General features: G+C 42.5%; 1 protein-coding gene across 1 annotated transcript; it reads left to right on the top strand.

The window, feature by feature from the left end:
* Window positions 1–18087: 18087 nt before the first annotated feature.
* On the top strand, window positions 18088–122979 carry ACE2 (angiotensin converting enzyme 2). The gene is made up of 18 exons (XM_082248483.1): window positions 18088–18365; window positions 51127–51285; window positions 52656–52746; window positions 64821–64964; window positions 67870–67982; window positions 85138–85246; window positions 85727–85824; window positions 90045–90214; window positions 93043–93272; window positions 95912–96056; window positions 97210–97308; window positions 100441–100563; window positions 100673–100851; window positions 103368–103426; window positions 109529–109629; window positions 118399–118515; window positions 119810–120004; window positions 122638–122979. Exons 1-18 carry the CDS (start codon window positions 18180–18182, stop codon window positions 122804–122806), a joined length of 2487 nt encoding a protein of 828 aa, XP_082104609.1. The 5' UTR covers window positions 18088–18179; the 3' UTR covers window positions 122807–122979.
* The last annotated feature ends 14140 nt before the right edge of the window (window positions 122980–137119 follow it).

The raw sequence follows: 137119 nt of genomic DNA, 5'->3' as shown, positions 1-137119 counted from the left end.
TGCAAGGAAGATACCAATAACATAGCATAACATAACATGTAATAACAACTGCTAGACAGTTAAAGCTGCGTGGCAGCACACTATCCATACATGGATCGAAATATGTCCAGTCCCTGCTAAACCAGCCGAATTTGTATCCATGTAGGGCCGACTTATGCGTCACAGCCAAACATAAAAACCTGACAAACTTTTCATTAAAATTTCCATAACTATCATGTTACGCATGCAATCTCTGTTTGTTTGCCTTTAATAATTATGTCCTCATTTCACTGCATAGCTAGGGGACGCTATATGTAGTTAGTCCCACAATGTTCTTCATGCTTTAGCCTCCAGTCACCACATGTATTATATTCTGCTCGAGCTAGACACACCATGATTTTTTGACCTATCTGATGTTCATTTGTTATGAACTATATTCGTTTTGGATTAAAGATTTCTATGATCTGCCGAATGCCATTTGGATCAGATCACTGTCTGCCAAGCTACTGAGACTATAAGTTAAAGGAAAAGTACAGCCAAAGCTCGTACAGAACGAATTGCACTCCTGTGACCCATTTTCAGCAGACAAAGGGCAGAAGCACGCTGTCGGCTGATGTCACAAAGCCAGTCCAGGCTCGGGAAAGATGGCGACCATATGGTTGGGATCTGCCTACACGGCTGGATTGGCACCCAGCTCAGGCTCTCAACGAGCCGCTGAAAGCCTGTCACTCCCACCCCCTCCACAGCCTGCAGAGCAGAGAGCCAGTGACTGACAGGCACCGGCTCTCTGCTCACGGAACTGTAAGAACCAAGCGATTAGCAGTGTTTGATCACTCGGTTCTCAGTGTTAGAGCCGCTGGGGGACAGAGACAAAATCAGACTGCTGCTAAAACCAGCTAGGTAAGTATGATTTAAAAAAAAAAACAAAAATTCTCTTTTAAGTTATCTCACCATAACTGGCTCAGTTATTGAGATCACACTTTCAGTGCTTAGATTGCGGGAGCAGAACAATAACTAAAAATACATTTGCTGAATAGAATTATATGGAGTTGTATACTCAGGGGGTATGGAAAATTTGAATCACATAGAATATAACACAGCTAAGTTACCTCTAAATGATCTTGCTTTATATAATGATAAAATAGTACTGGTGTCATATTGTACGACGAACCAGCAATATAATAATCCATGCACTGGTCATAAAAAGCCACATGCTGTACATCTAAATAATAACTAGTGTGATTCAGAGATTCATGGAAATCAGTTTGATTAGATTAGAGATTCAGTTTATGCAACAACAACCTGTGTGCAATTTGAAGATTAGCTGAAATGAGTTTCCTTATATTGTGCAATATAATAATAGAAAATCCAGAGGATACTTTAGGGCTTGTTGGTTTTCACTGTTAAGAAAATTGAGTCAGGAAGCATTTTATTGCATGTTGTGACATATGATAGGGTTCTGTAGTACATGTTAGGTTAAAAGAAAGTGTCCAGAAAAGACCTGTACCGCAACACATGGAAGAACATGCAATGCAAGGTTTCTGTTGTGCCTCTTTTACTCTAGGCTCCAGCTGTATTTAGGGCCGGCTGTATATAGAGCTGGCTGTATATAGGGTTGGCCGTATGTAGGGCCACGACTTCTGCTCAGTTGAGAACAAGACCTTTCCATTTACCACTAAGACACATCTTCTCTCTTTTAACTTTCAAATGTTGGAAACTGAGTGAACAGCAGAGGCAATTGAAAGATTGGCTGGGCATAGTTTACGGGAGGGATGAGAGTTAAAATGGCTCTGTTGATTGGTGTGGGCAGCATTAGGGTGTGCACCCCAAAGTTCAAACACACATGCCTTTCTTTGCAGCCTCAGCAGCACTGGACAGTGAATGTCAGGTCCCCAGGCTCTGTGAAGCCACATAGTTACATAGCTAATGTGGTTAATAAAAGACACAAGCCTATCTATTCAACCAAATGAATGGGAAGTGCACACAGTTTACTATGCTCCACCTATGAATGAACAAAGTGAGTGAGTATGTTCACTGTGTTCATTTGGAAAGGGAAGGGGCTGGTAAATAACATACTGACTAGCCCCTTCCTTCGCTCTCCATCATGAAACATTCCCCACAGCAGCAGAGGGGAGAGGAGGAAAGTAAGCAGCACTACAGGGAGGGAGGGAAGAAGCGCAACACGGGGGCAAGCCCAGGCAGTAGGGGGAATCAGCACTGCACACAGTGATTAGGGTGTGCCCAGGCACACTTGGCACACTTGGCACACCCCCTGGGCACGCCTATGGCTCTGTTAAAATGCCAGTACAGTTTGATTGGTCAAAGCTTTGGTACTTTCTGGTAGTGTTGATGTCTGCTTAACCCTCCTGCCCCCCCCCCCCCCCCAATCCACATTCCTATTGGTCATTGAGGCAGCCATTATATTGTGTAAGAGAGTTAGAGTTGCTCAGTGAGGCTCAACTTCAGTTTGGTAAAGTGGGGGCACTGGAAGGTGAAAAGAGGTGAAAAGCTTGAAGCTGGTATGACTAAGGCCCAAGAAGGGGCTTAAATGCGTCAACCCTGCTTTGTATTGGATTCCCCTTTTATGTATTGATGAATTTGCAAAAAAGATTACATGCAGTTTTAAGCTTTGACATACAGCGTTGCTGGACCTTTATCTATTCTACATTAATTGGAACAAAAAAAAGAATGTACCAGGCCTCTATTGCTGATTAAAAACAGCAGCTACCACAATACCATAGTACATAGCATAATAAACATCACAAAAAAATAGTGCAGTACTACGTTAAATTAAAATGTAAGTGCAATACAATAGTGCAATGCAAATATATCAAACTATTATGTGTCTCTACAAATTGAAAAAATAAAAGAGTGGTCAACCAGTGCTTGTGTATAAATCCAAGATATCCAGCTTTCCTGAAAACCACAAGTCAAACATTGGTATTGCTGCATTGTAATAGATCGCTGTGCATATATACTCAGTTGGACATAGTATCATGAAAAAGACATGCTCTCCATAGTGAAATGCCGATTAAAACACCAATTTATTTTGTGGTAAATGCATTTACAATGAAGAGATGACAACCAGGCACTTCATATCATATAAACAACACAAATTCCAGAATCCAAGATGGCTGTGGCGGAATCATATATGTGTAGTGGCATGTGTTCCACAGAGACGGAACACCCACAACTACACATATGTGATCTTGCCACACCTCCTGCTCACCTCCTTCTTGTGACAGTGGGCAGGGGATCCTCTCCCCATACCCGCTGTCCTGCCATTCAGTAACTGTCTGTCCATACGAGGTATGGGAAGACAGCTGTACTGAGTGTCTGCAGGATCCTGGGTGCAATGCCTTACAGTCTGCAGAGTAAAAAAGTAAATGCATTTTTATTTACCTGCAAAAAGCTGTGCATTTATTTATTTATTTTTTTTAATAAAAGGTAAACTTATCGTTTAATAAGGTTTTGCCTTGTCGACCCTCGGAGATGCAGCAGCCAGGGGTAAGCACAGTATTTATACCCCCTGTTCCAATCTTTCTCTAGGGTGTGGGGAGTTCTAGTTTAAAGTATAACTAAGGGCAAAACTTTTTCTTTTAGTTTTGGATAGGGTGGAGAGGGATTAGAATGCTTGTCAGTTTTTATTGCTTTTGGTTCACCCCATTATTGAGATTCATTTGTCCTGCTTACCATTAGCATTGAAAATGAAAGAAAAATAGAATCCCAAAATTTGGGTTGTCCCCAGAAAGCTAATAGTGGGAAAATCCAAAAAATGGAACAGAATTGAAAGGACACAAATCGGATGTCAGCGGTGTCATCCGCTGACATCCGCAATCCCATTGAAATGCATTATGTCCGTATATCACCCGCAAACGGATGGGGTGATATACGGACATACGGAACGCCCGTGTGAAAGAGGCCTATGGCTGCTTCTGACAGTTTCAGAAACTTCAAATTGTGTTTGTTTCTATTTTTTCTTGCAAGGTTTCTCTGACTTGTCAGACAGCAGTCCATCTACAAAATTTTCCTTCAGCCATGTATCTGCATCACTGGCCCGGCCATCCTCTCCACCCCCTTCTCTACAGCACATCTCTGCTGCATACTGCAGAATAGATTCTGGTACTCTCTGTTTTTTGCCTATAAAGTTGTCCCTAAGGTCCCATTATGTTGCTGCTTGGGTATAAACTGCTTCTAAGCAGGTATCTTGTCAAGGGAATCCTGGTCTTGTGTTGTGAGATGTAGAATTAATCTTCTTGCATCTCGCTTGCATTTATGATCTGTTCTGCCTGCTGGCAGCATACCCTATGATTAGAGAAGGACCTGGAATCTCTTGGTCCATTCCCCCAAGTCCTGACACAGTCCTGTATCTTTGGTTAATTGGCAGGAATTCTGCAAGGAATAAGGAAATCAATATTGCAGGGGTGGTAGGTTATCTACTTTCCCCTGGAGTAGTACTATCAGATACTGATTTCCATCCACTCCGGTTACTATTCTCTGACTTTGTCTATCCTGTTGTAGATGCCAAGTGTAACAGAATGATCAGACAGAGAGTAACTGGAATTTGCAGTTCACTAAACAAGTGCATAGTTAGAAGCAATAATGCAGATCTGATTCAGGAGAACAAAAAACATCAATCACTGCAAAATAATGAAAGCTACACAAAAATGAACTTTTCACAGCAATGTCTCTGTGACTCAGTCAGGGTAACATTTTGCTGCATAGTATAGTCTCTGAAAGACTGAATCCTAATGGGCCGCTCTCACAGTGAAGTCCAGGACAGCTCTAGCAACACAGGTGAAGAGCTGGAGGAATCCAAGGCCCAAGGACTAGAACTGGAACACTCTAGTAGCAATCAGGGTAGGGCTTCCCACAGTAGATGGGTCTCTTGGAGCTGCATACTGTTAGGCTTCAACCCAGCTGTAGACCCTTATTAACAAATAATAGTTTGAACAATATCAGCCATGTGACCAGGCTACATATATATTAAATTACTTATACTCTTCCATAATTGTGAAAAGGATCCAGTTGAAGAATGTTTTATGGGTATTTGCACTGCCAAAATTTTCATGTGGGCAGCTGGGTTGAAGCCTAACAGTATGCAAAATGTTACCCTGACTGAGTCACAGAGACATTGCTGCGAAAAGTCAATTTTTGTGTAGCTTTCATTATTTTGCAGTGTATGATGTTTTTTGTTCTCCTGAATCAGATCTGCATTATTGCTTCTAACTATGCACTTGTTTAGTGAACTGCAAATTCCAGTTACTCTCTGTCTGATCATTCTGTTACACTTGGCATCTACAACAGGATAGACAAAGTCAGAGAATAGTAACCGGAGTGGATGAAAATCAGTATCTGATAGTACTACTCCAGGGAAAGTAGATAACCACCCCTGCAATATTGATTTCCTTATTCCTTGCAGAATTCCTGCCAATTAACCAAAGATACAGGACTGTGTCAGGACTTGGGGGAATGGACCAAGAGATTCCAGGTCCTTCTCTAATCATAGGGTATGCTGCCAGCAGGCAGAACAGATCATAAATGCAAGCGAGATGCAAGAAGATTAATTCTACATCTCACAACACAAGACCAGGATTCCCTCTAGGGTTTTCTAGATTCTGATTAGGCCCCTTCCAATAAGACCCCAAAAACTACCTGCCAAGGCTGTGGGGAAGATGCCCTTGTCCTCATCAACATGGGGACGAGGTGCTTTGCCAAGGATGGGCGGTGGGAATGGGTTTCCCCCCATGTTAAGAGAATGTGCTCATCCCTACCTTTTCTGTACAGCCTGCATGCTCAAATTAATGGTCTGGTATGAATTTTCTTGAGGACCTTTTTTTTTTTTGCATGAAAATCCCCATTAAAATCTATACCAAACTTAAAGGGTTCATTATTATGTATTTTGAGCCGGATTGTACACATTTTTATTTATTCTTGCTGTACTATGTGCTACAGTAAAAGTGACATTTGCAATGAAATAAATTATACAGTTTAAGGTTCCAGCACACAGAACTCAGACCTCTCCAAATGTCCCACAAAATACATAGCAGACCCTTGGAGTAGAGTGTGTAGTGTTCATTTGTAAATTCCAGAGCTGCTGGAGGGGGATCTCCATGCACACAAAAAACAAATAAAATGGTGTGACACCCTCAGCGAAATCCATACTAGACCATTGATCTGAGCATACAGTCTGGTTGGCTAGGAGGAGGGGATGAGCGTGTGCTCCCCCATCCCCTCCCTAAATCATACCAGGCCACATTGTCTTAACATTGTTTCACAGTTTGGAATCGTTATATATGTAATATAGAGAGTTGATTATTATTCACTTACAATCATTTGGTTACAGCAGCTGCAGATAATCAAAGAAAAGTCTCTTTTGATAATTAACCACTTCATGAGTTTTCTTAAGACCATAAACATTTTCTCTTAGAATATAACATGCCATTAAAATTCCTAAACAAGATGTGCTAGCTCAGTGACTAAAGTACATTCTACAATCAGTTTCTAGTAAGGATATATAAGCCTGACAGGTTTTGTGTAAATATTAGTGAAAACAGTATATAGCTATACTATGAGCTATAAAATATTTTCTAGATTAGCTAGAGTTAGCATTTCTGGTTGACGGTAGCCATCGCAATGCTTGAACTTTACATTGAGGAGGATCTGCAGAAAAAGAACAAAATAAAGGAAAACCCAAAAAGCATATGAATAACAAAGTCCTGATGAGCAAAAGGACCACTGCTTTGGATCGTATAGGGGTTAATTAGAAGGCTGTTCACTTTAAAAAGGAAGTTGCACTTTGCAAGAGAATGTTCCCTAGAGCTTAGTGAATGAGGTGAAGTTCTGATGACTTCCATCATCCAATCATATGGAATCAAAAATGTGTGTTTTCTCCTTTTGTTCTATTGGGTTTACCTGCAAAAGGAAACTTCACCACATTTACTAAGATTTGGGCCAATTCCCTTGCAAAGTCAACAGCCTATTTGCCCTTAATAAGTCAATCCCATAGTATACAGTTTTAGTTTGGACTGTAGGATTGATTTACCAAAGGCAAATATACTGTTCACTGTGCAAGGGAATTAGCCTCAGAGCTTTGTGAATGTGGTGACGTTTCCCTATGCAGAGTACTCAATCATGTGCAAGGAAAATAGAAACTGCATTTTTGCTTGTACGTGATTGGATGATGGAAGTCCGCAGAGCTTGACCTCATTCACTAAGCTCTGAGACAAATTCCTTTGCTGAGTGCTACTTCCCTTACAAAGTGAACATTTAATTTGCCATTAGTGTGTCATACAGGTACTGATAAAAAACCTATAACAATTTTGAAGGCTTTACGTTTGTGGCACTCCTATGAAATGTTCTACAAAAATGAGCAAGTTTTCCACTTGCTCTCTGCAACTATATTGCACAGAGCAGCTGTTTGCTTCTTTTTCTGGGATCCCCACCAATGTTGTATGCTCCTCCTCTTCTACAAGTGCCCCTTCAGCTAACTGTGTGCTAGGGGGCACTCGTACAGGTGTGTTTTCCGAAGCGGGTCTGTGTGCATCCATAGAAACACACAGAGCTGCTTGGCCCTGCCGTGTGCTCCCTCCTAACTTGATTTGACTAACAGCAGCTTGAGCCAATAGCTCCCACTGTTCTCAGTGAGTCCTGTGTGGACAGAAAAAGAGAGTAGCTCTGCTGCGGAGGGGCACAGCTCTGGATTGAGGTAGGACTTAGGTAAATACTTAGAGAGAGGGGTTGGGAGCAAGTAGTGGGACATTTTTTACCTTAATTCAAGGAATATGTTAAGGTAAACAATGTTTTGACTTTAGAATCACTTTAACACTCCCCCACTTACTTAACCTTTAGTGATGGTTCACACTGTTCCAACTTGTCAGGCGACTTCAAGGGAAATCAGAGTAAGGCTCGGTTTACACTGGTGCGATGCGGAAAGCACTGTGATTCCTGTGTGGGTTCCCACATCGCATCTGACTCGCAGCCAGTTCACACTGCTTTCTGCAAACTGCTGCAGGTGTAAAATAAAGTTAATGACACCCCCAAATTGGTTCGCAGAATGCAGTACGAACTTGGAAATTGGATGGAATCGGATTGCATGGGTCTGAACACCCATGCAATCCGATTCCAGCGCAGAAAAAAAAAAGGTTCCTGCATCATTTTGGTCCGAATGCAATGTGACTTCAGCCATACAAACTGTATGGCTGAATTTGCAATGCACAGACATCACATGTAATGTGCACAGGCATGTGGTGCAAATCACATTCTATGTCTGGGATCACACCGGTGTGAACCCAGCATAAAGGGGGCTGAATACAAATGCACGCCACACTTTTTTTGGTATTTATTTGTGAACAATTTTGAAAACCATTTATCATTTTCCTTCTTCTTCACAATTATGTGCCACTTTGTGTTGGTCTATAAAATCCCAATAACATACATTTACGTTTTTGGTTGTAACATGAATAAATGTGGACAATTTCAAGGGGTATGCACTGTCATACTCATTAATGGAAGCTCTCACATTCATGTCCCTTCAGGTTCTGTTTACATCGTCTCTCCAGATAAACATCTTTTAGGTAGAAGGCATGGAGATAATTGTCTCCCTAATTGGTGAACATTTGCTCCCCATAACATGCGCAAGATTACTTTAAAAAAAGAGCCCTTAGGTAATAGCAAATTGGTCCTTTGTTTTTGTCATTGTTTAAGGAACAATTTCACTTCTGAAATGTTTTAATGTCACTGTGACATACTCACATGAAATAAAATAAATAAAGGGAACATTGTCAGACTATAAAATTATTACAAAGGTTGATAAGTTTCTTTTGAATATTAAATTCAACAAGGGCAAAGACACTGAAGCCTAAATCACCTAAAATGTATGTATATCGTAATGAGAATTTACTAAGCTGCAACAGACAAACTGTATGATATGGTTCCAGCTATAGTTACCTAGATAGCTTGGATGTGTTTGTTTTGTTCTGCAGGTTATCATCTGGAATCCAAAAGATAAAAAAAGATGATCTTCAGGACTTCAGTTATGCAGCTAAATCTTAACGGTGTTTAAATAAAATAGTTGTGAGAAACAAAAGTATACAATTGTTTATGTATGCTTTACTGTAGGTAGAAAAGATGGATTGTTTGGTCCCGCTTTAGGTTTAGAGGCAACCTAAAAGTAATCCTCATAAAAACATTGGTAATTTTAACTGAGTTAAATGATTATAATATTCTAATGATAGTAAAACCTCATGTCCAATTCATCAGGAGATTCAGAGATTTAGGCAGCTGAAGTCACAAGCAAATCTTGACTTTACCTGTAAATGAGTCTTCGCTCATCAAATGACCAAAAGGAATGTTTGGGCGAAGATATGGGGATGAAACAAATCTCAGTTAGGATGGGGAGGACAAATGTGGATTTACAAATAATTAGGCTGTATTTAGTGGTTGTATAGTGGTTTTTACATAAGGTAAACTCTGCATATACAATTTTGTAACATATGCACAGCTGAAATTGTCCAGGTTTGCAGCATATTTCTATGGCTCCTTCTTTCGGATGTCTCTGGTTTTGGGGCCCAATAGTGGTGAACGGGGAACTACCAGACAGCCAGAGCACAGCAGATTTTGCATGTGATTGCAAGATAGGTAAGCATCTAGTAAGGTAGGGTAGAAAGTTTATCTCGGGGAGTTTAAATGTGCATTAAGTTTTTAAAGCGGAGTTCCGGCCTCAAATACCTTTTTTAACTAAAAATACCCCTAAAATACTAATCCATCGCCCTTTACAGAACCACTATTCTCATTCTTACAAGGTGTACGGTATTGGATTTTAGTGAAAATCTTACTTTTAAAAACGCTGTCTGGGCGCGGCCATCTTAGATGTGGGCATCTGAAGCCGCAGTGTAATCTGCTGTGTCCTTCTTCCTGATTCCAGGGAGTGTTCTGGGACTTCTTCCTGATTCCAGCCTCCTGGGAGTGATGACAAACAGCTCACAGGATGCAATGCAAAGGTGGAAGTGATGTTGGTGGCCGCGGCTACAGAGGGGGGAGAAGGAGGAAGTACAATGAAAAATTCCCTGAAAAGAAGGTAAGGGACCCCCGAAAAATTTTTAAAATGCCCAATTGTTGATTAGCATAGCGAGCACTCCAGGAATCACTAAAGTTGCAAAATAGGCCGGAACTCCACTTTAAGTTTATTGCTTGTATTTGCAGGGATACAGAGCAATGGCTTTTCCTGCCAGGTAATGGTAGTGACATACCTGTCCTAAGTGGCAGAACTTTCACATGAGATGCAATACACTAGAGGCAAAAGATAGAAGAGCTATTTTGTTGTGTGACATAGAACACATGCCCTGGGAAAGCCTTCCTAGGTTCTGTATAGCTGTATGACCCAGGAATAAGCCAAATTCTCACACTGAAAAAGTTCACAAGTTTGAGTTAATCTTCATCAAGGTCATATTTATTGATATTCAAATATCATTTGAAGCAGAACAGCAAATAAAGCCCAAATTCAGCTTGGGCATAAAAAAAAAAAGAGGTGTCAGTATCCAACCTTTTTAAAACTGACTGCTTATTCACCTGAACACCAGTACTGTTCCTGCAGACTCACCAATCCAGCCATGCTTCAATGATTCCCCTTCTCTCACCTACTGTGGAGCCCAGGAACTCAAAGCTCTGCCCTCACTCTAGGCTCATATGAGAAAGGTGCAGCACCTTGTCATTATGTGTTGCTGCCTGCAGCATTTGGGATCAACCCACCGTAAGAGGAAGAAGAGGGCAAAACCTTTGACATCCCTGGATCCAACAGAGGAGACCTGGAAAAAAGGTAAGTGTATATTTTCTTCTGATAAAGGCTGCAGGGATGCTCCAAGAAGGAGGGATGGGTGAGTCTGAGTTCAAAGTTGGGCTTTAAGTATTTACATTTTGAGCACACATTTTGGTGCCTAGAAAAGATGTTCTCCAAGCAAAAATATGTTGCACTGCTGCTTTAATAATGTGGGAAAAAAGCCAATTTTATCTTCAAGAGCAGCTGAACTCTGAAAGCTGTGCCAGGCATAGCCAAAGGACTACACTAGTATTGCCTGTAGTCTCCTTAGAGCTGACCTTTTCCACCTTACTGATTTTCAAAATTGACCATCTTGGTACAAGTCTGCCCCTCTCAATCCCTGGTTATCTAAGAAGCATTTTCAGGAATCGCCAAGCTGAGGCAGTAGGAATTATCATAGGTCCACAGAATGAATAAAGAAGTCTTGAGATTCTTGCACCTGCAACTTTCTCTCCAGCAAGAATAATGAGCAGCGCAGTAATGACCTCATCAAATCGCACTCTAAATCTGGTGAGACTAGCAGTGGGACACAGAAGTGCCTTAGATGATCTTGCATTGCACAAGGTAGTGTTTAGGCTCAATTACTATTCCTAGATGTACCTTTTAAAAACAGTTGTTCACTTTTGAGTAATCCTTTAAATTTGGAAAATTGGGCCTTTGTTCTGCTGTCTCCAACTTCTTTTAAATGGCCCAGTAGACTGTTTTTGCCTATAGGCTGCAGCTAGCAAAATGTCTAAGTAAAACCGAAAGACCTCCAGGAATTGTAACAGAATTGCAAAGAAGGAGTGCATTTACAGCTGAACGGATATATTTACATCTCAATAAAAATTACTGACCCATTATTAACCTCTACCAGTAAGTAACATCTCAAACCTCCACTACTATATCTGATGCAAGAATGAACATTACCATGGTTTTAATAGTGATAAATGTTCAATCATGTCAATGTGGGACTGCCTGTAAGATTATTAAAATAGTTCTTAGTCCTTTAAATGAGTGAAGCAGACTGTATTACAATCCAAATCAAGACCATGTAACCTAACTGTGGAGACTAAGCTGATGTGGATGTGCAGCCTAAATTCGTATTTATTGCATTGTATATTGTTGGTGTTCCATAAAATTACAATGCCAAGTTCTGGATCTGCATCCTTATAGTGTCCTCTTCCACAAATAGTCTCTATGGAGCCTAAGAAGAGTGCATGAAGATGTCCTCATTGGAATTTCCCCCTGCCCCCATTCCTGTACCAGAAACAAAGCTAGGATTTTCCATCATCTTTCATCCTCCTGGAAATGGTAACCAGGAAAAATAATGAGAGTGAATCTGCTCAGGGGGGGGGGGGGAAACAGATAGTAATAAAAACTCACCAGAGGTTCTAACCCTGTAATCCTCCATCAAAAACTAAAAGGATAACGTTAGGTATTCTTAAAAATAGGTAAAAGCATAATGGGCTTTGGCTGCCTAACAGCAGGGCCATGATTTTCAGCTGGACTGTCATGTCTCCCAGGTGTGTCTGCTGAGAGGGGAGTCTCCCCACTGGCTCCATGAGAGGATTCTCATTGGGCAGTGGAGGAAACCCAATCAGTGACCCATTCAGGCCTGTATCTACCCCAGAAGGCAGATTCTACTGCAGAGGATTCTGGTATAAGTTTGAGGGGAACGCTTGACGCAGCGTCTTTGGTGGGAAGCAGAGTTCCAGGAGGGAGAGTACGGCTGCCTCTCCTCCTGTCAGAAGGATCGGGTGTCTTGGACAGCTGCATGAGTATCCAGAAGAGAGAGAGCTGTGCTGCAGAGAGGATTCGGTGTGCCGAGGACTAGTGGAGAAAGAGGGGTTCAGTCCCAGGAAAGCCTTCCAAGGTCGTGAGTACTGTGAACTGCCCCTGGGGTCTGCCTAGAGTAGAGGGGACCACTCCGGTGAAGGTCCCAGGGATCCTGGAGCCTGCAAGTGTCGAGGAGGTTGCCTAGTGAAAGGACCTTGAAGTGTTAAGGAGGTTGCCTAGAGAGAGGACCATTGAAGTATAGAGGGGGCACCAGCGGTTGGGCTCTGAAGAGTTAAGTGTGAAGTGTTAAGAGTTGCAGCAGTACAAGCAGTTACAAGGAACGACCGCTGGAGGGAGTCGTACACAGGACTTTTGAGCTAGACAGAGTGTCAAGAGTCAAGGATCATTACAGTCCCGAATCTTCTGAGTTAACCAAGGAGTTAAAATTGAAGTTTCAGCACTATCAGCAGAACAGTATTTAAAAGCACCATGAAGCATTGGTCGGCATTCAGCTGGCGTCAGGACAGCGTTAATCTGCATTTTCTACAAAGTGTCCCAGTTAAACCTAGTTGAGCCAGAGGAGTTTCCCAATCATTCCCTTCTCCCATTCCCATCATAAAATAAACAACACAAACCAAAGATGCTGGATGTGTTGGAAGTGTTTCCGGTAACAATGGCAGACCCACCTCAAGCCCAATGCCTGGAAATATTGCTACATATGCCTTTGTGTTGTCCAGGAATTTCTTCTGTTAATTGCCCCAAAGCTAAACTGCATCCATGTAGCAAAGATCTTCAAATCTAATAAAATCCTACCAACTGTACCAAGGGAAAGAGAAGAGGATATTAGAAAGTTTGTAGAAAGTTTCCAAAGCCAAAGGTTCCATTTTATACTATGGAGTGTTCATGATGCAGCTACTCTTGGGCCCATGAGGTTTGATGGCCAGTGGTGTAACAATAGCTAAAGCAACCCATATACAGTAGCTGCTATGGGGCTGTGAGGTGGAAGAGAGCCCTATTAGGGGGCTGGTGAGGAAATTGAACCACAGAAAATTGGTCTGCAAGTAGAGATAACACATTTTCATCACTGTATTATTAAAGTATAACTAAAAGCAAACCTTTTTTTAAAAAAAAAAAAAAAAAACAATTTTGGATAAAGGGGAGAGGAATTAGAACCCCTGTCGGGTTTTAATTGCTGTCTGTGCCCCATTAAGGAGATCCACTCTCTCTATTTGTCCTGTTTACTATTATCATCGAAAGTGAAAGTAAAAGAAAATTCCACATTTTGGGTTGTCTCCAGAAAAGTAATAGAGGGGAAATATTTTGATGGGGACACTATTTCTGGTGGCTTGGGGGTCCCCAAGGGATTCCCTTAATTTACATGAATTTCCTCTCACTTCCTGTTTGGCTATGGGACCGGAAGTGAAGGGAAATCTCTGCAATAGGACACAGATGGCGAAAAAAAATTGACAGGGGTTATAACCCTCCTATACTCTATACAAAATGAAAAAAATGTTTTGCATATAGTTCTACTTTAAGGATTGCAAGAACTGCAAAGTTTGCTGTTGACACTAGTCCTGTACCCATTGTGAAATTACCAATCAAGAAGAGCTGACGTCCAACCTCCAAATTGTTGTTACTTGTCACAGATCCCCTTTGCAGGCTATGCAGTAAGAATAAATTGTTAGGCTCTATTTCTAATGTCGATATTGTTCACTCACAGCTTCAGGTCATCATGGTCAGCACTGAATTTAAATTTGTATGCCTAACACAGTCTTCCTCAGCCTGTAAAAATTCCAGTATGTCTCTTCAGCTAACAACTGACAAGACAGCTGTCTGTAGCTTTGCAAATAAAACCAGTTTATAGAAGATTGTATTAGGGTTATAGAACAAATGTGCACAAGAGTGCTCATAATTATGTCATAATATAAAATATTGTGATGGTTATTATAATTACTATTGCTTGTGGTGGAAGGGGTCAGACGTCCTTAGACCTGAGATGCTAAAAAAGCCTAATGAGCTATTGAAGACAGTAATTCTCAGCAGCTCACCATCCAGTCACACACACTAATTAGTCCCTTCTCTGCTCTGCACCCAGGTAACTCTGTTGGTACACCCAAACTCAGCACCCTGGATACTGCTCAGGCCACTGATATGCCACAGTGGTCGTGCACACTGGACAGTGATATGCACTCTCTGGTCCCCTCACGGCAAGAAGAAGCTTTGTCCTGTACAGCCAGGTAAAATGCATTTTGTTTCCCCTCCTCCTGGCAATCTCCTCTCTAGCAAATTCGGTTCAAAAGCTCATGATTACACGGTAGAGTCTCTCCTCAGGACTACAGTTCCCACAGTGCACTGCTGCCTAACTCAGTCTATAGAGCTGTTCCTGCTGAGCAGCTCACTCCTCTTGCTGAAATAGCTGTTAACTAGTTCAACACTGCAGGGCACTAGCTACAGCTAGTGTTTCTCTTACTCTCATTATTAGCCAAGCACCTGGCTACACTGAGTATCCATGTAAGGGGACTTACGGTTGACTAGGTGTTGGTGCCAAACTGTGTCAGTACCAACTCAGTTTCTTCCAGGATAAGAAAACCTCCGACCTGTTGTTGATAGGACACTCTATGATACTCCTAGCCTTAGGCCGGCTCAGAACATCCCTGGTCAAAGGCCTTAATATTTAACAATAAAGGTATGTCCAAACATAAAATGTATTTTCTATCCTTTACTGTAACTTCACAGCTTCACAAAGCTTTCCATGACATCTGACATAACATTTACCATACTATCAGGATTCTTCAATGCAGAATGGCACACACAGTGCAACTTCTGTAGCGGCCATTTTTGTGCACAATGCAAGCACACATCTTCCCTTTACACCTTCATACCCTTCCTAGGGAGCACCACAGAGTTTAAACCACTTCCCCATGTATTCTAAGTTCACAGCATCTAGCTTCTATTACCAAGTCACACGACCTGCAGCTGAGGGTTAAAGGGAGATCAAGCAGCCCTCATTAGTATACCAGTCTCTACCCAATGTCCCTTCTGTGCCTCTTCCAAGCCGGGCACACTCCCAGATTATACATACATTCTCAGGCTTCTATCACTACTCTCAAATGCTGTTCCACCTCCCCTAAAACTTCAGCCCTGCAAAGGGCCATTTAGATCATTACTGCAGGAGACCACAACCTGAAAGCTATTGGACGTTTGGCTCCCAAGCCCATCTACTCTGGGTCCCACTCACACCTGCTATTTATATGAATACTAATCACACCTGTTGCATTATTACGAAAAGGGAAGCTAACACCTACAGTAATTACAACTCTTCACGTATTTTAATGGGAACAGAACCATTCAGCGTCAGGCAAGCTAACTGTTCCTGCCAACCTTCACACACAGTAAAAAAACTTCCACAAGATGCATGTCATCTTAAAAACAATTAAAAAGTAATCATAGCAAAATATCCAAATTAACCATCCTGCATTATGCAAAATATCAGCCAGTGACCAGGGTGCTCACCATAAGCCCCATTCTGGCATGACTGTGGTCCTTGAGGTGAATAGTAAGTACAAAATAAATTGCTTAGTGCAAATCATTCAAACAATTGATAATAAATATGTGATTATGATCAGGAACTAAGTGAAACTAAACTATTAATAAACATTAATGTTTGGCAAAATCAATAAAATGCTGATTACTACTAGTCGAGTAGCTAGTAGATACAATTGAATAAATAAAGCAAAATCATAACACTTAAAGTGGTTCGAAATGCATTCTCTGCACTAGGTTAACCTTCTGCATTCAGCTCCCCCACCCAGCCCACTCTTATACCTATTTGAGTTCGATCCAGCAATGTGCACAAAAGCAGAGGCTCGCTTGGCTCTCTCCCTCCTCACTGGCTCAGACACAGCAGCAGGAGCCATTGGCTGTCAATCACAGCCAGTGGGGAGGGAGCAAGGGTGGGACCGAGCCATGCTCTGTGTGTCAATTGACACGCAGAGCAGGGTTCAGGAAAGAGCACGCATGGGTGCCTCCATAGCAAGAGGCTTTATATGGGGGCACTTGGCGGGGCTGAGGAGCCAGGAGCACTAGCAGGGGACCCGGAAAGGGGAAGATCAGGCCTGCTCTGTGCAAAACCATTGTATACAGAGCAGCTAAGTATGACATGTTTGTTTTTTTTTTTTTATTTAAAAAAACCAAAGAGAAGTGCGGCAGGTAAAGGAAAGAAAGGAGTCAGTCCTAGATTAGCCAATGTCAACAGTAGTGATTAGGACAGGAGTATTAATTTGTCCAGTCAGCTGTTCAGCAAGCACTTAGAGATTGGATTGCAGATTGACATTGCGTCTATTTACTGAAAATACACTTCCTGAAGATTTACAAAAAATAGAAATGGAAATAGAAAAGGTCCTTGACTTTTAGTGACACCAATGGTTTTATCAGTGGAGCACATCCAAGTTATTGAATCTAAGCTTTCTTTCTATTATTTCTGTGGGGGAAGGGGGGAGGCATTAACGAGTCCTACCATGAGCAAATGTCCCTTTTAGGCTTCTACACACAAAGGAAAAATGTGTGAGTGGCACCAAGGCAATTTAAAAAAAGGATGTTCCATGGCATGTGATGTCATGGCAATGGGCCAATACTTTCTGACATTAAAGCTATTTAATATGAATCTGCCAGACACTATATAATGATGCCTTTCTTTATGCTGCATGGAAATGCCAAGATGTAGCTCAGTGTAATGCATTCATGTTAAAATGCCCTTACTAGACTCATTTCAAATGCACTAATGCAGGTTTCCAGAAACAAATACTGCTTGAAATGTCATCTCAATAATAAAACATTTGTGCCGTTTTCATAATCCTGTTCATCCCCCAAGGAAATTGGCTCACTTTGCCAGTATAAAAAATTGAGGCCCTGTTACAGGGGGACTCACGTGACCATGGAATGTGATACTCATACACAATTGGGTCTTTGGGTCGGTGTACATTTTCCAGAGTCCTGTGCTATATGAGGACAGAGCTCCGACTGCACTCCCTTATTCGCTGCTGAAATCTTTCTCTAAGTTAAAACTTTTCTGACACTGACCTCTATAAAAAAAAAAAAAAGTGCATCGCAAGAAAGCTTAAAAATATGTATGTCTTAGAAAGAGTTAATAACTGTATAGTAGAAATAATGAAGTATGACAACAGTAATGGGGAAAACCTCATAGAGACCTTAAAACACAATTCTTTCAACTTTTCCTTAAAAGAAAAAAAACTTGACCGAAAACAATTTGCTAAAATAAAAAAATAAATAAAAAAGAACTGTAATAGTTAACTGTTATCAAGTTGAACTATTCGATGGTAAACATAGGAGAGATAATCTCTCAGTAATACCATTTGACTTTATTATTAGGTGATTTCCTAGTGAAATATAAAAATCTGTTCTCCTTACCTCCTACCAGTGATAAAGAGGACAGTGAACAGTATCATGATAATAAAGCATCTTATCCAAACAACACAAACACTTCCTGAATTGCTGTGGAAAAACCTTTGGCAGTGTGGTACAAAGGCTGGGAACACACACTGATGTTCAGCAGCACTGAGTGAAAGAAGTGTCAGTCAGTTGGGGGAGTCTCGGCTCAGGAAAGAAGATGTGGGGTCCTCTGTGGCTTCTCTGCACATTGGCTCTATTTGGGTCTTCTACTCAAGATATAACCAGCGATGCCACGGCATTCTTACAGGAGTTTCAGGCTGCTGGAGAAAAGCTTTATCATCAATATGCCGTAGCACAATGGGAATACAACACTAACATCACCAATGAAAATGCTCAAAAAATGGTATGTACAACTTTTTATTCAATACTGTTGTGGATAGCATTATGTGTTGACAATTTTGTTTCAACAGCAAAGAGTCAGAAGAACAATTAGTTTTAGCATGCAAAACTGTAGTAGCTTGTAAAAGAGCTCCTATTTTGCTGTATTGCAAATTCCGATCCATAAGCTTTGTATTATTTTCATTGAAATACCATACAACTGTTTGGCATCACTTCCTATAACACCAACTTGGGACTTAGAGCAAAACACATAAACGTTAGCTTAATCTGCATGGATTTGTGTTAACTGATGACTCTGCAATGGATTCTTGAGTTCCAGTATTGCTCAGAGCAGCCATTTTCAACTTTTTTTAATACAGAGGAACCCTTGAAATAATTTTCATATCATGTCTTTTTTTAACACTTCCCTACTCTAAGAAAAACATGTTTCAGTAACAATCATGAAATGAAACACCAACTGTGAAAATTGTAGTGCCTCTTACAATGGTGATCAGTGGAAAAGTCTCTTCTTATTGGTAGTCTGTGTAGTGGTCCCATACATTGGTGGGCAGTGGGAGAAGGACGCCCTATATTAATGGTCAATAGGAGAAGGACAGTCCTGCACTGTCGACTAGTGGGAAAACTGCACCCCCTTACACGCAGCTAAAAAGATAATTGTTATCAGTGGTTACTGGGAGCTAGAAAGTCTTCACTGCTCAAGGAACCCTTAGCACCCACAGGCAGGGCCGGTGCTTCCACTAGGCAAACTAGGCAGCCGCCTAGGGCGCATTGCCATCTAGGGGCGCAGCCACGAGTCAGCACTCACACTCTGTCATGAATGATCCTTGTGAGCTGAGGAAAGGGGCGGCAGTGGGGGAAGAAGAAGGGACAGAGGAAGATGCCAGGTGTCTGGGGCAGTGGCAGAACTACCAGGCCCTGGCTTTCCACCATTGTTGGGGAAGCCCCAAGGGGCAGGAAAGGAGCCCACTGGAGTGCTAACTGCATAATGATCCTCTTCGTCTGGAGCTGAGTGGCCTAATCCCTGGGCGGGAAGTGAATCTCTAATCTGAGCTGGTGGGCAGCCGTTCATTTCCCTGGGTCGGTATTAAGCAGGGAGTGGAGGATAGCTGAACCTGAGCCAGAGCTCGGCACTGGAGGGCGGCACCTCTGGGGTAGAGGGGTCACAAGTGTAACAGGGGTTTGGGGTCACCAGGTGTTCCATGAGGAATTGGGATCCCTGGGTGTGCCATGGGGGATTGAGGTCCCCAGGTGTGACATGGAGGAACATCAGGGTCCCCAGGTGTGACATGGAGGAACATCAGGGTCCCCAGGTGTGACATGGAAAAACATCAGGGTCTCCGGGTATGACATGGAGGAACATCAGGGACCTCTGATGTGACATAGAGGAACATTGGGATCACTGGGTATGACAGCATTAAATGGAAAAACCATCAGATCAGGGTCACTGGATATGACATAGAGCAGTTTTTAACCCCTTCCCTTTTTATTTTTTATTTTTGGGGGGGGGCGCAAGTAGCTGATCTTGCCTGGGGCGTAAAACAGTCTAGCACCGGCCCTGCCCACAGGGTTTCACGAAGCCTTGGTTGAGAAACCCTAGTATTAGCTGATGTACTTGCTAAGGCCTAAAAAACAGACTAATGTATGCTTAGTGTATTTTACCACATCACAGCAGATGCAGATGGTGGGGAAGCCTGGCTTGTACCATGTTCCCAGAGTTCAAGGTGCTAGAAGTCTATTAACATAAAACTATAGACAAAACTATTGGATAAAGTAGGGGATGGTTATAACCCCTATCAGATTTTTTTTTGCCATCTGTGTCCCATTGTGGAGACTTACCATCACTTCTTGTCCCATATCCAAAATATTAAATGAGAGGAAATGCCTCCAAATTTAGGGAATATCTGGGGACTCCTAGATCACCAGAACTAGTGTCCTCATTGGAAGATTTCCCCTCTATTACTTTTCTTGGAACAACCCAAAATTTGGGACATTTGGGACAGGACAAACAGACAGGGTGAACCTCTCTAACAGGGGTACAGATAGCAAAAAAGCCTAATAGGTGCTCTAATCCCTCTCCACTCGGTCCAAAACAAAATAATGCCTTTATTTATACTTTAGGCTTTAATTATGCTTTATATTTTGTAGTTCTTTACTAATGTCCAGTAAAGGCAGTCATTAGGTTTCTTTCACATTGCCCACACACTAAATTCTTTATTTAATGTGCGGGCAGCTGTCAGTTTTTTCAGTTTTTTGGTAGGCCCTGTGTGGCTAGCCTAACCATTTGATCTCAAGAAGGTTTTACTCCCTTCATGACCAGACCATTTTTTTTGCTATTCAGCACTGCGCTATTTTAACTGGCTATTGCTCAGTCATGCAACACTGTACCCAAATGAAATTTATATCATTTCTTTTCACACAAATAGAGATTTATTTTGGTGGTATTTGATTACCACTGGGTTATTTCCATTTTTATTATATAATCAAAAAAAAGTTTAAACATTTTTGAAAAAAAACCCCTAATATTTTCTACTTTTTGCTATTAAATATATCTAATAAAATCAATTTTCTTCATAAATTGAGGTCAAAATGTATCCTGCTACATGTCTTTATTCAAAAAAATCCCCCAAATTTTTGGAGACACTAGTATAGTTCTGACCATGACTAGGATACTGATCCGGACAGACACTATACTAGTAATGGCGGAAATCAGCAACTTATAGTGTGACTGTGATAGAGTGGAGAACAGTCAGAGACTGTCGCTAACTGACATTGGCTGGGAGGGGCACTAACTGACGCTATCTGATGTCACTAGTGACATTAATATAGTGATCAGTGATCATTCTGTAAGCTGTCACTGTATTAATGACACTGGCTGGGTCACAAGAGTGATCAAGAGGACAATCAAGGGGTTCAATTTGTGTCTAACAAGTGTATGTGTGCTGATTGTACTCACAGACTGGCTGGCTTTTCTTCCTGATTTCAGCTCTAAACAGTAGGTGAAATCAGGAAGAGGAACCAGCCAGATCTGTGTTCTCTGTTTACTAACACACACATAAACCGATTTCTGTGCTGTGATTGGCCTCACCCATCATTGAGTTCTAAGCCAAAATCATTGGCTGCAAGCCTTTTGACAAACTCATGCTGTGGAGAAGCAGGAAGTTCCCCCACAACATACGGGTACGTCGCAGGGAAATAACAAAGCCACCACCAAGCTGAAGTCCGGGATAAACAAATATTGTCTAAATACCAGAATAATGTGCATTCTTCCTTGAATCTTGGTGTGCTTTGTTTATCTATTTCCGATCTGTGCAGAAATCCAGTGTGAAACGTTGCCCCTGTGCAGGAGCTTCTTGTAATAAAGACCAGTCACTGCTACTCTATCTCCTTGTACAGAGTGACTGGTCTTGTCTCCGCCCTCTCCTGTGGGTTTCTGCAGGCAGACTACAGTGAGGGGAGCCGGCTGGGTCCCTCCCACAGCTTTGCCCTCTGGAATGCCATTTGATGCACACAAAGTTGACCTATATCCTTTGTGGCTATTGAAGAACATAGTGGGGAAAATAATTATTTAATCCCCTGCAGATTTTGTAATTTTGCCCACTTACAAAGAAATGAAGGGTCTATAATTTTTATCATAGGTGTATTTTAAATGATAGAGACAGAACATCAACCAAAAACCCGAAAAAAAACATGATACAAATGTTTTTGTAGGGAGAGCGTATCAGAGCAAAAAGTGCAACTGGTTTAGTGGTAAGCCTTTGCCATTGACCATAGATCTTACTCAGTTCAAGGGTGTCACCGCACAATCAACAGCAGCAGCTGCGGTTGGGGGGGGGGGGATGTAGAGGTAGTCACGAGGAACCGGTGAGACGTGACCTCCCTTCGTCTGAGAAGACAAACTGGTTCCACAGTGCCCACGTTTTTGTGTATCATTCATGTCGACCTTGTGCCGACAGAATCAGATCCTCAAACCTGTTTATTTCCTCATCTTTACTCATTCACATGCTAATAGTCGGGGGGTTGGGGTCTCGCCATCGAAGAGGGATACAAGCCTTCGCGGTATCCAAGAAGTGATGGATGATAGAATGTTTGTACTGTCTAGCTGGTATGTCCAGGGCATGAAGAAGAAAGAAGGAAGGTTCATCAGGTATTGTACGTTCAGTGAATTTCTGGGACACCTCCTGTACTTGCCTCCCGAATCCCTCAAGTTTGGGACAGTCCCAAAAGATATGTAAGTGGGTCCCCTTTTCCTCCTGACAACACCAGCATCTATCTGATACCTGTGGTGAATATGTATGTGATTCTAAATGAGACGCCAACTCCCCCCGGCCCACTGTATGGGTCAAAAGACCCGCCACGGACCCCTCCTCCCCCTCACTCATGGCCCGGGCAATATGTTGGAGTTGCGAAGCTAAATAGTACAGCCAGGGATTGGGCACCGCCAGACCCCCCAACTCCTTGGGACGCTGAAGGTGTTCCAACTTGATTCTGGGGTTTTTAGAGAGCCACAGGAGAGATCGAAAAATGGTATTGACAATTCTAAACACTCGCAGAGGGACAACCACCGGCGAATTGTGAAGAGCATACAGTAGCTGGGGCATAAGTATCATTTTTATAAGATTGGCCCGGCCCGCCAAAGACATGCGCAGCCTGGACCACACCTTGACTTTATCCCTGAACCGAGCGAGAAGGGGGGCTATATTAAGGCGAGCATAATCTAACGGCTGTGGAGTCACCCTCAGCCCCAAATAGCGGAATTCAGAGGACAGCGGGATCCCAGCCACCCCGACCGCCTGCGAGCCCTGGGCATCATCTAATAACATCAAGGAGGACTTGGTCCAATTAATGAGTAGGCCGGAGTAGGAGCCAAAAGTCGTAATGACTGTCATAGCCTCCGCCAGGGAGCCCGACGTATCGCCCAGCAGCAGCATGGTATCATCGGCGTACAACATAATTTTTTCCTCCACAGTGCCATAGCGGAAACCCACTATTGACCGATTAGATCTAACAAGAGCAGCGAGGGGCTCTATGGCAAGGGCAAAAATTAAAGGCGACAAGGGGCACCCTTGACGTGTACCACTGAAAAGGGAGAAGGGGCGAGATACCCTGCCCCCCTCCCTAATAGCGGCCATCGGGTCATGGTAGAGGAGCTGCACCCAGGAAATAAAATTCTCGCCAAACCGGGACATGACTGCCCACAGGTAATCCCATTCTACACTATCAAACGCTTTTTGTGCGTCGAGGGAAAGCAGAGCCCTACTACCCCCATTATCCGCCTGGGACTGCAAATTCAGAAACAAGCGACGGAGATTAATGGATGTCGACTTTTGCGGCATAAACCCCGACTGATCGGAGTGGACAATAGACGCAACCACCTGATTAAGCCGTAACGCCAAGGCCTTTGCCAAAATTTTAATATCACTCTGTAAAAGCGAGATAGGGCGGTAGGACCCAGGGTCCAGACCATCCTTCCCCGGCTTCAACAAAAGGATAATATTAGCCTTGGTCATGGAAAGAGGCAACCGCATGTTCCATTTAGCCTCCGCAAAGACCTCCAGAAGATGGGGTAGCGTCTCATCTGCATATTCCTTATACACCTCCATCGGTATCCCATCCTCCCCCGGCGCCTTGGAATTGGGAAAAGACGCCGACGCACACTGCAGTTCCTCCAGGGTAAGAGGAGCCTCGAGTAAGGCCCTCTCCGGGTCCAACAAGGAAGGCAGGGGGATAGCTCCCACATACTCCAAAAGCTCCGCGGCCGAGTGCCCCGAACGGGATCTATACAGGGATTCATAATATTCCAGCAGCACATCCATGACCTGATCAGGGGCATTAACTACCCTACCCTCACTGTTTTTAAGAGCACCTATTGGCGGCGTCATTTGATGAGAGCGGGCAATCCTGGCCAGAAGGCGACCGGTGGATTCCCCCTCCTCATAGTATGCCTGCCTTTGAAAAAATCTCCGCCGCTCAGCCCCAGAAGTATTGATACGGAGAAGAGCCTCCTGGGCCGCCAGCCATCCCTCCCTGTTGGCCTCCGAGGGGTCCGCCACACAGCGGGCCTCCAGCTGAGTCACCAGTCCCTCCGCCAACGTCCCCTGAGCAGCCGTGTTTTGCTTGATGGCCCGAACCTCTCGGATGAACAAGCCCCGTAGATAGGCCTTAAAGGCTTCCCACTGAATGCCCCGCTCCCCTACAGCGTCATGCACCACCCAAAACTCACGCATAGCCGCCCTGAGACGGTCATGTGAAGGAAACAGGTGCAACCAAAAAGCATTTAACTTCCATGGAGCCCTTTGCAACATGGCACTGGGGCGCACCGCAAGGCTCACCACCAGTGGAGAGTGGTCCGAGACGCCCCGAGGAGCGTAGCGAACATCCTCGACAAATCTGATGGCGGGGGAAGAGCAGAGGCATAGGTCAATGCGCGATAAGGAGGTATGGGTCTTCGAGAAACATGAAAAGACTCTGGCTCCTGGATTACGGAGCCGCCAGAGGTCAATCCAACCCAGCTCACCAGCAAATTTCGCCAGAGCCGAGCGCCCCATCCCTCCACTCCCCACCGCCACAGAGTGCCGATCCATCTGAGCATCAAACACACAGTTAAAGTCACCCACAATATATACCGGGACTTCCGGGCGGTTCACCAGATATACCACCAGCTTTCTCAGAACCTCGCAGTGGAACGGTGGCGGTATATAGACAAAGGCCAAAACACAGTGCACAGTATACAGTCTACAATGAATAAATACGAATCGCCCCTCACTGTCAATCAGGCTGTGAAGCTCCTGAAAGTCAAGGGACCGATGGACCAAAACACTCACCCCTCGGGAGTATGAGGTGTGGGTAGAATGGTATTCCCAGCCCGCCCAGACATAATGCAGCCAGGATCGTGAGTCCACATCCAAGTGTGTCTCCTGTAAGCAGCAAATGGCTGAAAAATGCCCGCGCAGGACCGTGGAAACCATAGACCTCTTAAGAGGGTCCCTCAACCCCCGGACATTCCAGGAGACAATAGGAACCGCAGTCATGGTGGGTGGCAGTACATCAATATAGCAGGATACATATCAGGGCAGGCCCCGAGGGGCCACAGCATCCAAAACAAGGGGCAGCGGCAGAGGCACTCCCGGCCGCTGCAGTACAGCGGGATGTGCAAGCCGGCTCCAGACTCCAAAACAGGAAGGCCAACATGACCCTCCAACTGGTAGAAAAAAAAACAAGATAACAGTACTCCGGGCCGTGAGGACCCCGACCCAGTACACACGCTTCCAGGAACTGGGTCCACAGTCACCAGAGCAGTAGTCAGGGTCCCCGAAAAGACCTCCACATCTTCCTCCCCACCCTCGTCCAGAACAACAGGTCCCAGCAGTACCAAGAAAAAAGCAGACCTTCCGCTGCTGTGCAGATATAAAAGAAAAAACAGGGGAAGCGGAAAAAAAAAAAGCATAAAGGGGGGGGGAGGGGGAACGGGGGAAGGGACAAGAACAATCAGGCAGTGGAACCAAAGTTCTGCGGTATGGACAGATCCTTGAAGCTCCAAAAACAGACCATAGGAAGAATCACGCATCCCAACAGATCTCCAGGATAAAAGTACTATAAGGAATTAGGGGGTCACCGCCCCACAAAACAACAGGAACCAGGGCGCAGGCCCCAAGCTCAATCCGCACCATCATTCGGAGGTGGTTGACGTGGGCGTAGAAGGTGCTCATTGCGGTCGATCCAGGATGATGCCTCGGACGGATCCTCAAAAAAGTGGTGTTGACCTCCAGCAATGACACGAAGTTTCGCCGGGTACAGCATGGCGTACGAGGCCTTTAGTTTCTGCAATCGTTGCTTGACAGCGAAGAATTTCTCCCTGCTCCTCTGCACCTCTGCGGAAAAGTCCGGATAAAACGAGACACGCACCCCGTTATATCGAACATCCCGCCGCTCCCGTGCCAGCCTCAGGATAGTCTCCTTGTCACGGTAGTTAAGCAGGCGGGCCAGCATGGTTCTCGGCGGGCGTCCCGGTTGCAGGGGTCGGGGGGGAACTCTATGGGCTCGTTCCACCGCATACAGAGCGGAAAAGGCGTCCCCGCCAAAAATGTCTTTCAGCCAGGATTCCACAAACTCCGTGGGGTCTCTACCTTCCACCTTCTCCGGGAGACCAACAATTCTAACATTGTTTCGCCGGAGCCGGTTCTCCACATCCTCAGCCCTCTGCTCCAGGGCTCTGGCCAGACCTGCCGTCTGTCTGGACTCCCTGGACAGGGGGGGAAGCTGATCCTCCATGTCGCTGACTCTCCCCTCCACGGCAGTGGTGCGCTCTCTCACCTTCTGGAGGTCCTGCCGAAGAAGGGACACCGCTTCAGTCAGGCCCCCAAACTGCTTTTTAAGATGGTCCACCGAGGCATTGCAGCGGTTTATGGCCCGCAGTATGTCCGCAAGTGTGGGCTGCACATCCTCATCCCCAGCACCCTCCTCAATGCCATCCGGGAGCTCATCTGCAGAGGCCTCAGCTCCAGGCTCGATCCCTGCCGGGATGGGCGGCCCAGGGTCAGCCGAGCTGGCAGCAGCGCACAAGTCCTTCTCCTTCCCCTTCCCTGCAGGGCCAGGGGATTTTTGGGCATAGAAGCGCATGTCGCGCTGTGGCTCCTTCGGCGGGTGCTTCGGGTGCTTGGGCGGCTTGCTTGAGGAGGAGGCTGGCCTCTCAGAGCCCTTGGAAGGACGCTGCGGGAGGCCGGGAACGGCGCCATCTTGGGTTCCAGGCATCTTCGTGTCCCCGCGTGTCTGACGGCGGAGCATCACCCGGACACATTGAAAGGAGAGTCCCGGCGTGCGCCCTGATGTGTGAGGATGCGGCGGTGACCCGGTAAGTGACTGTGGAGACCGGGGAAAGGATCAATATGCAGGATACTAGCGGGAGCTCGGTGAGATGCGTCCTCTCACATGCCGCTCCAGGCCACGCCCCCCGGTGAATATGTATGTAAACGTGTCGGTATGCGATACCATCTGGATATCAATTTGTAGTTGTTTTCCTGAATCCGCGTGCAGATGGAGGATTTGAACGTAAACCATAATATATATTGTAGTTGGTTTGGGGTAAACGTGCAGTTTAGGTCTCTCTCCCAACTGGCAATGTAAGGTGGTCTATAATCTAAAGGTGGGGTCACTAAAAGCGAATAGGCTGTTGAGAGCACGTGAGGCAATGTACCCGTTTGTACACAGATGTCCTCGAGGGTAGTAAGTGGCCTATCAAACTCTCTAGACTGGGGTAAGGATTGTAGGAAGTGGTGAAGCTGGAGCGCTCTCCAGAAGTCTTATCTAGTACAGCATATTTTTATCACTAAATACAAGGCGCTCTCTGATTGGTGAAGAGGTAGACAGATTACATCATGATTAAAAGTGTTAAACTACTCCAAACCTTTCATCCAACCTCTAAATTATTGCATTTGTTATTTTGAAAAGCCAGTATAAAGAAAAGTAGTATATTACATCTTCATGTTCTGTGTAGCTGGGGACATAAAAGGGGTATGTTCTTTGCCTGCATAGTTTATGCTCATTTCAGAAGGTTGGGAGGCATACCGTTTAGTATCCAATATATTTACTTTAATGCTCTCTCATCCTGCATATAACTAGCTTGCACTGCATGATAGGAAGTGTTATAAAGACTTTGTAACCACCCTATTTGCTCCTAATATGAAAAGGCTGTACAGAAGAATACAAAACAATGAAATACATTGTCATAGGATTTAACTACAAATTGCTGGCTTTCAAAGAGCCTTTTATTAGGAATAATCAGGTAAACATGCTATAAATCTCTTTAACTCTAAGGATCCTGTGACAACAGTCATAATAAATGAGAAATGTAACACAAGGACACTGATTCTAAAAAGCTCAGTAAAGATTGTTAGAGTTGTTGGACTGTGACATATATGTACAGTATATTATGGCTATAAAGTAATAAAATTGGAAAAGATCAACCTTTCAACGATAATGACTAATGTGAGCAGAGGATATGGTTTTGTAAGAGGAGATCTGAAAACAAAACGCTTGAATAGTGTTTGATTTGAATAATGAAAATGATTCTATTTGCTCATTCCTTGATAAAAAAAAAAAAATATGACTTCCTCCGTAGCCTTGGTAGCCATTGATGGCAGCTGCAGATTACTTCTATTGATAGAGACTCTGCTGATCCTGGCTCCAGCCACTTCTACCTCCAGCATCAATGTCAAATACAAGTTATTGGTTACTCTTCCCAACCAGCACTAGGACAGATAATTGCTCTCTCTCGTTTGAAAAGGAGCTTCAATTAAATGTACTTTTACCCCCCTCAAACAAATGTATTGCTCGGGTCCCTTGTTCCTGTGCCCACAACGGCAAACAGCTGTATAGTCCCTGACACACCTGGCTAAGCTGAGAATATAGATGCAGACATCTGTGCATATGGATACCCCCAAACACAGCAATACATATGCACCAGAAAATGACACAGACCCGTTTAGGCAGCAGCAAAATATATTGCAATTTGTATAAGTAAGAAAAAGTTATACAGGGATATATCAGCAAGGAAAGGGTATTCTGAATGGGTTCACCATGAAGAGGTATAACACAGCAGTCAACTATCAAACATCAGCAAATAGTAGTATTGTAGTTAACTGATATAATTAACATGCTGCAAATAGTAAGTACTTCATAGTCCACTTCTTTCTTGAACCTATGTGGGGTAGCCTAACTAAGGGGAAGATCTATAGGTTGTTACCGCAGAAACAGTCAGCAATCAGTAGAGCACATGTGATAATCCTTCTGCTGGCTAGCTTGTTGGGGCATAAAACCTTGTGTTGGAGCGGTTTGGATAGTGACCCTTTAGGAGTTGGTGTATGCAAAGGTAACGTGTTTCTAGCCATCAAAGTTGTCCCTCTACTAGTAACTGCAGTGTTTGCTGGCTAGCGGCCACTCACCAGTCCTGTGTAGTCAGAGACTTTCTATCCAATTGCTGGGCAAAAGAGCTTCCCTCTTTCCCTCTGGTTGTATCCCCGGTGTGTAGCTCTCTGACTGCACGAAAAACCCAAAAAAACTCAACGCAATTATGTACTACTTTACCAGTGAAATTTTTTTATGTACTTGTGTATAATAGTATGGATACTAAGCAGCATTGTTAATGTATTAAAACTCTCTGACTGCATGACAGGCTTCTCACAGTCCCGGTCACTCCAATGTAGTGTTCGCTCAGCTCCCCCTGCTCCAGGGTGGTATCCGCACTGCCTCCCCTGCTCCAGGGTGGTATCCGCTCTGCTCCCCTCCTTCAGGGTGGTATACGCTCTGCTCCCCTGATCCAGGGTAGTATCCGCTCTGCCTCCCCTGCTCCAGGGTGGTATCCGCTCTGCTTCCCCTGCTCCAGGGTGGTATCCGCTCTGCTCCCCCTGCTCCTCCTGCTCCAGGGTGGTATCCGCTCTGCTCCCCTGGCTCCAGGGTGGTATCTGCTCTGCTCCCCCTGCTCCAGGGTGGTATCCGGTCTGCCTCTCCTGCTCCAGGTAGGTATCCGCTCTGCTCCCCCTGTTCCAGGGTGGTATCCACTCTGTCTCCCCTGCTCCAGGGGGGTATCTTCTCTGCCTCCCCTGCTCCAGGGTGGTATCAGCTCTGCCTCCCCTGCTCCAGGGTGGTATCTGCTCTGCTTCCCCTGCTCCGGGGTGGTATCTTCTCTGCCTCCCCTTCTTTAGGGGGGAATCCACTCCGCCTCCTCTGCTCCAGGGTGGTATCCGCTCTGCTCTCCTCCTTTAGGGTGGTATCTGCTCTGCTCCCCTGCTCGAGGGTGGTATCCACTCTGCCTCCCCTGCTCCAGGGTGGTATCCACTCTGCCTCCCCTGTTCCAGGGTGGCATCTGCTCTGCTCCCCTGCTCCAGAGTGGTATATGCTATGCACCCCTGCTTCAGGCTGGTATCCACTATGCCTCCCTCTGCTCCAGGGTGGTATCTGCTGTGCCTCCCCCTGCTCCAGGGTGGTATCTGCTCAGCTCCCACTGCTCTATAGTGGTGTCCGCTCTGTTCCTCCTGCTCCAGGGTGATATCCGCTCTGCCTCCTCTGCTCCAGGGGGGTATCCGCTCTGTCTCCCCTGCTCCAGGGTGGTATCTGCTCTGCCTTCTCTGCTCTCAGACGGAGATTGCCGGCTCACTATCCTCACTGTGCTCAGGTGGGTCACAGTCTCATAGTCTCTCTAAGCCCTGGTTTATCCCTGAAAAAAAAGAGACCCTTATATCTCCTTCACCCCAGGAAAACTACTACTGTCCCTCCCCTTTAATGTCTCTCTCTTGGGAATTGCAGTTTTCCAGACAAGCTCTGGTATAGCTCAGTCTCTATGGCAAACTATACTTCCCACAATCCTCAGAGTCTCTCTTGTACTCTATGTTCCCTGGGCTCCCTCTATTGAATGTAGGCAGGAATAACATTGGCTGCATCTGTGTAGAAGTCCTTTGTGGATACACACACAGAAGCAGCAACAGCACGGTGAGACTGCAGATGCTCCTCTCCTACCAGCTAGATAATGGACTACACAAATCTATCTGAAAACATCAAAAATTCTAATAATAATTTGTTAACCACTTTAGCTCCGGATGGTTTACCCCCCTTCATAACCAGGTAATTTTTTGCGATACGGCACTGCTTTACTTTAACTGCCAATTGCTCGGTTGTGGGACGCTTTACCCAAATAAAATGTGTCTTTTTTTCCCACAAATAGAGCTTTCTTTTGGGGGTATTTGATTTCCTCTGTGTTTTATTCTTTTTTTGTGCTATAAACAAAAAAAGACAGACAATTTTGAAAAAAAATAAACAATATTTTTTACTTTCTGCTATAAAACATATCCAATAAAAAAATGTAAAAAATCAAATTTCTTCATCAGTTTAGGCAAATTTGTGTTCTGCTACATTTTTGGTAAAAAAAAAATGTAAAAAAATCAAATTTCTTCATCAGTTTAGGCAAATTTGTGTTCTGCTACATTTATGGTAAAAAATAAATTTGGAGAGCAATGGGCAGCATCAAGGTCCGCTTCATCTGGGTTTCCTGACAGATTTTCGCCAGTTGCAATTTTAGTACGCGGTATGCATTTTCCAAGTTAATTCCTGGAGGCACTTGTGAACAAAGGCCGGGCTGTTGTCTGAGCCTATGGAGGAGGGGATTTCATATCTGGGGATAATTTCCTGGATCAGGCGTTCAACCACTTCTTTTTTAGTCTCAGTTTGTGTGGGCCAAGCCTCTACCCAGCCCGAATAGGTGCAGATGGCCACCAGCAAATATTTATATCCTCCTGAGGGTGGCAAGACAATGAAGTCAACCAGTAGTTTCTCCATTGGTGAGGCTCCTACAGCTTGTATTCCGGGAGTTGGTAGAGGCCCTTGTCTTGGGTTGTTTCCCGCATATTTCATGCATTTTCTGGCTGCTGTATGTGCCAGCGTGAGTAGCCAGAAGATATAAAAGTGTCTTTCTAGGGCCCTTTCGATAGCTGTTTTGCACATGTGTGTCCCCCTGTGGAATTCTGTCACAAATTCAGTTGCTACAGCAGCTGGAATCACAATTCTTCCATCCTGCAGTTGATACCACCGATCCTCCCTGTACTTTCCAGGTTTAGTCTCTATCCATTCTTGTTCTGCCTTTGTATAAACTGGATCCCATTCAGAGAGTACTGGGAACAGGGGGGCCATATTTCCTTGTGGGGGCTGCCAGAGTGCTGCCACCTTGGCTGCTCGATCTGCTTTTCTATTTCCATTAGCCACTTGTGAGTCTCCCTTCTGATGGCCTCTACAGTGGATCACTGAGACTTCAGAGGGGGCCCATGCTGCTTCCAAGAGTTCCAGTATTTCTGTCCCATATGTGATGCTCTTCCCTCCAAATGTAATGAGCCCTCTTTCCTTATACAGGGCTCCGTGAGCATGGAGAGTCAGGAAGGCATACCCAAAGTCTACATAAAAAATCAGCCTTCGTCCTGCAGCCACTTGTAATGCTCTGGTAAGTGCGATTAGTTTAGCTTTCTGAGCAGAGGTTCCCTGTGGTAAGGCTCCTGCCTCTATCACTGTCTCCTGTGTAACTACTGCATACCTGGCATAGCAGACCCCATCTTTCACAAAACTGCTGCCATCAGTGAAGTACTTAACATTTGGCTTTCCCAAGTGGCTGTCTTTCAAGTATGGCCAGCTTGCGTAGACTTCATCCAATACCCGGAAGCAGTCATGTGTAGAGGTGTACCGAACTGTTCGCCGGCGGAAAGTTCCCGGCGAATTTAGCATGTTCGCGTTCGCCACTGCGGGCGAACATATGCGATGTTCGGTCCGCCCCCTATAATACATCATTGAGGCAAACTTTGACCCTGAACTTCACAGTCAGCAGGCACATTTCCAGCCAATCAGCATACCTCCCTCCCACACCCTCCCACCTCCTATAAATAAGCAAGGGCAGCATCCACCTTAGATCATTCTGAAGCAGTGTGTGTTAGTGAGAGGAGGGAGAGCTGCTGCTGCTGCTGCTGTTAATAGCTAGGGACAGTTGTTAGTCAGTGTTCCTGGTCTTGCTAGTCAGTGTTCTTGGTCCACTACTGCTGTAAGGACAGCATCCTGACAGCACCCCAAAAAGCCCTTCTAAGGGCTGGTATTTGTGTAATTTTTATATATATATATATATATATATATATATATATATATATATATATATATATAGTGTCCCCAAAAGCCCTTTTAAGGGCTGGTAATTGAGTTTTTTCTTTATATATATATATATATATATATATATATATATATATATATATATATATATATCTAGTGTCCCCAAAAGCCCTTTTAAGGGCTGGTAATTGAGGGTTTTTATATATATATATATATATATTTAGTGTCCCCAAAAGCCCTTTTAAGGGCTGGTAATTGAGTTTTTTCTTTTATATATATATATATATATATATATATATATATATATATATATATATATATATATATATATATATATATATATATATCTATTGTACACTGCAGTTGCCTGCCCGCTGTGTGTGAGAGGCCACAGACCCACCACAGACTGTACTGTGTGCACACCACACTCATTTCGGATGGCACAGGCACAGTACCTTGCATTTTAAAAAATATTTTTTTTTTCCTCTGTCATAATTGCAGTGAGTGCTGTGTCAGGTCCACAGAGTGTACTGTACCCACTGCAGTGCACTGCCCACCACTGATATATATACGGTGGCACAGCATCTTGTTGCAAATTGAAAAAAAAAAATATTTTTTATTATTGCAGTTGCCTGGGCTGCCAGTGACTGTCAGGTTCACAGAGTGTACTGTGCCCACTGTAGTGCCACTGCGTGCCCACCCACCACTGATATATATACGGTGGCACAGAAGCTTGCAAAGTAAAAATATATATATTTTTTTTATAATTGCAGTTGCCTGGGTGCCAGTGACTGTCAGGTCCACAGAGTGTACTGTGCCCACTGCAGTGCCACTGCCCACCCACCACTGATATATACGGTGGCAGGCATGACTTTTTTTGGATTAGTGTCTGGGGGGGTCTAAAAAGCGTACCTGTGAAGTTTCAGCTCTGTAGCATGTCCAGAACCAGAAAAAAAAAGATCATATAGGTGTAAAAGGGGTTCCCACCATCCCTGCTCTACTGAAAAATGATCTTTTTTTTCTGGTTCTGGACATGCTACAGAGCTGAAACTTCACAGGTACACTCTTCACAGGTACACTTTTTAGACCCCCTAGAAACTAAATCACACAAAAAAGTTCTTAAAAATTGTCATTTTTGATAGAGAGCCAATTATTGGAAAACTTAAAAAAAAAAAAAAAAAAAAACTTAAAAAAAAAAAAAAAATTCTTTGGATTTATTGTCTGGGGGGTCTAAAAGGTGTACCTGTGAAGTTTCAGCTCTGTAGCATGTCCAGAACCAAAAAAAATAGAATTAGGGCTAGGGTTAGGGTTAGGGTTAGGGCTAGGGTTAGGGTCAGGGCTAAGGTTAGGGTTATTTTTAGTGCTTAGGGTTAGAGGGTTAGAGTTAGAGGGGTAGGGGTAGGGCTACTAACTCTAACCCTAAGTATCTCACCGTAACCCTAACCCTAGCCCCTAACACTAAACCTAACCCTAACCCTCTAACCATAACCCTAACCCTCTAACCTTAACCCTAACCCTCTAAGCCTAGCCATAAAAATAACCCTAACCCTAAACCTAACCCTAACCCTAGCCCTAACCCTAATTCGTATTTTTTTCTTGTTCTGGACATGCTACAGAGCTGAAACTTCACAGGTACACTTTTTAGACCCCCCCCCCCCCAGATGCTAAATCCAAAGAAATTTTTTATTTCTATTTTTTTTTTAATTTTTCCAATAATTGGCTCTCTAACAAAAAATTACAATTTTTAAGAACTCTTTTTGTGTGATTCAGTGTCTGGGGGTCTAAAACGTGTACCTGTGAAGTTTCAGCTCTGTAGCATGTCCAGAACCAGAAAAAAAAATTAGAATTAGGGTTAGGGCTAGGGTTAGGGTTAGGGCTAGGGTTAGGGTTATTTTTAGTGCTTAGGGTTAGACGGTTAGGGTTAGAGGCGTAGGGGTAGGGTTACTAACTCTAACCCTAAGTATCTCACCGTAACCCTAACCCTAGCCCCTAACACTAAACCTAACCCTAACCCTTAAAGCCCAGTTCCTGTCCCATTTTGGTCGGTTCTGGTCTGTTTGCGGTTGTTTGCGGTGCGTTAAACGGGGAGTTTGGTCTGTCACTGTGAAGCGGGCGTAACCCTTACACTACCTGATCGATACAACATCATACCTGATCGTATACACACACTGGATGTTTTAAAGCACGTTATTCCAAACAATTTAGGAATGTTAGGTGATTTATGCCCTTTATGGAATAAAACCGGACTCTGCGTCAACTACGTAATTTTCCATGGGAGTTTTGCCATGGATCCCCCTCCGGCATGCCACAGTCCAGGTGTTTGTCCCCTTGAAACAACTTTTCCATTACTATTGTGGCCAGAAAGAGTCCCTGTGGGTTTTAAAATTCGCCTGCCTATTAAAGTCTATGGCGGTTCGCAATGTTCGCCGGTTCGCGGACATTCACCGATGTTCGCGTTCGCCGTTCGCGAACAGCGAATTTTATGTTCGCGACATCACTAGTCATGTGTCAGATGTTCTTGTAAAGTGGAAAGCAGAGTGGCTGGGTTTAGGGTATTAACAGTCTCTAAACAGATTTGAGGATTTTCACACAGCATGGCCTGGTATTTAACCATCTGGTTGTTAATGAACCAGTGATTTCCTTTGTAATCCACCCATGTCTGTACCTGGTGTGGGACTCGGACATAGGTTTCCTGACCTAGTGATAACTTGTCAGCTTAGGCCACCAAGAGAGCTGTTGCTGCGATGGCCCGCAGGCAAGGTGGCCAAACTTGAGCTACAGTGTCCAGTTGTTTTGGGAGGTATGCCACAGGGCGTTGCCATGATCCCAGGTACTGTGTCAGGACTCCCACTGCTATTTCCCGCTTATCACTGACGTACAAATAGAATGATGTCTGACTGTCTGGAAGGCCCAGAGAAGGGGCCTGCATTAAGGAAGTCTTAAGGTCTTGGAAGGCTTGGTCTTGTTGTTTTTCCCATATAAAGGGCTCTCTCTCCCCCTTTGTGGATTCATAGAGGGGGCCTGGCTTTGGTGGCAAAGTCTGGTATCCATATCCGGCAGAATCTTGCTGCTCTCAGGAATTCATGCATGAACATTTTCATTCATGCCCTCTCCCAACTGTCTCTGACACCTTTTTGCTGGATACCTTATAGCCTGCTTCTCACAGTAGCTGCAACAGTTAATTTGTGGCTTGGAGGCACTCTTCTTCACATAACTCCCCTCTTAGTTTCTAACTCGTGATTGACAAAGTTTTCAACTTTTGTGGCTATTCTAACAGAGTGCAATATTCATAACAGCAAAGCCTTCTTGTATCTGAAGCTTCCTCTTAATATCTCTAGCAGACTGACTGAAAAATGCAGTTGGGGGATCAAATGCAGTGTACAGTCTGAAAGCTTTAGATAGTCTTTCAAGAAACTGTCCTGGACTTTCATTGGGCTCCTGGAGGACCTCTGCCATCTTACTAAGGTTAGTGGGTCTTTTGCCGGCTGATTTCATCCCCTCTATAATAGCTGTCTGATAAAGTTGAAGTTTGTGCATGTGTTCCTTTTTGTTCGGATCCCAAAGAGGGTTTGCTTTTGGACAGTGTTCTGCAACCCAGCCAGGGGGGTCCCAGTGGTGTTTTCCTAACTCTTCAACATACTGTACATTGGAGCTGCCTGGCTTATTCTGTGTCTTTTCTCTGTATTGAAAAGAGTTAGAAGAAGTTGCTGACAGTCAGACCAGGTGGGGTTATGAGTCTGAATTATCGAACAGAGTAGGTCTGTCATAGCTTGGGGCTTCTCACTGTAAGAAGGATTATAGGTCTTCCAGGTCAGTAGGTCCGTTGTGGTAAAAGGGGTGTAGACTAGAGTCCATTGTCCCCCTACAAATTGTTCCCCTAGGGGCATTTGCATAGGTAAGTTGAAGGACAGGGCAAGAGTTCGGTTACTGGCACCGGGATTCTTTGTGGTGGAAGTGGACCCTTGACCTGTGCGCCCATTGATCGCTTCTGGAAGTACATGTAGGAGTATTTTTACTGAGATTGAGGATTGACAGGGTCTGGTCATCTTCCTGGGGGGGGGGGGGCAATGACTTGAGCTTAATTCCCCCAGTCTACAGGGCGGGGACTCAGAACTTATTCTCTGCCCGCCCAGGACTCATTCCTCTACATGTGGAGGAGGCTGGTCGTCTGCCTCTTCAGGGTGGACTATGTGCTTTTGGTACTTTTATTTGCTAGTTGTGTTTTTGTCATAACCATAATTCTACACTGTTCATCCTTTGCTTTCTGTATCTACCTAGGGTCATCGTTCACTACCCTCTTCCAACAATCTATGTATGGGATCTTGTCAGGTATCTGTGAGTTAGTGCTAACATGTGCTACTAGTCGGTAAACGGTCTCTAGGTCTAATGTTCCCTGTGGGTGCCACCGTGTTCCATAGCGGGGCCAGTCTTTTTCACATAGTATTTCTATTTTTTTAAGGACTAGGTTTCAGTTTGCAACCTTTGCAGAATCCCTTCTTAAAATTGTTGATCATACACTCTAGGGGGATAGGACTGACTGATTCCCACTCATTTTGTTGCCCTAGAGACACCAAGACAGACACAGAGGGTAAGGTAAAGTTTTGAGAATCTGGTAAGGGGTCCAAGACTCTCAACACAATGGGGTCAAAACACTACTTCCTCCTATCGATGACTCAGCACGGTCTCCCAGCTTAGAACTGCCCCTACACGGAGTCTACTCTCGCTTTGTTGCTGGGCAACATTTCATACAGACACAATTCACACCAAACTTTGTCAACTAAGATTACTAACTGACTGAGGTCTGCCCAGGATGCGCAATCATCCAATCGGGGTTTCCTCGGGAGGTGATCAGGCTCCCCTACCCTTGAATATCTTTGAGAGGTCTTGTCTGGCTGTTATCCCAAACCAAACGGCAAAGATCTCACCTGGTTCTGAAGTGGAGCTCCAACTGTTTGGTTTGTGAGTCCAAAAATAAAGATGCTATCAGGGCGGCTTTGGAGCATTCGTCAATGTAGTGTAGTCTCCCAGACAATTGTCTGGTGGCGCCTGAGATGCAGCGGTTATCCAAGGGGCTAGCTCCAAAGATTATCCCGGCAGGTTGTGGTGGAAATGACCACCTGCCTCGGTGTCCCACTGGGTTTTCCGGCCAATGCACCAAGAAATGTAGCAGCAAACAGTTTTGGGAAACCAGTAATGCACTCTGGACACAGACTTCAGGAAAACAAAACTTTTTATTCCCGAGTGAATGGGACTTAGTAGGACTCGTGTCCAAGAGACTAAGTGCCTTGTAGGGCAGGTACATTGTATATATATATAAATCGGCAATTGTGTCACACATACATATTTCTTTTGCATACATATTTTCTTATGTTTCTAAAAACTAGTTTGACATTTGCAGTTTCACACTTACATGCTTTATCTCTCTAACTTATCTTGATACATGTTACTAAGCTGTTGAGCACACTGTCTCACAGGAAAAGAGAAGGGAGAAAAAGAGGGGCGTGGGTTGTACTTGTTTCATGCAGATGGTGGAAAAGTCAGAATGTCAGAAATCTGCTCGGACTTTACAAGTAAAAACATTTTGTCAGAAACAACCATTTTGTTACACGCAGCCATCTTAGGTGCTGCCACAGTCTCAGCATTATACCTATGACTAAGCCCTGGTGGGTGGGGCGAAACATGTCAGAGGACGTAGCTTGTGTTGAGGTGTAAGGCTGAGGCCATCTCACACATGTTAATAACATAGACAGGACTGGGAGAACTGTGATTTTTCTAAGCATACTTCCCACTACTGGGTGGTGATATTTAATGTCGACACCCCATTCCTGAACACCAGCGTGAAAATATATAGCTTCCTTTTTCGCCTAGAGCGGCACTACAAGTATAAGCAAGACCTACCTTAAAAGCACTTTCTCTGCCTCTAAATCAAATTAATAGGTGCCTAAACAGCTAGTCACCAAGCACTAGTCCTGTCAGAAGGGAAGAAAGGGGGTGAGTCACACGCTCCACAGATATCCTGAGTATATTACTTCTCCTCTGAACTGTGGCATCAGGAAGAAAGAAAGGTATATACGTACACCTAGGTAGGGCAGTTTAGTATACGTGAAAGGTGTTCTGTTCAGGTGTCAGAACTAAGGGTAGGTTAAATGGTCAGTACAATAATATAGGGATTCAGAGGTAAAATGTAAACATAGCAATTTATTGTGAAATAGTATTATCGTGAGTACATTTCCGTACAGATATAGGCTCAGCCTTTTATATGTGACCAGTATAAACACAAAAAACACAGAAAAAACAAGACATACAACGTGAAACATTAAACATTTAACAAGGTACCGGCCGGTGCATGATATGACATCATTAGGGTATTTATAATCAAAATTAATTCATTCTGGCGGTGTACACCGTTTCTATATTCTCCTATGATGCGTGTCTGTGGACTTGTGGGGGAAGTTATTAATCAATAGTTTTTTTGCTTGATAAAGCAGGGTGGGTGGGGGTCAGGGGTGTTGGGTAGCTGGAGTGGTTCCTTCTCCACTTAGGATATTTACACAATCCGAGGTTTTGGCAGTATTTTTTCTCCTTTGCTCCGAGTCTATTCTATGACTCGTGGTTGGATCGGCAATTGCCTAGATTTCTAACTGCTTCCCTCTCAAGGTGTAAATGGAATGCCAGGTTTCAGCGGGTCATTGATTGGGGATAGCTCGTATTAATGTTGGGTATGTCCTTATTGAGCTTATTGTTTTAGGAGGTTTTGCAGAGTGTATCTCCTTTTTATGTTTGCGGCATTGGTGGAGGGGTGTCAGGTGGTTTAAATGTCTCGCCGTTTCTCGGGGACTATGCAGAGTGTGTGTCTGTGTTGCTAGATTGCGGGATGCCTCAGTATTTGTCCCCGCCTCATCAGAGACACTCTGTCAGCCGAACGGCTGATTCTTCACCCCTCTTCCTGGACGGGTTTGTGTTTTCACTTACCTGACTTCCGACTCCTTGCCGCACTGCTCTGTCTTCTGTCCTCCGCTGAGATGCCGCTGAAGTGCCTGGTCCGTGCGTTGCTTCCGATCCTCCGGCTCCCAATAGCTCCCCTGCCGTCCACGTCTGTGACACTTGTTTGTTGCACTGGTCGGGAGTGATGACGTCAACGCGTTTCGCTTCTCCGATTGGCGTAGCTTCAACTGGAGGGCAGTTTAGTATACCTGTTGTTTTGTTTAGAATGGAATGCTAGCACAACTTGTGAAATGGTACACTTTATTAGTTACACCAAGTTGCTAGTACTGAGTTGGACCCCACCTTTGCCTTCAAAACTGCCTTAATTCTTTGTGGCATAGATTCAACAAGGTGTTGGAAATATATCTCAGAGATTTTGGTCCATATAAACATGATAGCATCCCACAGTTGCTGCAGATTTGTCGACTGCACATCCATGATGCAAATCTCCAGTTCCACCACATCCCAAAGGTGCTCTATTGGATTGAGAGATGGTTGACTGTAGAGGCCATTGGAGTACGGTGAACTCATTGTCATGTTCAAGAAACCAGTTTGAAATTATTTTAGCTTTGTGACATGGTGCATTATTCTACTGGAAGAAGCCATCAGAAGATGGGTACACTGTAGTCATAAACTGATGGACATGGTCAGCAACAATACTTAGGCTATGGCATTTAAACAATGCTCAATTGGTACTAAGAGGCCCAAAAAGTGCCAAGAAATAATCCCTCACACCATTACACAATCAACATAAGCCTGAACTGTTGATACAAGGTAGGATGAATCCATGCTTTCAAGTGTTTATGCCAAATTCTGACCCTACCATCTGAATGTCGCAGCTGAAATCGAGACTCATCAGGCCAGGCAAAGTTTTTCCAATCTTCTATTGTCCTATTTTGATGAGCCTGTGCGAATTATGGCCTTAGTTTCCTGTTCTTAGCCAGCAGTGGCACCCGATGTGGTCTACTGCTTCTTCATCAACACAACTGCCGCTCACTGGATATTTTCTCTTTTTCTGACTATTCTCTGTAAACCGTAGAGATGGTTGCGCGTGAAAATTCCAGTACATCAGGAGACTTTGATATACTTAGACCAGCCCGCCTGGCACCAACAACCATGCCACATTCAAAGTCACTTAAATACCCTTTCTTCCCTATTCTGAATTTTGGTTTGAAATTCAGCAAGTCATCTTCACTACGTCTATATGCCTAAATGCATTGAGTTGCGGCCATGTAATTGGCTGATTAGCAATTTGTGTTACCAAGCAATTGAACAGGTGTACCTAATAAAGTGTCCGGTGAGTGTAAATAAAGCATAAAGGCCAGGGGACAGCAATAATGTGCCAGTATACACTGCATATTTGCACATTATGGCAGACACGTGTCAAGCGATACCCTTCAGTGTTGTCCTCTCAGAGCTCCCACTGGCCATATACATTTTCATTTTCCATTTCCGTGATTGTAAAGTCAATTTTTGTTTGTTAAAAAAACAAACATGCCATACTTACTTGCTCTGTGCCCTGATCCTCCTCTTCTCGGGTCCCTCGACTGCTCTCCTGGCTCCTCCCTCCTGTTGAGTGCCCCCACAGCAAGCAGTTTGCTATGGGGGCACCTGAGCCGAGCTGCAGCTCCCTGTGTTCCTTCACCCATCCCCCTTTCTCTCCTCATTGATTCACTGAATTTGATTGACAGCAGCGGGGGGGAGGGGCAATGTCACCACACAGCTGTCTCAGCCAATAAAGGGGGGGGGAGTCCCCGACAGCCGAGTCTATTGTGCAACATCACTGGATCTGGATGAACCTCAAATAAGTTTTAGGCTGTCTGAGGGGGCTGCTGTACACTGAAGGCTTTTTATTCTAATGCATAGAATGCGCTAAGATAAAAAAAAAAAAACCTTCTGCCTTTATAACCACTTTAATATTCATTAATATTCACTATGAATAAAGAGTATAAACTGTGAAGTCCAGTGATATATAAAACAAATATATAATGTCCACAAAATTGTGTCTTGTGATCAAGTGAATAAAATAGAAAAGAGTTATTCGGATCCTGTGTTTGACCTGGATATTGCCAACATCCCTATTGAATATATCAAAGAAAAAAGATTCCCCTAGGGGGTGGGACTTTTGCGGCAAGAACCAGGACTTGAGTATATTTCGTATAAATGTATTAAACAATTGTAAGACACAAATAGACAGTAACAAAGAACAATGATATATCATAAAAACATGGCCATAGATACGTCTTTGGTGCTGGAGATGTCTGAGATGTCTGGACAGGACCAGACGCGTTTCGGTCAGTTTGCCTTTTTCAATAGTCCAACAAGAGAAGCCAGATCTCAGACTGGAAATGTGAGAAGCAGAAATCAATATTTGGTAAAAACAGTTTGTCAAAAGTAAATTCTACATTATATAAATTACATAGTATCTATTATAAGTTACACAGTGTCTGTTATACCTAGATGTATCAATAATTATTGTATTTCCGTAAGTACATACCAGATATGAGGATTCTCTGTGAGACCAAGCAAGAGTGGCCTCTCTTCCTTGGTCTCACAGAGAATCCTCATATCTGGTATGTACTTACGGAAATACAATAATTATTGATACATCTAGGTATAACAGACACTGTGTAACTTATAATAGATACTATGTAATTTATATAATGTAGAATTTACTTTTGACAAACTGTTTTTACCAAATATTGATTTCTGCTTCTCACATTTCCAGTCTGAGATCTGGCTTCTCTTGTTGGACTATTGAAAAAGGCAAACTGACCGAAACGCGTCAGGTCCTGTCCAGACATCTCAGACATCTCCAGCACCAACGACGTATCTATGGCCATGTTTTTATGATATATCATTGTTCTTTGTTACTGTCTATTTGTGTCTTACAATTGTTTAATAAATTTATACGAAATATACTCAAGTCCTGGTTCTTGCCGCAAAAGTCCCACCCCCTAGGGGAATCTTTTTTCTTTGATAAGTGAATAAAATATATTGTCAGTGTTTACAGCAGTCAGCCCACCACCTCAGCACATCCAGCCTCTTGCCCAGACCCCAAATTATACAAGGTCTAAATTAGCTCGAAGCTGCAGGGATGTAGGCAATAAGGAAACACAGAACTGCACTTAAAGCGGAGTTCCAGCCATTTACTCACCTGTCCAACGGTCCAGCGATGCGGCCGCCGGAAGCCTCGATCCTCTCCCTCGGCGCCGGCATCACTGCTGTGGGCACCCGGCTGTTACAGTTTGCGGCTTCACAGCCGGGTACCCACTGCGCATGCGCGAGTCGCGCTGCGCGCCGTGATTGGCCGGCAATCTTCTGGGACCTCTGACGTGTCCCAGAAGATTGCAGGGAGGGAGGGGGAGAGGAGAACTTCCGCTCAGGGCGCCGCGGCGCTCCGAGCGGAAGTGGGAGCGGGTACCTGTCAAAACTAGGTACCCGCTCCCCCCCCCAAAAAATAACATGCCAAATGTGGCATGTCGGGGGGTCAGGACTCCCTAAAGCGGAAGTTCCACTTTTGGGTGGAACTCCGCTTTAACATCAGGACTTCACTTTGTTATCCTCCTCCTGCTCCTAAAGAAATGGCTTGGCAAGAAGAAACAAGCTGTTAAAAATGTATTAATCATAGGCTAAAAAACGACTTACAAAGTTTTTTCTTGTAACTGCACAATGCAATCAAATCACTGCTGGCACGGCTCAAGCAAAAAGTGAGTGACATCAGCACAAGCTCTGCCCCACCCGATGTACGTTTTGTCCAAGCAGACGTTGTTAAAGGGATCATCTTTTTGCACTGACATATGGCAATGATATCAATAGACAGAGAATAAGTGAAAGGGAGCCGTCTCCTTCCCCAGGCAAATACCAAAAAATTATTATTGATTAGTTCTCCAGAAACTTAGTTTCTTGAACAAACTTAGTTTCTTACATATAGATGTATCAAAAAATAAGTCACATCATCACGCACAGAGCCATGCCGTAAATGTACACTTTGCTGTGCATACATTAACTCTGACAGACAGGGAGAAACAAGAAGAGACCAATAGGGTCCTCTATCATATAAATTCTACCTGTGAGCATTTTTTTAATTTTCAGGCTCAGTTCTACTTTAGCTATTTATGCACATTTTACAAATTGAATGAAGGCTGCCCTAAACATAATGCACATAAACTGACAAAAATAGTGCTTGGTTACACTTCCAAGGTGTGAATAAACAGCTTAGATACACCTGCTAGTTGCTTAATTTAGAGGGCTATCAGGATGCCAAGATCTGCTGTCCATTGAAATGAGCTAAGATTTCACAGATTGCTTTTTCATACGAGCCCACAAAGAATTGAGCCATTTTAGTGTGTGGCCTGGTGTCTGCTCTGTATGGGAAGAGAGGAATAGTGGATTTCATTTTAGAATGCAAAGCACTATATTGAATTATCACAAAGTGACATTTAAATAAAAACATTGGGGAATTGGGACTTTGCATGATAGAGATGGAGGTACATGACCCTACCATGTCATGTCCTCATGTAAAGTCCCAACGTTTATCCCCCTTCTTTTAAAGTGACATTTAAGGTGGTTTTAAAGCCTCTAGGTTTTTTTTTTTTTTTTTTACCTTTTTGCATTCTATACATTAAGGTTAAAAAAAAACCCTTCTCTGCTGCAGGATTTTCCCAGCCCTATCCAATCCACTACATGCACGAGAGCAGCAGCTCTTGCCGCTGTCTCCTTCCTCACAGGATAGATTGATAGTAGTGGGAGCCATTGGCTTCCACTGCTGTCAATCAAATGCTGTGATGAGGGAGCAGGGGTGGGGCCATGTTGCCTGGTCAATAGACAGATCGGGAGCGAGCCTGCACAGGTGCCCCCATGGAAAGCCAAAGAGGAGGGGCCTGGAGCGCCAGCAGGAGACCCCAGAAAAGGAGGATTGGGGCTGCTCTGTGCAAAACCTTTGCACAGAGCAGGTAAGTATACCATGTTTGCTATTTTAATAATAAAAAAAAAAAACGAAGGTTTAATGTTGCTTAAACTCATTTCATCACAGCTGAGCTGAAATGCAGGGACTGACAGAGACTCCCGGTGAGCTCCAGTGCAAATAAATGCAATAATTTTTCCCACACTTCTCTACTCCTTTGAGATATAAATGCGGCACATAGACAACAATTGTCACATGGGAGTTCATTTACTAAGAATAGGGAAAAGCAATGGTCGTTGTTCTTCTAAGTGCCTCTAATTAAAACAATTAGGACCTTGATTAGGTGAACAGAAAAGTGTGATCAACTAGGTGAAGGCACATTAGCGGAATCAGCATCTGCATAGTCGCGGTTCTACAGTCAGCAATTGCAAACCTGTTTCCTATATGGCACTACACTGCAGGATTAAGCCATGATCAGGGCCGGCCTTAGGTGTTCAGGCGCCCTGTGCGAGCTAATCCTGTGGCGCCCCCCCGCATTTTCTTGCACTTTTTTGCACTTTATTTGACTTTTCTTTTTTATGATCACTAATAACTTAGCCCCCCTTACATCAGAGACCCCCCACACAGAGCCCCCTTTACATCAGAGCCCCCCACACAGAGCCCCCTTTACATCAGAGACCCCACACACAAAGCCCCCCTTAATTTAGAGCCCCCCTACATCAGAGATCCCCCCCAAACACAGAGCCCCCCTCACATCAGAGACCCCCCCACACAAAGCCCCCCTCACATCAGAGACCCCACACACAGAGCCCCCTTACATCAGAGACCCCACACACAAAGCCCCCCTTACATCAGAGACCCCTCACACACATCCGAGACCCCCCCACACAAAGCCCCCTAACATCAGAGACCCCCCCACACAGAGACCCCCTCACATCAGAGACCCCCCCACACAAAGCCCCCCTCACATCAGAGACCCCACACACAGAGCCCCCTTACATCAGAGACCCCACACACAAAGCCCCCCTTACATCAGAGACCCCTCACACACATCAGAGACCCCTCCACACAAAGCCCCCCTCACATCAGAGACCCCACACACAGAGACCCCACACACAGAGCCCCCTTACATCAGAGACTCCCACACAAAGCCCCCTTACATCAGAGACTCCCCCCCACACACATCAGAGACCCCCCCACACAGAGCCCCCCTCACATCAGAAACCCCCCACACAAAGCCCCCCTAACATCAGAGACCCCCTACACACACAAAGCCCCCCTCACATCAGAGACCCCCCACACAAAGCCCCCCTCACATCAGAGACCCCACACACAGAGCCCCCCTAACATCAGAGCCCTCCCCCCACACAGAGCCCCCCTACACACACAAAGCCCCCTCACATCAAAGACCCCCATACAAAGCCCCCTTACATCAGAGACCCCCCACACAAAGCCCCCCTTACATCACAGACCCCCCACATCAGAACCCCCCACCACACAGAGCCCCCCACATCAGAGAGCCCCCCTTACATCACAGACCCCCCACACAAAGCCCCCTTACATCAGACCCCCCCCACGGAGCTCCCCACATCAGAGAGCCCCCTCTTACATCACAGACCCCCACACAAAGCCCCCCTTACATCACAGACCCCCCACACAAAGCCCCCTTACATCAGAGCCCCCCACACACAGAGCCCCCCACATCAGAGAGCCCCCCTTACATCACAGACCCCCACAAAAAGCCCCCCTTACATCAGACCCCCCCCCCCACGGAGCCCCCCCTTACATCACAGACCCCCCTCACACAAAGCCCCCCTCACACAGAGCCCCCCCTTACATTTTTTGAAGGAGAGAGACCTCACTTACCTTACCCTGTCTCTGTTTGCAGCTTTTTTTTTTCTTTAAACTTCTTGCCCACACATCCCCAGGAGTGTGGGCGGGGGGGGGAGGAGGAGGAGGAGAAGGGGCGGGGTGAGGAGGAGCTGACGATCACTCCTCTGGCGTCAGTGCAGGGAGGGAGGAGGGATCTGTCAGCGTGGAAGGATCGGAGGCTGAGCTGTGTGTAATACACAGCTCGCCTCACTGCATCAGTAGGTGACTGAGGCACAGCCGCACAGCGGGAGGTAAGCGGCGGCCGCGGCCTGTGTCGACCCTGTCCAGGCTGCGGTCGCCGCTCACCTCCCGCTGTACGGCCTGAATCGCCTGATTTTCTGTGAGCGGTGATGGCCACACGGCGCCCTTGTTGCCCATGGCGCCCTGTGCGGCCGCACAGCTCGCACACCCCAAAGGCCGGCCCTGGCCATGATTCTGTGTGTATATGTAACAATACACCATTCTTATATGGGATGGTTTATATAAAATACATCTTTTGCTGATATTTATAATATCAATCATTTTTCCTGGTTTATTTATTTTCCTGTTCTGCAAACAAAATGATTTTGTGGAAGTAACAGTTGTACAATGAAACTCAATGGTTGAAACTTGCATTGATATATATATATATATATAAATATTACATGTTTGCTAGTTCGCACAATTTCACGGTTGCGTACCCATCTTCGGCATTCGCGCATTTCGGAATTTACTATAGCGCGCGGTTAAAACTGAACGAGGGAAGGATTGTGACTATTTTTATTGTCTGGGCATGCACACTTGTGCTAGTACATATCCTGAGAAACAGGGAGAATCTATCTCTTCTTCGATTTTCACTCATATTTCTGTTTTCACATCAGTTTTTGAAGAAGTTTAAAAGCAGATCATCTACAAGTAATGTACCACACGTTTAGGAGCCATTTAATCTATGAGATCATGCTCTAAACATTATTTCCATGTGTGATTCCCCTGCTCCTACCACAAGAACGGATTTAGAGGGTTGCTGATTTTTGTGACTATTAGTAAGTTCACTTTCGCGACTATTTTCTCCCCGCGCACTAGAGTAAATTCCTTTTCTCTTTGTTCTCTTTGTATTGCTTTCTATTCTGAGAAATACCTTGTGATCCAGCCAGTCCCCCTTCTTTTCCGTTTCAAACTAATCATGCTAGGCATGGAAGCCCATACTGCCCAGCCTAGTCCGTTTTCTAGCTGTGCTAATAGCTTAGCCTGCCTGCCCTCCGATGATCAGACTTGTGCTGGCAAGCCCCCCATCTCCACAGCCCTTACAGTCATTCACTGGGAAGATCAGTATCCTGCTGTTTCTCCACCCTTAGCTCTCGAAGCCCCTTATGCCGCTGAGAACTGAGATTATGTGATCATATAAAAAAAAAGAAAAAAAAGGCATTTATAATGTCTTTTTTATTAATATACACAAATGTTTTGCCTTGCATGTCCATTTTAAACTGAATGGTTTGTTTTACAAGGTGAGGGTTCACATATACTTTAGGGTTAATGGAAGAGTATAGCCAAAACTCTTTTGGCCATGCTTCTCTTGAGGGTCACAGGAGTAAACATAAGCCCCGTACACACGTACCGATTGTTGGCCGTAATTATTCGGCCCCGACCGATCAGCCGATTGTCGGCTTGTTAGTATGATGCTTCCGACAACCGACAGCGCATTTTCGGCCGAACAGAATCTGTCGTGCAGACTTTAAAATTTTTTTTGGCCGTCACCAGAACGGCCGATTGTTCGCCAGTCAGTACAGAATTCGGCCGACAAAGAGCAGATTAGCAAGACTGGGCATGCTCAGAGAAGAAAAAACACAGGGAAAGTTAACCATCACATGACATCACTTCTGCAGTCGGCTGTTGTTGGCCGTCAAAATTCGTGTGCAGTCTTTAGCACTTTTCAGCCGACAGGACAGCACCGGACAAAAGACGGCCGATCGTTTGGCCGACAATCAGTACGTGTGTACGGGGCTTAAGTTTTGCACTCCTGTGACTCAGATTCAACCAACAGAGGGCTAAATAAGCAGCTGCGTTATCTTTTAATCCTTGTTTACGTTCCAGTTGAAACTTGTGCAATGACCATAGGCCCAGGTTTCCTATTTCAGTGCGGCTTATTTTTCTTACAGCATCCTTTAAAGCCACCCTTGTATGCAGGGACTAGAGTTGTCTCTCCCTTCACTGTGTTCATCAATAGGAACACACAGCCCTTTAGCTTAGGATGGCAACACACACTCCTGTTTCTCCTTTCTCTCCCCCTCTCAGACAGACTGGCTGAAGACTGTACTGTCCATGGTTAAAGCTGAATTACAGGAATTCAGCTGCTTTGCAAAGAGTGAAGACACACTATGAGTAAAGTCCAAGAAAGTGCATAATATCTCCTGGGCTTATCTCTATTATGTACATCTGACATTCTTATTGCACTCCCGGAAGACAGCTATTGCTGTATTTTCAGGAGCCCAGTGCTGATACTGCAGGTGTAAGCACCTTCAACATTAGAGAAGGTGCAGCTTCTATGCCTGCCCTTCCCCTCCCTCTGCCCAATCACAGAAGCCTTTGTATTATGTAAACTCATTCACAAAATACAAAGGCTTCTCTAAATGAGCAGCAGAGGGTGGGGTGGTCATAGCTGCTCTGTGTGCCGCTCTCCCCTCCCTCACAGCCAGCATATGCTCTGACAGCCATAAGCCTATCAGATATAATCTATAATAAACAATTTGGCTACCAATATTATTATAGAGATAAGATCAGGAGATATCATGCACCAACTTGGACCTAACTTATAGTGTGCATCTGAAATTTTAGCCATTTAAAATATGCCATATAACTGGATTAGTGTTTATTTTCTCAGAAAAAATATCATCTCTATGTTATGTATCTTTTACTTTACTATAATTTCTGGTGAAGAATTGGTTCCTGATGAGCTGTACAAAGGATAAAAAAGAAGAGCACACGGCCGCCCTAGCATAAAAGCTTTTATTGAAAAGAAACAGGAAGCTTAACAAAATGCAACTCACATCTGGGAGTACAATTCATGCATGTTGAAATTGTGGTTTGATATCAGTATTCCTCTCCTGGATCGCCGCCATGTAACGCCGTCAGCCTTCGCCTCCAACACAAGGCAGTGGCTTCCGGGTTCTCTTACATAAGTCTCAGGGCATATAGGCCAGTGATGGCGAACCTTGGCACCCCAGATGTTTTTGAACTACATTTCCCATGATGCTCATGCACACTGCAGTGTAGTTGAGCATCATGGGAAATGTAGTTCCAAAACATCTGGGGTGCCAAGGTTTGCCATCACTGATATAGGCCAACATGCGCCTGCGCCTGGACTAGCCGGCGCTGCACTCAATGGAGTGAGGGAAACTTACAGGGAACACAAGGAAGAGGGCTAGAGAGGGAAACAGAACAGTCAATGCCTGACCATGTGGTTACTATGACAACGCATGAACTGGTAATTTGTCACTGTTTTTGAAGTTCCTAATAAACTGCCTGGCTGCAGAGTGCTAATACAAACACTAGTTTAGGAGAAACAGTAAAAACGTTCTCCATTCACTCACTAACACCCTATATACTATGTAAGGGCTCATGTATATGGCCAATTAGGGCCAAACACCACCCAGATAAGCTAAGGTATTGTCAGGTGTTTACGTTACCCACAGACAGGAAGCCTGTACAAATCAATAACAGGCTGATACAGTTTGTGTGTAATTGCACGTGGATGGGAGAGGGGAGGAGCAAAGAAATTTGCGACGCCCACCTATGGGGCCGTGGCAGGCCATATAATGTAAATTATTCAGTTAGGCAGTTAGCAGTTGTTGCAGGTGTAATATGATTGGTTAAAATAAAGGTTAGCAACAACAGGTACATATATAGAAGAATTTCATCTGCGTAGTACAGAGTAGAAGAGGAGCAGCAAAGAAGAAGATGCACCCCCACCCTCCCACTCTTCATTGCGGCACCTTTTATGTGGTAGGCCCTTTCATTGTGAAAAGGGACTGTTATTTTATATATTGACCAAGTTTGGGTATGACTCGAGCTGTTATGGCTGAGTTATAAGTGTATATATGTAGTATTGGTGAGTTTTTGGTGTGATATTATAAAATGATACAGTTGGTCAATAACAAATGGTTTTATTAAATACCAATAAACGGGCCGCGGCCGTTTCAGATCCAAAATTTGTGAGGTGTTTATTCTATTAATTTTAGAGCTTTATGAATTAAGACGATCCTGCCTATGGTCCCATTGATTATACCTACAGTTAGGCCTCTAGAGACACAGACAGTTGACAACATTTTACATCGTGGGCAGATCTGCTTTAAACTGTTGCTGGTGGCATAATTGGAAAATATATATTTTTTTATCCTAGAATGAAGAAGGAGCAAAGTGGTCTGCATTTTACAAGAATGCCAGTGACTTCTCAGCAAGATACTCACAAGACCAAATCACGGACCCCATGGTGAAATTACAGCTTATCTATCTTGGACAAAAGGGATCCTCTGCTCTACCAAACGAAAACTACACTAGAGTAAGGATGAGAAATAGACTGTGTGGGCCTCTCTCAATAAACACCATACTGGGTTAAAAATGACAAATGTTAACCAACTTAAAGTATATCCCCAGGACTTGTTTTTCATGTTAGATATAGTGGTGATGGCTTAGAACTTTTGTCAGTTTTTCATTTATTTATTTCAGGTACTTACATTATATAGCACCAATAGTTTATGCATTGCTTTATATATATACTGTATATTGTAAATTCCTATCAGCCCCTTCCCTCGAGGAGCTTACAGTCTAAGGTCCCTAAATCACATACATACACATACTAGAGCCAATTAACCTACCAACAGGTAGAATGACTCGGTTGGCTATGGGTGTAATTGCCATCATCCCTAATCCCGATTAAAATACTAACATGTCTTTGGAGTGAAGGAGGAAACTGGAATACCTCGAGGAAACCCAGGCAGACACAGGAAGAACATGCAAACTTAAGGCAGGTAGTGTTATGGTTGGAATTCAAACCGACACCCCTAGTGCTGCTAGGCAGAAGTGCTAACCACCTAGCCACTGCAGGTTCGGGACAAGGGGTAGGTGAGTGGGGCGGCTGCCCTGGACGCAATGGTTTCTTAAAGGGATGAGGGTGCTTTCCTTCTGTTACAAGGCTGACAGGAGTAGTGACAACAGCAGTGATTTTGACAAGCTATGGGCGTAGGATCCCCTAAGCTTGCATATCATGAACGGGGGAGGGAGGGGCACAGTTTGGCATCTTTGCCCTGGGCGCTGGATGACCTTGTCCCGACATTGAGCCATATATATTTATCTGCGCCTCTTCTGAGGAGATTCACACTCTCTATTTGTCCTGGTAAATGTTGTCACCGGGACTGATGGCCCATTCACATTTGTGCATTGTGGAACCCATAACGCACAGCATCGCAGCTGCTCTTTGTATGGTGCATTGCTGTCCCATCCATTTTGAATGGCACTCAACGCTTTGCGCACTGAAATTACAATGAACGATGCATTGCTTAAAACAGGTCTTATGCGTTCTTTGATCCATTGTGGTTCATTACAGCCCATTCATAATGAATGAGCTGCCTTAACACAATGCACAATAACATGCAAAAGCACATTAATGCGTAATGTGTGGCAATGCACCGCAACAGATCGCCACAGTGTAATTCAGCCCTGAAAGTAATGGGAAACCCAATATTTCTTGTCACTCAGTTGTGCCTCTGAGACAGGAAGTGAGGGGAAATCCCCCTAATGGAACACCAATAGAAAAAAAAACAGACAGGGGTTCTAACCTTTTACCACAAAAACTGTTTTAGTTTAAATATACTTTGAATGTATTTTATCAGACTGATATGGTCATTGTATATCTACAATACTGTTTTACAGCTGAATCAAATCCTAAATGAAATGAGCACAATCTACAGCACAGAAACTGTATGCAGCCCAAATGGAACGATATGCCTGCCTTTTGAACCAGGTATTGAGTGTAAAAAAAAAAAACATTTCCGCCATTGATTCTTTAGATGTAAAAGAAAATTGCGGTAACATTTTTAGTGTGTGCACATTTTTAGTTCTTATTTCAATGTTTTCCATACAGTCATTTTTATGTGACTTTTATATTTTCACTTACTTAGTCTACCATATTTTTGTTATTTGATTAAATATAGAGATTTTTAGATTAGCCACTATAGGGGCTTTCAATATGCAACTCAGTGCCAGCAAGTGTCAGTGCAAGCAAGTGACCAATGTCTGCTTTCACACCACAACCTAACTACACCTTAAAGTAGATCATTTCCTCCACATCACTTTCCCTTTAAGCAATTCTCATTAGAAAAACAACGCTTTAATGGACACTTTAAAAACTTTCTTGATGCTTTTTTAAAACTTTAAAAACACAGCAAAAAAGCATCAAAAACACATCATAAGTGCAATAAGGGCGTTACTCAGTGTTGCTTCCTTCTTCATAATTAACACCAATGTGAAGACAAATACTTGAGCATGATAAATATTGGAAGAGTACAGAGTACATTTTTTGTATCTTTTTATGTAAAATTAAAATAAAAAAAAGTTAAAAATTAAAATTAATTGTAATATATAGCACCCAGAAAGTTCCATTGTTTGGATTGTTTTAGGGTCTCTTCACATCTAGGCGTTTTTGGGTGATTTTCTGCTCTAAGCCTCAGCTCTGAAAACGTCCAACAAGACAAATCCCATTCACTTCAATGGACATTGTGCACATCTGAATGTTCTGTCGCCTTAAGCAAAACGTCCGTCGCTCAAAAAAGTACACGAGCTTCTTTTTTGGCAGATTCCAGGCGTTTTTATGGGAAAAAGAGGAAAATGGCGCTGCCTAGGGGCTCAAGCAGGAGGGATATATAAATGATAGAATGAGGCAAAGAATGTATGTAGATGGTGGTATAGTATACATAAAATGGATGGAGGTAATGTCATATAAAATTATGTATCACATAATGTATGAATCTCAAGCAATACAATATCAACAATAAATACAAACAAAAAAGTGATAAAGTGACTGGTGCCGTAAGATGCAAGCCTACAGTAACGGATGGTGGTGTATATCAAGTGGATGGCATATATAGATAATAAATAAATATATATCTAACAATTCAAATAGTGATAGTTAAAATTAGCCAGTGGGTGAATAAATAACCATAGGTGAATAGATCAAATAAACAGTATTATGAAAAAATAATAAATAAATATGTGGAACTATATAAAGGGCATATATAAGACCAATATATTCAAATAAGGTGACAATGTGCAAAAAAAGGGGGTGAACATGAGCTAAAGGTGATCTAAAGTGATTGATGCAAAAAATCCATATATAGTGCAGCACAAATATAATATTTGCTAAAGGTAATCTAAGGTGATTGATGAGAAAAGTCCATCTATAGTGCAGCGCAGATATAATATCTTCGTGTGATGATCCCCGGGGAAAACTCCTGTGGTGGGTATAGTGGTGGGGTGCTCGTGATCCCTATGATAAGTAGCACACTCACCAGAAATACCCACCCTACACAGGGGTATAAGGTGGGTATAGATATAAATAGACGTTCCCTCTTGTGGGTCCTGGCTCCCTCTGGGGGTGCTGATATGTGGGCCTGGAAATCCTAGAACACCTCAAAGTTTCCCAACGGGTATCCCTGGATGTCTTATATTGCCGGATGGATGGATCCACACTAGGGGTCCTGTTTCAAGCACTCCTGGGGGGTCCTCGGGACGTTGGGGTAAGTAGTACTCCCATGTGAGGCAAGAAAAGGGCAACAATAGTGTAATACTGTATAACAAATGCGTTTATTCAAAGTAAAAAATAGTACTCACAGTATCACAGATAAAATAGCGCAGTAACGAGTCGCCGGAACGCAATGCGTTCCACCAAGAGCCGGAACCGGAAGTGATGTGACAGCGCCATACGCGTTTCATCATACAACGTCTTCAGCAGCGTGGTCACCTAAAACACCTGCAAAAAACGCCTGCAAAACGTTCGAGAAAATGCCTGTAAAACACCTGTAAAATTAGCAACTCCTAGATGTGAAGATAGCCTTACTGTTTGAGTTTGGGGATGTAGTGCCAATAAAATTTAGGGCAGCAACCCTCCCTAGACTTTACATATTGCAGCTGGCAGTTGTTTCTCACTTTGCAGTTATGATAACACATTTGGTTTATTAGTAAGATATGGAAAGTTTAATGAGCTTGTACAATGTACAATAACCCATAGAAACCAGTCAGAAGGAATCTTTAATTGGATGTTGTGGTTTGCTGCACTTTGCTCATCATTATTGTACCTGGTAAACAAGGTTAAAGCTGTACCGCAGCCAAAGGGCTAAATGCACAGATAAAATTATTATATTAAAGTTGTTTGAACTGATAAAGGGTTGATTTTTCTGTCCATCCAGTTCTTAGATTTTCACAGCTCAGTCACCCACCATAGCCCTGTCCAGCAGAGCAGAAGACCTACATTTTTCTCTGCTGCAGCTAACACTGCTGCAATTAACACTTACAGATCTTGCCCCGCCCACAGCCTGTGCCTGGACAGTGAAAGGAGAACCATGTAAGCACTGCAGCGCACAACTGATTGGCTCCTTGTGCTGCTTCTTCCTCTCCCAGTCTGAGCCCTAATGTACAGGGGATTGCAAAAGGCTGGTACGCTGCTTGCATAAAACAAATACATTTATGAAGCAGAGCTTCATTAGTTTATGTCTTTATATCTGCCTGGAGTTCAGCTTTGAGTTACCAACATAGCTGTGTTTGGAAGTCAGCATTCAAAAAGTGAGCACAGTAAAATGTTATATTTGTTGGTAATTAGGTAATTGTTTTCTGGGAAGGTTTGGCAAATGCTTAACTAGTGAACCTGACCCTGGACAGATACAGATATTACAGGTGAATCTAAAAAAAAAAAAATAGAATATTGTCAAAAAGTTAATTTATTTCAGTAATTCAATTCAAAAAGTGAAACTCATATATTATATAGATTCATTACACACAGAGTGATATACTTCGAGAATTTCTTTTCATTTAATTTTCTTTTTTTTTTTTTTTGATGATGATTATGGCTTACAGCTAGTGAAAAAATTCAGTATCTCAGAAAATTAGAATATTGTGAAAAGTTCAGTATTGACTCATGGTGTCACACTGAAGTATTCATCAGATTTTTATTCGTTTTTCATCAGTGCTTATCAGTTTTTCATCTGTTTTTTTTTTTTATATCCACTACCAACGCAAAAATGGATGGAAAACTGACCATTTTTCGTCCAATCGTTTCTTTTTAACGGAAGAAAAATAGAGCTTTGATCAGTTTAAAAAAATAGATGATGACAGATATGGATGTAAACTGATGTAAATGGATGATCATCCATTTATATCCATTTTTTCATGGAGATGCATCGATGTCCATTTTTCATCCGTCAACGGATTGATCAAAAACAAACAGACAGCATGTGTTACATAGTTACATAGTAGGTGAGGTTGAATAAAGACAATAGTCCATCCAGTTCAACCTGTGTAGGTGTGTGTGGCCATAATCATCTCTCATACCCCTGAATGTTCTGATCCTTGAGATGTACGTCTAAGAGTCTTTTGAAAGCCACCATACTTCCCGCAGAAACCACCTCTTGTGGTAGAGAATTCCACAATCTTGTAGCCCTAACAGTAAAGAACCCCCCACCTTGCCTGAGGTTAAAACGCTTCTCCTCTAATTGCATTGTATGCCCTCGAGTCCTCATGCAATCCTTTCGACTGAATAGCTTTTTTTCTATGCTGAGATCACCATTGAGATATTTACAGATTACATCATGTCCCCTCTCAGGCGTCTCTTCTCCAGGGAGAATAAATTAAGCGATTGCAGACGCTCTTCATAATTAAGGTCCTCCAATCCCCTAATTAGTTTAGTTGCCCTTCTCTGGACTCTCTCCAGCTCCAACACATCCCTCCTGAGGACTGGCAACCAGAACTGGACAGAATACTCCAGATGTGGTCGGACCAGAGTTTTATAAAGTGGAAGGATTATAGTTTTATCTCTGGAATACATCCCTTTCTTTATGCATGCTAATATTCTGCTGGCTTTGGCAGCTGTCAATTGACATTACATGCTATTGCCTAGTCTATCATCTACCAAGACTCCCAGATCTTTTTCCATTTTTGATTCCCCCAAGGGTTCCCCCCCCTAACGTGTATTGTGCTTTTATGTTTTTAGTCCCCAAGTGCAAAACCTTACACTTCTCCACATTAAACCTCATTTGCCATGTCGTTGCCCACTCTCTTATCTTGTCCAGGATATCTGCTTCATGCTGTGCAATTATTGCCCTGCCCAATTTTGTGTCATCTGCAAAAACTGATATAGAACTACTGATCCCGTCCTCAATGTTGTTTATGAATACATTGAACAAGGTTGGTCCCAGGACTGAGCCTTGGGGGACCCCACTTACCACCTCAGACCAGTCTGAGTTTGCGCTGTTTATTACCACCCTTTGGACACGCCCTTTTAGCCAGTTCCGTATCCAAGAGCAAACCCTGCGATCGATGCCTGCAGACCTTATTTTATAAATTAAGCGCTTGTGGGGAACTGTATCAAACGCCTTAGCGAAATCCAGGTACACCACATCCACTGGTCTCCCCCTATCTAGCTCACAGCTCACCTCCTCATAGAATGTTAAGAGATTGGTTTGACAAGAACACCCATTTGTAAACCCGTGCTGATTACTGCTGATGATGTTGTTGTCTTTAGCAAACTCTACGATATAGTCCCTTATCATCCCCTCCAGAAGTTTACACACTATCGATGTCAGACTGACAGGCCTATAATTTCCCGGGACATACCTCTGCCAAAGGCCCCTTTCACATGGGCTTTCCGATCCGGTCCGCCTGTCAGTTTTTCAGACGGACCTGATCGGATGCTCCATGCAGCCCTATGGAGCAGCGGATGTCAGCGGTGACATTTCCACTGATACCCGCTGCTATCCGATCCTGTCCGTGAAATCTGGATAGATGGAAACCCTATTTTTCATCCGTCTGGAGGATCGGATCGGATAAGGTCGGATGGAAAATGCACAGGCGGTCTGTTTTCATCCGATCTCCCATAGAGGAGAGTGGGGCTCTGACAACTCCATCTCTGCAAAGTAAGGCCCCGTGTGAAAGGGGCCTAAAGGTTTCCTAAACCTTTAAATGGTCTTGCAGTCTTGTTCTGTAGGGTACACAATCATGGGGAAGACTGCGGACTTGGCAGTTGTCCAGAAGACAGTCATTGACACTCCCAACAAGGAGGGTAAGTCACAAAAGGTCATTGCTAAAGAAACTGGCTGTTCACAGAGTGCTGTATCCAAGCATATTAATGGAAAGTAAAGTGGAAGGAAAAAGTGGGGTAGAAATAGGTGCACAAGCAACAGGGATAACTACAGGCTTGTGAGGATTGTGAAGGAAAGGCTATTCAAGAATTTTGGCTAAGGAGAAAAAGGACTTGACTGTTGCTCAGTGGTCCAAAGTCCTCTTTTGGAATGAAAGTACATTTTGCATTTCACTTGGAAATCAAGCTTCCAGAGTTTGGAGGAAGAGTAGAGAGGCATAGAATCCAAGTTTCATGAAGTCCAGTGTGAAGTTTTCACAGTCAGCAATGATTTGGGGAGCCATGTCATCTGCTGGTGTTGGTCCACTGTGTTTTATCAAGTCCAAAGTCAGCGCAGCCCTCTAGCAGGAAAATTCTAGAGCACTTCATGCTTCTCTCTGCTCATATATAGTGGAGGGAGCAGAGTGAATGGTCAGCATAGGCATGCTCAGGGGGTGTGCCAGGTGTGCCTGGACACACCCTACTCACTACATGTAGTGCCAATTCCCCCTACTGCCTGTGCTCCCCCCCCGTGTTGACCCCTAAGTGCTGCTGGCTTTCCTCCAAAATTTCCAATGCCCCATAGGGATGTATGGGGGGACCGTTCAGATCCGCCAAAAAAACGGACAGGCGGATCTGAACGGTCCGCCTGTGTGAAAGGGGCCTTATGCACTAGGCTGTGCACACCTATGATGATCAGTAATGTGTTTAATTGATAAAATTGTAAAGAAGGTTGAAACCGGCGCTACCTTCAAAGTGCTAATATGCCAAATAAATAAATAAATAGTGTATAAGTAAAGTGCTGAAGTGTATTATTTATTTAAAGTGCTCATATTCTGAGTGATAACGGGTTAGATATTGCAACATTTATCAATCAAAAGTGCTAGTGCCAGAAAAAAAAACTTGAAAAAGAAACCAAACCCGGTGCTTTTATTCAAATTAATAATGTGTATTACAGTGATAAACCGTGGAAGTTTACATAAATAACATATACACAAATGGTGCTTATTTTATTGGAAGAATGACTGTAAAATAATAACCTGTTATTATTACGTGCTGTGATCATAAAGTGATGTGAAACTTTACATATATATGCGAGTAAATGAATAAATAAATTAAATAAAATGGTGAGTCCTCTCTAGTAGAGAAATGAAAAAAACAGGTGTTGAACAAAAGAAAAAGGAGAGCACGGATTGCAAACACCACTATAGCCACTAGGTGTCGCACCCGGCCAATATACCACCTGTATATCAATAGGGACCAATATGGAATCCTGGGGTTCCCTCACCACGGTCTCTCCTCGTCCAGAGTACCTCAGGATATAAAAAGAGAGAGAGAGGGGGACCCCTTGGTGCGATGTATGGTGCCAATCTTTTAAAAGGCGAGGTAGTAACTCACGGTTAGGCTGTCCTCGATCAGTAAAGAGAAGCCGGGAAGCTTCCGCGTTCCACGGCCCAAGCTCCAAATACCGGAAGTGACGTAGTGACGTAAGACTCCACCCTACGCGTTTCGTAATACAACGTCTACTGGAGCAGCGTCAACATATCGGGCTCCCGGTGTTAAATAGCCGCACTGTCTCCTAGGTAACCAAATGGCTTCCGCCGCCATATTGGTGCTCTCAGACCCGAAGCCGGACGGAGGACACCTTTATCCTCACTGCAATGCCGGCGTTTTTGGTTCTGTAATGGAGTGGCAGCTTTCATCATTTCGGGGACAGCCAATACCGATCAAGGTGTATATATGAACTTGCAAATCATGGAATAAAAATAAAAATAAAAATAGTTTTATTTCAAAAAATTCTTCTCCGCAAAAAAGGAGAAATAAAAGCGAAAAAGCAAAAAAAACTTTATTTAAAAAATGGCGACAACGGAACTATCTTATAGCCAGACTGATAACCAATTCCATGGAATATATACCACTTCTCTCTGCAGGCCCATTCTGATATTCAGTGTGCAAAGGGGAACAGCCAAAGGGCATGTCAGAAAGGTTTTCTTAAATAACAGGGTAATCATGGATGGTTAATGATTTAAAAGTTATATAGATAAAAAGTAAAAAAATATATTATATTAATAAAAGTAAAAAATGAAAAACAAAAATTATAAAATATGATAAAATAATTTGTATTGAGATAATGTCTATTCTTTGGAGTTCTTCTGATCTAATGTTCATGTTGATGTTGCTTCGGATGTTTCTTAAATGTTTAAACGGGATCAACCATATTATCCAACTTACATATTTTAGTCATGTTGATTTTATATTGATGCTGGATGAGAAGGCTTATTCCTATTCCTCATTAAGCTGAATAAAAATTTCACGTATTTATTTTTCGTTTGATTTTATATTGATGCTGGATGAGAAGGCTTATTCCTATTCCTCATTATACTGAATAAAAATTTCACGTATTTATTTTTCATTTGTACCATGCTGCTTGGTAGAATTAAATATATAGTTCAATGGTTTTTAAAATTATTTTTTATATTCAAAATTATGTGTTGAGGTTGGACGAGAAGGCTCCTCAGGATTATAGTTCTTTTGTGGTCTTTTTTGACATCTTGGTTTAGTGAAAGATAATTTTCTTTCATGTGTATATATATATACACGTATAGTGCGGGTGACCCCAAATACATATACAGTCGCTAGATAGAACAATTTATTCCACTAGGAGAAAGTTTTTTTGTTTTTTTGTTTATAGCGATTATTTTCCGTATGGTGATAATATACCCAAAAAGATTTAATTTGAGGCAAAAAATATGTTGCTAGGAGTTTGTTTGCAGGCAATGTAAAAATATACAATGAAATGCAGATATGCTTGGAGATATAAAATACAAATATCCAGGAATTAAAAACCAAAAACGATTATTGTAGTTCTCCATAGGAAAAAGATAAAAAAAATTTTTTTTTAAAATTATGGAAGAGGTATGAAATTTAATTAATATAGGAGATTGGATAAAAACTTAAAACCTCTAAAAACTTTTAAAAGATGGGAATCCTTTAAAATCCTATTACAAACCTTTTCTTAAAACAGAAATTCTTTCAAAACAGAATTATAAAATAGGATACTAAAAAGGAAGGATTTTTAAAAGGACTTTTTTTAAAAAGAATTCTTTGAAAAGAGTTCTTTAAAAAGGATAAAAGATAGAGGGGGGAGGGGGGGGGGTTCAGAAAAATCCACTTAGTTTCGTTTTTTGATATCATCCTTTTCTTGTTTCCTCCTCTCCAATCCCCTTTTATTTTATCAATTCCATAGAAAATTAAGCCAGATGGGTTTTTTGCATGTTTTTCTTTAAAATGTCTTGAAAGGTTGTGTTTATCGAACCCCTTTTTAATATTTTTTATATGTTCCCTAATTCTTACATATAGGGGACGAGTTGTTCTGCCTATATATTGTAGATGACAGGGGCATTCGATGACATAGGTTACATGTGTACTATTGCAGGTGATGGTTTCCCTTATTTTATACTCTACACCTGTGGTGTGAGACATTTTAAAGAAAAACATGCAAAAAACCCATCTGGCTTAATTTTCTATGGAATTGATAAAATAAAAGGGGATTGGAGAGGAGGAAACAAGAAAAGGATGATATCAAAAAACGAAACTAAGTGGATTTTTCTGATGAGATCTCTTCGCCCTGATGGGTTGAATGTAGATATAGATCTAAACTGTTTTATAACAGACATCTAATCCACAACTTTATATACATTTTATCCTTTATCTTGAACCCCCCCCTCCCCCCTCTATCTTTTATCCTTTTTAAAGAACTCTTTTCAAAGAATTCTTTTTAAAAAAAGTCCTTTTAAAAATCCTTCCTTTTTAGTATCCTATTTTATAATTCTGTTTTGAAAGAATTTCTGTTTTAAGAAAAGGTTTGTAATAGGATTTTAAAGGATTCCCATCTTTTAAAAGTTTTTAGAGGTTTTAAGTTTTTATCCAATCTCCTATATTAATTAAATTTCATACCTCTTCCATAATTTTAAAAAAAATTTTTTATTTTTTTTTATATTTTTTTATCTTTTTCCTATGGAGAACTACAATAATCGTTTTTGGTTTTTAATTCCTGGATATTTGTATTTTATATCTCCAAGCATATCTGCATTTCATTGTATATTTTTACATTGCCTGCAAACAAACTCCTAGCAACATATTTTTTGCCTCAAATTAAATCTTTTTGGGTATATTATCACCATACGGAAAATAATCGCTATAAACAAAAAAACAAAAAAACTTTCTCCTAGTGGAATAAATTGTTCTATCTAGCGACTGTATATGTATTTGGGGTCACCCGCACTATACGTGTATATATATATACACATGAAAGAAAATTATCTTTCACTAAACCAAGATGTCAAAAAAGACCACAAAAGAACTATAATCCTGAGGAGCCTTCTCGTCCAACCTCAACACATAATTTTGAATATAAAAAATAATTTTAAAAACCATTGAACTATATATTTAATTCTACCAAGCAGCATGGTACAAATGAAAAATAAATACGTGAAATTTTTATTCAGTATAATGAGGAATAGGAATAAGCCTTCTCATCCAGCATCAATATAAAATCAAACGAAAAATAAATACGTGAAATTTTTATTCAGCTTAATGAGGAATAGGAATAAGCCTTCTCATCCAGCATCAATATAAAATCAACATGACTAAAATATGTAAGTTGGATAATATGGTTGATCCCGTTTAAACATTTAAGAAACATCCGAAGCAACATCAACATGAACATTAGATCAGAAGAACTCCAAAGAATAGACATTATCTCAATACAAATTATTTTATCATATTTTATAATTTTTGTTTTTCATTTTTTACTTTTATTAATATAATATATTTTTTTACTTTTTATCTATATAACTTTTAAATCATTAACCATCCATGATTACCCTGTTATTTAAGAAAACCTTTCTGACATGCCCTTTGGCTGTTCCCCTTTGCACACTGAATATCAGAATGGGCCTGCAGAGAGAAGTGGTATATATTCCATGGAATTGGTTATCAGTCTGGCTATAAGATAGTTCCGTTGTCGCCATTTTTTAAATAAAGTTTTTTTTGCTTTTTCGCTTTTATTTCTCCTTTTTTGCGGAGAAGAATTTTTTGAAATAAAACTATTTTTATTTTTATTTTTATTCCATGATTTGCAAGTTCATATATACACCTTGATCGGTATTGGCTGTCCCCGAAATGATGAAAGCTGCCACTCCATTACAGAACCAAAAACGCCGGCATTGCAGTGAGGATAAAGGTGTCCTCCGTCCGGCTTCGGGTCTGAGAGCACCAATATGGCGGCGGAAGCCACTTGGTTACCTAGGAGACAGTGCGGCTATTTAACACCGGGAGCCCGATATGTTGACGCCGCTCCAGTAGACGTTGTATTACGAAACGCGTAGGGTGGAGTCTTACGTCACTACGTCACTTCCGGTATTTGGAGCTTGGGCCGTGGAACGCGGAAGCTTCCCGGCTTCTCTTTACTGATCGAGGACAGCCTAACCGTGAGTTACTACCTCGCCTTTTAAAAGATTGGCACCATACATCGCACCAAGGGGTCCCCCTCTCTCTCTCTTTTTATATCCTGAGGTACTCTGGACGAGGAGAGACCGTGGTGAGGGAACCCCAGGATTCCATATTGGTCCCTATTGATATACAGGTGGTATATTGGCCGGGTGCGACACCTAGTGGCTATAGTGGTGTTTGCAATCCGTGCTCTCCTTTTTCTTTTGTTCAACACCTGTTTTTTTCATTTCTCTACTAGAGAGGACTCACCATTTTATTTAATTTATTTATTCATTTACTCGCATATATATGTAAAGTTTCACATCACTTTATGATCACAGCACGTAATAATAACAGGTTATTATTTTACAGTCATTCTTCCAATAAAATAAGCACCATTTGTGTATATGTTATTTATGTAAACTTCCACGGTTTATCACTGTAATACACATTATTAATTTGAATAAAAGCACCGGGTTTGGTTTCTTTTTCAAGTTTTTTTTTCTGGCACTAGCACTTTTGATTGATAAATGTTGCAATATCTAACCCGTTATCACTCAGAATATGAGCACTTTAAATAAATAATACACTTCAGCACTTTACTTATACACTATTTATTTATTTATTTGGCATATTAGCACTTTGAAGGTAGCGCCGGTTTCAACCTTCTTTACAATTTTATCACTTTTTAACCCTTTCAGGGTTGGTTGTTGGCAGCTTACACCTTAGGTCTTTTTTTGTATTTATTATAAACTCCATAGCGCTGGTCACCTCCTGCATAAAACAATGTGTTTAATTGTCCAATCAGCAAGGTAAGGTGTGTCTTGGACCAAGCTGTGCTGTGTAACTACCATGGTTGTCTGGGACCTGTCTATGCCATCTGGAATACAACGCTGGCTAAACAGAATTGCGAATACTATTGGACAGCTCACTTATACAGTACGTAATAAAGCTGTGTAGTAAGCGGTTTGCCCAGAGTTTAGCTTTACTCCATTCTTTGGTGTCTAGTAACTTTTGTTGTATACTGCTTGGACATATGGTTCACTTTTGCATATTGAAAAAATGGCAGACATTGCATAACAGCTTGTCACTTTTCATTCAAGCAGTTTTGAGATTTATGATTCCTCATAATACGGGTAATAAGGTTCTGTAATAAAGAAAAATCTAACCATGGTTGAAAAACTGAAGAAAAAGTCCCTAATAAAATCTTGTATATTCAGGACTGGACAGCATCATGTTGGAGAGCACTGATTACAATGAGAGGCTCTGGGCTTGGGAAGGATGGAGAGCAAGAGCTGGCAAGAAAATGAGAAAACTCTATGAGGATTATGTTGATTTGGAAAACCAAGCTGCTCGTATCAACGGTGAGAAATAGGGCAACTGTTGTTTGATGGATAAATTCTAATCCAATTGTTTTTTTTAAATCATTTTAGAGGGTTAGAACCTGCTTAGAAGACTTGTCCTCTCTATTTGTTCTGCTACAAAAAGTGACGGGCAATCCAAAATATTTGTCATTAAAACAAGAGGTAAAGAGAGAGATCTTCCAATGGGGACACTGGAGAGTGGATTTTTTCTGACTTCGGAGAAAATTCTTTTCATTCTATGGTCTCCCCAACAGGGCGCATCAGCACATAAAAATAAATGAGAGCTTTTCCATTGCTTGCCAAAATAATAAAAAAAAAATTTTGACTTTGAGCTATATACATTAACCTCCCTGGCGGTATGATTCTTTCGGATTTTAGGTGCTGAAAGCAGTACCATTATTTTTGCATGTAATTCTTAATGATGAGCAGCCCAAACCAACTATTTACATATGATTTATTTTTACTGTGCGTTCTTCTTTATAACATCTCGGTTATGATAAAGTTTGAAACACAAAATCATAAATTATAATATAATAAATAACTATAAATAAGTTAAAGTATGTATGTGTGTATATATATATATATATATATATATATATATATATATGTGTATACATATATTTTATATATATATATATGTGTGTGTGTGCGTGTATACATATATATAGATATACGTTTATATCTATATATATATATATATATATATATATATATATATATATACAGTATATAAATGTATATATATACGTATATATATATATATATATATATATATATAAAGTACAGTAAAACTGCAGGAAAGGGCACTTGGGGGCAAACTAATGTCAATTTATTTTATTTTGTATTGTAATCAGTGTGTTTGTGTGTATAACTTTTTGAATTTGCCGCTGGTTCCACCCCCCTGCGAGCGTAACATTGCAGGAGACGGAAGCCGGGGCACACAAGCATCGGGCGTAAGATCCGCCGGCGCACACCGCCGGGATACATCGCTTGATCCCGGGGATAAGGTAAGTAACCCCTCTTTCAGGATCCAGCAATGCTCCTGGCGGTACCCCGAGTGTGGCTCGGGGTTACCGGTAATTGCACTGAAATTTAACCCTGAGCCACACTCGGGAATACCTCTAAGGAGGTTAAGGAGTGCATTTATTTAAAAAAAAAAAAAAACTTTTATAGCAATTCTCCTAGTGAAAGTGCATGTACATTCGTTTTGTGCAAATCGGGCAAAAAAACAAAATGTTATGCTCTTTCCTGTGCTGGTTGAATGTTTTTCGTGAACTTAAAAATGGAAAATACCAAATTTGTCTGTTAGATGGCATTAAAGTGGCTGTAAACCCTCACATATACCCAGTGAAGTGAACAGCCTCAGATGATACGCAGAGATGAAACAAATCTCCTTACATACGTTTTATTTGTATATCTGCTGTCTTCAGTTTTCGACACTGTTTAGAAAGTGAACATCGTGTTAGAAATGTTTCTTCCTGTTTCGGCACTGGGTGTGGAGTTTTGCCATACAATGTGTGACAGCTGATTGGAGGAAAGACACCCCCCCCCCCTATATAGGCAGAAGAATAAGGAAACATGCAGCACTGTGCTGTGAATAGACAAGCTCTCTGCTAATCTATCTCTATGCACCCACCCCAACACAAATTTCCAGCTGCTTTTATCTCCTGTGTCAGAGAACTTGTCAGAAGTTATCATGCTGATAACAGAGGAACAGAGCAGTAGAACAACACGGGACTTAGGGCTCTGAAGAGAGATAAGTAACCATTGCAGATATATGTGCTCAGGTCAAATTTCATGAATGGGGTTTACATCCATGAGAATTTTAATGAAACACGCTCAACCAGCACAGAAACAAACCTATTAAAATACATTTTTTGCTTCATTCACACAGAACGAATGCACACTATATTACCAAAAGTATTGGGACGCCTGCCTTTACACGCACATGAACTTTAATGGCATCCCAGTCTTTGTCCATTGGATTCAATATTGAGTTAGCCAACCCTTTGCAGCTACAACAGCTTTGACTCTTCTATGAAGGCTGTCCACAAGGTTTAGGAGTGTGTCTATGGGAGTGTTTGACTATTCTTCCAGAAGAGCATTTGCGAGGTCAGGCACTGATGTTGGATGAGAAGGCCTGGCTTGCAGTCTCCACTCTAATTCATCCCAAAGGTGTTCTATCATGTTGAGGTCAGGCGAGGCTGCATTGGTGGACACTGCGCTGGTGTGGCTGCATTTGTGGACACTGTACTGCCAGGGCTGCATTGGTGGACACTGCGCTGGCGAGGCTGTATTTGTGGACACTGCGCTGATGAGGCTGCATACACGGGCACTGGTAAGGCTGCATTTGATTAAAAAAAAAGTTCTGAGTTCAATGCTGTTTATTTCAAATTTAAGCTTTTTTTTCTAAAATTTCCCTCCTAAATTTGAGGTGCGTGTTATATGTCGGTGCATGTTATACGTCGATAAATACATACATTTTATTTTATAAAAATGTATCTTTAGAAATTAATTTCGGCAACCCAGTAAAAGAGAATTCTCACTTTTGGGTTTACCCCCCAAAAAAGTAATAATTATTTGCAGCGATTTCTTTTCACTTCCTGTTTTGGCTATGGGACAGGAAGTGGAAGTAAATCTCCCCAATGGGACACAAATGGCAAAAGAAAAAACCTGACAGGGTTTAAGATCCCTCCTTACTCTATCCAAAAAGGAAAAAAAAAAGTTTTTTACCCATAGTTCTACTTTATTCACTCTGGATGCAGACAAGCAATCTGCATAGAGATTAAGATAATAAGCAGAAGGAGACAGATTGGTGTGCTGATGATAGAAACAAGTGAGTTACGTGCTGTAAGAAATATTTAGTGCAGAACAATTTAGTTCATTCTTTTTCATTATGTTTCAGGATTTCAGGATTATGGAGACTACTGGAGAGGAAACTATGAAACTCTGGCCACCGATAAATATAAATACAGCAGAGATGATCTGATAGCAGACGTGACAGACACTTTTAGACAGGTAATTGTACCGATAATAGCCAAGTCTAACACTTTTTTAGTTTGGGTGGTGTGGCATATCAGAGGAGTGGCTGTGTTTGCAGGATGTGTGACCTGAGTCCTAAGAATTGCAATCCGTTATTTCTCATGAATCGCTGTTGCATTGCCACTCCAAGTTGCTATGTTTTATGTTCTATGTCAGGGATCCTCAAACTACGGCCCTCCAGCTGTTTTGGAACTACACATCCCATGAGGCATTGTAAAACTCTGACATTGACAGACATGACTAGGCATGATGGGAATTGTAGTTCCCGGACAAATGGAGGGCCATAGTTTGAAGACCCCTGTTCCATGTTCTCATATACACCTCATCAAAACTTAGTAATGGGGACATCATTTTCTGAATTGGCTTTTATGCACATATACCAAAAAAATAGATTTTATAGTGAAAAGGAATAATGCACTCTGTAGATTCAGACAATGCATGAGATAAAACCTGTAGTAAAAGGAACGCCTATGCCATAAAAGATCGGTGCCACGCCAAGCCTGCAGTATCAGTCTCCTAGGTTTACGCTCTGTATTTAGGTGATGGCAGAGATGAAAGACAGGCTTCAGTTCAGATTCCATCGGTCACGCCCATCTGACATGTTTCGTCCACATTGGACTTAATCGTAGAGGAATTAGCACAATGTGTATGAAACATGTCAGAGGGGCGTGACCGATAGGCTGGAATCGGAGCTGAAGCATGTCTTTTATTTACCTTGAATCCAGTGTGTGGTGGTATCTGCATGCCAAATTGAAAGCATAATTTTAATTTACAAAGAAGAGCAAATGACACACAGCAACAAAAATCCTGCCAGGAATGGACATCAAGTCACTAAAAACTGGTGTCATTTTCTGCAATTAAATTGCCAGTGGAATTATTGACTTAAAGCAGACCTTCAGTAATTTTTTCATCTTTCCACCTAATTATTCTTCTGCCCTTGTTTTAACTTTGGATGGTAAAACTTTTTTTCTGCCAGTAAATACCTTATACAGCCCACTTCCTCTTTCTTGTCTGGTAATTAGCCTAAGCCAATGATGGCGAACCTTGGCACCTCAGATGTTTTGGAACTACATTTCCCATGATGTTCATGCACTCTGCAGTGTAGTTGAGCATCATGGGAAATGTAGTTCCAAAACATCTGGGGTGTCAAGGATCGCCATCACTGGCCTAGGCTAATGACATCATGCACAGCTCTGTCTCTCTCACTCTCGTGAGAGTTTGCCAGCAAGGGGGGAGGGGTGAGCCATAAGAGAGCCAATGAGAGCTGCAGAGCTGGAGGGGCCTGGATGAGGGTGGAGATAACAGGAGACTGCAGAGATCCATGAGTATTCATCAGGAGAGGAGAAATGTGCAGGCAAGCAGTGGTGTGAGTGTGTCTGTCTGTCTGTATGTATGTGTGTGTGTGTGTGTATATATGTGTATGTGTGTGTGTCTGTATATTAGGGCTGTGCATCTTCACTTACCTCACGATTCGATGCGATTACGATTATTAGGGTCGCGATTCGATACGATTCGATTCCGCGATGCATCACGATGCATCACGATTACTGGCCAATGCCCATGCCCAGCCCACTGCCCAATGGTTTTCAAAACTTTATAAAAAACAAACAAACAATCAAGCAGTCACAAATAAAAGAATCCTTTTTATTTTCATTTGCTTCAAAGGACACTTTCCTGGACCCTGTCATGGCCTGCAAGCCCTGCATACTTTAGTGCACTTGCACTGCAAACATATAGGAAGGTCTGAAAATGCAAACAGCATAGCAGAGACAGACAACAACACTAGTATTTTACTAGAAGTAACAGTAAAATTAGTAAAAAACTGTAGTAGTGCAGTTTACTGCTTCATAAAAGAAAATATTAATATAAGCCAGGCCTACCACCATTTAAAGTACAACTAAAGGCCAAACTTTTTGGATTTTGGATAAAGTTTGGCCTATAGTTGTACTTTAAGGCAAGCCAAGATAGAAGAAGCCAGCCAGCCAGCCAGCCAGCCAAGCTAATATTCTTGTGAAAATGGTCATCATAAATTCCCACAAAACATTATATATAAATCCTTTTATGTGAATATGCATTGCAATAAATTCCAGGTGTGCCATAACCTGTCCTCTACAAAACAGAGCACTTCCTGACTAGTAGCAAACATCAAGGGTGAACCTGGCAATAGTGCACTGCTGCATAACTTCCATGTTCACCGTGATGTTTGTTTCCCTCTGCAACTGCCAGTCAACTCAAGTGAGTTGATGGATTGGCTGCTAGAGGGGAGTTACAAATATAAGCTTTAAGCTTATCAATTCACTTATGTCACTTTTATGTCACTTACTTTACAGAAAACGTTACCTGTCCTGCAGACAGTCTCTGTCTCTACCATGATTAAACCCAACTGAAGCCAAGCCAAAGCCACCATTAGAGGAAGGAAAACCCTTGACGGAATAAATCATCAACTAAAGCTTAAACCTTGAGTAAATCTTCATGGGATCACAAAAAAACACACAACACGGTTGTCTGCATCAGAATCATGAGAACTGAAGAAAGGTTTGGCATTGCCACACTGGTACAACTCAAGGCATATAGGTTAGGTCAGGTTTGTGTGTATTTGTGATCCAGTAAAGATTTAATCAAGGTTTTACGCTTCAATGTATGATTGATTTCATCTTTCAAGGATGTCCTTTCCTGTACCGTGGCTGCCTGGCTTGCCTTCAGTTGTCTAGATACACTTTTACCTTTAGTATTTGTTTGGTTGAGGGAACCCCCTACACTTGCTATTGCTACAGAGTACAACAGACCAGCAGACAGACATGCATTGCAATAATTTCCAGGTGTGTGCCATAACCTGTCCTCTACAAAACAGAGCACTTCCTGACTAGTAGCAAATATCAAAGGTGAACCTGGCAATAGTGCACTGCTGCATAACTTCCATGTTCACCATGATGTTTGTTTCCCCCTGCAACTGCCAGTCAACTCAAGTGAAGTGAGTTGATGGCTGCTAGAGGGGAGTTATACAAATATAAGCTTAAGCTTAAATAATTATCAATTCACTTATGTGAATGGACCATTTTTGAAAACAAGCCATTCTCCATCTCTCCAGTGCTAGAAAAGCTGTAAAAAATATAAAATGTTCCAGGTTCACTGCGATTGTGTTTGCCCCTGCCATTGCCAGTCAACTAAACACAGTGTGTGTGTCGTGACTCGTGACAACTCAAAAGCTTATACGCAGCCTCAGCATCAACTCAACATACACACACTGTGTGTGTGTGTGTTGAGTTAATGCTAGAGCTGCGTTATAAGCTCTTGAGTTGTCACGACAGTCTGTCAGTCAGTCACATTACAGAAAGAAAACTTTACCTGCACTGCACTGAGCAGCACTCTACCATGTCGATTACATCTGTAACTGAAGCCAAGCTAGCCAACAAGCCACCATTAGAGGAAGGAAAATCCTTGAGAGAATAAATTGTAAACTGAAGCTTAACCTTGAGGAAATCCTATGGGGGTCACATTCACAAACTCACAAATATAGTATATTACACAAGAATCCACAATTGGTGTTTGTGATCCAATAAGATAAGATTTACTCCAGGTTAAGCTTCAAATGTACAAGTTATTTCTCTCAATGATTTTCCTTCCTATAATGCTGCACCGTGGCTGGCTTGGTGTCAGTTGTCTAGAAGAAAATACACTTTAATATTATTTATTTGGTTGAGGGTTAAATGAACCCCTAGTACTTGCCTAGACACTTTTAGTGTGAAGCAACGGAACGGATTATGGATTGGAAATGGACACATTGGACAGGACAATCTTCAAAAACAAACCATCAGTGCTATAAAGCTATAAAACAAGACTGGTGATGCGACTGACTGGTGACTGGCGGCAGACTAAATTAGTAATTACTAATTCATTAAAAACATGAATTAGTAATTATTTCAGTGCTTAGCATTTGGGAACATGTAGGTTTTTCCCTAAGAACATTAGATGATCCACATGCTCAGGTTTAAGACTGCTTCTTTTCGCTGTTATAACATCTCCTGCAGTAGAGAAAACCCGCTCTGCAGATACACTTGTACCTGGGATACACAAGTAGTGCTTTGACAGCTGAGAGAGGAGGGGGAATATGACCTCATGCTCACGCCACCATTTTAAAGGGTCCTCAGTGAGAGGCAGAGGTGGGGCTTTACAATATTTTTCCATTTCGTCTTCTGCCTTGGCATAGGGGGTCTTAGGTTCTATTGCACCATCAGTGAAAGACTGCCCCAGCAAAGTCATGAGCAGCGATGTTGTGGCCTTTTTTTTGGGAGGAGAATGGCTGTCCTCAATGGGTGTTGTTTCTTCTTCCACAGTTGCTTTTTCCCTAGGCACTTCATCCACATTTGTCCTTCTATTAGATGTAATCTGTGTGTTTGAACAAAAGATAATAGTATAAGGAGAGCTGAACTGACTAAGAGTGTGATTCATTGATGAGGTGTGGGAAACTGCACGGTAATCCATACCATACAGTTCCACTTCCCACACCGCATCAGTGAATCAAGGCATGTTATTACACAACACAATGTAGCTGAGCTTCTAGCTGTCTGGCAGGAAACATGATGAAATTCTAATTACCTCCAAAGATGCAGCCTCCTCAGTCACTCCTCTGTATATCTCCGATCTCTCCTCCTCTGTGAGAATAAAAGGCAGTCCTTTAAAGCGACGATCCAGAGCAGAGGCTGTATGAAGGATCTTCTTCTCTGCCTCACTGCTGTACCTCTTCAGGAGATCTGTTTTGATTGCATTCTTGATCTCATGGGTCATGGCTGTGTCTCCCATGGTGTCTGTCATGCTCTGGAGCAGTTGTGCATTTAGAGGGGCAATGAGAGATACTGTTGGGTTGCGCTCTACTGACATCAGCAAGGTTGCATCCTTCATTGGCTTTAATGCACTCACAGCGTCCTCTGCATTTGACACATCTGTTTCATTGAGAGTGCAGAGATCAGACTCTCCTTTTCTGACTTCTGGAGACAGCAAGGTGGCACAAACTGCAGGTTGTTGTTCTAAGAACCTCTCGACCATGTCATATGCGCTGTTCCATCTTGTTGGCACATCAGTTATTAGCTTATGATTCTTCAGGCCCAGACATTTCTGTTTCTCTTTTAGACAGTGGCTTGCTCTAGTGCTGCGATGGAAGAATGTGGATATTCGTCGCACTCTGGCGAGAAGCCTGGAGAGCGTGGCCCCTTTCAGTGCCCGCTGACATGCAAGATTGAGTGTATGGGCAAAACATTTAACATGAGGAAATTTACCAACTTGAGCTGCAACTATCATGTTCGCCGCGTTGTCGGTCACAAGCACTACAGATTTATCAGACAGCTGCCATTCTTCCACAACATGAGACAGTAGCTCTGCCAGATGAGCACCTGTGTGAGACTCATAAATGGCTCTTGTTTGCAACACATGTGACAAGACCTGCCAGTCCTTAGTAACGTAATGTGCTGTTATTGTAACATAGGACTCCGTTGTGACTGACGTCCATGAATCACACGTTATTGCGACTCGACTGGCTTGGTTCATTGACGCAAGTACCTGAGCTTTGGTGTCGTGGTAGAGTGCAGGTATAACCTTTTTTTGTAAAGTGCCTGCGTGATGGGATCTTATAACGTGGCTCTAGCGTCTTCACAAGGTAGCGAAACCCGGCGTTGTCCACAACTGAGTAAGGCCAGTGTTGAGCGAACACGGACTGTATTATTCGTGTTCGTACCGAATAATTGGATTTTTTGTACCCGAACACGGACACGGACACTTTACTGTATGTTCGGGTAAAAATCCGTGTTCGGTCGTTTTATTTCCGGGTTTTGCATGCTTTGGCGCTCTTTTCATGGCGGGCTTTCAACAGCCAATCAACAATCGTTTAACTGGTGTGCCTTAAGCCATCCCAGCCATGCCTGCAAATGTCTCAGTAGCTGTGATTGGCCGTCTGAAGCATGTGACCAAGTCTTTATAAGTTCGAGGCAGCCGCAGCGGCGTCATTATGCTGCTTAGATTCAGGGACAGAGCACACATCAACGTGCTGGCTGCTGATTAGGGAAAGATAGGCAGGAAAAAACCATTTGTGTCCGGATAGAATTGAGGGACAGGTCGGAGTGTTTAGGCAGGGCGAGTTGTAGGCATTTTAGGGATAGAGTCTGCTGAATTATATAGGGTCAGTGTCTTCTACAAACTACAATCGATATTGCTGTGTGGGGGGTGGGGTCTGCACTCAATCCTGATCTACGATCTCTTCTCAATCCTGTTAGGGACAGAGTCTGCTGAATTTTAGGGAAACTGTGTTCTACAAACTACAATCGATATTGCTGTGTGGTGTGGGATTGGAGATAGGCAGGTGTCAGTGAACACAATCTTTTTGGGCTGCAGTGAACACAATCTTTTTGGGCTGCAGTGAACACAATCTTTTTGGGCTGCAGTGAACACAATCTTTTTGGGCTGCAGTGAACACAATCTTTTTGGGCTGCAGTGAACACAATCTTTTTGGGGTGCAGTGAACAAAATCTTTTTGGGGTGCAGTGAACACAATCCTTTTTGGTGTGCAGTGAACACAATCTTTGTGGGGTGCAGTGAACAAAATCCTTTGTGGGGTGCAGTGAACACAATCTTTTTGGGGTGCAGTGAACAAAATCCTTTTTGGGGTGCAGTGAACAACATCCTTTTTGGGGTGCAGTGAACACAATCTTTTTGGGGTGCAGTGAACAAAATCCTTTGTGGGGTGCAGTGAACACAATCTTTTTGGGGTGCAGTGAACACAATCTTTTTGGGGTGGAGTGAACAACATCCTTTTTGGGGTGCAGTGAACAAAATCATTTTTGGGGTGCAGTGAACACAATCTTTTTGGGGTGCAGTGAACACAATCTTTGTGGGGTGCAGTGAACACAATCTTTTTGGGGTGGAGTGAACAACATCCTTTTTGGGGTGCAGTGAACAACATCCTTTTTGGGGTGCAGTGAACACAATCTTTTTGGGGTGCAGTGAACACAATCTTTGTGGGGTACAGTGAACAGAATCTTTGTGGGGTGCAGTGAACACAATCTTTGGGGGGTACAGTGAACACAATCTTTGTGAGGTGCAGTGAACACAATCTTTGTGGGGTGCAGTGAACACAATCATTGTGGGGTGCAGTGAACTCAATCTTTGTGGGGTACAGTGAACACAATCTCATACTGAAGGTTTGAGGGTGCTGCCTGTTCCATACTCCCCCTACTCCTCATCTAGCCTTTTAGGGGTACAAACAATAGTAATTGGGGCCTAGTGTGGTTGTGTACGTGTGATATACATACACTTTTTTGGGATCATATTTTCTATTCCGCTATTTAATCAAAAACCTTTGGGGATCAGTTAAATTGGGGGATAGTCTGTGTTGGTACGTGTGAGAGAGATCCACCTTTCCAAGTTGTTGGGGTTCATCTCATACTTCTGAAGGTTTGAGGGTGCTGCCTGTTCCATACTCCCCCTACTCCTAGCCTTTTAGGGGTACAAACAATAGTAATTGGGGCCTAGTGTGGTTGTGTACGTGTGATATACATACACTTTTTTGGGATCATATTTTCTATTCCGCTATTTAATCAAAAACCTTTGGGGATCAGTTAAATTGGGGGATAGTCTGTGTTGGTACGTGTGAGAGAGATCCACCTTTCCAAGTTGTTGGGGTTCATCTCATACTTCTGAAGGTTTGAGGGTGCTGCCTGTTCCATACTCCCCCTACTCCTAGCCTTTTAGGGGTACAAACAATAGTAATTGGGGCCTAGTGTGGTTGTGTACGTGTGATATACATACACTTTTTTGGGATCATATTTTCTATTCCGCTATTTAATCAAAAACCTCTGGGGATCAGTTAAATTGGGGGATAGTCTGTGTTGGTACGTGTGAGAGAGATCCACCTTTCCAAGTTGTTGGGGTTCATCTCATACTTCTGAAGGTTTGAGGGTGCTGCCTGTTCCATACTCCCCCTACTCCTAGCCTTTTAGGGGTACAAACAATAGTAATTGGGGCCTAGTGTGGTTGTGTACGTGTGATATACATACACTTTTTTGGGATCATATTTTCTATTCCGCTATTTAATCAAAAACCTTTGGGGATCAGTTAAATTGGGGGATAGTCTGTGTTGGTACGTGTGAGAGAGATCCACCTTTCCAAGTTGTTGGGGTTCATCTCATACTTCTGAAGGTTTGAGGGTGCTGCCTGTTCCATACTCCCCCTACTCCTAGCCTTTTAGGGGTACAAACAATAGTAATTGGGGCCTAGTGTGGTTGTGTACGTGTGATATACATACACTTTTTTGGGATCATATTTTCTATTCCGCTATTTAATCAAAAACCTTTGGGGATCAGTTAAATTGGGGGATAGTCTGTGTTGGTACGTGTGAGAGAGATCCACCTTTCCAAGTTGTTGGGGTTCATCTCATACTTCTGAAGGTTTGAGGGTGCTGCCTGTTCCATACTCCCCCTACTCCTAGCCTTTTAGGGGTACAAACAATAGTAATTGGGGCCTAGTGTGGTTGTGTACGTGTGATATACATACACTTTTTTGGGATCATATTTTCTATTCCGCTATTTAATCAAAAACCTTTGGGGATCAGTTAAATTGGGGGATAGTCTGTGTTGGTACGTGTGAGAGAGATCCACCTTTCCAAGTTGTTGAGGTTCATCTCATACTTCTGAAGGTTTGAGGGTGCTGCCTGTTCCATACTCCCCCTACTCCTAGCCTTTTAGGGGTACAAACAATAGTAATTGGGGCCTAGTGTGGTTGTGTACGTGTGATATACATACACTTTTTTGGGATCATATTTTCTATTCCGCTATTTAATCAAAAACCTTTGGGGATCAGTTAAATTGGGGGATAGTCTGTGTTGGTACGTGTGAGAGAGATCCACCTTTCCAAGTTGTTGGGGTTCATCTCATACTTCTGAAGGTTTGAGGGTGCTGCCTGTTCCATACTCCCCCTACTCCTAGCCTTTTAGGGGTACAAACAATAGTAATTGGGGCCTAGTGTGGTTGTGTACGTGTGATATACATACACTTTTTTGGGATCATATTTTCTATTCCGCTATTTAATCAAAAACCTTTGGGGATCAGTTAAATTGGGGGATAGTCTGTGTTGGTACGTGTGAGAGAGATCCACCTTTCCAAGTTGTTGGGGTTCATCTCATACTTCTGAAGGTTTGAGGGTGCTGCCTGTTCCATACTCCCCCTACTCCTAGCCTTTTAGGGGTACAAACAATAGTAATTGGGGCCTAGTGTGGTTGTGTACGTGTGATATACATACACTTTTTTGGGATCATATTTTCTATTCCGCTATTTAATCAAAAACCTCTGGGGATCAGTTAAATTGGGGGATAGTCTGTGTTGGTACGTGTGAGAGAGATCCACCTTTCCAAGTTGTTGGGGTTCATCTCATACTTCTGAAGGTTTGAGGGTGCTGCCTGTTCCATACTCCCCCTACTCCTAGCCTTTTAGGGGTACAAACAATAGTAATTGGGGCCTAGTGTGGTTGTGTACGTGTGATATACATACACTTTTTTGGGATCATATTTTCTATTCCGCTATTTAATCAAAAACCTTTGGGGATCAGTTAAATTGGGGGATAGTCTGTGTTGGTACGTGTGAGAGAGATCCACCTTTCCAAGTTGTTGGGGTTCATCTCATACTTCTGAAGGTTTGAGGGTGCTGCCTGTTCCATACTCCCCCTACTCCTAGCCTTTTAGGGGTACAAACAATAGTAATTGGGGCCTAGTGTGGTTGTGTACGTGTGATATACATACACTTTTTTGGGATCATATTTTCTATTCCGCTATTTAATCAAAAACCTTTGGGGATCAGTTAAATTGGGGGATAGTCTGTGTTGGTACGTGTGAGAGAGATCCACCTTTCCAAGTTGTTGGGGTTCATCTCATACTTCTGAAGGTTTGAGGGTGCTGCCTGTTCCATACTCCCCCTACTCCTAGCCTTTTAGGGGTACAAACAATAGTAATTGGGGCCTAGTGTGGTTGTGTACGTGTGATATACATACACTTTTTTGGGATCATATTTTCTATTCCGCTATTTAATCAAAAACCTTTGGGGATCAGTTAAATTGGGGGATAGTCTGTGTTGGTACGTGTGAGAGAGATCCACCTTTCCAAGTTGTTGAGGTTCATCTCATACTTCTGAAGGTTTGAGGGTGCTGCCTGTTCCATACTCCCCCTACTCCTAGCCTTTTAGGGGTACAAACAATAGTAATTGGGGCCTAGTGTGGTTGTGTACGTGTGATATACATACACTTTTTTGGGATCATATTTTCTATTCCGCTATTTAATCAAAAACCTTTGGGGATCAGTTAAATTGGGGGATAGTCTGTGTTGGTACGTGTGAGAGAGATCCACCTTTCCAAGTTGTTGGGGTTCATCTCATACTTCTGAAGGTTTGAGGGTGCTGCCTGTTCCATACTCCCCCTACTCCTAGCCTTTTAGGGGTACAAACAATAGTAATTGGGGCCTAGTGTGGTTGTGTACGTGTGATATACATACACTTTTTTGGGATCATATTTTCTATTCCGCTATTTAATCAAAAACCTCTGGGGATCAGTTAAATTGGGGGATAGTCTGTGTTGGTACGTGTGAGAGAGATCCACCTTTCCAAGTTGTTGGGGTTCATCTCATACTTCTGAAGGTTTGAGGGTGCTGCCTGTTCCATACTCCCCCTACTCCTAGCCTTTTAGGGGTACAAACAATAGTAATTGGGGCCTAGTGTGGTTGTGTACGTGTGATATACATACACTTTTTTGGGATCATATTTTCTATTCCGCTATTTAATCAAAAACCTCTGGGGATCAGTTAAATTGGGGGATAGTCTGTGTTGGTACGTGTGAGAGAGATCCACCTTTCCAAGTTGTTGGGGTTCATCTCATACTTCTGAAGGTTTGAGGGTGCTGCCTGTTCCATACCCCCCCTACTCCTCATCTAGCCTTTTAGGGGTACAAACAATAGTAATTGGGGCCTAGTGTGGTTGTGTACGTGCGAGATACATACACTTTTTTTGATCATATTTCCTATTCCGCTATTCAATAAAAACCTTTGAGGATCAATTGAATTGCGGGATAGTCTGTGTCGGTACGTGTGAGAGAGATCCACCTTTCCAAGTTGTTGGGGTTCATCTCATACTTCTGAAGGTTTGAGGGTGCTGCCTGTTCCATACCCCCCCTACTCCTCATCTAGCCTTTTAGGGGTACAAACAATAGTAATTGGGGCCTAGTGTGGTTGTGTACGTGCGAGATACATACACTTTTTTTGATCATATTTCCTATTCCGCTATTCAATAAAAACCTTTGAGGATCAATTGAATTGCGGGATAGTCTGTGTCGGTACGTGTGAGAGAGATCCACCTTTCCAAGTTGTTGGGGTTCATCTCATACTTCTGAAGGTTTGAGGGTGCTGCCTGTTCCATACCCCCCCTACTCCTCATCTAGCCTTTTAGGGGTACAAACAATAGTAATTGGGGCCTAGTGTGGTTGTGTACGTGCGAGATACATACACTTTTTTTGATCATATTTCCTATTCCGCTATTCAATAAAAACCTTTGAGGATCAATTGAATTGCGGGATAGTCTGTGTCGGTACGTGTGAGAGAGATCCACCTTTCCAAGTTGTTGGGGTTCATCTCATACTTCTGAAGGTTTGAGGGTGCTGCCTGTTCCATACCCCCCCTACTCCTCATCTAGCCTTTTAGGGGTACAAACAATAGTAATTGGGGCCTAGTGTGGTTGTGTACGTGCGAGATACATACACTTTTTTGATCATATTTCCTATTCCGCTATTCAATAAAAACCTTTGAGGATCAATTGAATTGCGGGATAGTCTGTGTCGGTACGTGTGAGAGAGATCCACCTTTCCAAGTTGTTGGGGTTCATCTCATACTTCTGAAGGTTTGAGGGTGCTGCCTGTTCCATACCCCCCCTACTCCTCATCTAGCCTTTTAGGGGTACAAACAATAGTAATTGGGGCCTAGTGTGGTTGTGTACGTGCGAGATACATACACTTTTTTTGATCATATTTCCTATTCCGCTATTCAATAAAAACCTTTGAGGATCAATTGAATTGCGGGATAGTCTGTGTCGGTACGTGTGAGAGAGATCCACCTTTCCAAGTTGTTGGGGTTCATCTCATACTTCTGAAGGTTTGAGGGTGCTGCCTGTTCCATACTCCCCCTACTCCTCATCTAGCCTTTTAGGGGTACAAACAATAGTAATTGGGGCCTAGTGTGGTTGTGTACGTGTGATATACATACACTTTTTTTGGATCATATTTTCTATTCCGCTATTTAATTTAACTGGGCCTCCATGCGAGACCTGTGTGCCTTGTTGCGCTGTTTTGAGTACTCCACCAACATGGCCAGTGGCAATGACGCCGTTCTCAGCTTAACTATCCCACTTCTATGCCTCCTTGAAAAAACAATTCGGGCGATGATGGAAGAGGATGTGGCACAGGATGAGGAGGAGGAGGAGGATGAAGAGGTAACATTTCCAAGGCTTTCAGGGCAGTCATTCGCAAGGGGCTCCGAGGGTGGGTTCCTGCACACGCAAACGCCAGAGACGCAATTGTCCAGCAGGGGCACAGTTCTGGAGGATGAGGAGGATGAGGAGGAGGAGGAGCTGGAGGAGGAGATGGAACCATGTTCACAGCAGGGTGGCACCCAGGCCAGCTCATGGCCATCACTGGTGCGTGGCTGGGGGGATACAGAGGACACGGACCATACACCTCCCACAGAGGACAGCCTTTCGTTGCCTCTGGGCAGCCTGGCACACATGAGCGATTACATGCTGCAGTGTCTCCACAACGACCGCCGAGTTGCCCACATTCTAACTTGTGCTGATTACTGGGTGGCCACGCTGCTGGATCCCCGTTACAAGGACAACGTACCGTCCTTAATTCACTCACTGGAGCGCGATCGCAAGATGCGCGAGTACAAGCGCACGCTGGTAGACGCCATGCTGCTGGCATTCCCATCTGACAGCGGGGCCACAGTGGAAGCACAAGGCAGAGGAGGAGGAGGAGGAGGTCGCCAACGCAACCAGGGCACCGCCAGCACCTCAGAAGGCAGGGTTAGCATGGCCGAAATGTGGAAAAGCTTTGTCAGCACGCCACAACAAACAGCAGCACCAGCAGCTCAGATGGAACGTCTTAGCAGGAGGCAGCATTTTACCAACATGGTGGAGCAGTATGTGTGCACACGCCTACATGTAGTGAATGACGGGTCTGCCCCCTTCAACTTCTGGGTCTCCAAATTGGGCACATGGCCTGAGCTTGCCCTTTACGCCTTGGAGGTGCTGGCGTGCCCTGCAGCCAGTGTATTATCTGAACGGGTATTTAGCACGGCTGGGGGCGTTATAACAGACAAGCGCAGCCGCCTGTCCAGAGACAATGTGGACAAGCTCACGTTCATTAAAATGAACCAGGCATGGATCCCACGGGACTTTTCCGTACCTTATGCAGAATAGCAATGGATACCGACCTTACCCACCCATTGTTCCATTTTTGCTCTTTCTCACTCTTTTGGGGTGTACCCTCATTTAAAATTTGTGAAAAGAAGCAGTGTTGGCTACCTCGTCCTCCTCCTCAGGGCCAGATTAATGTAGGGGCTATTGGAGCTGCAGCTCCAGGCCCCTACCTTTTATATAGGCCCCGGGTTGGCCATATTCACTGTTACCGCTCTTCTGTCACTTGTAAACACAGAAGTCTGGCTTCTATGCTCGCTTCCCCAGGCAGCACCCTCAGAACCTCCCCACACAGCGTGAAGGCCGGACAAGGAGGGACAGTTGGCGATGCATGGATGTGTTTATGGGCTTCAGAGACAGCATCCCATGTTGAATTAGGCATGCATGGCTGCACCCTTCCTCCTCTGGGTGCATGGCAAGGCACGGCCCTAAGGCCCTTCAAAATCCTCAGCACCAAGCCCATGATGCTGTTAATCCGGCCCTGGTCCTCCTCCACCGCCGCTTCCACCTACACCGCCCATAGGTGTGCGCAGCCTATTGCATTAAGGTGTGCACCCCAAAGTTGAAATACACATGCATGTGTTTGCCAGCAGGGAGAGTAATGTATCGGGGCCATGTACCTGTAGGCAAGGAGAAATAGAGCAGAGCAGGTCCCAGGGAGATCTTTCCCATCTCCTCACTGGCAATGCTATGTGCCCTAGGTGATTAGGGTGTGCCCAGGCACACCCAGCACACCCTGTGCGCACGCCTATGTCACCGCCACATCCACCACCACCTTAACCTCCCTCCTACTCCATATGGGCCTCGTCCTTCAGAGATGAAGAAGAACATTGTTTTATTTTTCTGTTTTTTTTTGTTGTTTTAAGTTATTTCCCTATCCACATTTGTTTGCAGAGCACTTGCCATGCTCTTAATTACGTTTTGCTGCCATTTGCAGCACTCTAGCCCTTTCCTTTGGTGTTTTAGAGCCATTTTAGTGCCTTAAAGTTCGGGTCCCCATTGACTTCAATGGGGTTCGGTGTCCGGGAAAAGTTCGGTAAAAGTCCGGGACACGGACCCGGACTTTTTTTTAAAGTTCGGCCGAACCCGTCGAACACGGACATCTAGGTGTTCGCTCAACCCTAGCCGTAGGTCCTTGGCGATGAAAGCTGCCACAGCTTTGGTTAGTTTCTTCCCTTTTTCTGAGTTGGGCGGATAAGTTGACAGTATGGCATCAATTCTTGGCTGATCTGGGTCTAGCAGTCTTTCCTTGGTAGTGGTGGCACTGCTGGTGGCGACAGGTGTTACTAACTCAGAGTGAAAACGGCTAACATGGTTTCTCAAGTTCGTAGTATTCCCTAGGTATTTAATTTTTGTGTGACAAGCTTTACATACGGCGTGTGTCTTGTCCAACTCACGCTTCCCTGTGTGTTCGTAAAATCCGAAATGTGCCCAGATGTTTGCTCTTAAAACGCTAGGTGCATTTTTTTATCTCTCGATCTTTTTCTCCTTCTGCCATATTTACCACCATACTACCACGTATGTGACGGAGACGGATGACGTAAGTTGCCAAACTCTGTCAGTGTTTAAAAAAAAAAAAAACTTGTAAACTAAGCCGCAACAAATCAACCAAGCAACATCTTTCATAAAATATGACTGTCTGTCTGTCTGTCAGACTCCCTTCCTTGCATGCACTGAGCCAAAACCCCCGGGGCCCCCCATTACCCCACAGCTGCCTGTGACAGTGACACTGACAGAGACCCCCCTCCCCCCACAGCTGAGCTGACTGCAGCCTGACACACTGACAGAGACCTGGGTGGATGTCCCACACCTTCCCCAATCCCCCACAGCACTGACAAACACTGAGAGTGAGTGAGTCCACCCCCTTGCCCAGACCCTCACACTGACAGAGACCTGGAAGTCCCACACACCTTCCCCAATCCCCCACAGCACTGACAAACATTGAGTGAGTCCCCCCCTTGCCCAGACCCCCATAGCTGACTGACACTGACAGAGACCCCCAGACCCCCACTGACACTGACTGACCCCCCTGGCTGCCAGACTGCCACAGCAGAACAGTACCCCCGGGCCCCGACCAACCGTCCCCTGTCCCAGGCCCCCCCCCCATCACAGACATCCCCCCGAGATACAGTCAGACGAGACCCCCATGAATGATTATGATTACACAATTTGTTCGGACATACCTGCTGTGTGACTGTGTGGGTTGTTGTGCACTGCATTGCAGAGGAGGACAGGTGCTGTGCTGCTCTCTGGGCTCTGTGGGGGGCGGCTGGCGTCACTGGCAGTGGCGTGGCAGCTGGGCCTCCAGGGCCTGTCGGCTACGGTGAGGTGAGGTGAGGCTGGCGGCGCTGGCTGGCTGCGATGGGGACGCACTTGGGGCTCCTCGCTCCTGTGTGTGGACTCACTGGACTGGCGGCTTCTGGCTTGGATGGCTGGCTGGCTTCTAGGCCGCAGGTGGGACGCCGATACACGCGGGGGATGTCTTGCTGCGCCTCGGCCTGGGTCAAAGAGGCGGAAGGGGAGGGGCGGAGCCTTTTTATTAAGCTCCCGCCACTAACCCACCAATCAGCTGCCGATCCTGCGATCTTGTGATTTTTTTTTTCCCCTTGCGCGATAGGGCGTGCCCGCGGCTGATGACGTCATTTCGTATAATCGATTATGCTGGCAGCCCGCATCGATGCAGAATCGCAAAGGGTCGAATCGCGATGCATCGATCTTTCGATTATATTCCCCAGCCCTACTGTATATTCAGTATATATGTGTGTGTGTATATATGTGTATGTATATATGTGTATGTGTATATATATATATGTGTATGTGTGTGTGTGTATATGTGTATGTGTGTGTCTGTATATACAGTATATGTGTGTGTGTGTGTGTGTGTATATATGTGTATGTATATATGTGTGTGTGTGTGTATATATGTGTATGTGTGCCTGTGTGCCTCTGTGTGTTTGTGTATATCCAGGAAGTGAACAGGCAGCAGATTCAGCTGCCCACAGTTAAAATGGCTGCAGCCAGACTTAGTGGAGGGAGATTTCTTCAGAATGTTTGGCAAGTTGGGCAACACAGTGGTTAGCACTTTCACCTAGCAGCAAGAGGGTGGCTGGTTCGAATCCCAACCACAACACTACCTGCCTGCAGGTTGCATGTTCTCCCTGTGCCTGTGTGGGTTTCCTCCGGGTACTCCGGTTTCCTCCCACACTCCAAAGAAAAGCTGGTAGGTTAATTGGATCCTGTATAAAAATTGGCCCTACTATGTATGTATGGATGTGAGTTAGGGACCTTAGATTGTAAGCTCCTTGTGGGCAGGGACTGATGTGAATGTGTAATGTATATGTAAAGCGCTTTGTAAATTGACAGCGCTATATAAGTACCTGAAATAAATAAGTACAGAATCACAGTATATATAAAATAATATGCAAAAGGGTTGGTGGGAAGCTTCACAATGGGGAATGTTTTTATTACAAATTATGAGAAGACAGTAGTTGCTTTTTAATGACCTGATTAAGTTCATGTATTTTATGACAAGGTCTCATCATTTTCAGTTAAAAAATCTCTTGTAAACACCTGCAATATGCTAATTATTTTTCTCTAACATTCTAAAATTCTTATTTGGACTAAACATACCATTCCTGTGCTTTCAGATCATGCCACTGTACAAGGAGCTCCATGCCTATGTGAGAGGCAATCTGCAAAAAAAGTATGGAGATAAGTACATCAGCTCCACAGGAGGTCTACCTGCACATTTACTAGGTACATAGTTCCTCTTCAGGCTGTGTAATGCCTGGTACACACGGTCATTTTTTTTTTTTTTTGCTCAACCAGGGGGCTGAACGGAAAAAAAAACTCCTCGAGGAGCTTGTTGCACCAGCTATGCCATGTTAGTATATTCATCTCCCCGCTGTGCTACCATATTGTGTTCTGATAGGGGGACAACCCCCCCCCCCCCACCGGAACACACTGGTCAGCACTCTCAGCCATTAGCTGAGAGCACTGATTGGATGCCGATTGGCTGCTGGATTCCAGCATGCTCGTTCGACAGAAGCCAGTTATGAGATCTGCTTCTGTCGGACAAGGACCTGTGCACATGGGCCGAATGTTGGGCGGTTTCTACTTTGCCGGTTGATTTTGGATGATAATCGCCCGTGTGTACGGGGCTTTAGACTTGTGACAATGCAATATTCTGGTAATGACACATTTCAACCGCACTTACATTATATTGTATCCTTATAGGTGATATGTGGGGCAGATTTTGGACAAATCTGTACCCTCTAACAGTCCCCTATCCAAACAGAGAAAGCATTGATGTGACTCCTACAATGAACACTCAGGTAACTGTATTAGAACTGTGAAGGGAGATAAAGATAAATACTTTAATGTATAACATGTTTTCATTGTGCTTTAAAATGTTTGTATAGCCCAAACTTTTTAAAATTTTAGATAGAGAATGAATTGCTTAGAACCCATATTAGGTTATTTTTGCTGTAAGTGTCCTGGTGGGGAGATTTTTTTTTCTTGGAGCTGCTACAGAAAATGATCGGTAATCCCCCCAAAGTGAGAGGAATAACCACTTTAGACAAAACCATTAGTCCCCACCAGATGATTTACCCTCATGTCTTGCTGTGGTGACAACTGTCAAATTTTCTATTTCTCCTCGCTTTCAGTCTTGGTGATAATGGTCAACAGGACAAATAGTGAAGGTGAATTTCCCTACTGGGGACACACATGGCTGCAAAAGTGAAGGTGTGTGTGTGTGTGTGTGGATTTTTTCCGCACTAGACTGAATTGGAACGCGGTAAAACGCATCAAAAATGCACCAGAACACACTTAAATGCACAAAAACGCACTGGAACACACATGTCCTTATTTAAGGTTAAAAAAAGGGGGGAATAAATGCACTGGACTGCATCAAAAACGCACTGGAACGCATCAAAAACACGCATGCAGAAAAGCATCTGGAATGCATCCAGACTGTGTTTCTATGGTATGAACTGGCCCAGTAAGTTCTGTCCCTGATGTGCCGATTTTTGTGTTTTTTATTTTGGCTGCATTTAGGCTTTAATGTTATGCCCATGTTAATGTTTTAAAGATTGAATTGTATGACAGGAAAAATAGACCATGATCCTTGTAATCAGTGTAGGGGAATATGTTCCTTGGATATGTACCATGGAAGGGACACCATAGCTATGAATAGTAAACAGCTGTGCACAGTAGCCAATCAGCTTTTTACTTCAGCGTGTTCAATTACCACTTGCTTACTGGGCACTTATACCCCCTTCCTGACCAGGCCAATTTTCAGCTTTCAGTGCTCTTACTTTAACAGCCCATTCAGACTGGCGCAACACGACTTTGTGGGGCGACCTGTGAAGTCGCGGTGCACAGCGTGCACCTCGACTTCGGCGTGACTTGCACGGACTTCATATAATTGAAGTCAATGCAAGTCGCCTCCAGGTCGCTCCAAAGTAGTACAGGACCCTTTTTCTAAGTCGGAGTGACTTGTGTCGCTCCTATTAGAACGGGTCCTGTACTACTCAATGGCGAGCGAGCGACCGCGACTTGTCAGGCGACTTGGTCGCCTGACAAGTCGCTTTAGTCTGAATGGACTCTAAATGACAATTTCGCAGCTATGCAACACTGTACCCGAATTAAATTTTTATCAATATTTTTACACAAATAAAGCTTTATTTTGGTTGTATTTAATCACCATTGGGTTTTTTATTTTTTTGCTAAACAAACAAAAAATAGACCGAAAATTTAAACAAAACATTTTTTACATTTTGTTATAAAATTTTGCAAACAGGTAATTTTTCTCCTTCACTGATGAGCACTGATAGGCTGCACTAATGGGCACTGATGAAGTGCCACTGGTAGGCAGCACTGATGGGCACTGATAGGTGGCACTGATGAGGCGGCACTGATGGGCACTGATCAGGAGGCACTGATGAGGCTGTACTGATAGGTGGCACTGATGGGCGGCATGAATAATGGGCACTGATAGGCGGCATGGAGAGATGGTACTGATGGGCACTGATCAGGAGGCACTGATGATGAGGCACTGATTCGCAGAAATGGTGGGCACTGATGGGCACTTAGGGGACCAATATCCCTCTAACAGAAGCCGGTTAATGGCTTTCTTCTTTTCTTCACACTGACAGTTTAAAGAAAAAAAAAAAGCCGGTAACTGGCTTCTGTTTACTTCCGTGATCAGCTGTCATTGGCTATGATTGGTAAGGACTCGGCGATCACAGAGTGTGCTGCCCATTCGCCTCCTGAGGCGTGTCAGTGGCGTGAGAACGGGAGATGTCCATGTACGCCCTTTCGGCATTTGAAGCCTGCGCTGTAGCTGTCTTGTGGCTTCAGGTGGTTAAGCTTTGACAAAAAAACCTGGAAGCTGATTGGTTTCTATGCAGAGCTGCACCAGATTTTGTACGCTCCAGTTTTAGTAAATCAACCCTACTGTGTGGAAGGATGGGATGTGCAGTACTGCAAGGAAGGAAACATCTCTTATCTACACTATGGCAGGGACAATGGTGATAATTCTTTAGGGTCAGTGTCTGCTTTTGTTCACTTCAGAACTGCAGTTCAAATGCAGGTCACAAGCAAGTCAACTGCACCTGCAATAAATTCTGAATAATTGAAACTAAGGTGACCAGCGCTATGGAATATGCAGTGAGTGTAGGTTAAAAAATTACGGTGTAAGCTGCCAACAACCAAACCCAAGAAGGGTTAGAGGATGGAATGTGTGCAAGTGGGGTTGTGAACGGCGCTAACGTTTTCAAAGGTTAAATACACTTGGTGAACAAATAACGTGGAATTGGAATGAAATAAATAAATAATGAAAGTGCTAGATGTGCTTTTTTGATAAAATGAATATAAATTATAAAGTGCACATGTGACTCATAGTTTTTTACAGAGACCGGTTATAGTGAAAAAACATACCCTGTGCCTTTTAAATAGTGCAATGACAAAGTGCAAAGTGCTGTTGCAAAAAAGGACACAAAGCTGAAACAGGGCAGTGGTTTTTATTTAACATTAAATGTACCAGGTGTTGCGTGTGTCCAATTTCAAAACAAGTTAAAAGTGATTATGCACAATAAAGAAACCTTAAAAAATCTGTGCTGCTGTGAGCAGAGGTGAAAGAATGAGTATTAGCCATTCAATTGCAAGAGATTGACAAATGAATAGAAAGGCTCCGGGTTGCAGATACCCGCGTGACCGCTAGGTGTCGCACCCTATATACAACCTGATATGGCTTTTCTGTTGTGGGATACCGTTCTGGGGCTTCTCCGCTTCTTCTGATTCCTTGGTGGATCTTATGGTCCTCAAAAAGAAATGCAGAGAAGGAAACCCCCTGGCACCATATCCTAAGCGTGTGCAGAAAAATGTGTATAAAAACTCACAGGGGAAGATGCAGGCTGTCCGCGATCAGTGGTAGTATTCGTGGGGAAGCTTCCGCGTTCCACGGCTCTGGCTCCGGGTGCCGGAAATGACGTAATGACGTTGAATACTCCGCCCTACCGGTTTCGTCGAAGGACGTCTACTGGAGCGGCTCCAGTACCCATTATTACAGAACCTTGGTGGATCTGTTCAGCACCATTGGTCTATGAGGACTGGAAATGTCATTTTTATTTTGCTCCTTCTATATGATACATAGATGTACTGCTGCTACTTCTAAACAAAGATAAATGTAACTATTTTACAGTAAAATGTATGTCAAAGACTTATGTCTGCTAATGTGCTATCATGGAGTTCCATAGGCCTACTGGGGTTGATTTACTAAAACTGGAGAGCAAAATCTGGTGCAACTCTATTGTCAAAACTTAATTTAACAAGCTGAAGTTAGAAGCTGATTGGCTAACATGCACAGCTGCACCAGATTTTGCACCCTCTAGTATTAGTAAATCTACCCCACTGTGTCACTGGGGGCGCGCACTGACAGGCAGGACAAATTCTGAAGCAATAGAGTAGATATAAAACAACACCATGCAGTCCAAAACACAGTAAATATTTTGAGTAAAGCAAATTCAATTAAGTCAAACAGAACCTGTTAATCAGGCACTCACTGAACATCCAGCAGTCTATTTAACCACTCTTATTTGGAGCAGATGTGCACTCTCATTCTTTTTGGAATAGAAGGGGCACTCATCTAGTTAGAGCGAGGTTTTATATGGCCAACATCCCAAGTAAACTGCAAAGGAAAAAAAAAAACCCTGGTAAGGAACGGGACTTTGAGGGCCGAAATAACACCACAATTGTAAATTAAAACATAATTTTAATAGATAAACATAAAAGCAACATAATAATAGAGATAAATACATATATCACAATACATACAGTATATCACAAAATAAAGTTGTAAAAACTTGTCATGATAGGACGAGGATATAATGAAGCATAGATTTCCAATGGGCACCCGACACCCAAAATGGGTGTCGGGTGCCCATTGGAAATCTATGCTCCAAAGAGCTTTTTGATGCACATTTATTTATTTTTTATTAATAAGTATTGTACATGTTAACACTTACCTTTTTTTTTTTTTTTTTAATTTTAGGGATGGACAGTGGAGAGAATGTTTAAAGAGGCTGAGAAATTTTTCCAGTCTGTTAACCTCTTTACCCTAAATGCCAATTTCTGGACGAACTCTATGCTGACAGAGCCTACTGATGGAAGAAAAGCTGTGTGTCACCCCACAGCCTGGGATCTGGGACAGGATGATTTTAGGTACCAAAAATAATACTGTAATGGGTAGACAAAAGGTTCTCAAGCTGTACATAAACTTGAATATCAGGCTATGTTCATGGCATTGAGTGGCCTGATCCAGATTTGATGTATCATCATGATGGTAAAATCTGATGAAAATTGGCAAGGCACATGGATCATGAACTCTCATATTAAGTTGGCAGTGGGTTACACATTTCCTTATTATCAGCAGAGATGGTTAAAAGGGTTATTTTCTGCACATATTCTGCAACCTTTTTTTTTTACAATTCAAATTTAATAAAGCACCACTATAGTGCAAAAAAAAAAGAAGAAAAAAAAACATATAAATTGTGACATTCTGTCACCCCAAAACTTTTTTCCAGATTTTTTTTTTTTTTTTTGCAGTTTAAACTCAAAATACTCTTTAAAACCTCTTCTGTGCTGCTATACTGTACCTTAAATAATATTAATAATCTCCCAGTAGCAGCTGACACTTTATGCCATTCACAGCATAACAAAAGTTTATAATTCCAGAATTTAGTACATAGCTCCTAAAGTGCAAAAAATTAATATATATATTGTGACACCCTGTCACCCCAAAATTTTTTTTTTTCCAGTGCTGGAAATTATGTGCAGGAAAAATGTGTGCAGAAAAAAACACTTGTTATGCACCTCCAACAACATTCACATACAGTATATTATACACCAAATTTGTATGCACATAATTGCCAGCATGGGAAGAAATGTTTTCGGGTGACAGGGTGTCATAATATAAATATGCACTCTGCACTAAACTTGGAATTATACATTATTGTTATGTTGTAAATGGCATAAAGTGTGAGCTGCTACTAGGAGATTATTAATAGTATTTAAGATACAGTATAACAACGTAGGGGAGGTTTTGAGATTTATTGTCAGTTTAGACTGCAATCTTTGCAAAAACTTCAAAACCAACAATGCCTATAATCTGTAGGAACCAGGACCCCAAGTATGAAAACTTGAGCAATGAATAGTAAACAATATGGATCCAGCCAATTCCCTCTGGATCAATGGGGTTAGAACACAAACCATGATTGGTGCTTTGTTTACTAGCTTTTACCAACTATATTAAATCAAAACCACAGCGCTAAAGACAGTATATTACCCTATATAACTTAATTGCTCATGAATAAGTGCAATATACAACCCAATATAAAAATGTGAAAAATAATATTATAATAATATTGTATACCCAGTGCTAAAAATTAATTAATATACCATAAATGTAGAAGAGTATATAACTGGGTGACAGTGAGAAAAATTATTAGGGTGACGGTGAAAAAGTTCTCACAAACAAAATGTCCAAATCAAAAATAACTAAAAATGTCCAATTTAAGTGAAATAAACATAAGTGTCCAGTGATCATCCAGTGATTCCTTGTGACTGGTACTCAAAAAATGGAACCATCCAAGTGACTTTGCATGAATCCCGTGTGTCACTCCATCCCCAATCGTGAGTCCACTTACCGAAAAACGTGGACCCCTGGGCTGTACAGCTAGGGGCCACAAGGGCTTGGTATTGGTGCTGCTGATAGGGACTGGTATTGCAGATAGGAACCCCCTTTAATGGTGCACTTTCTTCTCAATAAGGGAAGACAGATAAGAAATCCCAGGATAGTGTAATACGTTCATAACACTTTATTCATAAATAACATCAAGATGTACACTCACAGTATCGGTAAAAAACAAGGGCTCATCGTATATAACTTCACAAACTTGTGGTTGTAAGTGCAGCAGTCACAGCCTACCCCTCATGTAGTTCATGCTATGAAAAGCGGCCTGCGTTCCACCGCAACTTCCGCTTGCGCTCCACCTCCCGGAAGTGACGTGTTACGTTGCTAATCGGACGGGAATTACCTTGACGTGTTTCGTCCCTCCCAGTGGGCGTTTTCAAAGACCTATGTTAATAAGTTATATAGGATAATATACTGTCTTTAGCACTGTGGTTTTGATTTAATTTTTTTTTTTGATTGATGAGCAGCAGAGGCAGTTTTTTGTTTTGATTCATAGGTGGTTAGCGCAGGGTGAACTCTGTATTCAGAGTTAGTTTTTTTTACCAACTATATGCTCACATCACTAAAAACACAAGATTCACTTTGCATATTATTTTTAAATTCTTCTATATAGTTTTAAAGCGCTAGTAGAGTTATCAGAAATTATTAAAAATATTTACCATATTTTATTAAAAGATATAAAATCAAGAACTAAACAGGAGAATCAGTCTTTTTTGTAATATATTTGAGAAGGCTCCAGTTTAAATTTTGACCCAATTCCCTTTTGGTTTTACAATAAAATAAAGTACTGTACATGTATAACCCATACGGTGAGTGGCTCATCACAGGCTCTGTTGCAAAATCCCTGGGTGCTGGTTACATTTTGGCAAATCAGTTGGAAAAAAAACTATGTGACTTTAATTACTTTTTATCTACTTGAAAAAGAAATGTATCATTACATTAATGGCTGCACTAACTTCTTTTATTTATCCCAAGGAATAAGGTGAGTTGCTGTTGCCTGGAGTGCAGTGATTCATTTCTTTTACTGAGCAATTTTGATTTTAGTTATGCATCAGTGGAGTTGTAGCTCTTGATTGGCAATCACATGTTTGCTCTGCTTTTGAGGCCTGCTGTATGAAAGCGTCAGCCGAAATCTGATTACTGTGAGTTATATCTGGAGTCAACTGTATTGTAATCCCACTAATTAATATGCCAACTGTTTTTCTTGTTCCAGTATGGTATATTTATACAATGTAAAGTTCTATTTTTATGGTTTCTAAATAGAGAGTAATGATATGAATATTTTTTTGTCTATTAGGATAAAGATGTGTACCAAAGTGAATATGGAAGACTTCCTTACTGTACACCACGAGCTTGGACATATCCAGTATGACATGGCCTATCACCCTCTTCCTATGTTGCTGAGAGATGGTGCCAACGAAGGATTTCATGAAGCAGTGGGGGAGATCATGTCGCTATCTGCAGCTACACCTAAACATTTGAAATCCCTTCAGCTATTACCACCATCGTTTGTAGAAGATGATAAAGGTAGGCCGCAGGCAAAGTTTGTAATTTCCCTACAAGTCTTATAAAAAAAAAAATCTAACCTCCAATAGCAAAATAAAATTTGTGAACCCTGTGAAACAGCCCTTAATGTTTTTAATTATTTCTTACAATTTGGTATTATTATTTTTTTACAGTGCTATTGGGAGGGGGGGGGGGGTAGCATGGGTAAAATATGAGGGGTGTAAACAGACCCCTGACATCTAACCTTTTAGACAGAGAAAGGAATTGAGGATATAGATTCTTTAATTACTTTCTCTGCAATCTCAGTTGCACTGCAGATGAATGAACAGGAGACAGAGGCTGCAGCATTGCCCATGGGTGGGGGTGGGGGGGTCGGCACACAGGGGGGCACAAAGCAGGGGATATAACATGTTGGCAGGAGTGAGAGAAGGATAAACCACCTTTCAGCTGCTGCAGGAAGTGACACACAGGGCATCGTTCCTGTAATTGCTCCCCACCCACCCCCTGCTGCACCGATCAACCTTCTTGTCCTGCCCACATCCAATTCCCCCTGCTGCCTGGGCCCCACTGCGTGTCCAGGCCCCATTCAGGAGGACTGGTGGTATCGCCTTATTGGTGGCTCTGTGGGCCACTAATACTTGTTGTTCTCATATCTCTTCATAATCAGTGGCCAGGAGTCAGTGCTTTATTGCAGTCAGGACGCTTTTGAAGTCCAGGAAGAATGGAAGTAATAGATTGAATTTAGGAGCGTAGAGTAGGGTGATTTTTATCAGTTGATTAGAAACCCTATGCTTCCTTTTTGTACTTCCTTTAGTTGTTTACTACAGTATAGACAGAGTCAATAAGAGGAGAGTTTAATGACAAATTGAGGTAGAGAGGTCTCTCTCAATTAACCCCTCCCTATAAGTAAAAAACACACATCAAACAAATCTACTTTAATAAAGTCCTAAACATTCTTAGGCATCGTCCCTAGGTTTCCTGTTGCGTGGGCAGATGCACTCTGTGAGAGTTCATTAAATACATTGAATGGACAAACAAACCTATTGCACGTGCCAAATACTTTCCATGGTCATGGCCAAAATTGAGTAATGATTTAAATGATTACATTTGCATCCATACAGTACACAGCATTTCATTTTTCTTTGCATCTTCTGTTGCTAACAATGGTACCTGCCGTGTGTAATAAGCGATGCCGGAAGCTGTAAAACCAATTTTTTTTTTTTAATGGCTCCTGCAAACCTCCTATCTCCCTCCATCTTGATAAAACATTTTCCATTATAGGAATTATCCGCACACATGAAACATTATATTGTTCTTATTAGGACCTGGCTATGTTACCAAGTTGTGTTAAGATCCACTGGGAAAAAAAATTCCATGTATTTTATAACACATTTGCTGGGAACTAACAAGTGTTCATTCTAAAAAGTACAAATGAAACTGTGACATCTAGTGGGGTATATGGATACTGCACTTTACTAAAACATGGGACTAAGATAGAAAGCTCTTATCAACAGGAAGCAGGGTCTGTGGCAAAAGTGCGGAAAATCCTTTGATCTATTTGAGTTCTCATTTTTTTTATGTAAGTTGAAGAACCTGCATCACATAGATCTGTCAATGAATAAAAGGACACCTTGTGCCTCTGCTGAGCAATAGTGTTTTGCTGTCTAATTTAAGGATAGAGGATATAAACACAGATCTATAAAGAGGCAAAGTTATTAAAAAATGATACATGAAAAAACATTCTCCAAAACCAAAATTCACATTGTGTAAATGTTACAGTGATGCACAACTAGGGTTTCTCCAGAGGTTGTTACAGGTTCCTTGAATAATCATTAATTTTTATTTTATTTTTTTTCCAATTTTTTTCTTTTTTCCAAATTAATTTTTGACTCTCAGATATGTAACCACTGACACCAGTTGTCTTTGTCTATTATCTATCTGTAAGGGGAGCAATGTTCTCACTGACCCTCAATGCAAGGGGCATTACTTCAAAGTAGTGAACGACCGATATAGTTTTTTTTAATGCCGATACCGATATTTTGGTCATCGGATATCGGTATTGGCTGATATTTTCGGACATGTAAAAAATTCTTTTTTTTCTGAGGGTACTCCTTGTGGAGGGATCTGGGGTCTAAAAGACCCCAAACCCCTCCTCGGCACTGAAAAGCATTCAAAATGCCAAGTTTGGCTGTTTTGAATGCTGTCAGTTTTTTTAATTCGGCCCCGAGTACCCGTGAGTGATGTCATGAACACTTCCAGTTTTTTTGCATGGAGACCGGCACTAATGACTAATAAATAAATACTAATTGAACAAACAGTGCTATTTTTTATATTTAACAATTATCATAGTCATAACTCAAATTTGTAATGCAGCTCCAATTATTAAAAATTGATATAAAAAAATGTTTACTTGAATTCATGCATCCTACAGTACATAACAATAAAAGTAACGGCCATTATGCTTAGTAATACAGATTAGTGAGTCTGGTTAAATAACACATAGTACAATGATGCAACATTATGATGAGTCATAGTTACTGAGAATTGCAATTTGTATTCCCCTATGTAATTGTAACAATATTAACTTAGAACTCATAGGTGCCTAAGATATATATCCCAGGTGTTAAATAAAACACATTTGTTTGTGAAATGACTTCCAGAAACTGAAATAAACTTCTTGCTCAGACAAGCTCTCACCATTGTTGGCACATTACCTTTTACATACATGCTGGAAGAGTGGAGATGGAAAGTCTTCAGAGGAGAAATCCCTAAGGACCAGTGGATGACGACTTGGTGGAAAATGAAGTAAGCATTTGCTTATGTCAGGTATAAAAGAAGACAGCTTCAAATAGGGTGTCATCAAACCTGATCTTTAATTCTAGCAGCAATAGCAATATTAAGGTGTGTTTATTGGTTTTGTTGTAATTGGGACTGTATTCACTTTAAGACATTAGTAGGCCATTGGCTAGGGCAGCAGCATTAGTGTGGGATACCAATAAAATGTACACGTTGGGGGAGATTTACTAAAACTATTGCACACAGAATCTGATACAGCTGTCCATAATACCCAATCAGCTTCTAACTTCAACTTGTTAAATTAAGCTTTGACAATAAGCCCTCGTTCACACTGAGGACAGGTTTGAAATTGCACGAGTTCAGCTCAAATCGCATGATTTCAAACTTGCATGTCAGTGTGAGTCCGGGGGCGATTTGATAGACATTTGTGCTGGTTCCTGCACAGATGTCTATTAAAATTGCCCCTGAAGTCGCCAAAAGTAGTGCAGAAAGTCTGTGTTGCACCAATTCGGACAGTGCTGTTGCTGGCAATAGGCTCCGATTTGGCATGCAATTTGACATGTCAAATTGCATGTCAAATCCGGTCGATGTAAACGGGGACGAAAACCTAGAAGCCGATTGGTTATTATACACAGCTGCACCAGATTTTGTGTACACCAGCTTTAATCTCCCCCTTTATGTTTAGTTTTATTTCTATTTTTTTGCTGTGTGTAGATAAAGCCAGAAGAAGAACTATGGGAGATGAGGGGTTTAAAGAGCAATCAAAACCCTTTTTGCAGCTCGTGTAGTAGACAGCTACTATGTGTTTATTTTTTAGGCTCTTTATTGAGGAGCTGTGTAATCAGATCATGACTTTAAATGTTAAGCCTGAATGCTTTCATCAACAGCATATACCATATAGAGTATTGCATATGGTGTGAAATCCATTTAAATATAACAGATTATTTAGAAGGAAAATAACCACATAGTAACCAGATGCAGCCTTTTGTAATGATGAGGAACCCTGAGGATGAGACCTCTAATGATTTGTCCTGGGACCCTAGTTCACATTCTACATGAGGGCCCAAAGTGCATTTAATTACTTTAAACAGGATAGCACCAGTGTGTTATTTCCTTTATTGTAGTATGTTTATATGATTCTTATACTTCATTTTTCTATTAGGCGAGAACTTGTCGGTGTAGTGGAGCCAGTTTTTCATGATGAAACATACTGTGATCCTGCAGCTCTGTTCCACGTCGCTAATGATTATTCATTTATCAGGTAATGTGTCAGCGAGCTTTCAAATACACTATGTTGTTCCATTATACTAGTTGGCATTTGGGCACCTATATTATTCAATGTGTAATAAAGGTACAGCGCCACTAGATTAACTAACTAAGCTTGAAAAGGGTAAATTGGAGTCCATAAAGTTCACATAAGAGGATAGGTTCAGATGTAGAAAATGTAGCCATAAATTTCAACATCAATCTTGCCAAAAGAAGCTCCTGGCAATCATCACATAAAGGTAATAAAGGTTGTCCCCTTACCGGAAAGTTAGACCCCCTGTTAAGGAAGGTCCACCAAACATGCGATAAAACGATCACCAGGAACAAACGATGCACCCAATTCTCCTCCAGTCCTCCACAGGATATCCGGACAGGATCATGGACTCAGTTGACCTCATAGACCCCAGATGTAAACCATAGATGTTCCTCCAAGAATACAAATGGGGATGCACATAGTGAAGTATGTACAGATTTATTAAAGGAATAAAGGTAAAAGCACTCACATGTTGCTGCTTGACACAGGCTTTTACCTTTATTCCTTTAATAAATCTGTACATACTTCACTATGTGCGTCCCCATTTGTATTCTTGGAGGAACATCTATGGTTTACATCTGGGGTCTATGAGGTCAACTGAGTCCATGATCCTGTCCGGATATCCTGTGGAGGACTGGAGGAGAATTGGGTGCATCGTTTGTTCCTGGTGATCGTTTTATCGCATGCTTGGTGGACCTTCCTTAACAGGGGGTCTAACTTTCCGGTAAGGGGACAACCTTTATTACCTTTATGTGATGATTGCCAGGAGCTTCTTTTGGCAAGATTGATGTTGAAATTTATGGCTACATTTTCTACATCTGAACCTATCCTCTTATGTGGACTTTATGGACTCCAATTTACCCTTTTCAAGCTTAGTTAGTTAATCTAGTGGCGCTGTACCTTTATTACACATTTTTTCGGTCTGATACACTATTGTACTGGCAGCCTTTTCCATCCAGTTATTTCTCTTTGTGCGCAGCTTTCTTCTATTCCTTTCCACCTATATTATTCAAACACCATATTGTATATGCTATATGTCCTTACGGTATATATTCATGAGATTGAGGACCTATGGTGTGTGGGTTTTAAAGAGGTCAGGTAAACTAGTATCTTTTTGTATAAGTTTGTATAATAAATTACCTCTTTTTGGGAACATGGCAGCTAACAGTGTATTATTTCTATTTTAAGGTTTTGTTGATATACAATATGCATATCTTAGATATCTTAGAGTCGGTTCACACTAAGGCGACACGACTCCTTACTACTTTGGGGGCGACTTGTGCATTACCATGCACCACGACTTCGGAGCGACTTGCAGGGACTGCACATAATGGAAGTCTATGCAAGTCGCTCCGAGGTCACCCCGAAGTAGTACAGGACCCTTTTTCTAAGTCGGAGCGACTTGTGTCGCTCCTACTAGAATGGGTCCTGTAGCGGTCAATGGACCGCGAGGGAGAGCGACTTGTCAGGCTGACAAGTCGCCTGACAAGTCGCGCTAGTGTGAACCGGCTCTTATAGTTTACATAGCGTATACATTAAAAGTCCATATAAGTCCTTTAACAGTAGTTTTTTTTTTTGTGTTTGTTCATAGTTTTCCTACTGGGGACTCACAGATCCCCTGCTGATCGGAGTAGAGCTGGTGGATGACACATTCACATCTGTTCAGTTACTGCAGAGCAGACACAGACAGAGCCTGCTCTGCTCTATGGGCAGCCAGGAGTAATGGGACTCTGCTGATCATTTACACTTGATAACCCTCTAATCTGATCCACTTAAATGGAAGAGAACAGATCCCTTTTGAATTTTTTTTAGCAGACCAGATCTGACCGGGTGATTGGTGGGTGTAAACAGACACAACTCCGTTTACACCCACCTGTCCATGGGAATGTATGGACCTTCTGATCAAGACCACCTGAAAAACTGACCGGTGGACCTTATCTTATCGTGAAAGGGGCCCAAGTGTTTAGGAGGCTCCTTGTCAGTGTTGAACAGTAAAACATCTGACTAATAGATTAAATATTCATTATTTTGAGATCATAATAGTAATGAATTTCAACAAACACAAAATAAATTATAAGGAAAGCAATTAAATAATTTGTCTCCATTCGATTCCTTTGCTTGCGACTTCAGAGGGTTTTGTAAGTTCAATAATACGGGTCACACTCTGTAACGTTATGATTGACCAAAGCTAAAGTCGCAAGCAAGTCACATTGAGGTTGTAAGCAAGTGGCATCCAAGTTGCAAGCAGGTCACAATGCAAAGTCACACTGAAAACATAAGGAATAAATCCAAATCTTCCAAAATAATTTTAAAAATAGAAATCGGTTCAGAACTAGGAATATATGAAACAAATCTGAATATGAAAAACAAATTCCAAAAAGGAATCATTCTAACATAACTGATATGACGAAACAAAATGATTAACCTAACAAATAAATCTTAAACTAAATGAAACAAAATACATTTTATTTCGTCATGCACATCTCTGCAATCCAATACAGAGTCCAGGCTCAAGACACTCTGACAGAGTAAAAACTCACAATAGCAGAAAAAAATGGCAAATGATCAGAAGGCAAATGATTACAAACAGTTCAATTCTCAAAGCATTAACAGTCAGAAAGAAATAAAACAGACCTTAATCCAGGACATGAGCAAACTAACCTCTTGACCAAGCACAGGCTAAATGTCCAGCAGACTTTTTAACTGCTTCTGATTGAGGCAGATGTGCACTGTAGAGAACTCAGCTTCAGTGTTGAGTAAGGCTCTAGACCGATTGCTACATTGGAACAGTTCCCACTGGATTTAGTGTATAGTAAAAACCAAATTTAAAAATAGAGCGGAACAGACAAATTTTATGAATATTACTTACGCTGGGTCCTGCTGTCTTCCTGTCCATCTTTCATAAATGAATTTAAGAGCCTGGCTTAGAGAGATGGTTAACATCGCTCTATCAATCCCAGCTCACGAATCTTGGGGAAATGCTAGCAATTTATCTGAACACATTTTTGCAAAGTAACTGTACTTTTTGTTATTTACATGTACTTCATTGTTGACCTCCTAGATTTGTAACAAGAACATTTCCTTCTTATTCAGGTATTATACCAGAACAATTTACCAGTTCCAGTTCCAGGATGCTCTTTGTAAGGCCGCCGGTCACACTGGTCCTCTTCATTCCTGTGACATCACTAACTCCACAGCAGCAGGCAATAAACTAAAGTGAGTGAAATATGAGTGATTCTTTTCTTTTTTCACTATGTTTTGAAAATTACGGGGTTTATATTAAGCCTTTCCTTACCATTGTATTAACTCCAAAAAACTCCTGCAGGTCTATGTTAGAACTTGGGAATTCAAAACCTTGGACTGAAGCCCTGGAGAGCATAACAGGGGAGCTTAAGATGAATGCCGCACCTTTACTGAGTTACTTCCAACCTTTACATGAATGGCTAAAAATCAATAACAAAGCTGAAGGGAGGACACCTGGGTGGACTACAGAATGGGACCCATGTAAGCAGGATATTACTTTACTATTAATGACAGTCTCTAACTTTCTTTATACAGTATGTCTAGTAGCTTCTGAGCTCTACTAATGACGCAAGTGTGGTTTTCATCCTTCAGAGACATGTTTCTCTGTAAGCTCTCAAACCATAGACCACTTCATGCTATTTTATTATACGGCTTATACTCTAAATGGCTGTACAGTTACCCCTAACATCTTAAACTGAACCTTTCCTTTCACCGATTACATAAAGATATTAGCACCTTGTAGATGTGAATGGGTTGTGGAGTCCAGTACACTCCCTTTTGCACGAAAGAAACTGCATCTGAAAAAAAACTGCACTTTTGTTTATGCAAATGTTGACTTTGAAAAATCAACACCTAAATATCTAGGGACTTATTGTTCATATAAATGAACTTATTGTCTTGCTTGTGCAATGGTCACCTAACAGTAATATTAATTATTTTTTTTTTTTGTTTCAATGGACGGTTTTAAATAGAACCTGAATCCCGAAAATAATTCCCAATGGCGTGTCCCTACAATAGGAGAGATATTGTACTTACCTTTCTAGCTGTCCTTTTTCCTACCATCCGTCTATTCCTGTCCTGCAAACTTTACCAGGTTCTTCAGCATTCAACCCTTCTAGGAGAGTCAAATATCTGTGGTTCCTGCTGTCTGCTGTGGTTCCTTCCTGGGACCTAAACTTCAGCAGGGACAGGGGAATGCAGCAGGCAGAAGTGTAGATAAGCAACACCCCCAAAAGAGTCTGCCAACATGTACACCAGGTCTAGTACACAGAAATACCTGCAATGCTGCGGTCCTGTCTAAATTTAGGTACAATGAGGATCAGAGCAGAGGAAAACCCCTTACTGTGCACAGGGTGCCGCTCAGAACCTGAGCATTCAAGGTCTGCATAAGAGCAGTGCCATCTTAAGAGCATTAAAGGGCCCCGGGCAATGCAGTGCACTGGGGCCCCGCCTACACAATCATCCAGGAGAATAAAAATGCAAATGATCGATAAGGCGATATTTATTGGTACAGCAGTGCCAGGCTAATGACAGCTCCCAAGTTCGGTGGCTGGGTCCGGTGAACACGCACACGGACGGGAGTCAGACTCCACTGTCCTGTGTGCGCCTGTTCCTTAGGAGGCAGACAGGCATTCCTGCAGTTGTGGGCACCTCCTCCATGGCCCAAGTGGCCTGACAGTAGTGCAGGGCCAACAGGAGCTTGCCACCTGCTAAGTTTGGCGGCGGGATGCACACGGGATTTGGGAATAATGCCTGGCTGGGTCGCAACTGCCCAGCGTGACCATTCAGTAAGATGGCCCTGCATAAGAGAGGTATGTACCGGGTAGAGGACATTTCTGATAGAGGAAGATCTGTTCTTTTAGATGTGGGGGGTTGTCCTGGTGTAAGAATTGTGTATTGTTATGGTGTGATGGGAAATTGTGCTGGGGGGGGGGGGAGATTGTGTTGAAAAGAGATAAGTCATTGTTTGACACAGAGGAGGAAAGGAGGATTTGTGCTTGTGAGGAGGGCCTGATACTCACTGGAGATTAGTATTGGCTTTGACCCTTAGAGGGGGTTATTGTTGGCCTGGACTAATAATGGGGGTTATTGTCGGGCCAGAATCTTGTTGTGGGTTATTGCTAGCCCTGACACATGCTACAGAGCATCAACGCTGGCACTGACATGGCTATTGACTGCTATTGACACAAACAGTAGGCTTAATTTACTCCTGCAATCTCTTTAGTGCCTCTTCAGACCCTATTTTGTCTAAACCATAACAAAGCAAAGGGGGAAAAGCAGCATACTAAAAGCCATTAACCATGAAGCAACATCTACTTTATTGATCATGCCCACAAGCCCTCAAAGCATTTTTCTTCATAGTTTCCCTAGTGAAAAAAAGAATTACACACCTGGTGGCAGGGAATATAAGCATCTGAATCAGAATCAGAAATATTGAATGCAAAAGAGTATTTTAAAGGCTGCAGTACTGAAAAGGAGAGAAGATAGGAGACAGGGAGATGTGAGAATAAAACCCTATTTTAGTGGGGGTTTCTGACAGAAATAAAAACCTGAAAGAAATTAAAATTCTTGCCCATTCTAACTGAAACATAGGTTAGAATTTCATTTTAATTTTTACTGTACATATAATTACTTCATAGCTGGTAACCACGGTTGGAAACAGAGCATATTCCATAATTTTTAGTCATAGGAAAGGTCTGGAGAAGCGAATACATAATTTAAATATGCTGACCATATCAGCATATTAGTATCAGTAAGTTTAAAGCATGCAGTGAAATAATGTACACTGCCAAATGGAACTATACAGGCCATAGGAGTTGGTACAAACCTATCTCCATCAGGATCCTGAAATATAATGGATGTTTAGTCCTATGTATAGTCCACTTGTCAGGATGGAAAGCTATTCTTTCTTGTATATGTGTTTACCATATATACTACTGTTTGTGAAGGTAGTACAAATACAAAACTAACATTTAAATGTTTTCTGTGCTTTCCAGTTTCAGCGGATTCACTCAAAGTAAGGATTAGTCTGAAAGCTGGACTAGGAGGAAATGCGGTAAGGGTAGAGCTCATCTTGTTTTATCAGTTAAAAAATATCTGAAGAATGTCAACTTAATTTTCCATTTATCTTGCATCTATTTACAAATAAATGTATTATGAAGGCATAAAGTGAACCTGCACTAGGCAAATTTGCAGGGTAACTTTATAGAAGGCACCAAAAACGTTTTCCGATCTGCCATTAGAAAATTCCTGTAATAGTTTAGCGCTTATGAAAGTGGAAGCTTGGTGATTGGCTAGTAAGGCATCATGTGCTGCATTATGTGGTGGGGTGAATGTCATATGTTCCCCCATACTTGGAAGTATCAGGAATTAAGGGGGGATCTGGCAGCAGCAGGGAATTGCAGAAAAGGTGAGTAAAGATCACTTATGATGCCTCTCATAAAGCGAACTTGTTATTTTGCCTAGCATGGGTGAAGAACAGGTTACATTTAAATAAAAAGAAAAAGACATAGCACAACAGATGGAAGTGTAAAGTTTAAATTAAAGTGGATGTAAACCCTCACATATACCCAGTGAACAGCCCCAGATGATACCCAGAGATGAAACAAATCTCCCTACATAAGTTTTACTTGCATATCTGCTGTCTCCAGCTTGCTATATTCTTTAGAAAGTGCACATCGTGTTAGAATTGTTCTCTTCCTGTTCAGCACTGGGAGTGTAGTCTTGGCATACACTGTGTGATAGCTGATTGGAGGAAAGGCACACACCCCCCACTCCACATAGGCAGAGGAATGAAGGAATGTGCTGTGAATAAACCAGCTCTCTGCTAATCTATTTATAGCACCCACTCTGACACAAAAATCAGCCTGGTTTTATGTCAGTTGATGGAGAACTTGTCAGAAGTTATCATGAAGATAACATAAGAACAAAGCAGCAGTACCTAGGTCAAATTTTATGAATCAGGCTTACATCCACCTTTATAATACCTATATACATGCATATACATTTGTGTGAGTTCACAGTCTTAGATTTTTGTTTTGGCTTGGTCTAATCTATAAACAGGTTAGTTGTTTTGTTTTTGGTTTTGTCTAATGCAGCCTTTCTCGTCCATTTTCCATGGAAGAACATTCAGTTCCCGGAACCCCCCACAAAATTAATATATCTATAGCTCTCTGTGAATTATAGTGATTAGTAAATTAGGCATTGTATACATTAAAGACAAAGGGAATAGCTAGAGTATTTAGTGGCCAGAGCAGAAATGGTTTTAACACTCCTTTCTATACAAATATTTTTAGAAACAATTATGAACTGAAATAGGTGATACTAATGGCCAGAAAAATAAAGCACCCCTTTATATTGGTAGTCAGTGGAGAAATGTCCCCTTTAAAAGGGTCAGGGGAAAAGTGTTCCCTTACATTGGTGGTCAATGGCAGAGGAGCCCTCTTTACAATCAAGATTATCTGAGAAGTGCCACCTTACATTGGTAGTTAGGGGAATAAAAATAAATATGGTATAGGACTCCCCTTAGCATTGGAGGTTAGCTGAGAAATGTCCCCTTACTTTGATGGTCAGTTAGTAGTGTCCCCTTATATTGGTAATAAGTAGAAACAATTTAATGTTCCATTGGTGGGCAGTGGAAATTATGTTCCATATTTTTGGTGGTCAGTGTATAATGCTCCATTACTATAAGTGTTTATGAGAAGAATGCCACTTACCTTGATGTCAATTGGAAGAAATACCTCCTTACAGATATCTTAAAAGGTTACTAGTGTTAGTGCTTACAGTACATACACAAGAGAGGAGAGGAGAGGAGAGGAGAGGAGAGGAGAGAAAAGATTCTACTGCCCCTTGTCACTAGCTCTGCCAAGTGACATCAGTGCCAATATCATGCATGCTTCACCTAACACTGTGGAAAATCTAACCTGTGATGTCATATTTGGCTGCTTGCCATACGTGCCCATTGAAACTATGTCCAGACTCTTTTGGATAGATTGGATAGAGTCTCCCTCTCTCTTCATCCCAATATAAACAAAAATACACACACATATATATATATATATATATATATACAGTATACAAGGATGTGTGTAAAATATATATATATATATATATATATATATATATATATATATGTGTGTGTGTATACAGTGTATATATATATATGTGTGTGTGTATACAGTGTATATATATATATATATATATATATATATATATATATATATATATATATATATATATAAAGAGAAGTGTAGGTGCGCTTGATAAATCCTAAGTACTCACTTTGTAGTAATGAGAACCTATAGTGTACAATATTAAGTATTTACACAATATTGCAACAGAGGTGATAAAAAAACAACAAAAAATGTAACATAAGTATAAGCGCCGGTTCACACTACCGCGACGCTACTTCCCGGGGCGACCTCCGAGATCGCGGTGCGAGCAGTGCGCCGCGACCTCGGAGCGGCCGCCACGGACTTCATAACATTGAAGTCTATGGCGGTCGCCTCCTGGTCGCCCCAAAGAAGCTCCGGACCCTTTTTCTAGGTCGGAGCGACTTGTGTCGCTCCTATTAGAACGGGTCCGCAGCTTCCCTATGGGAGGCAACCTGCGGCGACTTGTGAGGCGACCAGGTCGCCTCACAGGTCGCCCTAGTGTGAACCGAGGCTAACATGTGAGAATCAAAACATATTCCCTGTGAAAAAAAACAAGTCCTAAATAAAGTCCAGAAACTTGTGCAAGTAAGATTCTTGATATATAAAGTGTTGATTAACCAAGGTGCAGAATGGAGAACACTGATCCACCACAGAACCACATGTGGAAGAGGAAAAGGGTACCCTTACCGACTGGCAAATAAACATGCACTTGAAATGGAATGATAACCCGTTGAACACAAGAAAAATGTCATTGGCTTTTTGGGATCCAGTGGCCTAACCTGTATTGTCTTATGCACTTGCAGTATTTGTCATTTGTTTATACGCTTTTGTGATATGAATCTCTTTTTATGTCTTTATAAATAAATATTATATTTTTTATATCAGTGGTGTATTTATTTTCATCAGGATCTAAACCCACTCTTAGCCTCCAAAGTCCCATTGCCTTGTGAGAGACTGTTGAGACCCCAGGTTGCTGTGGGATCCTCTCATCCCTCTCTCTTTATCTTTACACAAGAAAAATGATCTTCCAACTGACCAATCCTTCACCACATGAAAAAGTAAGTATGGACTCTTACCGGATGACAAATTATATATGATCAAAGAAAGGATTTGGGAGTGGATATCTGGATTCCCTGCTGCCCAACGTGGGTGTTCCTTAAGCAATCTTGCCCTTGTTCCTTATCAATAGGAAAGCTCAATTTCTCTGTATGGTCACCTCCAAAGATAGCCACAAAATAGCATCCTGCTTTGTTTCCAAGACAGCTGGAGCCGGATCGCAGCACAGCGCGCCCCCCCCCCCCCCCCGGCCGGAGATGTGCCGGAGAAGTTGTAGGCAACTGAAAGAACGGTCTTTCAGATATCCACTCCCACCGGCACAGATATCCACTCCCAAATCCTTTCTTTGATCATATATCATTTGTCATCCGGTAAGAGTCCATACTTACTTTTTCATGTGGTGAAGGATTGGTCAGTTGGAAGATCATTTTTCTTGTGTTCAACGGGTTATCATTCCATTTCAATTGGAGTGGATATCTGCGCCGGTGGGAGTGGATATCTAAAAGACCGTTCTTTCAGTTCCCTACAACTTCTCCAGGCGGCTCCATTTGTCTTGGAACCAAAGCAGGATGCTATTTTGTGGCTATCTTTGGAGGTGACCATACAGAGAAATTGAGCTTTCCTATTGATAAGGAACAAGGGCAAGATTGCTTAAGGAACACCCACGTTGGACAGCAGGGAATCCAGATATCTACTCCCAAATCCTTTCTTTGATCATATATCATACTTAGAGTCCATACTTACTTTTTCATGTGGTGAAGGATTGGTCAGTTGGAAGATCATTTTTCTTGTGTTCAACGAGTTATCATTCCATTTCAAAGTGCATGTTTATTTGCCAGTCGGTAAGGGTACCCTTTTCCTCTTCCACATGTGGTTCTGTGGTGGATTAGTGTTCTCCATTCTGCACCTTGGTTAATCAAGAATCTTACTTGCACAAGTTTCTGGACTTTATTTAGGACTTGTTTTTTTTCACAGAGAATATGTTTTGATTCTCACATGTTAGCCCCCATTCACACTGGGGCGACGCTACTTCGCACCGCGACCTCCGAGGTCGCGGTGCGAGCAGCGCGCCGCTACCTCGGAGCGGCCGCCACGGACTTCGTAACATTGAAGTCTATGGCGGTCGCCTCCTGGTCGCCCCAAAGAAGCTCCGGACCCTTTTTCTGAGTCGGAGCGACTTGTGTCACTCCTATCAGAACGGGTCCGCAGCTTCCCTATGGGAGGCGACCTGCGGCGACCTGTGAGGCGACCAGGTCGCCTCACAGGTCGCCCCAGTGTGAACGGGGGCTTATACTTATGTTACATTTTTTTGTATCACCTGTGTTGCAATATTGTGTAAATACTTAATATAGTATACACTAGGTTCTCACTACCTACAAAGCGAGTACTTAGGATTTATCAAGCGCACCTACACTTCTCTTTTCATTCATTTCACTCCACCTAGGTTGGAGTTTTGCTTGCGCACCTTTTTCTTTTTATCAATATATATATATATATATATATATATATATATATATATATAAACACAGTATCTCACAGAAATGAGTACACCCCTCACATTTTTGTAAATGGTTTATTATATCTTTTCATGTAACAATACTGAAGAAATGACACTTTGCTACAATGTAAAGTAGTGAGTGTACAGCTTGTATAACAGTGTAAATTTGCTGTCCCCTCAAAATAACTCAACACACAGCCATTAATGTCTAAACCGCTGGCAACAAAAGTGAGTACACCCCTAAGTGAAAATGCCCAAATTGGGCCCAATTAGCTATTTTCCCTCCACGGTGTCATGTGACTCATTAGTGTTACAAGGTCTCAGGTGTGAATGGGGCACAGGTGTGTTAAATTTGGTGCTATTGTTCTCACTCTCTCATACTGGTCACTGGAAGATCAACATGGCACCTCATGGTAAAGAACTCTTTAAGGATCTGAAAAAAAAAGAATTGTTGCTCTATATAAAAATGGCCTAGACTAGAAGAAGATTGACAAGACCCTGAAATTAAGTTGCAGTGCGGTGGCCAAGACCATACAGCGGTTTAACAGGACAGGTGCCACTCAGAACAGGCCTCGCCATGGTCGACCAAAGAAGTTGAGTGCACATGCTCAGCGTCATATCCAGAGGTTGTGTTTGGGAAATAGATGCATGAGTGCTGCCAGCATTGCTGCAGTGATTGAAGAGGTGGCTTGTCAGCCTGTCAGTGGTCAGACCATACACCGCACACTGCATCAAATTGGTCTGCATGGCTGTCATCCCAGAAGGAAGCCTCTTCTAAAGATGATGCACAAGAAAGCCTGCAAACAGTTTGCTGAAGACAATCAGACTAAGGACATGGATTACTGGAACCATCTAGCTAAAGAAGCTGAGGGTAAACATGACGGACTGGCCAAGCATGTCTCCAGACCTAAACCCTATTGAGCATCTGTGGGGCATCTTGGAACGGAAGGTGGAGGAGCGCAAGGTCTCTAACATCCACCAGCTCTGTGATGTTGTCATGGAGGAGTGGAAGAGAACTCCAGTGGCAACCTGTGAAGTTCTGGTGAACTCCATGCCCAAGAGGATAAGGCAGTGCTGGAAAATAATGGTGGCCACACAAAATATCGACACTTTGGGCCCAATTTGGACATGTTCACTTAAGTTTTTACTCACTTTTGTTGCCAGCGGTCTAGACATTAATGGCTGTGTGTTGAGTTATTTTGAGGGGACAGCAAATGTACACTGTTATACAAGCTGTACACTCACTACTTACTCACTACTCACTATAGCAAAGTGTCGTTTCTTCAGTGTAGTCACATGAAAAGATATAATAAAATACTTACAAAAATGTGAGGGGTTTGTTAGATACTGTGTATATATATATATATATATATATATATATGTGTGTGTGTGTGTGTGTGTGTGTTTATTTACTGATATTTCTAACATCAAATATTTTGTATATTAACAGTATACGTGGGACAACAGTGAATTGAATTTGTTCAAATCTACTATTGCATATGCCATGTCCAAATATTTTGATTCAGAGAAGCAAGAGAAGCAAGTATTTTCGTAAGTACCTGACAGAGCACAGCAATTCAAACCAGGACTAGTGAGACAAATTATAGGGTAGATTTACCATAAGATTCACAGTTCATAGATTTCCTCTTCCGCTGCTCAGATATTGTACATTGCAAATATAGAACATGGTCCCTACACACTTCTTATTTTTGCTTAGGTTTTTAGTGGAAAATTGACAACAAGTTCAATGACAAAAATATTATGCATGTTTGCAAAGCGAATGTTGCCCAAGATGCAATTGTCTTAAATACACAGAAAATGTGAATTTATCTTCAGATATTGTGTTGGAGAGTGCAAAGTTGCGATTCAAGTTGTATTCTTTTGGCCGTCATCATGGGATTAAATGCAAAACTTTTTTTTATAGTTTTGGATGGAGTGGAGAGGGTTTAGAACACCTGTCAGTTTTTATTGCTGTCTGTTTCCCCACTAAGGAGATTTTCCCTCTCTATTTGTCCTGCTTACCATTAATATTGAAAGTGAAAGTATAAGAACATCAGAAAATTTGGGTTGTCCCCAAAAAAGTAATAGAGGGGAAATCTTCCAACAGGGACACTAGTTCTGGTGATATTGGGGTCTACAATGAATTCCTTTAATTTGTAGGCATTTCCTCTAACTTCCTGTTTGGCTATGGGACAGGAAATGAAGATAAATCTCCCCAATGGGACACAGATGGTAAAAAAAATAATGACAGGGGTTATAACCCTCCCTTACCCTATGCAAAATGGAAAAAAGTTTTGCCTATAGTTCTACGTTAGGTTTTTCTGCAACCTCTTCTGGGCCCAGGTTTATCCTAAATCGTTATATTACGTTGATTGATGAGAAAAACCCGGCTTAACTGCATTTATGAAGTGGAGCACAGTTTATTTTAAAGTCAGTACAATGTGAAGTGTACTTGTTCTTTGTTTTATATTATATTCTAAGGCCTCATGCACACTGGATGTTTTTACAGCTGCTGTTTTTGGCGTCAGGCTTTTTTTTTCTACAGCCAGTAAACTCCCCAACATGTTATCCTATGTGTCTATGCACACATAGGCTGTTATCAGCAGTTTTTGGCAGGGGTGTCTTCTGGCTGGAAAAAAAACCCAGAACTAGTAGGTTTTGAGAGGATTTTTCCAGCTGTAAAAATGCTCTAACTCTGATAAAAACTGAAAAAAGCATAAACACGCCAAAAAATGCAGCTATTTGGCGTTTATCAGTGTTTTTGAGTCATAAGATTTGGGGGAGTATAGTTTTGCTAAAAAAAGCTAAAAAAAAACGACTGCTGGAAAAAACAGCTTTCGACTGGGGTTTTCATAACTTCCAGTGTGCATGAGACCTTAAGCTTATATTAACCACTTCTGGACCGGAAGATTTTCCCCCTTATGGACCAAGCCATTTTCTGCGATTCGGCACTGCGTTATTTTATCGGACAATTGCGCAGATGTACAATGCTGTACCCAAATAAAATTGATGTCCTTTTTTTCCCCACAAATAGAGCTTTCCTTTGGTGGTATTTGGTCACCTGTGCAATTTTTATTTTTTGTGCTATAAAGAAAAAAAAGAGCAGAAATTTTGAAAAAAAAAAAAAAAACAAACAAACAATATTTTTTACTTTCTGCTATGTAACATTCCCAATAAAAAAAAAAAATGTAAAAGTCAAATTTTTTCATAGTTTTAGACCAATTTGTATTCTGCTACATATTTTTGGTAAAAAAAAATTCCAATAAGCGTATTTTGATTGGTTTGCGCAAAAGTTATTAGGTCTACAAACTAGGGGAAAGATTTATGTCATTTTTGTTTATTTTTTTTTTTACTAGTGATGGTGGCAATCTGCGATTTTTAGCAGGATTGCGACATTGCGGCGGACAGATCGGACCCTTAACTGACATTTTTGACACTTTTGGGGGACCAGAGACATTACTACAGTAATCAAAAATACTGTAATAATGACACTCGCAGGGAAGGGGTTAACCCAGGGGCGATCAAAGGGTTAAGTGTTAGCCTAGGGGGTGTTTTCTAACTGTGGGGGGGGGCTTGTAATATTAACACAGAGACCTGTGTTTCTAAATAGCAGGAATACAGGGGCTCTGTGTTAATAGCAGAGAGAACAACGGTTTGCTATGTTTACAACAGCAGACTGCCGTTCTCTCCTCCCAGCGAGCAATCGCGGGGGCCCGGCGGCAATTGGGCAAGTCAGCGCAGGCGCACGCGTGCCCATCGCTCCCCCTGTACAGGTACGGCAATTCGTGGGAACCTGCTGCCATATAACTGCGGTGGCTGTTCGGAAAGTGTTTAATAATTATAATAATAATAATAATAATAATAATAATACAAAAAACTACTAAAAATACAAAATACTAATAAATACTAAAATACTACTAATAAAAATAATTTAGAAATAAATACACAGAAAACTGTCAGAAATCATTTTCTTAATGAAAAGCAACATGATCTGCTCTGCTCTAGTTATGAGTCTAATTCTAGTAAATTTATGGTGGCCAGGCATGCTTCGATAAATAGTCAATGTCCATCATCCATTCACAGTGTTCTGTGAATGAGAAAATTGCAAGTCCCAACAGCCCTGTCGGCTTGTAATTCTATGGAGGTATGAGTAGACAGCTACACAGACAGTCTGCAGGACTGTGGCATTATACCCACAATCTGCTGATCATGGGGGCAATGCTTTACAGGTCCCTAACAAAAAAAATAAAAAATAAATGCTAATTTTTTTGCATATTTTTTGTACACGTTTTTAAAAAATAATTTTAGGCCTAATGATTATGAAAGGACCCCAAAACTTTATATATTTCCTAGAGAATAGAACAGTAATAATTCCAATTTTTTTACTAGCTCTAGTGTTTTTTTTTATAATCTTTGGATAAAAAATACACTAGAGCTAGTTTTAAGGCACATAAACGCAATACTTTACTCAATTTATTTTAATAAAATATAAAGGAAGAAGCTGCAGGAAGTGAAAAGATATCCAATTGTTGAGCCTTAAAATTGCTTGTGCCCATGAAACAGAGACAAAATTTGGTGCCCAATATTTTCTATAGGCAAAGATTAGTCCCTATAGGTCATCAGTTTAGAGTTAACCATGAATAATGGGCCTAAATATATTGCTCTCACTCTGATGTGCATGGAAATATGTGACATGTTTTCTTGTGTAGGTGTCCTCCAACACATGCATTTACATTCATTTGTATGTGCGCGTATGTGGGGGGCTCAAAAAGTGTTTGGTGGGGAGTTTAAGTGCTTGGGTGTAACTTAAAAATGTTACACTTTTTTATATTTTCTTTCTACTAAAACAGTCCTCTATGTGATATATTCTTGGTGACAGGTTCTCTTTAATAAGACATCAGAGGACTAAAATGCACCTGATATCTCACCTGTGTGCCTTTTAGCTCTACTGTGGCGTAAAAGGACATTTTTTGAACTCCTGTCCAGCTCGTCCGGGAAACTCCAGGGTCTAGGTCACTCTGAGGGAGCTGATCTAGACCGATCCCCTAATTCTATCAGCTTCCCTCATTTCACCCTACCCGTGTCTATCCATTGGGCTCAAAATGCTTATCAACTCTCTGCATATGCAGAATCTGAAGCAGCTGGAAACTTCATTGAGCAATTCTTGGCCTCCGAGTTGGGCATTCCCTTAGTTGCCCTGACTATACCCCGCTCCGTGACCGCAGTAGATGGCTCCTTCTTGCCAATTGGCCCCATTTGGTTTCAAACCCCTCCTATTGCGTTACATATTGGGGTTTTGCATGGTAAGGAAACTTCTTTCCTAATTCTGCCTAAATCCTCCAGTCCCATCATTCTGGGCCTCCCATGGTTGCAGAAAAACTCACCGCATCTGGATTTGAACTCTGGACAAGTATTGGCTTTGTGGCCTCAGTGTCATGAATGATGTGTGTCCAAGGTACTACCGCCTCTTTCCGTCCCTCTGGCTGAAACCTCCACAGCTCCCATTTTGCCTTCCCAATACCAGTCCTTCCGTGATGTTTTTTGCAAAAAGTCAGCTGATCGCCTTCCTCCTCACAGAGACTATAGACAAAAAATGCAGCGCTCATAGAATAACATATGGTGTAAATGAATACATGAAAGTCCACTTCAAGCTGTCGAAATGAGTTGTATAGTCCACCGACAACACTCTTAACGTGTGACAATCCGTCTATGAAATAACAGGGACAGTGAAGACCTCCACCACACACAAAGTAGCCTGCTGGCCTCTTACCAGATGGGTATGACCACCGCTCTCACAATGGTCACACAACGCTTGTTGTTATAAAGCTTGATAATCGACCCTGAAAGCCTTCCAATAGGTGCTCCCAATTCAAATGTCGGATCCCAAAGTAGAAGTAGCTAGGCACAATCACTCCCAAAAGTTAAAAAACAGGGGGAAGACCATGGTGAAGTACGTTTTCACAGGTGTATGTTTATTGAAAGTAAAATGCACTCACCAGATACATCATCATAAAACAGCCTTGAATCAATAAAACCACTGTAGCAGTAAAGCACTTCCAGCTTGTGACATCGAATCGTGCTGAAGCTCCGCCTACATGTTTCGCAGGCAACTGCGTCATCAAGGGGGGGGGATCGGCATCGGGAGACGTCTTTTTAAGACGATGATTATTTTATTCAAGGCTGTTTTATGTTTTACGAGTAGAGAAGAGCCGATCTGCGGCTCTCCTGACGGGGGGGGGGGTCTGCACTGGTATTTAGAGCATTGATTATCAGTTCAGACTCTCGGGGGGGGGGGGGTTGCCACTAGAGCCAACAGAGATGCCCACCCATGCCCCCAGGGATGCCCACCCATGACCCCAGGGTTGCCCACCATGGCCACCAGGGATGGCAATGAGGGCTCAGGGAGCCCGCCAGTGCCCTCCCCATCAGTGCAGCCCGCCAGTTCCCTCCCCATCAGTGCTGCCCACCAGTGCCCATCATTGCCATCTATCAGTGCCGCCCACCAGTGCACATTATTGCCCACCAGTGCCACCTATCAGTGCCCATCAGTGCTGCCCATCAGTGGCGGCCAGTGCTGTCTATCAGTGCCACCTATCAGTGCCCATCAGTGCCACCTATCAGTGCCCATCAGTGCCGCCTATCAGTGCCCACCAATGCTGCTTATCAGTGGTACCTATCAGTGCCACATATCAGTGCCCATCAGTGCTGCATATCAGTGCCGCCTATCAGTGCCGCATTTTAGTGCCACCCCATCAGTGCCACCCCATCAGTGCCTCCTCATCAGTGCCTGTCAGTGCGGCCTCATCAGTGCAGGAAAAAACGTATCTATTTACAAAATTTTATAACATAAACAAAAAATATAGCAAAAAAGAAAAAGCCTTACGGTGATCAAATACCACCAAAAGAAAGCTCTGTGGGGGAAAAAAATGACATACATTTGGTTTAGGTACAGTGTTGCATGACCGCGCAATTGTCATTCAAAATGCAACAGCGCTAAAAGCTATAAATTGGCCTGGGCAGGAAGGGGGAAAAGTGCCCGGTATTAAAGTGGTTAATTTACAGCTTGGTTTTGGAGAGCATTGGCCAGCTCCTTTGGGATTAAATTGGATTTTTCCTCTGCCCTTCATCCCCAGACCAATGGGCAAACAGAACGTGTCAATCAAAATGTAGAACATTATCTCAGTGCCTTCATCTCAGCCTACCAAGATGACTGGGTGGACCTTTTGCCTTGGGCAGAGTTTGCCTTAAACTACCACTCCAATGCCCTTCTTCACTGTTTACGGGCAGCATCCGTCCGTTCCCTTTTCTGTTCCAATTTCTTCTCTCGTACCAGCATCAGCTGAAACTCAAAGGGCCTTCAACTCCATCTGGAAAGAAGTTTCTAAGAATCTTCATCTGGCTGCTTCCAGGCATAAAACGGCAGCAGATCGTCATCGTCATCTTGGTCCTAAGTTCCTATCTGGCGATAGAGTTTGGCGCTCTACCAAGTACATCTGACTCCAGGTGCCCCCAATTAAATTTGCCCCTCGCTTTATTGGTCCCTTTCCAATTCTCCATCAGATCAATCCAGTTGCTTTCAAGCCCTGCCTGCCCTCTTATCTCAGGATCCCCAATGCCTTCCATGTCTTCCTGCTCAGGCTACAGATCCTCAATCGCTTCTCTTGCCCTTCTTCTCACCTGAGAGGGATTAAAGAAATATTGGAATCCAAATACTCCCGAAGGGAAGTTACTCTATCTTATTGATTGGAAGGGCTATGGCCCGGAGCACAGGTGTTGGATTCCTACTGCAGATGTCTCAGCCCCACACTTGGTGACCAATTTTCATCGGAAATTTCCCTCCAAGCCAGCCCCTAGACATGCAGAGCTGATCTGTGTCTTACTGTTTGCCTTTTTCTGCTGTAGGTCTGCTGGCACCTGTGGTTCCACAAGCTTGTGCTCTGCTCTTGCTGCACTGACTTAGCAGCTATGGGTGTCACCCGCTTCACCTGGTAGTTAATATACCTTCCTGCTACTTCCTGTCCAGCCTCCCAATGTGTCTTCCTATTTAAATCCCACTCAGACCAGTTTTTGGTTGCTTGAGCAACACTTGTTCCTGAGCCCCTTCCGTGCTATCTTTCCTATCTGACTTCTCGTGGATTGATGTACCGCCTGATTAGGTTTGTCTACTGCCTGCCCAGACTTTGGCTCGTTATCCAGCTCTCTGTTTGCTCCACCCATCCATCAGTGCCTGCACTTTGTCTTTGGGAACTTTCCCCATGAGCAGGGTGAACCTGGGGGTCGTGACCTGGGGTCAGCACGCAGCCAAGTCCAAACTCCCGTGACTACCGAGCGCCGCTCTGTGTGCCCCCCCCTTATATGATGGTCCCTGGCAGAAAACCAGCTGGCCTTTAGATTTCACACCCTGGGGATCCCATGTCACCTGCTTGCCTGTGGGCTCACACCCATAGAATTGTGAAAGTTTCTTTGGAATGGATCTTCCAGAGCTTAGGGCAGGAGATTGAAATCAAGCAGCCTGAATATTTATCAGGTTATGGCCAATCCCTGGAGGGGAAGTGTCCGGAAGGGGACTGGAATATAGATATAGTCTGAGATCCTAGAGGTACCAGGACCAAAGGCCCAAATTAAATTTGAACAGAACTGGCTACAGAACCACACCACAAGGGATCCGGTCTTGAGAGGGTCCATCCCACCCAGTGGGTTGTGTCTGGAGGAAGCTGGGAAGAGGCAGCTGCCCTGGGGCTGTGTGAGTAGTGATCTTAAATTGTAAGTTCACCTTTACAGAAAATCTGTAAGGTGAACTTACACTGGAAAACCTTCCCCTTCGCCCCCCCCCCCCCCCCTGGTCCTGCTGACCTGGAGTCCCACGATCACCCGCTGGGAGACATCAGGTCAGCGTTTTACGAGTCTGAGGATTTGAAATCCCTGCGGCTTTCTCTCCTCTTCTCCAGGGCTGACAGGGAGGGCGAGGTGGCTTCTGGTTGGTCATGTGATGGCGCTGACCAATTAGAATGCCTCCTATCTGTACATGCAGAGAGGTACGCTTAGAAGATTAAGCCACGGAGATTTCAAATCCCTGGACCAGTAAAGCGGAAACACAATGTCTCACAGCGGGTTATCATGGGACTCCAGGTCAGCGGGACCAGGAGGAGAGGAAGGGGGTCCAGTGTAAGTTCACCTTACGGATTTTCTGTAAAGGTGAACTTACCCTTTAAGTTGACCCCTGAGATTGTGTGCTGGGTGCTGCACTGGGTACCGATATTTTCACACTGGCGCAGAGTAACCAGATGCCCAAAGACTTGGCCATTGGACTGTTTACTATTAGCCATTACTGCTAGGAGGACTGTCCTCTATCTACTGCTGGCACTGCATCTCCTGTGCCATGCCTGTTCCTACTGTGCCTTGCCTGTACCTACTGTGCCATGCCTATACCATGACCTGTGCCATGCCTATACAATCACCTGTGCCATGCCTATATCATCTCCTATACCATGACCTGTGCCATGCCTTTACTATGACCTGTGGCATGGCTATACCATCACCTGTACCATGCCTGTACCATGACCTGTGCCATGCCTATACCATTACCTGTGCAATGCCTATACTATCTCCTGTGCCATGCCTGTACCATCTCCTGTGCCATGACCTGTGCCATGCCTGTACCATGACCTGTGCCATGCCTGTACCATGACCTGTGTCATCTCCTGTACCATACCTGAATCATCTCCTGTACCATGCCCACAGCCCCTGTTTTGTGTCTCGCGGTGGTCCAGTTGGGTCCGGTAGCTGCTGCATTTCCCACCCTAGGCTTATACTCGAGTCAATACATTTTCCCACTTTTTTGTGGTAAAATTAGGGGCCTCGACTTATATTCGGGTCGGCTTATACTCAAGTATATACGGTAATAGGCTTACTAGGATAGACAAAGAGTAACTGAAATGATGCTCTCCTGGAGAAATAATGCTGCACCAGGCCTACTCCAATGATTTTTATGTGACCAAAAGCCTAGGCATTTAGTCATCTGATCTCTTCTGAAGTGGAGGATTCTAGTGTTCAGACTACCAAACTCCTCTCTTCAGCAGAAATCATTTGACGAAATGCCGGGAAAAGTAAACATTTCAAACCTTCCATTATTTTTTATCTAGCCATTCCTGCAAGATGTTTAGGAAAACTTTTTGTATTAAATTTAAGCAGTACCTCAAACACCGTTTGGATTAGTTTGGATTATGAAGAAAATGAATAGGTAAATAAATAAAAGGTAACTTTTTATCTAGAATGTCAGTTATTCACTATGCATCTCATATATATTTTTTCCTCTTGCAGAAATGAAGATGTACACATTTTCAATGAAACTAAAAGAATCTCATTCTTCTTCTACGTAACAATGCCGGGTAAACTTGGAGATATAGTGCCATTATCAGACGTTGAAGCTGCTGTTCGGTAAAGCCATTTTTACTAATGAATCAATGTTCCTAGTCCTACCTTCACCTTCCCGCTATAGCAGTTGCACAGTGTGGCTTAAAATAGCTGTCCAATATGCACCAAAATAGATCTGGTACACTCTGTATTAAGCTGCTCAGACACATCCTTGCTCTTCCTCTGCAATACAATTCTGTGTGAGGACACTTTGTAATGAGTAGTGTGGCCATTACTCTTTGCTGCCAGCACAGTGCACCAGAGTGGAAGGATATTTCCAAAATAAGTTAGGAACTATAATATGATATAGGACAGTGATGGCGAACCCAAGGTGTTTTGGAACTACATTTCTATGATGCTCAACTATACTGCAGAGTGCATGAGCATCATGGGAGATGTAGTTCCAAAACATCTGGGGTGCCAAGGCACGCCATCACTGATATAGGACTATAAAGGGAAAAAAAGGCATGGGACTTCAGTTGAAATGTATTAATTACAAGGTTCTCTTTCTCCAGGCAAACTTTTGTGCTGGAGAACCCTGTTTGCCCTTCTGAAGCATATGTACACTCATGCACTTCCTCATTGTAGGAGAACTACTGCCATGTAACTGTAGGGAAGTCATGGATTATTTTCCCTAAACATCTAAGCAGTTCTGGGATAAGGTCCGCTGGCAACAAGGTGAAGGTATCAATCTTAGTTTGCTACTTTATACATCTAAAAGCACAATGGCCAGTGCAACATATAGAAATGGCAATTTTTTCCAATTATCAGTTTAATCATCGGGGCTCTGCTCAGAAGCTGTCAGAGATCCTAAAACAGAGGGTGACTGTCACACTTAGAGGGGCTACACTGATTACAGTAAGGCTCGTTATGTGTAATCTTTTTATTTTTTTTATTTTGGATAGAGTAAGGGAGAGTTATAGCCTCTTCAGTTTTTTTTTGGCTACTTGTGTCCTAGTGGGGGATTTCCCTTCACTTCCTGTCCGGTAGCCAAAACAGGAAGCGAGAGGAATTCCCTCCAAAGTGTGGGAATCCCGATGTGCCACCAGAACTAGTGTCCCCATGGGATGGTTTACCCTCTATTAATGTTCTGATGTCAACCATAATTTGGGATTTTCTTTTACTTTCACTTTCAGTATAACCGTAAACAGGCTGAATCTCCCTAAAGGGGACACAGACAGCAATAAAAATTGAAAACTTTAAGTAGTCAATAACTGTTTTGCTTCATTCTACTGTCAAAGGCTTTTTATGGTGTTTGTCTGTCATGCTTATATGTTTTACATAAGATACTCATTATCTTACTGTACTTCAATTGCAGCTTGTCCAGAGGTCGAATCAACAGTGCATTCTATCTAGATGACTACTCACTTGAGTTTCTGGGGATTCCCCCTACAGTGCCACCAGCCACTGAAAAATCCTTTGAAATCTGGCTGGTAGTGTTTGGTGTTGTGGCTGGACTGCTAGTTATAGCTTTGGTTGTCCTACTTTTCCTTGGCTATAAAGATAAGAAGAAGTAAGTTCTTAATTCATTCACAACCCCAGATTCATCAAAACTGTTGTGCTACCTCAAAGCAACACTTGCTGTAATTTTTAACATAGACTGACATTTATCGTGTTATTAGGTGAGCTATGGTAATGAATGTGCACTGAATTCAGTTCCAGCATCACAAGCATGTGCGGATCGAACAAAGATTTGCAAACACTGTAATTTCCTAGGTGTCCACAGTTAAAAAGTTTTCCTGAAACAAAAAAAAAATGAAAAAAAGAATCGGCTGCACCTAGTTAATCACTGAGAGCCCCTGCTTATGTATGCGTTCATTTACAGCATGTATTTCATTGTATTGCCCATTAATTTTCAACATGCATACGCTATACAAAAAATACACCTGCCTTTTTTTTTTTTTTTGCAGCGCAATCCAAGCCAACAAATGTATCCCTTATTAAATATGTGTTGCACTGATGGCTAGGAGCATTTGTTTTATTTGTGCATGAGCCCTGGCATGTTATTCAAAATGAATAGCCATGAAATGTGTACCTGGTGGGCGGGGTGAAACATCAGGGGGCATGGCTGAGACAGTGCTGGCTGAGGCCACGCAATCTAACACACTTCATTGACACTGGATCAATCTGAGCCGCATTTTATATTACACAATGAAATTCACATACACATCATGCTGTGATGCTGCACAGCAATGTGCATTATAACACACGTAAACATGCACATGAATGCGTGAATGCATTAGTATGATGGGGTCCCCTGCATGAATGTGGCTGCAAATTTTCTGATGGATCAGTTACTTGAAATGCAACTCCAGTTTTTCTGAAAAGAAAATCCTTACTAGGTGAACTAGTAAAAGGATTTTAGCAATTTTTTTTCAAATTCTTAAACTGATTTAAGAATGGGAGGGTCAAACTTTATTATTTACACCTGATGCTGTTTCAGAGTTGTAAAGAGTCTGCTTTTCTTTAGAAGTGATAAACCCAAGAAAATGTCACCAAAAGTGAAACTCCAATTGCAAGGGATGCCTGTGCAGACTTCTGAATGAAGCAGTGAGCCAGTCTCCCAACCTCCTAACGGAATTTGGTTTTTCTTGAAGGCGAGGGGATAAACTTTTGTAATGCTTGACAGTATTTTGCTAACTTTGCTTGGTGTGGCTGTGCAATTACTAAGTCTGCGATCTACAAGCAACCCATTACTTTTTCCATTACTGGTTCTCCTTGGAGAGCCCCTTCTAATGTGTAATTTGCATGTGTATTTTTTTGCACCATACTTGCCCAACCCCCTATTTTACAGTCCTCCTCTTTGGTATCTTCATAATTTGGTATCATCCGCAAAACACTGAAATTCAGCTCTTAATTACAGCTTCTATATAATTAATAACCGCATAGTACAGCATTGGCCACAAGACTGAACTCTAGGGCACTCCACTCACAACTTTAGACTATTCAGAGTCATGTATCACTACTCTCTGGTCCCATTCATGTAACCAGTTTCCTATCCATGTACACACAGACCTTGTTTTATAGATTAAACAAGGTACACTATCAAATGCTTTAGAAAAATCTAGATAAGCTATGTCCACTGGTATCAGGTACCTCATGCTGAAGGCCAATGGAGAGAGGGCTTCCCTTGCGGCTAAGTTCCGGATTCCCCTGGAGGTGAGACAGGAGGAGTTTGGCAGAAAGCAGCACAGGTCATCTGCGAAGTTGCTAGCAGAAGGACTCTAGGGTACTGCTGATGTATTGAGCAGAGACTGCAGGCAGATGGTGCCTGTGAGATGTGACAGGTCTGTGCAATCACTGAGATAGCAAGATAGTCAATAGAAGCCAGGATCAGAAGCCAGATGGGTGACAGAGCCGACAAAGTCAGGTGGGAAGCCAAGATCAAACACGAGAAACAGGCAGAGGGTATCCAAAAGACAAGCTGAGGTTGAGGACTAGAGGCAGCCAGGAGACAGGTCAGGAAAAAGGCAGGTTGGTAACTAAGGATCAAAGGAGCAAGAAATACAGGAACACAGGTAACAAGCTGAAGATCAATCACCAACTTCAGCCAAGGACTGGCTTCCTTATAAAGGCCCCTGGGCGCCAATGACCATTGGATTCATAAAATGATAACAGGTTGGTCAGACGAGAACGGTCTTTCATAAATCAATGCTGGTTGTCACTTAAACTCCATACATGCGGGCCAAATGCCGCCTGACATCAGCCAGTTAAAAAAAAAAAACGACCAACATTCAGCCGTTTGTCCAGCTTCTGTCTGACGAGCATGCTGAAAACCAGCAACCGACCAACTCCAGATCAGCGCTCTCTAACAATGGCGGTGAGCGCTGTTCGGAGTGACGCGGGGCCGAGCCCTTGTAATAACACAACAGCTCAGCGGGGGAGATCGCTGTACTAACAGTGGATCATTAGTACAGCGGCTTCGACTGGAGCTGACAGTTTTTTTTCCTTCAACCCCGCTGGGTTGAAAAGAAAAAATCTGATAGTGTGTACCAGGCTTTATGCTACCTTTATTACAGACACGTTTCTGTATAGACTCTGTAACCATTCCCTCAAATACTTTGCAAACTATTGATTATACTTTTATTTACTTTTCATTTACGTTAAGTTTTGCTATTCTCTGCTGATATATTTTTTTATCTGAAGGCAAAAAAAACCTAAGAAAGAAGAGTCTGACGACCAAGACAGAGTTTCTGAAATTCTAGTGGCAACAACATTGGAGAAAGATGCTTCGATTCCAGTCAACCATTATGAAGATGTTGGGAATCAAAATAAAGCCTATGAAGATGTAGAAGAGCCACAAACAGCTTTTTAAGCTATGCAGAATCCTGGAAGTTGTTCATATATTACGGCTGTGAGTTATCATCATCTTTACATTAGGAACTAAGAACTGAAAATGTCCTAAATGAGAACTTAAACTGGAGTGTTTCCCAAGTCAAAAGAACTGAACAATACCAAGAGGCACGTTGTGACTGACGTTTCCCTTCGTCCATCACCTATGCACTTATAGTATTAAGTAATAAGCATCACAGCATATAGAACCATCTGTATTTTTCCTAGCAACCAATTAACTTTTCTCTTTCATCTTTCAACCTGCTGCAACAAAAAAGAAATAGATGAGCTAACTGGTGCCTTGGAGGTAAATACTGTTCTTCAACTAGACGCTTTATGGGATTTGCCTTAAATCTGTTGCTCAGTAAATGTTGCAAAAAGAGACAAACTTCACTCCATAGAAAAGATTATAAACCCCCCTGTTACTTGTGTCTTTCCGTTATACTCAATCACCAATTGTGATAGCTTTTTTTTGCAGAATTCATATTGATTTGCACATTTCCAGTTCCAAGTGAATATCAAGGGGGCTGCTTTCTAAAATAAAGTAAGGTGAAGTGAACCTGTGCTTACTTCAAACACCTAATCATATAGCGGAAATTAATATGTTCTAGATTCCTTTAACATGGTTTGCTTTTTGATGTAAAGAAAGTTTTTTTTCTATCTATCGGGCTTATTCAGACCTTGGCACCCTGGTGCATTGCATTAACAACCATAGACATAGTGGTTGTGGGACTTTATAGGCACTTCAAACACATAACAGATAGACATTGATAAAAACAAATATTTATTATGAATAGAGTTGAGCGGACACCTGGATGTCCGTGTTCGGCGGGTTCGGCCGAACTTGAAAAAAAAATCCGGGTCCGTGTCCCGGACTTTTTCCGAACTTTACCCGGACACCGAACCCCATTGAAGTAAATGGGGACCCGAACTTTCAGGCACTAAAATGTTTTTAAAACACCAATGGAAAGGGCTAGAGTGCTGCAAATGGCAGCAAAATGTAGTTAAGAGCATGGCAAGTGCTCTTAAAAAAATCCCCTTTAAATTTGTAATTTTTAAATAGCAGATTAGAACAGCAATCTGTAGTAAAATATAGCTGAACGTTGCACACAACAGACTGATAAAAATAGATTTTTTTTCTCCCTCCTCCTCCTCAGTGGGGTCAAGTGAGGGCAAAAAGATCGTTCACTGCACCACCCCCCACACAGCAAAATCGATGTAGACTGTCCCTGCCTAATCTCTCCAGCCTGTCCCTAAAATGCTCAAAAAGATCGTTCACTGCACCACCCCCCACACAGCAAAATCGATGTAGACTGTCCCTGCCTAATCTCTCCAGCCTGTCCCTAAAATGCTCAAATAACTGTCCCTGCCTACACTCCGACCTGTCTCTGCATTCTTTTCGGGCACAATTTTTCACTGTCTGTCCCTAATCAGCAGCAGCCAGCACGTATGATGTGTGCTCTCTCCCTAAACTACAGCAGAATGACGCGCCGCGCTGTGGCTCTCGAACTTATAAAGACATGGGTCACATGCTTCAGATGGCCAATCACAGCTACTAATACATTAGTAGGCATGGCTGTGATAGCGCACATCAGTTAAACGCTTGTTGATTGGCTGTTGAAAGCAAGCCATTAAAAGCACGCCATTACATACAAAACAGGAAATACAATTAACGAACACGGATTTTAAACCCGAACATACAGTAAAGTTTTTGGGTCCGTGTTCGGGTAACTAAAATCCAATTATTCGGTACAAACCCGAATAATACAGTCCATGTTCGCTCAACACTAATTATGAATCATCAGGATTCTGCTGCACATCTTTATGGAGGACACATCATTTTAGCTGTGCTGTCCAAAGCTAGCCCATACTCATATTACTACTCAATGTGAGGTCTGCCATTCCATAATGGGTCCATACAGTAGGTGCAGGACCCTGTTTGCCAGGGCTCAGTGCCCCCTGGTGTTTCCAGGTTGAGTGTAGCACTTTTAGGATGCTCCTTTTTATGATTGGCTCTTCCATCCAGTACAACATATGTTACCTCTAAAGTTGGGCGGAAAGGCAGAAAGTTCTGAGACTCTGTTTTTAAACAAAACATAGAATGGTATTTGATACACCAATGAACGACTACAAGGTTACCTCTTATACCTCTGATGAAGGAGCCATATAGTCTCTAAAATGGCTTGGGTGGAGGATACCAGAGTGTATCATCTTCATATCAATTGGTGTGTTTTCAGTTGTCCATATCATGTATATTTCATGTTTCTTGTCTTTTACCAATGATTCATAAAAAATATCTGTTTTCATCAATTTATCTGTTTTGTGTTTGAAGTGACTATAAAGTCCACAACTGGGGAACCTCTATGTCTATATTCGTATCTAGCAATGTGGCACACTCTGGAGTCTAACCACCAATACCCCCATATTGCATTAAGAACCTGCATTTTTTTACACCTTAAAGAAAAAGCTTGCACTACACCAAAGAAAATTAAAAAACAGGCTTGCACCATTTTTCTAAAAAATGGGTGCAGCACTAAAAAGAAACCACAGGAACACAGGTAACAAGCTGAAGATCAATCACCAACTTCAGCCAAAGACTGGCTTCCTTATAAAGGCCCCTGGCAATGCGAAACAATAATAATGCATTATTGTGTGTTGTGGTGCCCTGCAACGCATGCGTGTTGGAGCTGCATTGTCTTAGTATGTTGGGCTACCATTCCTGCATCAGGAAGCATGCGATTTGTTTGTTTTTGCATCTATTCCTGTGCATTGCCAGCCAATTCTAAATGAACGCAATGCACATTAACATGTCATTTCATGTGCATTTGTTAGAGCAACATACAGAAGGGTGAAGTGTGTATGGACCATAAATCCCCCCCTTTATTTGACCATGGGTATAGTCATATGAGTGAGTTGGGAACACAGATAGAATTACAAAATGAGTGTTGTTTCCTCTAGAATATTTAAAAAGCAAATGTTTCTGGATTCCTGCTACCTCAACAGTTTGGCACAGGACCTAAGAAATATTGTGACATTTTGTGTATAAAGGGAGAGCAACTCTGTTTCTCTGTTTTGGGCCTGGTTCACAATGTTTAAATTTGACGATTTACTTCCATTTATTTACAGAATATGAGTAAATTTGAATTTAGAACTTAAGGCTAACATGCATTTATGGAACACAATAAAATTCGTAATTACTGTCTTTTGATTTATTTTATAATATTTCAACTGCATTTGTTTAATAAAACGGTTTTGTGCAAGTGTAATTCAAAAGATTGTCCTATTTACAAATTACAAGTATGAAACAGGCAACTGCAGACTTTTCTGGCTGGGCCCAAATAAACAGCAACTTAAACATGTCTTTACAGCTTATCTGTGTGACCTTATATTTTCCTCTTAAATTGTGACAAAAATCATGTCTAGCTGAGTCAAGGTCTGAGTCTGAAGCCCCGTACACACGCAGAGATTGTTGGCCGACCGATCGGCCGTCTTTTGTCCAGTGTTGTTTGTTGGTTGAAATGTGCTCTAGAATTGCACTGGACTTTTGTTGGCCAACAAAAACCAACTTCAGAAGTGATGTCATGTGATGGTTGACTTTCCGTGTGTTTTTTCTTCTCTGAGCATGCCCAGTCTTGCTCATCTGATTTTTGTCTGCCGAAATCTGTACTGACTGAGGAACAATCGGCTGTTCTATTGTTGGCCAACAAAAATTTTATAGCATGCACACCAGATTTTTTTTCGGCCGAAAATTCGCAGTTGGTTTTTGGAAGCATCATACTAACAAGCCTACAATCGGCCGATCGGACGTTGGCCGACAATTTACGGCCAACAATCTGTGCGTGTGTACGGGGCTTAAGTGCCGGTTCACATTAGTGCGATCACAGAGATTGCATGTAATTCGGAGAGCACTGCTCCTAAAATTACATGCGATCTCTGTGCGGTGCAAATTCAGCCATACAGTTTGTTTAGCTGAATTCGCACCGCAATCACACTAAAACGCGCACAGGACACTTTTTTTGGTCCGCAGCAGAATCGGATCGCATGGTGGTTCACACTAGTGCGATCCGATTCTGTGCAAACTTTCAGATCGCACTGCGAAATGCGATCAGATCTGGGGTTGTCATTAACTTTTAATTGACACCCCAGCATATCGCATATGGCAGTATGAACTGTCAGGGGTGCGGATGCGATGCGGGAACTTGCTGTATATTTGCAGCGTTCCCGCATCGCAGAAATGTGAACCGACACTCAACGTATGCACAAAGGATGTCACTAAAAATAAATAAACTCTGACACAATTTAATCTTGAACTACTGGTTTAGTAGTTCTTACTGTGAAGTTTTTGTTTCAGGGGTTAAAACTTCCCAGGCAAGAGAATTGTCACAGTGAATACACAAATGAAAATGTTTTACATTTAGATTTGAATGTTTCGTTTCGTTTTTCAATGTTTAAAATAAACCTGTACTGGCAACACAACTGGATCTCCACAGTACACTGCTTCATAAATTAGTAAGGTTCTTTCAGATAGAGCTTAATGCCCTCTGAAAAAGCAATCTGTGGTGGATCACTTTTCAGAGAGCTGGAGATGTTACTGCCGGTCACGATCACGTTACTGAGAGTCAGACTCAGAGGCCATTGGCTATAACAGTGGAAAGGCTCACATAGAAACCAGCAGGATAAATTCACAAACAGATACCCTTGATGTGGGCTCATACGAGGCGCAGGGATCTCAGCACTAACCGCTCTTCACCAAAGCTCCTGATGGTGGAGATGGGCTATGCTATGTGTTCGTGCCAGGTTGCAGTCCTCGGAATTGCCTCACCAGGAGTTGAGCAGACTGGGGTGCAGTAGCAGATGAAGCAGGTAGTGATCAAGCAGAAGGGTAATTGGTACACTAGGCAAAGTTCAGTGGAAAATGGTTTCAGGTTGGGATCAAGAAGAAGTGTAGTTCAGAAACAAGTCAAAGGTCAGTAATGATTAGAATGTAGATGTGGACGGCAGCAGGAGTGTAAGGAGCAAGATATTGGCTGGAGAAGAGCACAATAATTTGGCAAACAGGAAGTGCAAAAGCATGGCTTAAATAGGAAAGTTAATGGGAGAAGCAAGGAGTTCAAGGTTCACCTGAAACAAGTTAGAAATTTAGTTTGTCTAAGGGATCAGGCAGAGAGCTATCCAGCATTTTAAGTGACTCAGCAAGAAGAGCTACTGCCAGATGCAACAGAGGTCCTGGGTTAAGATCCAAGTTCTGACACTGCTACCTTCTAACACCTGTGTGGAGACCTTGTAGCAAATCCACCCAGCACCACACCTTTAATTTTCTTTGTCAGGAGCGCACTGTTACTGGTGACACCATCAACAATGAGTAAAAAGGGAGAGCCAGCACTCAACCAGTCAACCTCAGGATTTTAATAAGATCATTTTGTATGAGCAAAGTACAAATATGCAGAGCGAACCATGCCACACCTGTGCATGTTATGTGCACAGGCCTCTGAGGCTGTAAATGTTAGAATGTGCTTGTGGATAATCCCCACACTGCTTTAGAGAATGCTCCAGAGAGATAATGTTCATATATATTTTGGGACTGTTAAACTGCCTTGGTCTAAATATTATACACTAGATAAACTGATAAGAGGCATGGAGGAGACTTCTTACATATACCTCGCTTGATATTTCATCTCATTTGTGAGTACAATGTGTACACCATTTTAACAATAAATTGTCGCAAAGGCTGGTGCGCCCTCTGTGTTTTTTCATTTTAGAGTTTCATTTGGGTTTTCCCTGACCTGTTGGAAGTGGCAGCACAGCCAATGTGGCAGCTGAATCGGTGGAGACATATGTTTTCAATCACAGCAACTTCTCAAGCGCAGGAGCAGTAGCTTCTCTTTTCTAGTTACAATGCTGTATCTTGTGTAGTATTTTATTTAACGCGGAGTTCCGTGCACAAAAACTATATATTTTTTTTGTGCCCGTCCGCTAGTTCAGCCTAACCTGAAAAGGAATTGGATAGTTAGATTTTTTTTTTAAAAAACTCACCTTGTAATTGACGATCGTAAATACTCACCTCAGGGTACTTCCTCCCTCGGAGCCGCGGCTCACCCCGTCACTTCCTGCGCTGCGATGATTCCTGGGAGCTAAACATCATCACTCCCAGGAATCAATGCGACGTCACCGGCCCCGCTCGTCACTTCCGGGCGACGCCGCATTCCCCTGCTAAACTGCTTCTGGGCATGCCCAGAAGCTGTTTAGGAATGTGGCGTCGCACCGGAAGTGACGAAAGGGGCCGGTGCGGCGCATTCTGGGACAAGAAGATGCGGAAGAAGACGCAGAAGAGGACCGCGCCGGCTTCAGCTGCCCACAAGAAAGATGGAAACGCTGTGGAAGAAATTTTATAAGTAAGTATTTCTTCTAAAAGGTAAGTGCGAACCGGGACAGATCAGAGGCTAGCCATTGTGGAATGTGCTAGCCCTGACTGTCCCGGGGGTATGTTCATTAAAAAATGACATCTGTGCCCGGAACTCCGCTTTAAGTAGTAAAACCCTCCAACTTAAAGCGTATTTAAACTGTTCTGGAAATTCTGAGATAGGCAACTCCTATCCTCATATTAGTGCTTTCAAATTAATAATAACTGCAGCATTAGGGAACAGACACAAAAAGATACACTCCGCATCTTTCCAAAATAACTGTTCTGTTTTATTTGACGCAATTGAAGGCTTTTATACACATGATTACGTAGGTATCACATTATTATTACAATTATACTTTTATGGTAACAAGGGGCGTAACATAGACAGGCTAATTATAATCAGGACTTGAAAGAATGCAAACATGTAATGAAAACATTATTAGTGCCGGGTGCACAATGAGTGCAGTGTGCAATACATACAAAATACAATACAATAATATACAGGATGTACAAATTTCCTTTACAATCTCCCCTCGTTTGCTCAATATTTTGATCACTAACCACACCTGCTATCACCTTTAACCTGGAACCTCCACACACTAAGGTGGAGGTAGTTCCGTCCAAAGAGGCTAACTCCATTGTGGAGAATATAATAGCAGAGAGCAGCTTTTTCATTACAAAATGACTTTTCATTGTAAAAAACAATTAATAAAAAATATTCACAGAGTAATTGTCTGTACACTTCTGTGGCCAGAATGGTCTTCTAGCTTAATTGTGAGCATGCTGACTTATTAGCATAGGTAAACACAGACAATTCTACATAAAATGGAAGACGTATAGAAGACAATATGAATTCAACATAACTGTACTACGTTTCAAATCACATTATATATATATATATATTCCTCCCAAACTGTGATTCCAAGAGGAAAACAAATGAAACATAGAGAATATAGATACTTTAATTTAGTGATTTTTGCAGTGTCTGGTGTAGATCCAGGTGACTTTTCCTTCAAGTTTTGTAAACTGTACATAAAATAGACGCTGTGTTGTGTCTCCACACATTTCCTTATTTTTATGTTAACAATCCACAAGTCACCTGGCTTTAGTTTATGAGATCCTTCCAAGCTTTTAGCATCTGGAATTGGGGAGAAAACACATAAATGAGTTTGACAAAATCTTAAAAGATCAGCAACATTCTCTGTGAGATCTGAGTGGAGGCTTTCAGCTGCTGAGACAAATATAATCAAGTGAGCAACACAGTCCCTAACCAAATCTCATAGGGAGAGAGTCCAATATCCCCTTATGGGCTTAATAAAAAAAATATATGAAGACATTCAGGCAATCGTTTTCTAGTTTCTTACTCTACTTTTCCACTACATTGTAGATGGTAAGGGGTGTAAAATAAAACCTCAAAACTTTTTGTAAGGACTCTCCCATAAAAATAGTTGCTCTGTTACTCTCTCTAGCTTCTGGGACTCTGCACTTACAAACTACTTCTAAAAACACGTTTTACTGTGGCCTTTGCAGTAGCATTTGCCACTGGCCAAACTTCTGGCCATCCAGAAAACATGTCCATACAGATAAAATGCATACTCGTAAGATCCTGACTTGAGCTTCTGGATATAACTTTTTGTAATCTCTGGAAGGGATGTTCAGCTTTTGGTAACACCTTTGGTAACAGGTAAAACAAGAAACAGTCATTCTAAAAACAACTGCGGTGAACCCTGGCACAATCCCACACTCATTTACTAAGATGGCCATAACTGCCTTTGACTTATGACACGGTCCATGTGTCAAGCTGGAGGGAAAAGAGCTGCTGGCAAACATAAGAGATCACCTTTTTCCAAAGTCTTGTTTCATAGGAAGTTGCCCCCTGTAGACCACTTGTTCTTCTTGTTCTGGGGTCCTTAAAGTTTAAACATTATTGCTAACTCTACTGGGCCAAAATTAGGATGGAATCTGTGAGTTGCACAGACCCAGCAAGTGTCCGGGGCTGTAATGCAGCATCCTTAGTCGCCTGGTCTGCTTCTGTGTGTAAGTTTTAATGTTAGTATGGCTACCTCAGCAAGAAGCTGGAAGGCTAAAGACAGCCAATCAATTAACTTGGTATGTTTGACTGGTTTATCTGCCGAAGTAAAAACAAACTTCTGGCCCTTCAAATGGAACCAAAAGCTCTTTAAAGCTCTACTATCTATATACATGTATACTCTTTTGATAGCTCACATGCTTTGCTAAAGCATTGAGCTCTGCTTATTGAGCTTGGGGAAAAAGGATCCAATGATTGTTCTGGGTGATAACTGCATACTCAGTATGGGTATTGCCATCCTCGGTATAAAGCCAGAATCAAGTCTACAAAAAAATCCAATATCTGGGTCTTTAGGGGGTATGTCCTGCACTGGGCTCATAGCAGCTGAATCCTACATCATTAGTTTAACCACTTAAGCCCCGGAAGATTTTACCCCCATTCAGACCAGGGGGTATTTTGCGATTCGGCACTGCGTGACTTTAACGGACAATTGCGCGGTCATGCGACGCTGTACCTAAACGAATTTGGCGTCCTTTTTTTCCCACAAACAGAGCTTTCTTTTGGTGGTATTTGATCACCTGTGCGATTTTTTGATCACGCGCTATAAACAAAAAAAGAGCGTAAATTTTGCAAAAATAGCAATATTTTTCACATTTTTTTATATGAAATTCCCCCCAAAAAAAATGTAAAAATCAAAATTTTTTAACATTTTCGGCCAATTTGTTTTATGCTACCTATGTTTGGTAAAAAAAATCGCAAAAAACGTATTTTGATTGGTTTGCGCAAAAGTTATCGCGTTTACTAACAAAGGGAAAGATTTTTGTCATTTTTGTTGTTTTTTTTTAACGCGTAATGGAGGCGATCTGCGATTTTTTTTGCGGTACTGCGACATTGCGGCGGACAGATCGGACCCTTGACTGACATTTTTGACACTTTTGGGGTTACCAGTGACATTTCTACAGTAATCAGTGCTATATATATGCACTGTTACTGTAAAAATACACTGGTAGTGAAGGGGTTAACTTTATTTGGGAGGGAGGGGCTGTGTGTGTCCCTAGGGGCGTGTTTTCTACTGTGATTGGCTGTGGCTTGAGCTGTTAGGACACTGATCAACGGATCTACATAGTAGATCCATGTGATCAGTGTCTTTACAGCGAGGAGAATGACAGGCAGCTTGTTTACACAAGCTGCCTGACATTCTCCCTCTCCCCCGCCGATCGCCGAGTGGCCGGCGGACATCGGGTCCGCCGGTCACACGCGCGGGGGGGTCCGTGACCACGCGGGAGCGGGAGCGCGCCTCCGGGGGCGCGCGCTCGCTCCCTAGACCCTCACAAGCAAGCAACGTAGCCCTACGTTAGTTTGCCTGTGAGGGGCTGACCGCCGACGTAGATAGTCGTGCGGCGGTCGGCAAGTGGTTAAAACATAGTTTTTCTTTGTCTCCAGCCTCCTCCAATACAGGCAATAAGGTGGCTGGGTTCAATATATGCACTTTTCACTGATAGGTTTCTACATAAACAACAATACAAATTCATATTTTGTAAACATTTCATTAAACAACTATTTACTTTGACTATTTGCAATATTTGCTGCAGAAAATGTGGGACCATTAAAAGTTAAATAATTGACCAAAATAATGTCTGTAACTTTGTCCAGTAGCACCTTGCTACTTCTACTCTGATTTAGCCGGGTGAACTCTTCATTATTGGGTCCAGCTTGCATGATATTACAATGGCTTGTTTTTTCTATCATGCTGTTTGTGTAAAAACTCCAGTTTAATGTTTACAAAATACAACCTTTTCCTGGCAACAATATAAATCCTGATTGCTTTACTGTTGTTAGTTTTAGCAAGATAACACCAGTCCTTAGTTTACATCTGACAATATAATATATTATATAACATAATAAATGATAAAAATACTATGCAGTAATGCAGCAGCTTACCACTGCACTTACAAGGAAAAGGAACTCATCATTTCACAAACCACACAATCTGCTTTGGAATTCAAGTATATATAAAAACAAAAAGTACCATCAGCCAGATCAAAAACTGTAAAACCGCTTGGCTGCAGGTGGCATCTATCCTAACAGGGTGTGTGGACTTGATGTGATGGGTCTGTTATATTTTACATTTTATTTATTACTCTCACCTCATGGGCCACACATCAAGTTATTATCAAACCTTTAGATTTCATCTTTTGTAGAAAATTTCAATGTATCCCATCCATCTTGGCTTTGTTCACTATTATGGCAGCTGTATTATAATTATCAACCTCATCTTAATCTAAGCTAACCCCATATTACAAGTTTTCCCAATAACCTGTATTTTTTTTTCCAACCAAAAGGTTGTCTAAATCAATTAAAATATATTTATAGTGTTAATAAAATTGTTAACATCACATAAGAAAGTAATACTCAACCCAAGTCCAATAAATACCCACAGATATATCTCCTAACGTTTTACCTAATTTTTCTCTCTCTTTTTTTTAAATGCACTGTTTCCATTAACACAGGATATTTAATATGTGTTATTCTATACTTTGTGCACTTTTCTCAATTTAACCTTCATTTTACCATATCTGGGAACAGATTCAAAATAACTGTCATCACATTGTTTATCATTCGAATAATTAATCCCACACATATTGTTATGATATATGTGTAGTCATATCATGGGCATTTATGGGCCAGTCTTTTTCTTTTCTCTACATGTGCCTATACCCTATTGCCTCTAAACTTCTATTACAGCAGATGTGTGCTTCATATAACCTGTTAAAAGCACTATTCTACCCTTTCTTATCTTTAACACTGTGATGGACAGTAGACAGTGATGACATAACATATAACCACCGATCAATACAGATTGATTAAGGGAAACAAAATAGGTACCCTTTGTCCCGAAAATGCCTTACCGATCAAGGAAGTCTGATAACCCAAAATGTAAGCAAAAGGCTTACCTCAGCCGGCTGATTATCAGAAATTCCCGGACTGTCTCAAGCTCCTCATTTCGGATTCTCAGGGTTACCTTTAAATTCCCTCCTAGGCAAGGCTCGCCATCTGTTCTGGACATTTTACGGTATGTAGCCCAGCCGGGACTACTATGTACAGTCAGGTCCATAAATATTGGGACATCGACACAATTCTAATCTTTTTGGCTCTATACACCACCACAATGGAATTGAAATGAAACAAAGATGTGCTTTAACTGCAGACTTTCAGCTTTATTTGAGGGTATTTACATCCAAATCAGATGAACGGTGTAGGAATTACAACAGTTTGTATATATGCCTCCCACTTTTTAAGGGACCAAAACTAATTGGACGATTGGCTGCTCGTCTGTTCCATGGCCAGGTGTGTGTTATTCCCTCATTATCCCATTTACAAGGAGCAGATAAAAAGGTCCCGAGTTAATTTCAAGTGTGCTATTTGCATTTGGAATCTGTTGCTGTCAACTCTCAATCTGAGATCCAAAGAGCTATCACTATCAATATCCTTAGAAAGAAAGAATGCACCGGTGAGCTCAGCAACACCAAAAGACCAAGAAGACCACGGAAAACTGTGGTGGATGACCGAAGAATTCTTTCCCTGGTGAAGAAAACACCCTTCACAACAGTTGGCCAGATCAAGAACACTCTCAAGGAGGTAGGTGTATGTGTGTCAAAGTTATCAAGAGAAGACTTCACCAGAGTGAATACAGAGGGTTCACCACAAGATGTAATTTGGTGAGCCTCAAAAACAGGATGGCCAGATTAGAGTTTGCCAAACAACATCTAAAAAAGCCTTCACAGTTCTGGAACAACATCCTATGGACAGATGAGACCAAGATTAACTTGTACCAGAGTGATGGGAAGAGAAGAGTATGGAGAAGGAAAGGAACTGCTCATGATCCAAAGCATACCACCTCTTCAGTGAAGCATGGTGGTGGTAGTGTCATGGCATGGGTATGTATGGCTGCCAATGGAACTGGTTCTTTTGTATTTATTGATCATGTGACTGCTGACAAAAGCAGCAGGATGAATTCTGAAGTGTTTCGGGCAATATTATCTGCTCATATTCAGCCAAATGCTTCAGAACTTATTGGACGGCGCTTCACAGTGCAGATGGACAGTGACCCGAAGCATACTGTGAAAGCAACCAAAGAGTTTTTTAAGGGAAAGAAGTTTAATGCTATGCAATGGCCAAGTCAATCACCTGACCTGAATCCGATTGAGCATGCATTTCACTTGCTGAAGACAAAACTGAAGAGAAAATTACCCAAGAACAAGCAGGAACTGAAGACAGTTGCAGTAGAGGCCTGGCAGAGCATCACAAGGGATGAAACCCAGCATCTAGTGATGTCTATGCATTCCAGACTTCAGGCTGTAATTGACTGCAAAGGATTTGCAACCAAGTATTAAAAAGTGAAAGTTTGATTTATGATTGTTAATCTGTCCCATCACTTTTGGTCCCTTAAAAAGTGGGAGACACATATACAACCTGATGTAATTCCTACACCGTTCACCTGATTGGGATATAAATACCCTCAAATTAAAGCTGAAAGTCTGCAGTTAAAGCACATCTTGTTTGTTCTATTTCAAATCTGTTGTGGTGGTGTATAGAGCCAAAAAGATTAGAATTGTGTTGATATCCCAATATTTATGGACCTGACTGTAAATATATATTGCAAAATATATACACTGAGGTTTACCTTATGATAGATGTTGTCAGAATGCCCCTTTAAGGTCGTTTGCATTGGAGGATCAGCTTCTTCTGGAAATGGACGGAATGGATTGTGGGAGATATAGTCGACGACTGAAGGCAGCCTGTTGTTGGAATTGCCAGAGGAGCTATACTCCCAGGGAGCCATGGGAGAGTGAAGGATCATGGGAGAGTGGATATATCTATCTGCCTTACAGAGCGCACGCTCTCTTGCTTCCAGGACTCAGCGAGGAAAGGTCAGCCTGAAAAGGTGTGTCGGGACACGGGTGGTGATGAAGGCACAAGGCGTGCGGCCTAGAGAGAGCGGAGCCAATCCTCAGCGGTGTGGATGCTGGTAATCACACAGTGGTGATAGATCCAGTGGAGCTGAGCTGACTGACCGGGACAGCCGAGTACCGATTACTCCCAGTGACGTAGGAGCATGGGAGAGCACATCACCCGGGTTACAGGATAATCACTAGTGGAAACTGACAGACGGGAGAGTGCCTGGTGACATCCTAAGCGCAAGTATAATCTTCATCTATGACACACTGACTGCAGATAGGATCATACATACACGATTGCCTTTGGATTACAAATATCACGCTGAAAAGTGATAAGAGCTCCAACTGCCAGCGAAGACTAAGCAAGGCCTTGCTAGGAGAGGGATTTCAGCACCTGCTGTCTTAAAGGGGACCGGTTATAATAATATTGTATTATTATTAGTGAGGATTTAGATATTGCTAGACTTGATTTCAGAGGTTTTCAGCTAGAGTTCTAAGCTAATATATGGTGCCATAACCTTTACAGTTAAAGCTATATCTATGTGATTTATTATCCTTTCTTTTGCTGTATATTCACATTCATGGCGTCAATCTATTGAGCCTCTTTGTGTTAAGAGGGGTTCAGCTGACTGATACTGCTACACTTCATTATTGTTAATTCATATTTTGTTATCGTTAAGTTATACTGATTAATCTTTCAAGTTAAATAACCAAACAGTATTCCAATTGTGTCAGTGTGTCCTTGACAATTATATCTGAAATGACAGAAGCTAAAGTGTCCAGTGGGTTGGATGATTCTCAGGGTCAGGTGAGTGCAGAGGAAGTGCAACTCCTCTCCTCATATTGATTAGTGGTTCCAAATTATTAATAACTACTGCAGTAGGGAACAGACACAAAAAGATACAC

Source organism: Pelophylax lessonae, assembly GCF_965119305.1.
Source record: "Pelophylax lessonae genome assembly, chromosome: 2".
NCBI lineage: Eukaryota > Metazoa > Chordata > Amphibia > Anura > Ranidae > Pelophylax > Pelophylax lessonae.
The sequence above is the reverse complement of the archived record's forward strand: the minus strand, read 5'-3'. Positions and strand labels throughout refer to the sequence as shown.

What these genes read in the sequence shown, in the direction of transcription:
- ACE2 (XM_082248483.1), top strand. Translation starts at nt 18,180, where the DNA reads ATGTGGGGTCCTCTGTGGCTTCTCTGCACATTGGCTCTATTTGGGTCT. An exon ending in CAAGAGAAGCAAGTATTTTC is followed by an intron (nt 109,630 to 118,398) that starts GTAAGTACCTGA and finishes TTCCTCTTGCAG; the next exon opens with AAATGAAGATGTACACATTT. An exon ending in GGCTATAAAGATAAGAAGAA is followed by an intron (nt 120,005 to 122,637) that starts GTAAGTTCTTAA and finishes TTTTATCTGAAG; the next exon opens with GCAAAAAAAACCTAAGAAAG.